This window comes from Melopsittacus undulatus, chromosome 1 (assembly GCF_012275295.1).
Source record: "Melopsittacus undulatus isolate bMelUnd1 chromosome 1, bMelUnd1.mat.Z, whole genome shotgun sequence".
Taxonomy (NCBI): domain Eukaryota; kingdom Metazoa; phylum Chordata; class Aves; order Psittaciformes; family Psittaculidae; genus Melopsittacus; species Melopsittacus undulatus.
Genome location: NC_047527.1, coordinates 153,739,469 through 153,883,647, shown reverse-complemented (window position 1 = coordinate 153,883,647; position 144,179 = coordinate 153,739,469). Strand labels below are relative to the sequence as shown.

The following is a 144,179-nucleotide window of genomic DNA, read 5'->3' as shown; positions in this document are numbered from 1 at the left end:
GTATATCTGCCTCTTGAGCATGTTTATTCCATCACAGATGCAACATAAGAGGAGGAGCCTCTATGCATAAAAGGAAGGCATAAAGAGACATCTGAACCTCAATACACTTCCATGGGGATGCAGGAAGCCAACAAGCACTAAGCCTGCCAGAAAAGAAACATTAACTGTATTCCACAGTTGTGTCCAGACATTAAACCTGTTTTAAAGTGCACATCAAGGGGCAATATCCTTCCAAACATTTATTGTGATGGGTAATACCAGTGTCACCTTCTTGTAACACTCCCCAGTGTGGGGAAGGGAAAAGAGTCACTATTCTGGTCACCTACCTTCCCACTATTGAGAGTAGAGATGGAGAGACTCCTCCAAATGCTGATTCAGAACCACAGCCTAGTTTAGCTATGGGACTTCCTTAGTTTTGTTGGATGTTATCCCATTAAACATTGCACTTCATTTCCAAGAATTCTGCCCTTGCTCAGTCCCATGTTTTATGTGTCTCTTTGGGTGCTTGCTTATGGTAGGAAGGTCACAGCATTCATTACATTACAGCTAGTGCACAGAGCCCAGTGAGTTATAGGTGACCAAGAACACTTGCTTTCAGGAAATCCTCTCTATCTCCCACAGTAAATCCTTCTCCTCTTCCTCTTTGGCAGCATGAGGTTGTTCCTGATCTTTTCCCATTCACTTTAACCTTATAAGTCCATTCATTGAGGCACCAGCACACTTCCTGTGAAAGCACACTGGGCTCAATCCTATGTGGAGTGCTTTACTCAAGCATTTAGCTACATAATGAGCCTTGCTTAATAAAACCTGACATATTAAACACTGTTTCTGCTGAAGTACACTGCACTGATTCTCCTGGTGATTATTTGATTGCAATGTCAATAAATCAGTCACCAGGTTAAAAAGAGAAACCAAAACAAATCATTAATGTGGTCAAGCATAGGAATCCTAATGTTGGGAGGAAAGACACTCAACAGGCCTGTAAGGTAATGTATAGGGTCTTGTTTAGTGATGATTACATTCTAACCTTCACCTGCTCAGCACCAACAAAGCCAGCCAATCTCTCCCACTACCAATCAAGCTGTAAATAGGTGGGGACTAGGAATAACTGCAAGGCAAAACACACCAAAGGAGTGTTTCAAATGGGAAGTGACACACACCACTCTGCAGACAATTACAGCCAGGAAAGGGATGGCTCTATTTCCCCCTGTGTTAGTAACTCACTGAGGTGCAGTTACTATCTGGATGTATCATGAAGATAGATGAGACCCAGACTTTTAAAAGTAAAAAGTGCATGAAGGACATTCCCCCTTTAAACAGGAAAACTCAACTCTGTTATTTCAAAGCAGAGCAATGAAGTAACCAGACAGCTCCAGGCTTTGTCCATAACAATGAGTTACAAGGACAGCTTGGGCTTGCGGTCAGTATTAAGAGCAAGAACTCTGCCTTCCTGAGTGTGCAGCATGCTCCTGTTTCACTGGAGTACAGTCACAAATCCTCATGTTACAGTCATAGCCAATGCAAGAGGAAAATGTGGCTAATAAGACAAAGAAGAATCACTGATCAGTTCTCTGACCTTGCATCTCCCTAACAACAAAAGGAAATGGGCACAGATAATCCACCCTGCCCACATACTGCTTTGGGGCCTGAAGCAAAAAAGCATCTCAACAAATCCAAAAGAAGGCAAAGGTTTTCACATACCCCAGCTCTCATTTAGTTTCTCTTCCAATGGAAAGCTGCAGTCTTCAGTTTAGGACTGATCCACTTCTAATAAGCTACAAGGAAAGGCTTTTCATGCAGAGCCACTTAAAGCAATCATTATTTCTGATTCCCACCCACCAGGGTTGCAGCCCAGCACCTAAATTGCATGGGCAAACACCTGGACTATGTCTCCACTAGATCAGACAGAAGCTGGGCATCCAAAGATGGCAGTGAAAGACCACACAAAGCCTTCTGTCATCACCCATGAGAGGCTTTTCTTTGGTGGGCTGTAGACATCAACCATAGCAACCAAGAACTACAGTCCTACTACATCCCCTCTTAACTCGAAACCCATCTGACACCACCTTGCAACATCTCACCCTACCTTTTAATGGGTGGTGTGATCTAACTCTCATACTATAGCTTAATGGCACTAAGAGGGCAGCCATCAGAAGGGATCTTCCCACAGCAGCCACCTTGTTACCTGGAGCTAAGTAAGACCATGGACTGAGGCCCTACAGCCCCATTTCCCTAAATATGTGCTATTTGAAAGCAGGCTTGTACTTATCTGTCAAGAAAGATTGATTTGCTCCCAGGGCATAGCAATGATTTTCTTAGTACCCCTGAGACTTCCTATGGGAACAAGCCTGTAGAAGATGCTGGAGTCCAGCTCACTTGTTTCTTTAATTCAAGTTTCCCTTTTCTGACTAATTCCCATTGTGTAGTTTCTCCTCTCAAACATATGCAACCATCTGTATCTATTCACTGTGTCACTTCCCTATCCACTGACCTTTCTCAGCGAGAGGAATTCCTTCAGGAAACATCATCTTACTAAATGCTATCTAATGAACTCCGGCAGAAATATTGCCTTGACCTTCAGTTGACACCTCATCATAAAAGGCATCTCTTACACAGCCTCTACAATACCTAACCACTCCTTCCCTTTGCAGTAGACAACAGGATGATGTTTTTTCCCCAAGGCAAATAGTAAGTCCCTTCTCCTATATGCCAATGGAAACAGAGAGTATTTAACAGCATATGAATTAGTCACCCCATTTCAGGACACCTATACACCTACAGGAATGGCAATTACCATAGTGTGCAATGAGATTTGCAATCAGTTGGCCACTTGTCCTACATCATGATTAACATGTACCCATCAGAATGAAAGCTATTGACACACAGTACTGGTAAACCTCACTGAAACATGGCACTCATTGCAACAGCCCTGATGCTTACAGCATGGAACTGAAGTCCTTTCTATCTGGCTCTGAACCCTTCCTGCAATAAGTCAGTGATGACTCTTCAGATCTTGTTTCCAAGGAAATACTGCAAGGACTACATGAGCATGGATATATAGACCACGAATGAACCCATAGCTTAGGGGGGTCTTGCTCCATCAGTACTCTTTATGTACTCACCCTAAAAAAGGAAACAGGCCCATTTTAACAAGCAATGGTGACAGAGAACAACCAAGTTTCACAGCAGATTTATGGGGAAGTAACCTCCAAAACAAGCCCAAATTGCAGCAATCTTTCTTCAAATCCAACTTTTTGTCCAACAATTCATTCCTCTGGTGAGGAGTTGGAGCTGCCCTTATAGGTATATCTGTAATACACCACAGAAGCTCTCCAGCTTGGCTCTCACAAGCCTGACCCCTGCTCTGCAGACAGCTTTATGCATCTCAGAAGCACAGCAGGCTATTTCTGTACCCTAGACAATTAATTGCCTGTTAAATTGCCAGTTTTGGTTTCAGATCCATCTCTTTTCGTTATAGTGGCAATAATCTCTAAACTGCTTTCCATTGCATAAGCAGGCACTGAGGAGATTTGTCTTCAGGACTTCTGGTTACAGACAGGATTTCAATGACAACACCTGAATAATTGGCAAGATGGGGGCTGCAAATAAACATGCAGACAGGACAACACTTCTATTTGGGAGAAGTTTAATATGCAAGAAGAGTGTGATGCTAATGAACTATCATGATGGTCATAACCATGTAATAGCATCTTCCTGCTGTCAGTCCAGTCACTTACATGACAAAACTGAGCTAGGTGTTCACATGGCAGCACTACAGTAGTGTGCCCATTGCTTTAGATATGGACCCCATGAGAGGGACAGCAGCACACATAGAGCCTCATTTGACATGGAAATGACATGCTGCTAAAGATGGCCTGCCCAAGAGCCTAAAAGCATCTGCTAGAACTGATAAGCCTGCTCCTTTGCCTCAGGAAGAGTTTGTATCCAGCTACATCTTGAGTGTGACATCAATGAACCTGTAAAAGCACAACTGGGTAACAAGGGGCTCTAAGACCTGAAAAGGATGGGAGAAATCAAGACAATTTTTCTATGTTTTGCATTAAGAAGAGCCTGAATAATTCTTAAGTCAAAACCTATTTCTTACCAAGATCTGATAAGCTACCTGAGCATTATTAGCCTATAGAAGCAACAAGGTAATACACCTCAAATACATGTTCTTCCTTTGCAAATCAGGCACCAGGAAATTACTCCTGTTTCCCATGGTGACCAGGAATGCATGTACAGAAAGCTGGAGCCCAGTTATCACTCACACTGTACTTAATGAATGCTTAGACAAAGCCCAGATATCCTCTGGTATCTTGAGGTGTTATAGTGAATGTGAGATGCCCATGAGGAGGCTCAGTCACACATCACACCCAGGGCAGCTCCTTCACCCCTTACAACCCCATCTCCATGCAGTTAGGTTACAGAGCCAGCTTTCTGTCTCCAGCAACAGACATGGTGGCTTGCCCAGCATTAAAAGCATTACCTAAATCCTTTGCAAGCAGAAAAAAAAGTTCCCAAGCCAGTTATGCTGATGCTATCATTAATGTTGGCCAATAAGTACATTATCACAAGCTGGCTTAAGCTACAGCTCTGACGTTTGGCAACATAAGCAGGTAGATGCATATACATTTGGATTTTGAATGGGAGAGAATGTCAATGTATTCCTAAACCTAGGAGGAAAACCAAAGAAACAGAAAGCCATGGTTTTTCACTGGTTTTAAGGGAAAAAAATGCCTTTTCTTCAATGTTTTTTTCTTAGAGTCCTATAAGATTTTGTCTAGGAAATCGATTTGGTTCTAAACTACCTCTAATTTTATAGAGTAAGTATTTCTGTCTTATGACCACTCAAGTGTTTTAAGCCAGTTTATCATGTTATCGCATGTGTTCCATGAACTCCAGGAAATACCATCATCTGAAATACACTCTTCATTCAGGATCCCAGCTTATTTGCAATGCAGCAAAAAAAGATGAAATCCTAAAAACTAATAATCAAAGGCACTTTCATGGGTCTCAATGCTCCTGACTCTCCAAGTTCTGTAACAACAGAAACTCACTTAGAGAATAATGATGTTCTCAGTGTTTTTATCCCTGTTGCTGTCATTTATACAGTCCTAAGGGTGCTGTCTGGGAAAACAACAAGAGTTACTGCAGAGCAGTTTGTTGTCAACCATTGAACATCAGCCTAAGTGAAACAGAGATCAACCTGAAGTGCACTTTACAAAGCCTGTCTTCAGAGCTGGGGTAGGTGCTTGATGGCAGGAACTCCTCAAACAGCTGGAGACAGTGCATCCTTCCTCCTCCCACACCACCCCCTGCTCTCTGCTAACTGAAGGCAGAAACCTTTCAAGCAGGTGCTGAATGGGAACAGTTAACACTTTCTGTACTCTTCCTTTCTGCAATGGGGAAGGTCCAGAAGTACCTCTAGGGATAAGAAGTGGGTAGGATACCTCTTCTCCATCAATGGTCTACCCAGGTGAATGGATGATCATTGTGATACCAGATAAGTCAGACAACTTCAACTTCACTGAAATACCTCCTATCTAGAAAGTTATCTTATCAGACATATGAAATACCCATCGCATGGCAGATGCCATTAAGTACTACTGGCTTGCTACTCCTCTTATCCAGATGAATCAATTATGTTTATACAGCTAGCAAAATTGTACCAATGTAAAACCAATACAGCCGGGAGGAAAAAGGCTTATTGTCTGCTGCCTGTTATGCACACTCAGTTAACAGACATTATTTAACATATGTGTGCTTTTTTGCTCCATATTCACCAAATTATACCTTTTATCCTTTAATGAGCATCACTCCTCAGGTTTCAGATAGAAGGCTCTTTGCAGAATAGGTGGGAGAAGCTGCTTACTAGCACAGGGGTACATTTGGGATCACAAGCTATTCTGTTATTCAGGAAGTGCTTGCAAAACAAAGAGGTCATCCCATTGAATCCCACCCCACAGCCCTCTCTGCACAGAGGCACTATGACTACACATGCCATAGTCACTGATAGCACTCTCCCTCCTTCATTGCTCTGGCACTTCCAATAACTCTACATTAACCTTCAGGGGTCAGTTCACTTCATGAGTGGATGAATAGTTTCATCACTTGGCTTTCAATTGATTATGAAAAACAATCCTTGTGAATTCATGAGTCCTTTTGTGCTCCTCAAACTGTAAATTAGTTTATTTATGCTGCACGTACAAGTTACATCCTTGTTTATGCACTGGATTGCTAAAACCCCGAGAAGAGAGTGATAAGCATGTGGGAGTGGAGGGGAGTTTATGGACATAGAAGTACAGCATTTCCCAGCTTGTTTTTCACTGTTAAAACAACAACCTGGGCACCAACAATCAGTCCAGGCAAAGTTATGCACAGCAAGAATGGGATACTGACTTCAAAACCCTTTAATTTGAGGACAAGATCATATCTACTCCATGTAAACGTCCAGGCTCTACCATACACTGCACCCCTCATGGACACCCTTATCACAAGGGACTTGGCTGCCCTCCTTGCTATGGACTCTTTCCCTGTACCACTGTATAGTAAACTCTATCAGAGTCACCTTGAACCACACGGCATTTACATAGCTAGAATATGAACAGCATGAGATTTAAATGGCCAGGCCAGGGTTTAGACAGCACATCACTTCTGGCAAATGTTCTTGTTAAAAGGGTCACAGCTGGACGTGTGATTTTCAGTGCATTTCCCTCAAGGATCAGGAGACTAAAAAGCCATCATCTCCGAAGGGCAAGACAGGTAACTCCTACTGATTGGTTTCCAGGGGAACCAATGTCTCTACTGACTGCAATATTTCCTCCTAAAATCTGTGATTTCACTTTCCATCACCCGAGCATTGGATATTTCCTCAGACCTGTAAACAGTTCTGTTTGCATCTCATCTCTTCAATTCCATCTTCAACTCCTGTTTAGCCCAGCTTAACAGCACATCACTTTAAAAGTGTTCTTCTTGTGTGCCAAATGTACCCACAAGCATCAGAGCAACTAAAACCTTGAATATATATATGGAGAAAAACAATATCAACTTCTATAGCATTTCCACTTAGAACCAGTTCACACCACTCCAATGTTCAACTATGATGAAATTCAGAAGTTTCCAGACAATTCTTCTCCTTCACTATTCCAAGTCTGCTGTACCAAACTGTCTCAAGTAGATTGAATCTCAAAAATCAGAATAAAAAAGGCAAGAAACACCCCAAAATTTGCACTAATGCTGTGGGGTTTGTTGTACAACCTGGTTTATTGGATACCCAGGCAGGTTCCCTGAATTTTCCCATGTAGAACTCATCACCTCAAAGCTGTTGGACACCCCCCCTCCCCACATCATCTGTATTGAGAGAGGAGCACACACCACTCTCTTTCTTTGTCCATATAAAACAGTGTCCACTGCCAAAGTTGCTGCCCATCCAGCCATCAGGCTGCACTAACACTCAGTACAGTTGTAGGTACTGCATGACCAGAAGATGGCCCTATATAACCATGTCCATAGGACAACAGCCTTTTGCTTCTCTCCCAGTTAAGCAGGGACAAGAAGCACACCTGAGGACAAGAAGTGCAAGAAACAAGAAGTTCTCTCCCTTTCCTCCTCCTGATGCCTCAAGTCAATATTCTCTCTATGTATTACAAGCTCTAGAGGCTGAAGGAGAAAACAGCAAAGACTTCTCCCCATGTATAGTTGATGAAAACATTAACCAATATCTGAAGTATTGCAAGAGACACCGATGCCAGCCACAGAGCTTTTTAGATGGGTGACACTAAAGATAACACACAGAATATGTTGATATAAAGCCTGCTTTTGTGTCACTTGCTTCCATCCATAGATCTAAGTCTTGGGAAAAATATGGAAGATCTTGGGAAAAGCAGGTTTAAACATGAGTCTCTTTCCATGCCTGATTATGCTGTACTCCCTTCCCTTAACATGAGTGTAGTCACAAGCAGTTTATCTGGGGGGAAAAGGGCTGATATATTAAGGAAATAGTCATGCCTGGGTTTTATACAGCAAAATAATACTGCTGAAACTGCTGTCACCAATATACAGTTGCTAAATGCACACATAGAGGCATTCTAACTTCTATTGCCACCATTCCCCATTCTTCACAAGCTGCTAGAAACAGGAGTTTTCCACCTTAAAGGCAACATGGCTCATTACAGTCAGAAAGAGATAGGAGGCAGGAGAGCACAAGTATTTCTTAAAGGGCTATAACAAGAGGGAATGAAAAACCCTTCAGCTCCATTAAATACATAGCATATAAAACATGAGCCAAGTTGGAAGTGTCTGCCAATTACATGGCCAAATTAAATACATAGATAATTGGTACAAGATAATTGGTACTAAGTTAAGCTCCCATCGAAAGGGTGGTGAAATCACAGATGGGAGAAGTGAAATGAGGAGGAGGTGTAAAGTTAGCCCTGATTATGCCTTGTTTGACTTGACCATTTGAACAGCTAATCCTCTGCTAACATATCTGCTTTCAGAGATACCTCATATTTAAAAGGCTGAATCTGGTTCTTGCCTATTGTCACACTCAGGCTGGTTTTGACCCCATCTTCAGGTTTGGGGGGTGGTAGCAGGTTGTTTTACTCTGCTTCAGATTAATGCATCTTTAATCACATTGATGGGGAAAAGTTAATAGAAAAATTAATGAAAACACAACATCAGTGGCTGTGATTGTGTAATGAATAATAATAAGGAGAACAACAGATGCAGTCTGTTTGATGGCCCAATTTAAAATACTTCATGCCCAATTACAGGCACACTCATTTTCTACAAGGCAGACACTTGGATAAGAAATAGATTATCATTTTCTGCTTTATGACTACCATATAGAATACCGAAGGTCATAACATGCATGATTTACAGGAAACAATAGTTCTCATAGGACAGTTGTATGAAAAGGAGCCCAGTTCTCCCCTGCCTTACAAAGGTACAAGCAGAAGGACCCCAGCAACATCCCAGGTGAGCCTGTTTTACAACAATCACAACAAACAGAACAGTTTCTCCTTGATTTCAATGCCCAGATGCAGGTTTCCCAGTGAAGGAAGGAGGCTGGGGTACAATCATGTCCTGCACACACTCCCCCCCTTTCTCCACTCTTTCTCCCCTCCATGTCCCTCCTATGGGTTATATCCATGTTCCACCTGCACTGCTTCTCTTGCAAAGGGAAACTTCCCCCTAGGAAACAACCACCTGCAGGCCCTGCTTTGGTAGCATCCTCTTTTGACATCCTAGATGGCTACCTCTTTTGCCAAGGCAGAAGTACAGTTCTACCTTATACAAGGAACTGCAGGATCTTTGTATTGCCTCTGCTCCACAACCCCCCTGATTTTAATGATGAAAGAGACAAAAGCCATAAAAGGAGGAATGACCCCCAAACCAACATCCCTGTCAAAGTCCAGACCCAATTCCTCAGTTCAGAACTGCAAACTACAACACTATGATTTCAGCTTCCTCTATTAGAACCCACAGTTAGTAAATTCTAGGCCAAACGTACCTGAAGACACAATTGAATGGGTGTTTTTTACCCCCCTATTTTCCCTTATTAAGTCTGCAAGATGACAAAGTCCCTGCATATCAGTATAAAGATAACTCCTCAGATTGCTGCTGATACCAATGGGGAAAGTCTTTGAATCCAATGCTAACTGCATCTGCCTGTGGTCTATGCAGGGGCAAAGCACCTCACAGAAACAATGGTTTGACTTATTAAACTCACCTGAAGTTTAAGGTCACTGCTTTAGCAGGATCTTGTTTAGAGACTCTCCCTCTTATTGATTTGGGTAGAACATAAGGGCTGGGAGTGGAGTTGAAAAGAAAAACCAATATGATTTAAACTAAATTACTTCTCTTGCTACCCAGGGCAAAAATTCAATGAGGTCTGAAATAGGTCAAACCCTGTTTCATCAGCTGCCACCTTAATCAGTCTGGATGTGGGAAGCTGTTAGCCATCCATAGGGCTATCTTAGCTAAACAAGGTATTCTGTATTATTGGGAGAGGCAGTTTCAGGTTCATAAACTCGTAAATAATAACTTTGGAGAGGGCTGTATCAGAAATGGGTTTCCTATGTTTCACTGGGTGCCCTATGGGCACAGAAGATGACATTGATAAAGCCTTACAATTATACATTACCAAAAAGGGGTACACATCAAGATTCATACCACATTTGCTCACCTAGAAGACCTTACTGCCAGTTAAACCATAACCTGGTACCTGCTGAGATAGAAGGAGAACCCAGGCTGTACTGAATCAAAGTCAATGCAGCCACTAGGTTCCATCTCTGAGCCTGGAAAAAGGGCTTTAGGATGAGTACAAGGCTGGGAAAGCATTTCCTGTGCCTTCCCCACACTGCTTCTCCAGGATTTAAGGCTCAGAGGGCTTTTTGAACCAGAGACAGTGCCTTTCTCTATGTATTACCCCATCTTTCATCCAGGAGTTTGCCTATCAATTGTGGTCATCAGTGGCAGCATGGGGCAAAGAATCCCACAGCTTCACTTCATAGGGTTTAAAAAGGCCTTCTGGAACAAACCAGAAAGAAACAGGGAAAGAGCCTCTGAACATTATTCCTAGAGAGGGAACTGCATATTATGAACCTCCCACTGGAGCTACAGTTTTCCACTGCATAAAGAAATTACTAGCTGCAGCATTAGAAAGAAAAGACAGTGTTATCTGAAGCAGTGCCAGAATAGCACCTTATCTGCTTGTTCAGGGTGCCTGTAAGGTACAGTGCAACAGGCAGGACTTGCATAACCTGTAAGCACATGGCAGCAGAACATACAAGCCCATGCCACAGCAGTGTATATGCAGTATATATAAGTGAATATAGATCTGCAGTCTCAATTCTGCAATCACCATGCAACCTAATGCACACAGCCACTGTTAATGCTCTTTTTATATCCTTTGCCAATGTCCTGTCTGCTAGGAGGAAGTGAAAAAACCACAGCTATGTGCTTAAAAGAGAAAGCTCTGCTTCTACTTTGGCTATTCCCTATAGTGAAAAGCTAAGGATGCCCAGCATTCAGAAGATTAAAAACCAGAGAGAGAAGCAAACACACACAAATCCCTTAAAGGTCTATGGGGAGCCAGCAAACAGAGAGAACTTCAGAGCACTGCAGGTAAGCAGCAAACATTGCTTGCAAATGGGCTCCTATCACACAGCAACAACCCTTTGCAGCCCATTGCTGAGCCAAAAGAAACAAGAGCACTTAAGGAGAGTGTGAACCTGAGTGTGGAATAGCTCAAGGACTGCAGAGATGGGGTTGACCAGTCTCAGGCTGCACAGCAGCAGGATTAGAGCAATACTCTGTACTGAGGTCTCCTAAGACCTGTAACAGGAGGACCAGTGAACTGGGAGAAAAAGGCAGGGACCCAAATGTGGGGTAATGCAAGGAAAAGCTTTGGACCATACAGGCACTTTGCATCACTGCTCACAAACAGACCTCCCAGCACCCACATTATCACCTTCAAAGCATTTATGTCACAATATGAATCAATTCATTAACACAGTGCCCCTGCTGACTACAGTACCAACACAGCTGTACCAACCTACAAACCAATCCCAAACCATCACTTCCAGGTACCAGAACAACAGGACATGATAACAACAAGAAACAGGACAAACTCTTACCTCTTTGCTCAGGTCACCATCCCGTTTTCTTCTAGAGGAAAGAGCCTAAGCTCCCAGGAAGAGCAATTATATACAGCTGCCCCATCAGCATCACCAATGGCTGTAAGCTGCTGCCTAACAAAGTCAAGCCTTAATCAGAGAGTATCAAGCCCAAGTCCCCTTAAAACAATAACAAACCTGAAGGATGCTTGTGGAATAGAGACTTTGTGGTTGTCAGTGTTCCTCTGAGGTGTATCTGTTCAAAGATGTACTTCATGAGCAAAGCATAACGATTGACTAAGATGCTTCCCCATCTCTTCCTGATTCTGGAATGCTCCTGTAAGAACAGAGAGAGGCAGCATGTGAGAACACTGTTTGTTCCCTGCCTCAGCCTCTTGTAGAAGTGCTTGTGGAGCAGGAACTGCTCAGGAAACAGGGTGCTGGGTACAGGTCAATTTTGGTTGTAGGATGCATGAAGTGGGTACATGCTCCTGATACAGCTTTTCACGCATCAAGCTTTGTGCTCTGTTACTTAAAACAGTGTTCTCAGGGTAGCTGAACACCACCTATGAAACACAGTCAGGAACACAGATTTGGATCAATGCCTGTTGCTACAGAGGCCCCACCATCTGTGTTAATAGCAGCCCAGATCTCTATGCTCCAGTCACCTCAGGAAATCTAGCCAGATGTTTGGCAATACGTTGGTCTCTAAGCGCTGGGTGGGCATGGCTCCAAGCCATGAACACAGGGACATAGGGACAGAATGTCTATATGGTTTTATTGTCATCCCTGGATGAAAGCAACAGGGTAACACAGTGCTTTGGACAGGATTCCTTGACACAGAAGGTCTCCTTTAAGCTATATTTCCTCTGTGTTCATGCTTAGGTTTGTATTGGCACAAAATGCCACTGCTCTTCATGATGCTTTTATATGTGTTTAGTTATTACGCGTGCTTAAAATGCACCCACAGGGACATTGACTGTGGTCACAGGCCCCACAGACAACCTTGATGTATGTGTCCATGTGGGAGCATGGTGGAAAGCTGAGATGAATGAGCCACCAAAGAGTAGGCAGTGGCATACAGGAAATCATGCATGCATCAGGAGACCTGAAATCTGTTCTTATCCCTGCCAATGAACTGTGGCTGGGTCATTTCTTCTCCTCTTTCCACTCCTTTGGGATTAAAATCTTCCAATTTAGGGATAATAGGGATAATATCCCCAAAGATAGGGATAATTTCACAGACCAGCTCTGCTGCTGAATGGAGCCATCATTTCCACTGCCTTATCCATACAGCCTGTGTAGCTGTGAGCAAACTGTGGCATTGACCCTGGTTAAATGATGTGGGTTTGGGGTTTTTCCTGGCTTTGGGACTGCTAAGGGCTTGTGCTGGGGGAAGAACAAGGGCATGGAGCTTGTTCTGCCCCTTGGCTGATAGGAGCTGATGAAAAGACCACCCATACACATGGTGTGCAGCAATAGGTAGCCTCCTGATCTGCCTGGTCTGAGCTGATCTCAGCCTGAAGGTCACAGCCAACAGGACTGGATTCTGCTGGTGCTGAGTTTCTTGCTTTATACTGTGATGTGCTCTTGGAAAGCTAAGGAGTCACATCTGGGTCCAGATAATGGTGCTCATCCCCCCTGAATACATACCTGGAGCCAATGCTTTCTGATGCCTTGCAAATCAATCAGCACCTGGAGAAGGCTCACAAGCTGCTGAGGTGCATAACCCCCTCCTCATCCTCTGTGTTCACTGACACACTGTTGAAGAGAGAAGAAAAGAACAAGCAGAGGGGAAACATGCTTGAAATGGGACAAACCCGAGATGTACTTCAAAGGCTTCACAGTGCCAGGCAGAAACAGGACTGCTCAGATGTATTTAACATCATGTTAACACTCAGCCTCATACCCTAATGAGAAGAGTGCAACATTACTTATTCATTCTAAAACAGTTTATTGCTGTGATGGTGAAACTGAGCTATGGCTCCTGCAGAACCTTGTTTTTCCTACCAGCTGTAATGAAGCTGGTTTCACAGGAGCCCTCTCCCAGTTGTAATGAGCTGCCTGTCTCCTGCCACTATGATTCAGTGAGAGGAATAAGACCAACTGAGAAATACTTTATACTTTGATCTGTCTCAACAAATCAGTTCAAGAGCTCTAAAACAGAAACCCCAGGGAGAGGGAAGGGGAAGAGAAGTTCAAGCAGGGAAGTTTTCAAGCTGTATTTGATTTATTGCACCAGAGCTATGGTAGTTAAGGAAATCACATCTGTCCATCTCTTTTTGAGCTTTCTCAGTTCTCTCAAGCCTTACTATGCTCCTAACTTTAGACAACTTTAGTTCAGAGATAACCAAAAGAACAAGGGTCTATCTGTACATCTATAGCTATATCTGTCTATACTGTCCCGGGCTGTGACAAGAGAGATGGTATATTGAAAAATGTGAGATCTGAGCACGACTGAAAAGGTATGGAATAAGGGGTGGATACTGTCCTGGGTTCAGCAGCAGCAGTCATTTTCTCCTTCTCAGTAGCTGGTGCAGTGCTGTGGGTTTGACTTTCAGCCTGGGACCAGCGCTGATAACACTGATGGTTTTAGTTGTTGCTCAGTAATGTTTAGTCTGACCAAGGACTTTGTGAGTCTCATGCTCTGCCAGAGAGGAGGGGAAGCCAGGAGGAAGCAGAGCCAGGACACCTGACCCAAACTAACCACAGAGGTATTCCATACCACAGCACATCATGCCCAGTATAGAAACTGGGGGCAGTTACCCAGAAGGGTTAGATCACTGCTTGGGTTGGGCTGGGTATCGGTCAGCGGGTGGTGAGCAGTTGTATTCTCTTATTTCTCTTCTCATTATTATTACTGGTGGTAGCAGCAGTGGTTTGTGTTATACCTTAGTTACTGGACTGTTCTTATCTCAACCCATGGGAGTCACATTCTTTCCTTTCTCCTCCCCATCCCTCTGGAAGTGGGGGGGGAGGGAGGAAGGGGGGAATGTGCAAGTGGCTGCATGCCTGACTGAGCTTAAACCTACATATACATATATATAAAACCTGACATCTTGAAAAGTCAGGCCCTACAAGCTGCCCCAGTTGAATTTCTCCTGTTGTCAATATATCAACGACCCTGTTATCTACCTCTTAGGAGAAAAAATGATTTGAGAAAAGAGGCACAGTAAGAGAAGGAAGGGGTAGAACCAGACAGGTTCTGCTCTGTGCCTTTGAAGTTAAGCTCCTCTGAATGAACAAGGCATGAATCCTACCTCTGGGATTCATCCTGCAGCCTCCGTTGCAACACTGGGGATGAGGAATTCATCATAGCCTTGAGCATTACCTTGCTGATGTCTCCTAGCCTTAACATCAGCTACATGGAGGAACTTTGTATTTCTCTTGCACTTTGTTCTCTGTTGCAGCTTGCTGCAAGATCTTGGTCAAACCCCTTCACCCAAGTGGCTCCATCTGCTAAGAAATGATGAGGTTTGCCTCCTTCCAAAGGGAGCGTACAATGAAACAGCTGGGGAAGATTATTATCAAGAGCTTGGTGCTATTGGATAATCAGCACTTCCCTGAAAGAGGGTAGAAATTGTAAGACTTTTAGTAAAAGAGAGCAAGAATTAGCAGGCAAAAACCAGATTTCAGTTATGAAGCTCCACATCATCAGCATCCAAAGCTATCCTCATTCTCATCTATGTCCCATGCCACTACTGCTGCTTCCAGCACACACTGGGAGTTGAATCTGTGCACAGAGATGGTCACAGATGTGCAGACCAGTGGTGCCTTAATGCAAGTTCACAGCTGCAGCTCACACTGGGATCCATCACTTTGTGTAAAACAGGGAATGCTAAGGACTTTGTATATCCAGCCCCTAGTTTTCCTGCCTATGTTTTGCAATGGACAGCACAACTGCACACATCCAACCGCACTGCTCTTTCAAGGGGGCATACCTGAGTGCCAACAACATGTAAGATAACTTCTGTCAGGGGGGATATGTGTTTTCCAGTGTGCTGGTTTATACTTTTAATACCACATTCGATTTCGAAGACCATTTTGTAGCTGTAACTATTGTTTTAAAGAGAAAAAGCAACCAAACCTTAGGAAATTTTGAGTTTAAAATCTACAAGATCCAGAGAGAAATTCAGAGATTAAGATAGTGCTTGAAAAACAACTCTGCCTTTCTCTTCTAACTGATGTTCAATGGTCAATGGCATTTTAAGGACAACGCACAGCTCAGAAAACACACCAGAAAGAGGGAATGAGAATGAGCGAATAAACCAAATCATTCAAATACAACACTAAGTTAACTAATTACTTATACTTGTCAATGTTTGCACTGTCTTATGTGTGCTGCCATCCCTGAAGACGTCCAAGGCTGGATGTGGTCCTGAGCAACTTGATCTAGATGAAGTGTCCCTGCGCATTGCATTGGGGTTGGAACTGGATGATCTTTAAGGTCCTTTCCAAGCCAAACCATTCTATGATGCTATGACCAAAGCCCAGTGTATTGCCCATGCAGAAGCCTCTCAGCCTTGCCTTGTCACCATCCTCAGCTGGACCAGTTTGGGACATGGGGGACATGGGGACACGGCTCCAGTTTGCTGTAGCTCTGGGCAGAACACTGCTGTGACTGATACTGGAAAAGCAATGCTGGCAAAGCTGTTCTGTCCATCCCCAGAGGGCTCTGCTGCTTCTAAACCCGAGTGTGTGCAATACTTATACTGCTCACCTCACCTTACTTCAGCACTGGGCTTTATCCAGCAGTTACCAGCGTTGGCTGGGAGGAGGCAATGGTGTCTGCTGGAGCATGGCTCCAGATTCCAGTGCCATAGGCACAGGGGGCTCTTAATGCCTGCTTCAACTGCAAGAGACAAATGCAGGCTCAAGTGTCACAGCAGATTACCCAGCTGGATGCCTGCTTTATGGTGACTCCAAGCTTTGCAGGTGCCAGGATGGCTCGGTCCACACAAGCGACCAGAAGGTCACATAGCTGCATGTCTAGGGCCATCAGCATTAGGTGCTATTTGCAAGCTAAGTGTGGATGTGAACCAAAGCTGACTGATAGGAATGTGCATCTGTTGAGGCAGTTGGGCCCACAGATGACATTTGTTGCTATCTGAAAGCCACCAACAACGTGGGGCTCTGCTGTCAGGGTCTTAACTCCCTGCATAGGCTGGCGTGGGACCCAGATTCTCTTACAAGCTGTCAGCCACCATTTCACTCTGAAATGGACCAGCTGAGAAGCCTCACACAGATAAATAGCTATTGAGAAGAAATACAGGGGGTAATAGGTTGGTAATAGGTAATAGGTAATAGGTTGGTAATAGGTAATAGGTAATAGGTTGGTAATAGGTAATAGGTTGAAAACCAGAATGGTTGTGACCATTGTGGTTTTCTGGGATTCTCTGTTAGCTATCAGCACCAAAGATCACATCCCAGCACTTCCCTTCGTCTTCCCATCCCCTTGGTCTTCCCACAGCTCAGGATCTTACTGATCTCTTAGTAAACCATAGAAATAAGCCATCCTGTGAGAGAGCATCCCAGACCTCCAACTACTACCCATGAGACACACTGCACTGATTCATTTTTAAGAGGCTGTGCCCCACTTTGGTGTGTATCAGGGGGTAGAGGTGTGTGTTTTAATGCCAGTGGGTGCAGGCAATCCAGTGGTTGTCATTGGTCTGCCTCGAATGATTTCTATGCCCTGGGTATCATTTATCCCACTTCTCACTGCCTGCAAGTTAGATGTCAAGCTGCACTAATTATCTTATATTGTCAACAGGGAGAGGAATGGGGACTTGCTCAGAGCGATTCATTCCACCCTAGAATATTGCATCCTTACAGATCTCTGTAAAGGATATGTCTTTATTGGGAAAACCTGGGAATAATAGCTGTTCTTCTATCGAAGCAGCAGCAAAGGGGAATAGTCTTTGTTGCTAGCACAGGTAGAGAATCCTTAATGGTGTCTTTTCTGCCTGTGTTTCTATGTGAGCTCAAAAGATCGGTCCTCTCCCGCAGACCCAGTTCCACAGTGTGGTTATTAGCATCTCTTTCATCTCCCTTCTGGATCTCAAGGGTGCCAGAGTGTTAGGAAGCCTTTTCCTATTGATCTGATACATATAGCTGATATTAGAAATGCCCTCCCTGGAGGGCACACATTGTGTGTGGCCACCACTGGCTTTTTCATACTTCCACTCTACAAAGAGCATCATGAGTGTCCATAATAGGCACTGAGAACAAGCAGTCATAATATGACTTCACTTCCAAGCCACACTGGTACCAGCTCACCCATGTGCCTTCACAAGCAAGCAGGCTCCATGCTCTAGCCATCCCCAAGGGCTCAGCACACATGCCCAAACAGCAGCATTGCATCTGCCCTTAGCCTCCCCCCATGCTCCCAAACCAGCTGCCATCACACCTCTCCTACTGCATTCAAGCCATATGTGTTCTGTGGATGATGCTTCAAAGCCCCTTTAACTCCAGCTCCCAGCAGGAATACAGGCTTGTTTACATGGAACAAGCCATACAGTGAGGAAGGGGATAAAAGGTGCAATAAACTTCCTCTTTTAGCCACTCGCAGCATCCACAGAGCTCATCACAGCAGAGCTGAGCATAAAGACCTTGGCATTTCTGCTTGCTCGCAGGTATTGCGGCTGCTTTTGAATGCAGAAGAGATTTCTCAGCTCTCACAAATACAGATGCATTTCTTCACACAAACAGAAGAGCCACTGGTACCTCTGTAGTTAGAAACAAGCTTTATTGATGGGATGAATGGTGTCATCAATGCAATTACAGTTAAATCACTGCTACACAAGAAGGGTCCTCTGCTGGGTGAGTGGTTTGGAAGAACTGCTTCCCATTTACACACTTGGACTCAACACCATTTGTTACTAACAGACATTTGGCTAACCAAATACACATGCCTGCTCACACAATTAGCTTTCCCACTCCAAAATCCCCCAAAAGACATTGATCCAAACCCCCATTACTTCTGAAGCAAAGGGTGGTTGTGCTTCTAGCCCTATACCACAGAGCATTGGCTGTAAGAGTAAGGCAGCTCTCTACCCAACACAACTCCAGTCCAGGGCGGGGAGAAGCACATGGATAAATAATAGAACAACTCTCAGATCAGTTTTTTCCCTGTGCTTTCTGAATGCTTCCCATCCAGAGCTCATTCCACTGCTGCATGACAGCTCTGAGATCTGCACACATCAGCAGTAACTCCTTCCATTGCATGCCAACTACACATAATCCTCAAGTCCCAATGGATTGGGAATATGAACATCAAGAAACACCTAAACCAAACCTTTTCCCATCAGCAGGACAGCAGGAAGCATCCAGATTTAACCCAATGTCCCATGTACAATTTGGACCCCTTTGTAGTATCTCAAACACTCCCAGTTAATTCCAGCTTGGTGGAAGGTGGCAGCAAGCCCCATGATGTGTGGTTTCCTGGTATCCAGGCCATTAAGTGTCAAGCTGTGCATAGCCCATAGTCATGGGAATATGATGCCCAACAGGCTTATGCACCCAGTAGGAAGCAGGGCTGTGGATGCCTGAAGCAGCTCTGAATCAGAGCACGCTGTGTGTTTCACCTATAGAGAGGAAACAAAAGAGTGGCCATTAATGCAAGCAGGAGCTTGGTTCAAGTGCCATACATGGGCTCCATCCAAATTCATTCTGGCTTGCTCCATGGGGCAGAAACCTCACCTCAAACCTAAGGGTGCCTTTACAATGGATGGCCCAGTGTGAGGCACTGACAGTGATTTGTTTTCTTTTCCCTGTGGAAATATTCCCTTAAGTATTTGAGGAGCTTTTTTATGTCAAAGGCAGAATTTGTCCAGATTTACCATTAAAGTTCAATCTCAACATCAGGTTTTTCTTCCTTCCTTGGTTCTCAGATAAGATCATTTATTGACAGCAGTTCTTCTTATTCCATCATGGAAGTTTGTACCTATACACACACACATGCATGCACAGGGAGCCCTTTCCCCCCATGTTCCAGCTGGCAATGAGATGTGATCCTGGTGAGATCAAAGTTAACAGGAGCTAAGCAGAACATTTCCAGCCTTGTCTACTACCAACTCACTTGGTTTTCCTACCACATTCAGCAGCCACTACCTACAACAACAGAGTTTACCAAAGCATTCCATGTTCAGCTGTTTGCCATATAGATAAAAGCAGGTTCTTAGGATGATGGGGATGATCCGGCTTAAACTTCCAAGCAAAACCTGGGTATGGCAAGTGCCTTGATTCACACCCATAGGATTCACCCTCAGGGTTAACAACCCCAGGTAGCCTTAGGAGCTGTGAAGTCTGCTTTTTATCTCAAGATACACAGCACTCCAAGAGGCCCTTTTAAAGTGGAGGCATCCAGTGGAGATCATTTCTATACTGGGGGGTACATATCTCTTTGCTATCACATTGTCTCCTACTCACATTTCCTTTCCATCACTGCCTTTGTTAAACTGCATCCGCAGCATTAAAGGCAAAGAGGTTCTGACTTCTTCTCCTAAATCTGCAGCATCCAAAATTATTCCTTAAAAACCCAAGGATGAAAGGAGATATCATTATATAGCCCAAAGACTCAGCATAGGCCATAGCTCAACAGCCCTGTGAGCTGAAAGGACACTGACCAGTGTGGGTTTTGCATCACTTTAGGGAATGCCAGTGAACAGTGGCAATGGAGCATCCAATGGCTATGCCAGGGCCACACTGCTAATGGGGCAGAGAGGAAGAGGCTCTGGGCATGCTACAGCCTCACCAGGCAGTTCCATTGCTTGTTGCTGGGGTAATTCATGCAGTCTTCCTTCAGTTAAGGAAGCTGTTCACACAGAGCTAAACAGGAACATACAGGAATGCAGTTTTAGAAGGAAAACATTGACTTCTCAGGCAGCACAAAGGGCAAAACAATAGCAAGTGGGATCTGGGGTCTATTAGGATGTACAGCCTCTGTAAATTACAGCCCAAATGAATCAGACCCACCTAAAAGGCTGATAATGTCAACTGATGTAGGCAGCTTAATTCAGGATATGCCTCTTCCATTTCTAAGTGCAATGTAACTTAAAAAAACAGTGGCAAATTAAGTCTGAGCCTGCCCAATTCCAAGGGAAGAGCAGAATAAAACAACCTCTTAGCATGTCCTGTACATCACTGCTATGAGATGGACTCTGGATCCAAGGTGACCTGTTTCCAAGTTGCTTAAACTAAGTTGGGCCAGGTGAGTGTGACAACTCTCCTCTTACAGTCAGTACTATAAAGGGTTTCAAAGCACTGAGAACAATGTACTGAGCTTCACCTACCAGCTTTTACATGGATTTGCAGGCCACTTCTTTTTAACTCCTCCTCCTCCTCCCCTTTTGACAATGCTGAAACACCTCTGGTTTAAGAGAAGGGCACCAACAATCCAGCTCAGAAAACTCCTATTAATGAACAAAGAATTTTAGGAGAAAGACATGAAAATAGCATAAGATTAGGAAAATCAGGGAATAATTGTTGTGCTTCACTCGATAGAGACACAAAATTACTGCATTGCCTTCCAGGATGAACTCCTCAGCACAAAGCAAATCCATGCACCACCACGTGAGATCCTCCCCCATGTATATGATACCTGAATAATTAGGGCACTCTGCACAGCTGAGGGAGATCAAATTCAGTTTCCTCATATGCCTAAGGAGATTCAAACTCTTTGGAGAGTGAGATAATCAGAGGATGTAGGCCATGCTGGGGTGGATGGCTGTGACCTCCTCCCAAATCTGCTCATTTTCACCTAAAAAAGCCTCATTTCAGCACAAAGGTGCATTAATGTGCAGGCAGGAGCTGCTGCTGCAAGGCTGAGAGGTCAGTCAGCAGCATCCCTGTTCCTACAGCCACCCATGGGGTTTACACAAGCTGGTCATTGAAGTGCAGAGACAGGTAAGTAATGGGAGGTTGTGGCCATCATCATCAAGACCATGGTCAGTCATGGGATATGCTGTTTGCCAAAGGGACATGACCAGGAGTGGCATGAAGATGCAAGGAAGGAGATGCTCTCCTTACAAGAGCAAGATTCCTAGGCTCTGCTCTTTGACTCCCTTCCCCATCACTACTGAGACCATTTATAGCCCAGCTCCCCATTGACTGATGATGCTGAGAGCAGACTTTTCTCACCAGGAGACTCATTCATAGTTCTCTGACAAGGCAGATCAATAAGGTAACAGCAGTGCTTCAGAGAAGAGATAGGAAGTAAATACAGTGGTTAGCAATGGGTATCTTCTCTCCAGACACTGCATTCACAGACATTGCCCTCCCTCAATTCTCCTTTAGTCTGGCTACACACAACCTGTCCTGAACAAAGGCACCTGCAGGCCCTTCCTGCTGGACTCTGGAACCTGCATGGAGAAGGACACCCATTCAATCAGCTGTCAGTCATTCAGCATCAGCAACCCCATGATGTGTCATTATAGAACAGAAACCTCCATAGTATATAGAACATTAAAAGGACATAAACCATACAATGCAAGGCATCTGAAACAAGACATCAGGGTCATAGGCAAAATTCAAATGCAGTATCTCCATTTATAAAAGGAAAATCAGTATGCTCTCCCAAAGCATTCCACATCTGAGTGAATTGTGTTTACTTACCTGCTCATGTTCTCAACTGTCTCTTAGCAAATGATGTGATTATGCTACATGGAATCCAGTGTTTCCTATAATCCCATTGGACTGAATTCCACACTTTAAGACACATATATAAAGATTGAACTCTGGAAGATACCTGTTCATTGCATTGAAAAGAAATATGGTTTAATATGGGTAGTAGCTCTTCCACTTCAACAGCAGAAGTGTGTAAAGGAAATGCCACCCATCTTAAAAGTAAAGTAAAACCTGTTTCACATTCAGATTTACAATAACCAACAGCCTTGCAGGCTGTGCACCTAAAACTGTACTATCACACATACAGATTTCACACATAGAAGGAGCTCAGGCTGTTCCACAACACACCTACGTAGTTCTGTAGTGCTCAACTTGTATTTTAAAGGTGTTTAAAGCTGACCATAAACGCAGCTCAAGTGAAAAAGCAACACAGGTTATTGCCTGATAAACACATATGAGACTCAGATGTTGCCATCACTGAAGCAGAATGGGGAACTCCATGCAGCATTTATGAATGAAGAATAATTTATGGGCACAAGCTGGGAATTGGAGTGAGCATGGATGTAATAATGAGAAATGCCACAGGAAATAAAATCAAAGTTCTAAAAACTCCTGGCCAACCACTGCACTGCTTGTTTTAAGTGACATTGTTCATCCCCATCACTTGAACATGATGGACCAGCTATGTGCAGTCATCTCTTTGCTGCAATATGGCTTTATACTTGGGGTATCAATTACTGGGGTATCTATATGGTAGGAGAACTGTGGTTGCTGCATCAATAGCAACTGATCTTCCAGCCTGTCCTTTGTCTTAGATACAACTGTTGTATGGCTTCTTGAAGAGGTATGACTTAGTAGAGGCCCATAGCACTGGTAAATTGTGACATTACAGGTCCTAGGGATTGGAAAACACAAACTTAGTTAAAGATGATGCAGTGCATCCTGCACTGAACACCTTTTAGTGGTCTTACCTGTTATGGTACTGCATGCTGAGATGCAGGTACATCACCTTCTCACCCAACTCCCAATAACCATCAATCAACAAGACAATACAGAACCAAAGGGAAGTTCACTCACTCAGAAACAGAGAGGAGACCAAGCAGGTGGTAGAAACATGACCTTTCTCCATGAGGTCAAATAGCTTTATTGTGATTAAGCACTACAATACAGTATATATCCATAAAAAAACCTCTATAGTGTGTATATAAATTATTCCTTCCATTCAGTAATTTTTTTCTTGTTAATTTCTTTTATTTTACCATTTCCATTACAGCTTTGGTACAATGTGATTTTCTTATATTTTTAAATACTTTTAGCTTCACAAACTCAACACGAAGTACAAAACTAATCCGAATCAGGGATATTACAATCTACACAGTGGTGTTCAGTGGTAGGAAAAAATCTTACCTCAATGAATTCATGTCACTAGCTAAGCTATAAAGGCATACCTAGCAGACATGACAAAAATATGCACCATTAACCAGCAAACATCTTTTTTTTGTTCTTTTTTCTTTTTTTCCCCCAAATTTATCTTATTTTTAGGGTTTTTTACAGATTTTTCCAGCAGCAAATCACTTGAGCATAGTCAGTCCTTCTGTCCTCAACTGTTGTGTTCCTCTCCGTTTGAAGGCCATGAGTTATTAGTCAGATAATGCACCACTATCCTCATATACCCACATGGAGCCAGTGTCAGTACTTGACCTGCCACCCTGCACTGTTAATGCTGGCACAGTTTGTCCTGCAGCTGGCTGAAATAACTGGAACGTTATTGGAGGGGCAGTGTGGGGCGATCAGCCGTAGGTTGTTCTGTGGGGCAGGAGGTATGACATTACAGTAGACAGGCATTCCAGTGGCTGGAAGTGTTCCTTGACCTGATTGATTAGGTAGCATGATTGGTTGTTGGTATGATTGTTGCGGCAATCCTTGAGAACCCTGGGTCATTGGCACCTAGGCAGGAAGAAGGAAAGATGTAGGAAGCAAAAGAGTGATTACTAAAGTAGGTCCCATGTATTCCCTATGTTCCTTCTAGCTTGAGTATACAAGATGCTGTGCCAAAAAGTGTCATTGTCTGCTGCTCAGAACTGTTCTCACCCCAAGGACTGTGTTAGAGAAGGGCTATTCTACTCCCCACATGAGTAGATTTTATTGGATCAGTAAAGCCTTCAGCTTCATTATAGGAAATACTGCACTGGCAACAAAACCCCAACCAAAAACCCCAAATCAAACCAACAATGATCTTTGTCTTTACTTTCTATTAAATTCCCTTTCTTTACAGGAAGAAGTAGAACTCCTTCATCCTTTGTGATGTTCTACCTGCACTGCAGGCTGCAAGAAATAGCTCAGTGGAAGCATTCCCAACTCAGAGTGAAAATAGGAATACACAAATAGGAAGCAAAGAAACCAATCTCAGTTAGAAACCCATTTATCCAGAGGCCTCCTGCCACATAGTGCCCTAATGAAGCAATAAGACCATTCTGTGATATGAAAGCCTGATTGAGTTAAGCACTCGCCAAGAAAAGCAGTCTTCCTTTAGGGCCCCCGCGTACCTGATAAGACGACATGGCTGGATACTGCACCATCATGCCTTGCACCTGATTTCCCTGTTGATTATTCATCAGGTTCTGGCTTTGGGGTGGCTGCTGCATTCCCATAAGACCCTGGAACCCCTGCTGCTGGTTCGGCAGGACAGGCTGGTAACCTGGAAGGAGATAAGACACCTTTAAACATCCCATTGCTTCCAGGGGCAAGAGTAAAACTGCTCCAAGGAATAGCAACTGATCCCATCATTTCTCCTCACATTCATCAGGAAGCTGCTCTGTTTCACTGGAAAATAGAAGGGGAATAAATAAGTGCTTATTTGGCCTTCACAGATTAATCTGGTAGTCTTCTTTCAGGCCATGGTTTTTATCTTACCCTCTTACCTTTATGGTTAACACAGCTCCCTAGCATCATGTAAACAAGAGAAGGCTCTATTTAATCAAGGAGAACATCTGTATACTCACTGGTTCCTATTTGGAAAGGGCTTTTTATACTATTAGAGAGTGTTTTCCACCCTACTACTTTTGTGTTTGGCAGAAGAGGAAAATCATCAGTTGAGGAGTGTCTGCTCCTCCCCATTGCTTGGTGGGAAGGCTGCTGACACACAAACGACTGCACAGGGATGAGAAGCTGATGCTTCTGCTTCCACCTGGAACTGGCTCTGTATTCAAAGTCACCACAGGTTTTATGCTTGCATAGGACTGAGAATGGACAAAGTCTGGATGAGGTGGAGGACAGGGTGATGTGCTAGTGAGGCAGGAGCATGGATGGGAAATGAGGTTTGAGCTGCTCAGTAGTGATACTCTCTAGCCTGAGAATGAGCCTTGCTGGGTGGAAGTGGGTGGTGGGGGATGCTGCTACTGAGAGATGAGGGATTGTGCAGATGAGGTTGGAAAGGGGGAAGAGGAGAAGGGGGGAAGAGGGAAAGGGAGGAAAGGGGAAAAGGGAAAGGTGGAAAAGGGAAAGGGGGAAAAGAGAGAAAGGGGGAAAAGGGAGAAAGGGGAAAAAGTGGAGAAGAAAAAAAGGGGGGAAGGAAAAAGGGGGAAAGGAAAAAGGGGGAAAGGAAAAAGGGGGAAAGGAAAAGGGGGAAAGGAAAAGGGGGAAAAGGAGGAAAGATTCCATCCTTGAGAACTGCAGCCAGCCACAGGCACTACAGATCCATGAATAATTTCTCTCTGAGACATCCTGTGCCCTTCAGCACTGGTATGTTTTGACATGCAGCAATGCAGCGCACTGCTAACTCTGTGGTGATGCTCTCAGAACAAGCACATCCCTGGCAAAGAGGAATGATCAGGAGGAGCAAGGCTGTGTTATGCTCTATGATATATGCGTGTCACGTCCGCTCCATTGATATTCATGGCTACAGTACACAGCCCAATATACTTCACAAATTGGAAATCATCACCTGGGTATTTCTTCATTATGTAAGAAGAATCAAGGAAGGAATGTCTCTGTCTCTGCCAGCCTATTGTCAGCAGACAGCTTCCCTGCCCAATGTCCCTGATGCCAGAGAAATGCCAGGCATCTCTGATCAATTCTTTGCCATTAAAGATGCTTTTCCTGGGATAGGAGATTAATGTCTCCAGTCAACTGAGCAAAAAGGATAAATTAATTCCATGAGTGATTAACTTGGCTGGGATGGAGCATCAAACATCTCCCAAATGCACCAGATCATTATACATTCAGATTTGCTCTTTTCCTATGCACAAACACAGTGTCAGCAGCTTTTTCAGTCGCAAAAATTACCCACATCAGAAGTGCTGTAACTGAGTTTCCAGAAGGCTTAGGCAGCAGTAATAAAATTACAAGTTCTCTTCTGCTCCTGTGCACCAATTATGGGGGGAAAAAGGACAGAAATAAAAGATTTAGCACTACTATTCTGGTATTTGCAAGACACAGCTTCAGCAGAGAGGAGTCAACTGACAGCAGAAGCAGCAATAGATAACTCATCTTGTGTCCCATGTGGTTGTCAAAGTAAGTGCCAGATGTTGGCATGAATGACTGATGGTGGGACACAGATCTAAGTTGGGGGATACAATCAAACATTGGGTCTGGGCTCACAGAGTTGGACTGTGATGCACAGGCCCTGGGTGATCTGCAGGGACAGGAGGACATTGCTATAGGGTGAAGCAGAGAGAAGTCCTTCTGTTATCTCTAGTAAATACAATTGCATTACCATTACTTTAGTGATAGAAACATCATCATGGTGTCATAGAATGGCTTGGGCTGGAAGGGACCTTAATGCTCATCCAGTTCCAACCCCCTGCCTTGGGCAGGGACACCTTCCACTTGAGCATATTGCTCCAATCCCTGTGTCCAACCTGGCCTTGAGCACTGCCAGGGATGGGGCAGCCACAGCTTCCCTCAGCACCCTCACAGGGAAGAGATTTAGTGCACAGCCCATAAGAAATCACTGTTCCCCCAGAATCATTAATCCTGTCCACACACAGTAGTTTCAATCCTGAAGTCAGCTCTGCCAAGCTTTTGACATGCGATCAGCCTTGGGAACTGACCACAGTGCATGAAAAGCCATGCATTGCTGGGCAGAGATGGATGCTTTGGAGCTGGACAGCAAACAAGTGAGGACAGGAAGTGGCACCATGCTTTCTGCAGCAATAGTTTGCTTCATACTTGCTCTTTTGCTCATTAGCTTTCATACTACATCAAGTGTAATCCTTAAAAGCCTCTTTACTGTCCCCTGAGAACATACATACGTGGGTTATTTTCTAATGGCAGCACACATCAGATGAACCATCCTATTACTGCAAGCTCCAGGGCCTCTTTACTGCAATTATACCATCCTGCTCTATGTTATCTCTGCTACAAAGGAGGATTCTTTCTATCAGGGCAAACATGGGAGACGTTGTTAAACAACCAGAGGAACAAATCACGCACAGAATGTCAATGAATGCCTCTGAGGAAGAACGAGCCTTGGATTGCAGTTAAAATGGAAGATGCCGTCATTCCATCAAGGTAATCCTCTGAACCCTTACAGCCTCTATCACCATGCCGACAGTCAGCTACACCTTGAACATCCCAGGGGAGAAAGACCCACATATGCTTGGATTTCCTAATGAGGATATGGAGCTAAAACCCAAAATGCAACAGTCTTACACCTCTGCCAGTAACGTCACCCTGAGCTGTCATTAAAGCATGCTTGCTGGATGTAGATCCCTACTGGGAGGGATTATTCCATTGCTCATTTTAGGTCTGAAGCATATAGTGGGAAGAGAGCTTTGCAGTATGTGCATCAGCACTCCAGGTAAAGAATAATCATCACTGAGCTGATGAGTGCAGCAGCCTGGCACAAGTCCCTGCACTCCACATCTTACTGTACTGACCACCTGAACACAGCCCATGCATCCAACCCCATGCAATGTAAATGCACAAGCTCACAGTGGTTTTGATGTGATCTGACAGCTCACCTGCTTCCTTCCCACTTCACTCACTGCAGTACTGGGAGCAGCCAAGCCATTGCCATCAGCAACACCCCAAATGCAGGTACCTTGGCCACACATTGCAGTGGCTTAGGCAAGCAAAGCCCAAAGGGACACCTCAGCATGGCTCACTGGGATGGGTGCGATGCTACATAGACCTGGTCATGCTCCTGCCTGCTCTGCCACCACTGCAGTGACTTACTGGTACCCCAGTGTACACCAGCTCAGCCTCTTCTGTAACTGCTACCAGGATCACTGGAAAGAGACTGAATCTGAGCTCCTATAGGAAAGCCAAGGGGAGCAAGCACCACTTCTTGGTGCAGATGCAAGATCTGCAGGTAGATACTTGTTGAACAGCACAGAAAACGCTATAATACAATTACATGGTTGGAAGTTAAAACTAGAGCTCCTCAGATGAGAAATAAAATACAAAGTTTCAACAGATCCTATAATCAACAAGGAGGCAATTTATCCAGAGAGGAAACATATTTGCTATCACCCAAAACCTCTAAAATGAGGATGGACAGCTTGGGGGAAGATAGTCATCAGTTTAATAGAAGTTCTGTGGATAAAGACATAATTAGAGCGCTGTGTCCAGTATTCAGAGCATTAAATTGTATGTTCCAGGCATGAAAATGTTAGCCACTTACTCTTAACACTCTTCTTATCATCTTCCAAGGAAGAGGACTAATCTTTTGCATGCAAGGCAGGATCCTCTTCCCAGTCTCCCTTTGGTGATATACTGACAATGACACCCAATTCACTGCACGAGCAGACAGTTCATCTCCATCTGTGGAATATCTCTGCAGATTCCAAGGGCAAATCCTGTCCTATTTTAGTTTCCTCTGCCCTGGAGCAGTGCTCAGTAGGCTGAAGGATGGGATTGCTATCTATTCCCTTCTCCTAGGCTATAGTTTTCTTCCCTTTTTGCAACAAGCTATGGGTAAAGTATTAAAGTGGCTGGATGCAGCTTTTACCCTATAATCACAGAAACTTACAACCCCATGAGATAGTGACTAACCAGAGAAGAAACAAACTCTTAGCATCACAAAGAACCTTTTGAATCCCAAACTGACCCTCTGTTACCTGCAAAATATGAGGAAGGGATGCCATGATAGGGAATTCTGCATTTAGGATAGCTGGCCAAACTGAGGAAGGTGCATACTCAAGTACTGTATTACAAACAGATGTCTCACCTTCTACATGAGCATCAGAATTGCCAGCTACAAACCACACTGCTTGCTCTAGACAAGCAATGCCCCAGTGCATTGGGCTCAGGATCCAGTGTTCCACACTGGATTTGGGTGGCTGCTGAGGAAATGGGAGGGTTCATTGTGTGCTTGGGTCATTACCCAGGCAGTTTCACTGCAAATCATGGACTAAAAGTCTCATGGAAAGCATAAAATTAAGCTATAAATTGAAGCTGGTTTTGATTGTAGCCTCACCCCTCAGTGCCTGCAGTCTGGAAGGCTCCCACAGAAGACACACTAAATAATGTGTCCCTATCAACATGTTGTTTCCTATGTCAGTCTGAAGACTTAAACCGCATCTTGTGCAGCTGGAATCCAAACCACTTTGTCAACAATGCTGTAGTTTAAGCTTGGATCTCCCATCCAAGGCAGGCTGCAAACCCAATCTGCTGCAGTTAATCAATCCACTCCTACTGTGTCTGCTTTCTCACTGCAGCACACATAAACACGTCTTGACTTGGTAGAGACAGGCTTTGTGCTCCATTTGAAGACATCACTTAGGATTTATAGGTGTGAACTGGAGACCATGTGAGATACGATGACAAATACTCAATAGCTTAATGCTAAAAATCCATCCCTTTTCCCTCAAAACATGCCATTACTTTTCTCACACACACAAAAGGAAACACAAGAATACCCATGCATGAAATAAGAGTCTTATAAGCAACAACTACATTGGGGTATGAGGTAGCAGCACGCAGCCTCCTTTCCCCACAGCACTCCATAGGCACAGACACTCCAAACCAAAGGATAAGTGACTTACAGTCTGTCTTCCATCATTTCAGACCAAAGAACATCCCACCCAGCAGTGCAGCTCCAGGGGAAAGCATGGGGCATTAACACCAGCTGTGTTTTCAGTATTTAAAGCTAATGACATTGATCTTTCAAAGTTGGGTGAGATCAAAATGGTTTTGCTGATGGTGCTCCAGTTACATCCCCCAAAACACATATATTCCTATACTGATTATAGTGACAGTGCCTTGAACCATCCTCTGCAGACTTGGGGTTATAGAACTGCAGGATTTTGAACTCAGAGCCTCAACACATAACTGCTGCCAAAATTGAGCTCCCTGGTCCCCTATATTTGCTGTGGCTTTGCTAAGAGCACATTCGTGCTTCCCAAACCTGGTAACAGATGGACAGCCACATCTGTTGGCAGACCCACAGACAAAGAGCCATATTCAGCTGCATTAGGAACTCAGCACAATGTATATGCATCAGAGATGAGCCAGTAGATCTGTGCTCACAAGAAGGAAAATACTGGTTAGAAGACAGCTCGTCTGGCTTCCCCTCCCCTCTCTCCTTGCTTTACAAAGCTATAAATCCCACAAAAGCAATAGCACAAAAATATCTTCATCCAGCTCCAAAAGAAGAAACCAGATTTGGAAATTTGCTGCAATTTTGTGTTATTTCAGAGCGACCCAGTTGCTGGATTTAGTAAAAACTGCTGATGGAAACGCTCTGATACACAATAGATGTTGTGGTAGGCGATGGCTCTGAAATCCCCCATCTGGCTCCTTCTGCTGGAGCAGGATCTGTCTTCTCTTTGCCCCTCTTTGTCTTCTTCATTTATTCTTCCTCAAAAAGCCATAGGTTTTACTTGTTTGCCCCCCCCACAGGCTGGCAGAAACCCAAAGCACAGAGCATCTGAGGCATGGATGGTTTCATGTGCTACTTGAGACAACATTGCCAACTGGGGGCACATTCCCACTGCTAACCAAATGGGAAGAAAATGAGGGGAATAACACAACTCCCTGGGCAATGCAAACCCTCCCAGTTCAAAAGATGTGCAGGATCAAAGCCTCACAAAGCTGTTGGTTTAACTCTGCCTGTCCTATAGAAACCAGAATAAGGTACATCTTTACAAAGGTAAGAGAGGGTTGCTTTGTGCACAGATGTCTCCTCAAGAATAGTCACTCCATAAACCAAACGGCCTTATCCGAGTGGTGGAAAGCCTCTTGTTACATTGGTTTAGATTCTGCTAATGAGAAACGATGAAAGCAGCTACCTTCAGGGCAAACACACAAAATCAAGGCTACAATGGCCTTAGGAATGGCACAGAGATGCATACCCACCCCTCCATTACCTTCCCATAGCTGAAAGAGTTGCTTCAAAACTCCCTGACCTCACTCCCAAGTAAAAAGGCTCAGACAAACAAGCAGCATGATTAAATACTTTCATTATACACCTAATGAAACCGCATACTGTAACACCTTCTGAGACGACAGTTTTAATTAAGCCAGGCTGGCATTTTGGCTTAAACCCCCCCTCCAACATCCCCATGTTCCGGGGGAACAGCAGGTAAGGTCAAACAAAAAGCTTATGTGATAAAGCTGCGTGAGAGGGCTCCTGGGGGACCTGGCATTATTAACAAGAACATGAAGAAGGGCACAGTTGAACAGTTCAAAAGATAAACGACTGCATTCAGTTTACTTTTCGCTATCAACTGGAGAACTTGAGAGAGCTGTTATGTGATGAGAAATGTATATAAATAGGCAGCAAAAACGAGCTTGAATTGATACAAATAAAGGAGATTCAAGGTTGGGGATATGTTTTCCTTTAGAATCTAGATCTATTCTTTTACTTCTCTGCACAAAGGATTTCCAAATGACAGGCCAGCTTTAAGAACGACACGCTTCTAGTAAGTGGCTTGATGCTGAAAATAAACCTGCTCTTGCTGACAACATAAAACCGTATCATTATATGCCACTTTAATCACTTATTTCATCCCCTTTTCAATGCACTCTATGGTTTTGAGACCCTTTAGCACTGTTCCTGTTCTTATGACACAAATTATTCGCTCTTCTCCTTGAAGATGAATCTGAGCTGAAGAGGGGCACCTCTTTGGGGCACAGTTTGGGACTCAGCTTCTGCAAGAGTCAGAGAAGAAACATCTATTTTTAAGACAAAATCCTTTTATCTCACTTCAGTAAAAATATAGAGGGAACAGCCAGCTGCAAGCCAAAGTAATTGCAACACAATAATGCAGGCTCCATTACAGCAGCGTAATTCTGGTAAGGCAGCTGAGCCAGGATCCTGGCACATACCCAGACCCTGGAGCCTGACTTAAATGCATTAACCCAAAGCATGTGCAGCTGTTTGGTAATCTGAGGCTTCTGCATTTTATTGGAGAGCAAAAAAATAGCCCCTCAGCCAGCAAATGACACAGGTGATACAGAGAGAGGAGGGAAGTATTTAAGCCTTTGAACTAAGTTAACCCATAGAGTGATGTGAACAGGCTGGGCAGCTTTGGGGAGATGGGGTCTTGTGGCATCATGGAGGTCCTGAATAGCACTAGAGAAGACCCAAGTGCTTTCAGCCCCTGGCCACCAACCCTGGTGATGCCACTGAGAATCACCCATGGGCAGACAAACAGATCACCCTGGAGAATATGTGGGTTGCTCTTCATAGAGCTTTACTGCTTAAAGACCTAAACAGATGCAACTCCTTGTAGTCCTTACCATAGATATAGACTGTTCTACTGCTGTAGTCTGCTGCAATTCCTCCTGATGGGATTTTTGAGTAGCTAATACTGAACTAAACCACCAATGCAAAAAGCTTGTTAGTGTGTTAGTGTTGATAGGAAGATTCCTTGAAAGGAAGATTCCTTTGGCATGTGATGTTATGTAGGTCTTACCTCAGGTTGCAAAGTGGCCTCTAGAGAGATGCCCTTGCCAGCAAAACACTCAAGTTTTCATTTAGAATGACTACATAGCATTAAGTTCACTAATCCTGTTGAATTCAAAATACCCACACACAGTCACAGCTCTATCCAACCACCCACTTCATCAGTGGGACTTACAGCTCTTATTTCCAGCCAAAAGCACCTGCAGATATGAGTGACAGGGCTCAATCTATAGGAAGATAACAATAAATGCCCAAGCTACTGCTCATCAACTGGGCTATGTGAACTGACTGTGCACCACTGCCCTGTGCTGAATGCAAAGCAAAGCGGGAGGTGGGTGAAGCCTTCATGCACAGAGCAGGCTGGAAGGACATATAGTCAAGTCAGTGTGGCTTATTAGATGAGCAGTACCCCACGTAATACTCCCTACATGTATCTGTGTCTGTGTTTGCAGTTACATGCAACAATTCCTGGTCATACCCTAACAATTATCTGCAATATCCACTGTGTTTGTCAACAGCTCCATATAAAGGGTGTGCAAAGGGTACAGGCTCCTGCCCACATCCTATGTCTTGGAGGAAGGCTGCAGTGATGCATAGTTCACTATGCTGTGTTGTACTTTACTGAGGGCAGAATAAGGTAAATAAGTATTTAGTAGCACCATCAATCCCCACTAATAGTTTCTGCTTCTCACACTTGCAACTTAGGCTTTGTTTAGTGGCTCAGCCCCAAGAAGAGTCTTCACAAACACACCACTAACTAGAAATACCACTTGCAAGAAAGGCACGGCTTCTGTGTACACCTATAGGTTAATATACCACAATGCTGAGCAAAAGGACTTGCATTTGTTTATTTACCTATAACATAAGGGCACAGCAAGTTATGGGCTACATCCCCCAGCTAGAGGCGAACAGACGCAGGATGATACTGAAGCCAATAGGACTTTGATGGAGCATATGTTTGCCCATATGGGTCCAACTGCAAAAACCTCTCATCTTTTCCAAGTGTGCCCATGCAGAACGTAATCCAAAGACTATTGGGGTTAGCAATCAGCTTTAACTGGCTTTGTACCATATTAAGAGCACTCGCCTGCAACACAGCGATTACACTGGCCCCTATACAGCAGAGCCTTTAAGCATTCGCTTAACTTTAAAGCATGATAACCAATAAGCAATTTCTTGATTCAAGAGCAATGATTTACAGGCTTGAATACACTTCTGGGCTGAGGCCAGGGAACTCAGCCCCTTAAAGGAGGATGTACCCAGCAGGAAAGACAGCAGCACATTTATTCACAGTGCATTCTCAGTATCCCTTAAAAGGCTTCTGACAAACTTGACCAGGGATGTAGCAACACACCTAAGGAAAGAGAGGCCCCATTCCAATAACATTCACTTCTACTCTTCTTTTGCACAGTTACTCCTTAACTCACAAGCTGGAAAATGAGGCAAGATGGGACTGAACCTACATTCACACATGGCCCAATACACATCTATATGATTGCATCTGTGAAAGTACTATTAGACTAAGCACTGGCTGTGCACCAAGAGGTACTGCCAAATAATAAGACAAATGGCAACCAGGGCTGAGTGTGACCTACTTCACTTCTGTGGCACAGAGCACTCCCAGTTGTGTTTACTTGGCAATTAAAAAGCCTTCTCCTTTATGGCAGACCCTAGTTTGCTTCTCTTGTCTTGCTTAATTAAAAAGAGCTGTTAAAGAAATTGGGTTAGGCCTTTTCTGCTATTAAAACAATCATTATCAAAAAGACCTTCCATTCCCATCACCCCTAGAAGTACAAGGCAAAAGCAACATCAGGTACAGACATGTACTTTGTGTCTCTGTTGGAGGCACCTACTCCATTCTGCATCACTGCAGAAATATGAACACCAACTGCAGTTGTGCCATAGGTACAAAAGCAACACCCCTGATGGCTGCACCAAACCTGGGCTGTATCTTCCAGCTACAGCCTTTTCTTGGAAGGAGGTGAACAGCAAAACTTACAGTTTTAGTCACCCCCGTACCTGGTTTGCTTCACCTGTGCCCAAATCCTTTATCTTACAAAGGAGGGAATAAGTCAGTAAAAGCCAAAAATATCTGAAAAGGTACAAACATTCCCTTTTGACATTGCAAATACAATAGAACCGCTCCTAAAACCCCCAAAAATTTAACTTCCACTTTAAACATATTTTAAATGCAATGAAGCAGTTTAATTGTCCATAGGTAATGTAAAGTTTTTGTTTCATCTTTCATTTTGCCTTTGGAAGGGGCAGGGGGAAAAGTCCCATTGCACAAGAATTTTAGGAGCTTTTGCTGTAACTGGCCAAGGAACCTGCAGAATAACTCATTGATACAGTTTTATAAGGTCCTTTTATAAGTCAGGCAGCTAAATCTGCAGAGCAAGCCTATCTGCACATCCCAGACACATGGATGCTCAACTCCTACGTTGAGTGGGCAGGATAATGCAAACCTCTCATTAATGAAGGGAATGCCCTGAGGATGGAGACTTTCACCTCTGCCTTTTCTAAGCAGGGTTTAAGTGGCACTTTTGAAAGTATGAGGATTAACACCTGTAGACACAAGCTCCTTGTGTATTCACAGAAGAGACGAACAGATACCACACTGTCAGCAGCAAGCATCATGCTTTTCTGCAGAGCTGTGCCAAGACATCTGCACCCCAGGAGAGAAGAGGGAGGATTGAGGTGGCTTCCCAAGAGCTTGCTTGGTTTCTATCTCGATCACCAAGTCTCTGCTAAGTTGGCCAATACCAGTGCCTGGGACATGATCACCTCACCAGTCCCTGCTTCACTTGCACTAGTGGCATCTTTATGCACACATGAGCAAGCCTGGAAGCAGAGTCACAGTCAATAGATGTCAAATATTCAGCCAGAGCATGGTTTAACTCAGCTCCATGGAGAAAAAGCCCCTCTCTGCCTTTGCTCATCCCCACTTGCCACAGTACAGCACATTAGCTGGAAAACTCCCTATAGCTAGAGCCCAATGTTATCGCTGCAAGGATGCTCTGGTTAACCCAACCAGTGCACCAGCCTGAGAAAGCTGATCTGGCCAAGCAGACTTGCTCTGCAAACCCCACACCATCAGTCCTGATCCCCTTACCTGTGCTCCAAGTCTCTGCAACTGTCAATGGTGTAAAGCTCACTTCATGAGCAAAAACCTGAAGCATGGCACAAATGTAACGGGAGGGAAGGCTCCTGAATGCTTGTGCTCTGTATGCTGTGGGTCTCTCCAGGGTGATGCCTGCTATCAGAAATCACTGGGGCAAAGCTGCCACACAACACACTTTTAACAGTCTGCAACCCTAGCACAGCTGCTTTTACAGTCTTCATGGTCAAAGCTATCTGCAAAGTCTGAACTCATGATGGACATCAGCTAAGCATTCAGAGCTATGGAAAATGCACAATAAAGACCATAAACATCTGGAGCTTTAAACTCAGCATAAATACTGAGGATCAACCTGAGTGTGTGGCCAAGGCAGATTGGAGAGCCAGCAGCAGGACTTTTTCCTTGCATACATCATGTTGATGGCTTTTTGCTTGCCTGGGACAGTGTATACCCTGAGCGCATCACTTCTCCCTGCGTATTAGTTTCCCCCTCTGTAAAATAAGGTTTTGAGGGGTGACTTCTTTGTGAGCCATTCTGAAATCCAGATGAAGTCAATGGAAAACCAACTGATCTCCAATATAATATATAGTATGCAGAGACCTCTGAGTGCTGAATTTGCTATGAGTTACATACCAAGCTTTGCGGAATTCCAGTTGGATGAAGAACCCCAATTTGATCCATAAAAGCACCTGCAAGGGTAGGGCTGAATTCCCAGAGCCCAAAGTCTGCCAGTGCTGGCAGGAAGGTGAGGAAGAGGGAGAGCATAGTAAGAGCCATTTGCCAGAGCACAAGTCTTAACTACAGGTCTCCCCATCCAACAGTACCAATGGGCATTGCAGAATGAACCTGGAAGGGTTTGCAAGGCTCTGCAATGCTCACTAAAGGCAACTGCCAGCTCCCCAGGCTCAGCAGAGGGGGGAGAGATGTCATCTGTGACAAGAGCAGGTTTCTTAGTGGTTTTTCACAGGCTCACAAGCATCCTTCATATTCGGTTCCTCTGATCCCATGGAATGATGTATGCATGGGGGTGGGAATACGCATTCCTACACATGCAATCACTGAACTTCACACAGCACCATCATCCAAGTCAACCTTAGGCTAAAATACCTGCTCCTTGCTTACGTGGTCTGGCTGGGGTAACTGATTCCACATACTCCTTCTGGGGCTGCTCAAAGTCAAACCACAAAGCAGCTGCCAAAAACCCATCTCTCCATGCCCAATTTCCAAAGCACATCTCTGAAGTGAGCAGCCAATCTGCTGAAAACGCCTGTGTTGCTAAAACCTCTGAAAAGAGACAATCACGGGATCTGCAGGCACATCTGCAGAACACTCTTTAGCAGCTACTGCTCATTCCGAGTGCAAACAGTGGTGTCTGTAACTGGAAAAGGACAAATGGAAGTCAGCCCTTTAGACTGCTCCTCGTGACCAGGAACTTGGTCTGTGCCTATGTATTTTCCTTATGGTAGAGCCACTGTTCAACTTCCAACAATTAGCATAACTTCTTCAAACTAAAACCTAGCAAACATATCTGCTGCAAATAAATAATTTTCTAATTATGAAGCCTGACTACTTTATAGACCATCTTCTCATATTCTGGAATGAGCTATTGCAGCAATTAAAAGAAAAGCTCTTTTTTCCCCCCATCATAGAAGAAGCTATGGCAAATTGGTTCATAAATATTCACTGGTATTTTAGGCATGGCCATAAAAAGGAGACATTTTACTGGCTGTCCTGGAAACAGCACATTTAATGTCAGAGCATCCCTGAGGAAGGAGAGCTGAGGAGAGGCTCTTGTTGCAAGGAGTAACAGGGAGGTTCTGAAGCAGCCGCAGCTCCCCAAGTTACCACATCCCAGCTCCAAGTCCTCATATCACACATGCTCCTGGCTATTTGTTATAATTCAGGGGGAAGGACTCCCACACAAAGGAATTAATCAGACCTTATGCACAATTAACTACTTGTGACTTCCCTGCTATGCTAATCCTGCAGGTCTCAGGTAAAGAAGGCTCATCTGCAAGTGCATTCAGGATTTGAGAAGGTTCCTTACCTTCAATGCACACAAACATTAGCTTGGTGGGCATACTGCATAGAACAGCACATAGTATCTACGAGGCAGGGATGCTCCTGCACACCCCTGCTGTCCTACTCACTGCAGAGACTCTGAGTAGGACAAAGCCTACTATCACTATGTAGCTGTGTTCTGAGAAATAAGAATCACAACCATAAACCACATCCCATAAATATGCTCTCTTCTTTACAGAACAAGGCAAAGTTTCCATTACAACAAAATCAGGGCTGCTCAAATCTGTTTGACAAACTAAGTTAAGATGCGTTCCAATTGATGCATATAAAAGTCCCGAACAGTATCAAGACTATAAAGCATGAAGATAACATATTGCTCCAGCAAGTGATAAAACTGCTTGCAGTGACAGCTGTGATTTATTGGAGCAATTCAAATACACTTTGAAAAGTATATTAGCTTTGCCTCTGCCCACAAAGGGCACGTTTTAGCAGGGTAGGCCATGCTGGTGATAAATTACACACCAGCAAGGACTGAAGGAAATTGGCAGCATCAGATGCCCAAAGGCCCTGAATTACTGTGATAATGTGGGTTTTGTGATAATAACTCATGCAACAGCACCCGAGCACCTAAAGAAACACATCAAAGCTGTGTTTCTGTTGCCTCTTTGGAAGATAACATGACAATGGTGAGAGTGGTTGGGACTTCCCAGCTAATGCTGACACACAGAGATTACAAATTGGCTCTGGAGCAAGGTTTGACACAGAGGGTCACAGTTTAGACACCACTTTTAAGGTGGAAGGTGGAAAATAACTGCTTCTTGCTTGCAGCTTGTAAGGCACAGAAACAAACCACAGGCTGTGGAGCTACAGGCTATCAACCTCAGAAATATAGAATATATATAATATACATATAGAATATATATATTCTATAATATTCTATTATAGAGTGAATTTGTGTAACTTTTTAGAGGAAGTTGCCCATTTCTTGAGTTTATGCCAGTAAATACCTGAGAATCGTGTTTCTGTATTTACAGTCTCCTTAATGGAAAATGTTCCAGGGACACAGTGACTGTAATGGTACAAAACACCTATATACAAGTTAATGTTTTAATAGAAAACTAGCTGAATGCTTACCCCACAGGTGGAAAAGATGCAAAACAGGCAATATTTAGTGGTTATTCTCCTCATTTCCCTAAAGCAAAGAGCTCAGCACATTTTTGAACCTGCCCCTTCATCTATTTTTGCAGCTTTAATCTAATGATTAGACGAAAGAACCTTTTTTTCCTGGACTGATATTATGGGTAGTGCAGCTATAACAGCACAGTGCATGTTATCGCTTCCACTTATTTATGGCTCTTCAGCACCATTCTTCTTCAAGAAACATTTGCAGGGATTGGATTGATTCTATGTTAAGTGTTATTCTTAATGGTTTATTCATTGCTACCTAATGGAAATATGGATTCGTCATTATTTTAAGCTTAATGCAGTGTAAAAGAATTAGTTTAGTACACTGTAATTACTATTTTTTACAGCACTTAACAGACAAGGCAGAAATAGGTTTCTGAAAGCAATGGAAAAGAATGGGGGCACTTTTGTTTCTTCAGTAACAACAAGCTGAATATCAAAGCTGTCACAAGGAAGTCACTCCTCCCCTTTGTTGTCTTGTCTATACTCATCAGATTACATTTGTCACTTATATAAAGGAATGTATTTGCAGCATCCTTCCATTCTACTGTACCAACAGACCAGAAATACATCTAAACTGGCTAAACTACCTTTGAGCAGGGGAGGGTTTCTCCCCCCATAGCAGCAAATAGCAATTTCCACAGCCCCTGACTTAATACAAAGACAGAAGAAATAGGAACACCCTTCCCTGCCCCATCACCTGCCTGTGCCTTTTGTCCTGAAGCAATGAATTAACCCTCAGGGCATTACAGTGATCAGGGCAGTAAAAGTGACCACAAGTTGCTTATCTCTACTCCTCCCACACCCTCTAACCCAGAAAACATTCACTTTATCCCCTGTTCCCTGGAAAACTTAACTCTTTAACAGGTTCCAAATCTCACTCCTTCCCAAAGACCCATTCCTATATTGCAGTGAGTGTGATGGACTTAAACACTAACCAGGGAGCATCATGCAAAGGAAAGGAGAGGAGGAGGTCTCTGCTCTTGCTGTTTGCTCCTTGCTGTCTTCCTTTCCCCATACTGCTCAGAAACTTGCTAAGGCACATAGTTCCCCCCAGCTCCCTCCCTTTTCAATAGGGGTTCAATAATACTCAGCCATGGGTCTAGGAATGATGGCAACACGGACAATGTGTTAACACAAAAACTGGAACTACTCCATACATTCCAGGTTTCTTAGGGCTCTGAGGAAAACTGCAGCAGGATTCCCCAGGCCTAAGTCACTGGTTCTGGAAAGCTGCCATAAGAGAGTATATAAAAGGTATAAAAGCTAAGTGTTTTACCACCTGCTTGGACAGCTTAGGAACTGTAAAGCATCTTTTGTAGTGCTGCCCTTCAAATGAAAGGAAGATTCCCCCCCATATGTTCAATATTTCACTTTCTATTCTGTCAATATAAGAATCTTTTGTAACAAGAAGACAAAAGCTTCTCCATCTTTTGGGGATCAATATTATTTCTCAAGCCAAGGACAACCAACATCTCTTTGTGAAGGTTCTATTTTAAAGCGCTGCCAAAATACAAATACAATTCTAACTCAATAGATGATAATCAGCTTTCCAGACCAAAGGCTGAAGTAGGAAACCGACATACACACTTGTGTCATGCAGCACCCTTCTCTCCCAAGCCCTGCACACAAGTAAGGAATCTGATGGTGCAGGATGGCCTGTGCAGATGCACATGTCCCATATGTCAGCTTACACCTGCAGAAGGTTAAGGATTGAAGTAAAGAGAAGTCTCAGACTCCTTAAGGCTCCCTTCATGCTACCCCCACTCTTCCTCACTGTGACCAAGGGATGCATAACTTGTAAGAAAAAGCCTGACAAATAAACCTGGAACAAACCATACACAGACATATATACAGAGACAAGCAAAAGTCACCCCTACTACCTTATTTCCACTAACTTGGGCATATGTGAATGAGATGCAATATTTAACTACCCAATAATCATATATAGTGCCACAGAGTTTGCCCTCAGATTGCTGAAATGATCAGGACTTCTGATCTTCATATTTCCTATGATGCAAACCACAGGAGGACTTCAAAATGGTTTTGAGCTTGACAGCTTATAAAGACTCTGCCTTGGCCCCTACATTCAAGCATGAAAAACCCCATCAGAAGTATGCTGAGCAGGCAAAGTGAAGTTCAATAGCTCAAGCCTTGCTGAAATCTGCCTCTGCTCTTGCTGGGACAGCTCGAAAGGGCAGGCATCAAGGGTTAACCTCCTCCCCTGGGGAGAGTTGGTGCTTCAGGCCCCAGGTTTTCTTTCCTCCTCATTCAGTTGTATGAGGAAAAAAGTACCTGCCTACATATGTTCTCTTCCTACTCAGAAGTCACAAATGTGGGGCACTGGTCAGTTATATAAAGGATGTTCATTTCTGGAAAGAACCAGATTGACACAAAGCATACTGAAAAGTAAAGAGGCAAAAAAGCTCCACATATACTTATCTGGTCTTGGGGTCACATCAAAGCACAGGAACTGAAGATGTTAAGAAATCAACTGCTGGTCAATTGGGATCAGAACAGAATCTGCTGTCCCTTAGGAAGCAGTATCACTCACCTCTGCTTATGCTCTTGCTTCAGAGACAGGCAAATAAATCCTTGTACTGGAACTGAACAGCAACTTGTACATCATGGCTTTTGCTTATCTACAGCAGAACCCAACATTATACACATAACCCCTCCTAACTGGTGGACTTCTGGCTTTCACTCCAAGTCAGCTCTTGCAAGTTAAGCAGGTGGTTTTTATTGAAGACTGATTTCTCCAATAGAAACCCACCCAAACATTCCCCTCTTTTCCACATCCAGGAAGCCCTGCCTTCCCTGCAAATAGCCTTCTCTAACCAGGAAGCTCTATGGACCTTACACTGAACAATGGTTAACTGAGAGTCCTTAGATGAGGTTTTATAATATACATCCCCTTCTCAAATGCTGAACAAGAAGATAAAGGAAATATTCTTGAATCTACTAAAGCAGAGCCTAAAATCAACCACCTGCAGAGCAGATGCACCAATGTCCACCCCTGCTCCATCACCAGCACGGCAGGTCTGTCACCAACACAATATATACAAAAACCAAGCTGGATCACACTTCTGATGATCAAAACTTACTGAGACTTTCAAATGATCATAGAATGGTTTGTGTTGGAAGGGACCTTAAAGCTCATCCAGTTCCAACACTCTTACCATGTGCAGGGACACCTTGCACTAGAGCAGGCTGCTCAAAGCCCCGTCCAACCTGGCTTTAGAAACTTACTATCATAAAACCTGGGTTATCGCTCTTTTCACCTCCAGATTAAACATCCCAGACCTAAAGGATTTGAAAACACTGAAGAATGCTGCTATAAACCAGATGTTTCTTGACGTCCACCCTTTGGCTTGGTGAGCTCAGCAGGATTAGAGCAACTACAGCAACTACCAATGTACCTGTACACCATAACCTAATGAAGAGAAGATGAAAGAGAATGTGTGAGATAACCTAAGGGGTTATCAGAGAAAGGTTCTGCTTTACCTGCCCATTGTTCTTGACTCACCTGAGCCATGCAGCAGCCACTACAAGGGTATTAAAACTTCCCCAGCCTGTGAGCAATGAGAAATGGAGGATTCCTTTTCAAAGCCATCATTCAGCAAAGCATCCTGCTGGGATCCCTTCACACAAATCCAAGCACTTTGCTCACTGGAGACTGAGGCTTCCCCCCCATATCCCGTCTCATTTCCTCAGTTTCTACTTGATGGATGTGCTGAGTCTGTTCATTTACAGTAGGAAAGTCAGGACAAGAGTTCTTGCTGATTAATTATGGCCTGCTTGGAAACAGCATTTCAGTAGTCAATTAGAAACAGCTCTCCGAGGCAAACTGTATTGTCACGTGCCCACACGTTTCTCCTATAAATCATGTCATCCTGTATTTACACAACAGGCCATATTAGAGCACAAATGAGTTGCCTAATGCATCCCAAACACTGCCCTAAGCTCATGTAACATATAAATCAGGACCAAGTAGAATAAGCAAACAAACTGAACTAACTGTGCCCTCCTCCAGACCTCAAATGCTGCAGTACCACCAAAAACCTTGTGGAAGGCAGCACTGATGAAGGTGCCCTGAGAGAAGAGCAGGAAATGGTTTGAAAGGTGTTAATACACCCATGCACCTTGGACATTACCTTCTCCCTCCATATAACCAGTCCTACCATGAGGGACTCAGTGTCAGTTTAGCTGAGAGAGCTCAAGAGCATTTTACCTATGCACTGCAAGACAAAGCATTTGGTGACAGCTTGGGTATAAAAGGTGCTTTGTAAAACCCAGCTCCACAATTCTACACACAAATCACAGTCAGATTCACTCTTTCCTGGAATAAAGAGCATCAGGAAACCTAATTCAGATTTTGTAATTCCCTGCATTAAACTATAATTCCATTTCACCAAATTACTTTTGCCTTGCGACGTGGCTGCATTCATAATTATTTATTGCCCAGCTCAAGGTTAAGTGAATGCACAGCCTCACTGAGATCCTGTATAAGCCCTTATTTTTCACAATGTACTATAAAAGATTAATTGCTTTGTATTTCTCCAATAGAGACAGAATTAAAAGTGCCATTTCATACAAACTATTAACACAGCAACCGCTTTGAAGTAGCCCATTGCTTCTTGCAATCTAATACATTTCCCCTCTCCTGTTATAAAGTGCTACTTGGCAACCTTAAAAACATAGTCTGTGGAAGTTCCTTTGCAGGACCTGTATAACTCCAGGCTTTTGCACTCTTGCAGACTTGGTACCAGATGAAAGGTAGCTCTTGATAAACAGCAAACTGGAAGTGTAGCTTCGTTGAGCAGATGCCACTGAAGATGTTGTTTTACCAGCATCCTACTTGGAAAGCCTGAGAACAGTGCTGAAGCATATAGTAAGTTGTTTTGATAGCACAGGCTGGCAAAAAGAGCATGGAAATATACATATATGTATATTTTATAGATTTATATATTTTATATATTATATAGATTTTATACATATAGATATATGTACATACACACCCCACCTAAATATTTACAGCAAAGTCCACTACTCAGTTCTCCTGATGGTTCTGGGTTTTAATTGCATAAGCAACTATAAGAAACACCGAGACTGAAGATGATGAGCTATCCAAACACTTGCAAAGCCATGAATTACTCCAAGTGGCAACATGTAGGAGTGCACACTTAGGGATCCTACATGTGTGATCCCAAAGACTACAGCAGTCAGTGGAACTTTGGATGCCCAAACAGAGAGTGAGTGAATGAGTGGCTGCCACAGTAAAAGCTTTTCCTTCTTCTGATTTACCTAAGCTGTCTAAGGAACCTTTTAGGACAACAGCCCTGAACTGGATGGCCACTGCAGTGCCTACCTTAATGCTCTTTTAACATTGGCATATCCAGTTCTTAGCACAGAGAGAGCTAAGAGCAGAGAGCTTAGCAGAGAGCTGCAGCTCCTTGGTATGACTATGGGACAAAAGTCAGTATTGGATAAATAGGTGCAATAATGATTTCTTTCCCTTGCTCTTAGGTGCTTGTATGACAGGAGTCAAAAGCCTGTATTTGTCACTAGAATATTAGGATACTGCATTGAAAATAAAATATTAGCATATAAAAATACATAAGGAAAATCTGTGTTTTCCTACTTCTAATCCCAGCTCTTTCCAGATACACTGGGGAAAAGCTTCCAATTATTCAGGTATGGTTGGGTCAGGGATTCAAACAGCTAAAAACCCATTGTGTAAAAGGGATTTCAGTTCAGCCTTTTAAACAGTGTGCTTATTTGTCTCTCTGTCCTCAAAATAACATTCCTGATGAGGGTATACTCATGTCTTGTCAGCAGCACACAAACACAAGCTCTGAATAGCATTAACCAACCTCTATTTGTCAGTTCTGGAGTGAATTAATGTAAAACGACTTGCGTTTACAGCTGGGTCTTTAGACTAGCAGCAAAGGGGGAGTGAAGAATCACCTCTTTCCCTTCTCAATCTACATCCTATCAGCCACGAAGGAACCCTCAGAAGAGTCTGCAACAAGAAAAGCTGCGTTTATCCTTATCATTCATAATGATGAATGCCAGCGATAACCACTGGAAGTGAAGCCTCAGCAGGGACCATGCATCACCAGTAATAACAGGAATAATCAAGCTGTTAGAACCAGACGTGCAGACAGCAAACTCAATTCTTTTCATCCTCTGTCCAGTACCAATGACAGCTACCAGCCACCATGCATTGCAATTAGCTCACGCTGCAGGAATGCTCTCTTGCTCTGGTACATAATGAGCAAGCTGCAACAGGGAGCAGGACCTGAGGAAGAGGTGAGGAACTATTTGGAGAGGCATCACATATCCTTGCTGTTGCTAAGGAAACCAGCTCCTTTCTTTGGGAAGACCCAAGGCCTTCCTCCTTCACACTCCCACTCTATCAGCCTTATTGCACTTGCAAACAAAAGAGAAAGGGAGACAACTGCTCACTAGCTATAGAAATGCATACATTCTATATATTTAATGTTGGTGAGTCAAAATGAAAATGTCCCTTTCATTGCAAAGGGGTCAATGGTAACTGACTGTAACAAAGGTTGAATGAAATTCAGCACTGGGATCCTTTATACAGATCAGGGCTGACCAGCCAAACACTGCTTCAGTTACCAGGACATGGTTCCTGCATTCCTCTATCCTAACACTGCATGCTTCCATCTGCAGGGAAAACCAAGCCCCAAAGCCTGTATCCATACTGTGAACAGCATGCTTGAAGCAACGCTAGAGACAGCCTCTGCCCCTCTGTTGATGCTGGGTCTCCACTGGTTCTAGCCTAAATCTGTCTTTGCTCTCAAGGACTCCAATAGAAACCTTTGAATTATTCAGTGCTGGAAAATTCCATCTCAAGAAGTGGGAACACCGCGCATTGATCCAACACAGAATTAGCAATAGGAACAGTGTATGACTCTGACAAAGAAATATAAAGATCCTTTGTTGCCACTGTTGAATGTTCCCTACATCCTAGTGTGGCCTCTGCAGTTTTTACAGAGCCCATTCTGAAATCCCACCCCCCTGCACAATGCTCTTAGAAACCTTGTCTCCCTATGCTTGCTCCTGTACATGAACTTACACGGGATTAACACATACTAATTCTCTAGGAAAGAATGAATTTCACATCTATATTTTGGTGTCAAACCCCAGGAATGCTGTCAGAAAGAGCTCAGATCTCAATTAGTGCTAGAGGAATTGAACAGAACTTAAGAAGCCTGGAAAGAAAACCACAAAATGAATGCCTGCCTTAAGATGCTTATGGCTCTTGAGCCTGCTGGTGTTCTCTTCCCTCAATGTTTGCTCTCTCTTGGTGCGAATGCTGAATAATTAAACAAGTCATCCGAGGAAGAACAAAGCTTTTTGACCAAAGTGATTGTGCCTTTCAGTTCTCAGAATGAAGGTGCTGCAGGGAGTGTGATAGTGTTAATTCTGCTATTGCTTTATATTACAGATACTCTGTAAAGCCAACTATGGGTTCATTACTGGTGCAGCTCTATTGCTTCATGTCAGAAGGACAGCAGGATTGAGGGTTTCTAAGGCTAAACGTCAAAGCCCCAGTCCTGGCTTTCTCAGCAAGCTTCTGAGAAGTCCTGAATGCAGTATTCACTCACAGCAGCATCCTCCAGCAGTACCGCAATGAAATCCAGGGTGCAAAACTCTAGGTAGGAAACTCCCTGTTGCTAGCTAATAGGAAACACTGAGGAGGTGGATGGGGCTTGGAGCTAATCCTAATCACACACCATACACAGCAGCGAAATACTGTGAAAGCAAGACCTTAAAATTGCAAAAAGGAGCATAAAATATATAATCAGAAGTATGTTTCCTGCTTTACATCCTTCTTTGTCATGCATTTAATTCCTTCACACCTTTAAAGAAATCACTGTAAGAAAGATGGAGAACACCCCTGCTCAGCAGAGATCCCTTTCCCTGCAGTGCACCACATGGGTTAAAACCCTCTCAGGCCAAGGCATCTGGGTTTTCCATACAATGGGAATGCCTCATGTTGGAACCACATCTCTCAAGGCAGCTGGCAGGCGCTGCGCTCTGCCTTGCAGATGCTCTTGGTCCCAGATGCAGTACTGTCCAAACAAAGCTTGTAGGTAAAGCTTAAAGTTCCAGGGCAACTTCAATGCAAAACACTTTACACCTTATTATAACAGCTTACAATAACATTAAAGAACACAGAACTACACTCAAGTGCAGGGCTTTGTCCGTCCCCTTCCTATCAAGCCCCTGTAAAAATGGATGCACACCCCTTGCAATGCAGTATCTGTTAAACACGGATGGACCCTTCAGTACAAAGCTGTTTCAATAGTGCAGTAGGCAATCAGTGCTGGAGAAGTAGTTACTCTGGATAATTAGATACTTAAATATTGAAGTTGTTGATATTTACATAAGCACAGAAATTATAGGGCAAATTACGCAAACAAATCTATCACGGACCAGGAGCTCCTGTCGGGTTGCTAATGAAGGTAGAAAGCAGCAATCTTTCTTTATGAGGTTTCCTAATGGCCACGCTAACAAACCAATCTTCATTGCAGTGCTTCCCCTGGTTTCTTTCCTCCTTGTCTCAGTTTACAGGGACAAACACTTGGAGAAGACAAAGGGGATGGAAGAGACGGGAAGATAACGCTCCTCAATTATGCTGACACCTAAGAGATTGAATTAAGCAAAACCTCAGTATTTCATTGTCAATTTGACTCTGATTTCTACGTGAACAGATTTATGGTCTCTGTTAAGGTAGTTTGTCTTTGCTTAAGATTTGTTTCAGAGATGCATTATAAAGACAATTACCTCTTTTTCCTTACTGGAAGATGTAAAGGCTAATAACACAGTACTCCAGCAGAAGTATTACCTTTCCTTCAAGACAAATATTAGCTACTTACAGAAGTAAATCCTTAATGTATACTTATGAAGAAAGGATTCTACACCCAGGCAGTGCTCAGCTATGTACTTTCATCACACAACAGCCTCCTTTGCCTACTGTACACAATCAACTAGAACTGGAATTTTAGGAAAAAGCAGAGATTTCCTATAAATTTCAGCTATCTGGGCACTGAAACAGGTTAGAATGACAACATTAGTGGATTCTCAAATGCATAGGAAACCCTAAAATCATTACATTAAGTGCAGAAGTGACAGACCACCCCATTATGCCAAATACCATCTTATTTTCTCTGGCAACACTGTAGTGCAAACCTTTGGCTGGAAGATTGTTTTAACCAAATACTGTAAGTCTTAGCTTTAATCTCCTCAAAAGATGATCTTCATCACTGATACAAAACACACACCACAGAGTTTTACCTTACAACTGTGTGATAAACCAAGCTAACTGCCTTTTAGAACCGTGATCTAAATCCTTAAACAAGGATCTAAGTATTATTATAACCTATAAGTTGCACATTGAAATTGTCTGGCACACATAAGGTAGAGATGCAACAATGAACCAAAGCAGGAGAAAAATCATATGATTCGTTGTAGGTTGTTCATTTGTGAACAGCAATAAGACCAGTTGCATATCCCAAATGTACTTATCAGCTCATGTTTATGAAGCACTTTGAAGATGAAATGCCCTTGCAGTGCACAGCACTTGTTATACTGAAAGAAAACAGATACAGAGGTATAAAAGACCCCATCGCCGATTTCTGCTATCATCATAGAATACAAAACATTACTGATTTATCAGCAATATACCTCTATTTTTCTATTCAAACACAATACCTGGGAGTGAAAGCTTTCTAGCTATCAATACAGAGGTAATTACTGAAGAATGAAATACTGATGATGCTAGACAAGCAATTTATAGTGCACTGTTAGATGAGAACACAGAATAACGTTTCCTTCTGCATGGTTACGGAACTGGGCATATTACAGTATCTTAAGTACCATCTGTTAGAGAGTGCAGAAATGAGTAATAACAACATACCCCAAAAGTATTTCTGTTTACAGACCAGGCTACCACACTGTCAAAGACCACATTTTCAGCCTAGAGAAGGGAAGGCTCCTTAAAGGGAGACCTTATAACAGCCTTCCAGTGCCTAAAGGGGCTACAAGAAACATGGAGAGGGGCTTTGACGAGGACGTGCAGTGACAGAGACAAGGGCCAATGGCTTTAATGTGACAGAGGGGAGATATAGATTAAACATTAGGAAGAAATTCTTCACTATGAGGATGCTGGGGCACCGACACAGGGTGCCCAGAGTTGGACACAGGGGCTTGGAGCAGCTGCTCCAATGGAAGGTCCTATGGCAGGGGTTGGAACTGGATGAGCTTTAAGGTCCCTTCCAACCCAACCCAGTCTGGGATTGCGTGATCTGGACTTGAAACAGATGTAATCCCAATGGCAGAGGTTTTTACCAAAGCCTCATGGAAATCTCTTTTTGTCCCAGGCTGATGCCAGAAACGGATCATTTACATTCCCATCCGAGCCTGCACTTAAGGGGAAAAAAGGCAGCAGAAGGAGTCAACAAACCCCCCCAAGTTCACGTGCTTCTCTCCAGATGATCTATTGCTGCCAGAGCCTTAATCTAATTTTAGGTGAGCTCATCTTTTCTTCTGCCCTGGAGCCACTTTAACTTAATATTGCTCTCCTTCCAGAGCCGTGAGAGAGCACAGGCTCCCGTTCCCACCACAGATGCTGTGCTGACATTTTACTTTAGCTGTTTGCTGTAAGTCATCAATATCGCTCCTGAAGAGACCTTTTCCAAGCAAAAATGAAGACAAATTGCTGGCATTAGATCCAACTTTGACCTCTGCAGCCCAAAGGTGGAGGAAATAACATCTAAATTCCTTGCAGCTGCTCTGAAAGCTTCCAAAAGCTCCTCCAAGCATGCAAACTTCTGTATGTTAATAAAACACCTTCTGAGGTGCCAGGCTCCCTGTTCACACTGCAGTGCAAGCCAGCCAGCAGGTATAGGCAGGCAGTATGGGCAGGCAGAGAGCACTGCAGTCATCCTCCCTCTGAAGCATCATCAAGTGCTGTGAGGTCTTTGGGGAAAGCATTTCAGACATCACTGTTTCATCTGCCTCTTTCCCATCTGTTCCCCCTTTGCATTCACAGTATTCCTGACCTGCTCTCTGTTCTACCAGTCCTCCTTCACCTCTGTTTTCCTGCCCTTTGTTATCCCCAGCCCCTGCACAACCTGCTCACATGCTGATCTGAAGCTAAGTCTACATGGGAAGGGAAACCATAGCCTGAAATACTCACTTGTGTGAGGCCACAGGTCACATAAAGACAAAACTGTATGTGTGTGGGGAAGCTGATGCTAAGGAAAGCAGATGTGGTGACACCAGGAATGAAACCACCTGAGATCATCACTGAATCATTTGGGGTTTTGGTGCCTCAGTGCTTACAGTGAACCTTGTGCAATAAATCATAGCATGAATAGTCACAGAGCCAACTAAGTTGGAAAAGACCTTTAAGATAATCAAGTCCAACCGTTACTACAGGACTGCCAAGTCCACTACTAAACCATGGGCTTTTCTATGCCTTAATTTCTCTTTAAGTATAATTATGTGACACTTTAGCTATTCTCCAAATACCCATGGATGCAGTGGAACATAAATTCACATTATCCTTCCAGCATCTCCAAGATAAGACCTGTAGAAAACTGCAAACTGCTTCCTGTCATGCCTATTGTAGGCTCAGGTGATGGCTATGGGAAAGGATGTACCTGAGCCCAAAGGGATGGACCAGCTTGAGGAATCTCTTCTCAGCCAAGTCTCAAGATCCAAGAAGAGCTAAATGCTTAAAACCACCACCACAGCAGGGAGTCTAAACCATAGTCACAATGTTTGCAGTTTTAAACAAGAGATAAAAGTCATGTTTCCAACCGAGCAGGCAGCTGAAAGAGTGAACTGCAGGGAAAGGCTGGCGTGCCTTGGATTGTACACAAACCCCTTGACTCATGTTTGCCAAACATGTAAGGAAAAGCATGCAGTAAACACAGAAACAAACTTAGCATTTGCATATCTGCATTGTCTGTACCCAACAGTAACAGCTCCTGTGCTATGATATACCTTTAAAACCAGGATTTGCTCAGGATCAAACAGCTGGATCTTCTCCAGAACATCACTCGAGTGCTTTAGACCATCCCATGTGCACTTCATTTACCATAATCTCCATTATGCTATGGATGTAGCATTAAACTTATAAATACGGTTTTATAACAATACAGTAGACCCAGATAATGTCATCTAGGTTGATTTGCACCGAGGTTCAAAGACCCACTATATAGAGAAAATAAACATGGTACTAGGCTGTCAGGTAATAGAAGCTAGAGGAGACAGATGACCTTTGTGCAATATTTCCCCCTCTCCCCTCTCAGGGATGTATAAAGATGAAGGTATGAAAGCAGACACAGTCAGACACCACTGACACTGACCAAAATGCCACCATTTGTATTAGAACAGCTTGAAAAACAAAGCCAAAAACCCCAATCAATTGCTTAGTTATAGCTGTGTTTGCTGCATCCGTTTCCCTGAGCGTGAACAAAAGTGCCAGCAGCCACATTACAGAGACAGGTTGATGGCTGGATGACCCCATAACTCTTGTTCACATCTCATGTCTGCGCTGCTGCCTTGCATCTTAAAAGGCTTTCGTATCAGGGCCTCTGCAGGGAACCTGCTTTGCCATTCAGAATGGGTTTTGCCCAACCCAGACAGAACAATGAATGCTTTGTCCTACGCTGTATGTCTGTAATTGCAAGCACTACCAGGAAACAACATCCCCTGCACCTTGGAGTTACTGTCTGAGACACTGAATGATGGGAGATGTGCACTAAAGAAACAATCAATAACTTGAAAAGCACCAAAACCAGAACTCTTGATTCCCTCACAAGGTGAGGACCCCATCACAAGCACAACCCCCAGCATGCATCAGCCCAACTCTGCCTGTATCCCTCTTAATCTGGTGTCATCAGGAGCATCACGACACAGCAGGAAAAGAGACCGGTTCACTGTGAGACCTGCTACTCACTCTCTTACAGTGTAACGGCCCCCCTTCCAGCTGCACCCTTCTGCAGGGAGCTGGTGCTGATGGGCATCAACCACACAGACCACCTCGCTGTTCCTCAGCCTCAGGGGGAGCAGAAGGTGATGGAGCACCTTCTGCATCACTGCAAACCTGTCCTCCTTGTAGAGTCTTATAAATACTTGGGGGTTTTGCATTAGGGTTGTAATTTCCCCCCTATTTTCAAACAGAACATCAACCATCTTTCTCCTCTGCTGTTCAAATCCAAAACGAAACCACAACCGACAGGTTTCACCAGCCAAGGCACTGTGAGCTGCTGAAGAAATGAGTAACAGATGTAAATACCTGCTTGCTGTGCAGTCTGTGGGATCTGTTGACTCCGCTGTGCATTGTACTGAACTGAGGCAATGGGTCTGTACTGCTGAGTTGTTGAGGTAGGGTACTGACCAGATGGGTAATAATACACTGGCATCTGCAAAGGAAGAGAAGAGCAGGTAACTACAGGCCCTAAAGCTCCAAGATTCACAACATCAAACGCAACTGGAAGGGGAGCAGGAGTTCAAGTCAAGCAGCTTAGTGGTAATGGGGAGGAGATGGTGTCATTTCAAAACCTGCTGCTTGCTTCTTAGCTTTGCTAGGAAAAGGACTACTGGTGCCCAAATTTCTTCTCAAATACTTGAAGAAACAGGTAAAAAGTAAATAATTGAAACAGACAAAACCACACAGGTTGCATAAAAAGCATGTACCAAAGAAATCACAGTATGGCAAATGCTGTAGAAAAGAGGATGCAAACAGCACCTTCCGTATCAACAGAGTACACATACAGAGTGTGTTGACCAGTAAGTGAACTCTGGTAAAAATGGTTAATTCACACACTGGAGTAAAAATACATAGAAACAAGAGAGGGAAAGATAGAGAGTGTGTGCCCTTAACACTTGTAAGAAACAATGATTAAATCCATGCTACGTGAAGGTTTCCCTGCAGCCTCTCCCACACTTGGTGTGAATACAATTACAGTTCAAAACACAATCATAACATCTTTTCTTGCATGAGCTGAGGGTAAGCATTGAGCCAGCAAGTTCTGTTAGGTGGGCTTCTTTTCTCTGTTGTGATTGTCATTATAGAGCAAGGTGTAGTACATCACCTCATCACGCAGAGGAACATGGACTTTTGAGGGTCACTGGAGCTGCACGTTTGTTCTGTACGTGCTATAACACCGTACTGAGACACTTGAGCTGAACAGGTTTCCACTGACCTATGGCAAGTTCAAAGCACTCCAAGTCTTTCATTTTCATCTGCAGTGGATGCTGTAGTTACCTGACAGAGGTTGACAGCATATGGTATCATCAAACTGCAGAGGGATGCAGCTCTGGTTGAACATCGCTTCTCTGTCACATCCCTAAGCATTTCTTTATACAGTTTACTGATCCTACTTGGACCTATGCACAGAGTCCTACCAAAGGCTTTCAGTTTTCTTCTTTTCATACAAAAATAAGAACTATTTTTGCCATTTTCATTTGCATGAAGGAAATGTTCACAGGACAGCTCATTCAATTTGATCATGCATAAAGGATTAGCAGAGTGAAGGTATTAGCATCCTTGTGCATACTGCTAGGACATCAACAGAGACACCAGCAGGCTTCTTAGAGATGATGTCGGATGAGAAAGCATAGGCATAGACACAAAAGACTGGGTAAGAAGAGGGTATGGATGGCTACTGGGACAAGCAGAAGACTACTGAATGGGTAAAACAAAGCTGAATTTGGTCAATCAAGAGGCTGAATACCAACTCATTCTTCAAGGTTGATTCATTTGCTCTTCAATCAATGGAACTCTTCCCCTCACTAATAATATCAAACAGATTCAAACAAATACCAGAAAAACAAGAACATTTGGATTCAAAAATGGTATGTCTGGAGGGAGGAGAGCTTACAAGTGGCATGTAATGGCTACAGCCTGCCCTTGAGCCATTTGTTTGTTAGGAGACTACAGTAACCAAAGCAAAACACCTTTGTAAAAGGGACAAAAACCAGGATGAACTTTGCTTCTCTCAAAGCAAAGCCACCAGGTATAGGAAAGCTGACCCAGACAAGTTTAGTGTGATAAACTCATATTGTGGAAAGGTGACTGCTCTCAGCAAGACCCTACAATAGAAGCGAGAAGACTCAGCTTAAGTAAATTCAATGCAAAGAGTTGAGCCTGCCTTGGAGCAGGGGAACAGAGCAGACATTCCAGCAACTATTCTTTATATTCTATTACCACATCCTACAAATCAAAGAGTATTAAACCCCTGTGGAAATACTCCCACTTCTGGCAGCAGCTTAATCTCACTTAAAGGATTTAAATTTATTTGATTTACCCTCAACTTCCTCATTTCCCCTTGTACAGATGAGCCCCTAGATAATTGAGAGCACATGAGCATATGAGAACAATGTGAATTATCTCTTATGGGAAGATTCTGTAGGTATTAACTTGAAAATGTAGCCTAAAGAATGTAGGTTTTGAAGGGATGCTTCTATTTGAACGTGCTCAGCACAAAACCATCTATGCATGCTGAAGCATTTAGGGTAATCTGGAAATAGGTATTTATTTTTACCCCCCAGATAACACCTCAGTTTAGCCAAAGGGTTTTCTCCCTTGCTCTCATTCTCTCAGTTCATTGGAATACAGTGGCTATATGCCTCCAGTTAGAAGCTTGTCAGTGCAATCTATCAGCCTGAAAAATGACAGTAGTAGGAGTATTGGGTAAAAAACCATCATTTCACTGAGATTAACGGATGAATATGCCACTAATTACACACATATGACTTGCAAAGAACAGGTTTAGGTTTTCATGGGATCTTTTTGTTGTTGCCTGTAGTTGGTTTGGGGTTATTTGTAGTTGGAATTGACTGGGTTTTCTGGGGTTTAAGAGGTCAGCCATTAAAAGAAGGGCTTGGTGTAAAACATAGACATTGGATAAAATAGGTCTTTCATGGTTGAGGGGCTTGCAAGGATCCATTTTCATTTACCTTGAGTACATCCCTGCGTCAGTAGTCGAAACGTGTTATTTGTCCTTTCTGCTGTTGCTTCAGTGTACAGTGGAATTAGAGGGATCAGAGATAACAAGTATCACTTACATCGCCTGCTCTGACCCTATTGAATTTTCTAGTTTCTCATTGCATCAGTGTTACTAACACCTTGCTTATGTGCTCTTCAACACAAACCACTACATTTCTGTAGCAGCCTACTGACACACCAAATTGCTTTCTCATGTGAATGCACAATCTAGCCTTGGACCTGTTGCTCATGTAACCTATTTCATTTACAGAACCAGGAAGTTTCTATTGCACTAACAAGCATGATAACCCAACTATATGGTCATCCTAGATTTAAAAAAGCCCTTCTAAGACCACACCTTAATAAATGCTGCTTTCTTCAGTCTAAAAGCAGTTTCTTGATCTTAATCCTTGACACTGCAAAAAAAACCCTCCTTTTTAATAACTACCATAGAAAGAGTTGACAGATGTTCCTTACCCCCTTGGATATTCTTATTTTGATGGTGAACACCTTCCTGGTTTGCAGGTTGACCATTACAATGCATTCTGTTTCTTCTCTCATATGCAGCATCTTCTGACTGGGCACATCACTGCAGAAACACTCATGAAATGGCACAAACAGGCATTGCTTCTTCCTCCTTCTAATGTACTTTGTGCCTAGATGATGGGCAGAGACTCAATACATCACTGGCTTTCTGCTTTGTTCTGTCCACATACTGTTCAAACCCCATTTCCAGGCTGCGTTTCCCTGGACTGCTCTCTGCAGCATTATCCCTTAAATTCACAGAGATGTTGTTCATTTCCTCATGGTAGAAACAGGATTCCACACATCTTTCAGGCTGATTTTACTTTCCTAAACTCTCTTCCTACTGACTTAGAGCTTGATTCTGACACCAGACAAGTCATCTATTTTCTCTTAACATTGCTGATATCCAGTTAGGTTTGGATTAACAAATTCCTTCAGATGATTAGCGATGCTGATCCTATTGCCAACAGCAGCATAAATGGGAGCGAAGACAACAGAAACCACAGTGATGTATAGACACATGGAGGTACCATTTCTTCCCAGTATATAACTGACTGGGATCAGTCATTCCTCAAGGATTTTTCTCTTCCTCCCTCCTTCTCTTCCCTCCTCCATAACATAATGGCCTGTGTACAACTGTAGGATGTCCTCCAATATCATTTTCTAAGATCATCACTAAGACCCATTCACTTGCAGTGACTCACCAACCTTCTCCATGACAAGCTTCTTAGAGGAGACATGCTATACATAAAGGTTTTGCCTTAAGGTAGCTAAGGACTCTCTCGGAGAGGACTTTTGCAAAGAGACAGCTAAGACACAACATGAACCCAGATGAAAAACACTTGTACATGTGTATTACTTCTCCAAGCCTCCCCAAGGCTTCATACCACCTCATTTCTGGATATCACATTGCCAGTTGGCTTTTCAGAAAGAACAACTCCATGGGGACAGTAACTTCCAAGGGAGCATATCCTTTCCCATTGGCAGGGTACTCAGTTTTCCCATTTCTTCATTTGCAGAAGCAATGACAAGCACCACGGAAAGAGTGCTGCAAAACCCAAATGTGGACCCTTGTGCAAGTGCCTGGGCTCATAAGTGTTATAGAAGTACCAGTGAAAGAAGAAACTTGCCAACAGGAGAACATAGAGAAAGTAAAGATGTATGTTTCCTATTTGTGATGCAGAAAGCAAGCAGGGTTTTGGTTCCAAAAGTCCCTTTCAGCAAACCCCAGCTAATGGTTAAGGTTTGTTTGTTTGGTCCTCTTACCACTTCTTAGGCATCTCATTTCAAGCTCAGTCTGATGCTGCTTTGATGCAGGCTGGGAGAGAGGATCTTGGAGAGCAGCCATAGAGCCATGTTTAATTGAACTTTAATACAAACCCTAATAATTTAAATGTAATACCATAGGGTTTGTAGGCTTGGAGAGCATCTTTCTCCTCCTTTAAGATCCCAAAGGAAATGATCACACTCACAGCACCTCCACTTATTTCTAACAGCATATAGGATACCACAGCCAGTCCCCTAGAACCTTACCAGCAATACATTTGCAGGAACTAATTACCCATTAGAGTCAAGCCTCTCTTTTACTGGTGTAAGTTCAACAGCACCTTTGAAGATATAGAAGTGCTTTTACATTGACTGCATTGATTAGTACATCACAGAATGTTTTGCACACAATACCATCTTAACTGCACTTCTGAGCAGCCTCACTATTGCATTTAAGCCCAAAAGAGTAAAGCTGAACACCAATAGCCACAGTGAAGTTTTGCCATTGCCAGGATGGAGACCTGGGGGTCTAGGTGCCATACACAGAAAGCTAAGCTATTAGGGCAGAGGAACTACTATTTCCCAAGGCTTTGCACATCTTTTATACGAGGAACCTTCTATTGCTGTACACGTGCACAAACCAAAGGGCCAAATTCTAGGGCTGAAGAGAATGAATTAAGGCTTGAGACATCAGAGGTTCCTATCTGTGCATGCAAATGCTATGACCTGCTGCATCCTCTTTCCCTCCCTGCAGACTAAAGCCACTGTTTCACAGTACAGGGACACAGGCAGCAGGGACTGACATCCCACACTGGTATCTGACAAGGATCTTTTAGCATAGCAATAAGCTGCAGATGGATGGTGTGTGCAGTGCAGTAGATGCTGACACCGCTGAATTTCTTGCCTTTCTATGCCCCTCCGAGGACAACCCATTCCCCAGTGAAATAACTGAGGTTGCTGCAAACCCCAAAGATATTTTTCTGCCCTTGGCAACTCTCCACTTTGTTATAACATAGGAGAAAAGCAGCTGCACATATTGTATTTGGGGTACAGAGACTCACTGGCCACTGGACACACCAGTACGGTACTGGTCTTAAAGCATCCTCTACAGGAAAAGACACCTCCTCATCATTTGTCCTCTGAAGAAGTTCACCTGACCCTCAAGTATGAATGAGGGAAACCAGCCTCATAAGGTAACATTATGCCAGACTGAGTGAAAACTCAGATGCAAGATGGGATGCAGGATGCTGCAGCCCCCCTGCTCCAAAGCAAACCCCACACAGCAAGGTTGGGAAACATATTGCTTTATGTGCTGCAGTGACAGCTCATGAAATGGATGTGCTCACATTGATCCGATGCACTTGGAGTGTCGAGAGGTTTGATTAAATGATGTCTGAAAACACTGAGGCCACTGGGGGGTTTGGACGTGAGAAGCCCAGCCAGCCTCCATTTGCTCACTAAGGAGACTGAGTACAGGGGGGGAGATGGAATCTGCTTGTCAGGTCACCTTTTTCTCCCAAATATTATTAAATCGTGCTACATTTGGCAAATATTAAGTATTTTCCTATCAATACTATATATTTTCTTTAAAAAATAATCACATTACATTGAACTTCAGCTCCTCAGAACTGTTTTTATTACAAGCCTTCTCTCACAAAAATGGCTGCATAGCTTCTAACTACGGACGTCACAGTCCTCTATGGGGTGTCAGCATCCAGCAGTCCTCAGGTTTCTTTTAGTTTTAATTAGTGATCTAATTAACCGGATCTCTAGCACACTTAGAGCATTGTAACACTATAAATTCTTCATTACTGTGGCAATACAGAATGCCATTACCAAACACAATTGGAGATTTTCAGTAAGAAGCAGCAAACAGAAAACCCAGCAGGATTTACACTACTTCGACATTAAAAGAAATGGGGATTTTTTTTCCTCTTTATTTTTCATATGTTTTCTTCCAAAGGATAAAATAAAACCAGAAAAATGCTATTAATACCATTGGAAAGTAGAGTTTAAATGAAGTTATCCATAATTGCAGAGAGAAATTCATCTTTTTAAAGTGTATGCCTTGAAAATGGGCCAGAAAGTCATCTGTGCATTTTACTTCTTGACAGTAATCACTTCCAATATTCCGTAAAGGTACCCAGGAGGCAAGTGGAGATGTTTGGTAGTGAACAGTAAAACATAATCAGTCTTCAAGGAGACAGTTAAAATTACTGATCTGTGACACCTCACATGTTCAAGTCAATTAAATATGATTAACGACTACCTGGGCTGATGTGCGTGTTGCTCTTTTGGTGTATACGTACAGGGAAAAAGGACTATGGATATTTACTCACCCTCCTTCATATTCAGAGAATCATTTAGGGTGGAAAAGACCTTTAAGATCATTGAGTCCTACTGCAAGCCCAACACTGCCAAGTCCACATCTAAACCATGTCCCTAAGAGCCATGTTAGTGTACGCTGAATAGGGAAACAGGGTAAGAACAGAATAGCCTCCAAGATCTTCCCCTAGTTCCTTAACCACTTTTTAAACAAAGAAGCATCTATATCCACAAATCCTTTTTCCCCTTTTATTATTTTCCCCATCTTACATTTCTAATTGAGCTGGAAAAGGATGTTCATAACCTGAACACTTATGTCAGTCACAACACCAACGCAACACCCTGACAGAGGAGAACTCATCCCTTACCATGTGCAGACATGTCCTGGAGTATGAACATGTGTTCAGAAAATGGTGTGAGGATAAGGAATTGCTGAAACCCAGGAAATTATAAAGGCTTTGCAAGTGTCCTGCTACCTCAAACTGTTATAATGAGTAACACCAAACCAATAGCAAGGGCTATGCGTACCTGAGCAGGTGGTGGTGGTTGTTGCACGAAGCCCTGGGGTGGAGGTGGTGGCTGCAGCACTGGTTGGGATCCTGGTGGACCTGAACCTGTAAAGCCTCCTGGAGGAAGCTGCTGACTTGGAGAAGCCATAATGTAACCCGTTTGCTGGGCAGGCTGCTGCAGGATAGGTGATGGGTACACAGGACCAGACGGCGACTCGGGGTTGTCTCCTGATGATTGACGACTCAAGCTCATCTGGTTGAACTGTGTTGTCATGTCATCTCGCTGCAGGGCAAAAGGCAGGAGAAGATGATGCAGGCATGATGGCTGCAGTAGGCACTCAAATAGGCCAAACAAAACAGGCTCAAACAGGACACAAAAGGGGAAAGGAATTGGCTCAAATACCAAACTTTGCAGGGGGATCTGTAAGAATGGAGGCAATTAAAAGCACTATAAATGCTTTGTAAAAGACTTCCAGACTGCAAGGGGAATGGCACCACATGGCACAAAAGCCAATTATTTTGGCTCTTACCCTGCTCCTCCATAGTATTCCAAACTGACAAGTGAACTTTACAGTCTTCAGAAGTTGACATTCTGAATATAAAGGGCATGACAATAATGTTATGAATACCTCTTCTCCCCCAAACACTGAATTCCTCAGCCAAACACAGGCTGGTAATGACACCTGTGTTTCAAAGTGATCCCAAGAGGGAATCAGTAGGATTCAGGTGCAGACCTTTATCCTTTTGGGGCTGTTTTGAAAACCCAAGGTTGTAAACACAGAGAAGGTAAAAACCCTGAGCCTTTAGTTGCTATTTTAAGGCTCTTCATTCAGTGTTAGAAAGAAACAAGTACTTTATTTGACCAAAGGGGAAAAGAACAAATCTATGGTAGGATGAAAGTACCAAGTAAAGTCAATGGACCTGAGGCTCATTAGTGCTAGTAATGATACAGGGATTCTAGACAGTATCTCTTCAGTCTTGCAAAAAGATCCATACTAATCAACTCTCTCAAGTTTATTCTATGAAGGTCGAAGATTTACAGATGTGTTTCTATGCATCTTCACTTGTATCTATATCACAAGACTTTTAAATACTCAACACCACAATAAATCCAGCATAAAACTCCTTTATGTGCTGATATGCAGATTATGGTCCCTTCCTCACACGCCCTCATGGATAGGGAATATGCACTACAAAAAGGCTTTTCACTTAGAACATCCATGCTTTGACTTATCCTCCCACTCTGAGAGCAGATACCAGGGGAGAACATTTCAAACACCCTTAGCAGATCTTCAGGTGATGTAAGAATGTAATGCTATTAACTTCACCATCCTCCTGCATCCCTATTTAGGTACAGTAGTTGTTTGTCTGAAGTACAAAGCTACCTGGATGGTGAACAACTGCAAACAAACCCTTCATTGAACCCGGAATGTCTCTGGTTTTATACAATACAGACCAAGAGCTTCAAACCCCTGTAATTAATACATTGTGTGTATAATGCAATGTGCCCTGCAGACATTAATTCAGGTGAAGTTTCACTATTAAATTAGCCATTGAAAATATCAGCCTTCTTATGACTGCCACTAGAACAACCTGAGATGCCTGCAAGACACTTTTCGACTGAATTAACATTGAGATATGCAACTGATGTTCAGCATGGAACATTTTTTATTGTCCTTTAAGTGGTACTGCTCATCCACCAGGCATTAATAACGTTATTTTAGCTGCAAGGATCCATTCAGCTCCGTTTCCATCTCTTACTATAACTACATGATATCTCTACCTTGGGAAAAAAATACCAGCCATAAACAAGATTACCAGAGCGAGGATAAAAAATAACATTAAAAAAGAAGAACCTTGTAGTGCCTCTTCAAATGTCAGCTTCATTTTACAACAGCATAATGTTAGCCCTGTAAGCACCAAGCCAGATGCAGACTCCAGGAGAGCACTCTATCTTTATTACATGTGTCCATTGATGCTTTCTCAGGACACACAGTGTACACCTTCTGCAGCTGGTTTGCCACTGCTCTGCTTCCCAAGTGCTCTGGTACCACCAGGGAATGAATCCAGGCAGTGGGTTTAGGATATGGAGAAAATAATATGAAACACAAAAGAGGGATTTCTGGAGTTGTCTTATATGGATATAAGAGGGGAATAGCCCAAATCTCAAATGCTCAAGCTAGCAATTTAAGCTTCCTCAACACAAAGTGGGAAGACACAAGTTCCCATCACAAGCACATTTATCTGGATGCTCTGCTAACCAGGTGGACAGCCCTGCTCTTGCCATCATCCTCCAGGCTGGATAACCAGAACCAAGGGAAAGCTTGTCAGTACCAAAAGTGTTATGGAAATGGGGCTCTCACGTGGGACCCCCCTCTCGGTGCTACCCAGAGGCTCTTGGGCATACTCATGCTTAAACACCCAACTCCAACATCAAGGAAAGGGAAAAGGAAAGGAGAAATCATTAGTACCACAGAAAACTGCTGCGTTGGAGAGACTGGCAGGAGGTGCTGGGGAGGATAAGAAACTGCTGGATATTGGACTGATTGAGAAGATGGCTGCATTGCCTGAACGGGCTGCAAAACAAGCACAGGGAAAGACAATAAATACACATCACACCGACCACCCCTGCCACCTCTGTTAGTGAGAACAAAGGTCTCAAACACAGCTCTGCAAATGCAAGTGACTCATTGCCAGCCCAGGTACAAGAGGTCAGGTACTGCAATTTTCAGCTTCATCTTAGCCTTATACCAAACTATTCTTTATCACACATTTTTCTGCCTTTTTCCATGTATTTGATGGCTGCTAGATTAAATAAAGCCACGGCTACACCTTATTACTGATGGGAGGCAAAGCCAAATTATGATTCTACATTTAATTTATAAAGATAAAATGAGAAAGCAGCACAGTGTAAGTGTATATTTGAATTCTGATAACGGCTGATTGAACTGATGAGGGTGTCACAGGCAAAGGAATAATGACTGTAAAGCTGCTTAGGCAGAACACAATAGCCAAAAAAGAAACAAATGATAAAGAACAGGTTGTGAGTTACCCAAAGACAGACCCATCAGCTTGGAGCAGATGTTTATCTGCTCTGGATGTTTATCTAAGTGTAATTTTCTACAGCACTATTACCTTGGAATATCTTTATTATTCCTTTTGGTTTAATCTCTCCTTTACCATGAGTCTTACACAGGTTTGGTACTACCTCTGTCTTCAAACAGGGCTAAAACCAAATCATGCAATAAGAGCCACAAACACACAAATCCAAACCCCAGTAAAATCCAAGCAACTTCACCACACTTTAGTATCATGTTTTGGGGTAGCCTGGGATAAACTGTGCCACATTATAAAGCCACACAAGAACCACAGTAGATCTTGGCTGCTGTGCGAGTAAGCAGGATGTAGGGTTCTTGTTTGAGTAGTTCCCCCATCCCTCTCCTTTGGGACAGCAGACACATAATCCATCAGATTGAGTTCGTAGCAGATGCTGACCATGCTCAAACACATCTGGCCATGTGCCACATTCAGTGGGGGGCTGAAGAGCTGACACACCATGGCATATGCCCAAGCTATGCTGCTCTTCCCCATTCCTGCTGTAGATCCAGAGCTTGTGGCTCAGTGCAGGGTCACGGTCAGAGCATGGGGTGTAGGCAGCACACCCATGACCCTGGGCAGCGGTGCACAGAGAGTGGGCTTCCCATAGATCAGGCCTCATGTAAGTGGGCATGGAAGGGTTTGTAGAGCCCTGTGTTGTACTCAAGCTGCCTAAAAGGGACAGGGAAAGCTCTCCAGGTCTTAGGAGAGAATTACAGACTGTGCTAGCTTGAGAATTAAATGCTTCAGCTTTCACCTGTGGGTAGTTTTTGCAGAACAAATACATGCAGATATGCACCAACTCACTTAAAAGTCCTTTCCAAAATGAAGCCATGCTTTAGATGAAACCGAAAGGAATCTTCCCCTCTGCCCATGTCATACACATTGAGAATACAAACCATGGGCCCCATTTGTTTCAGAAGAACATCCTGATACTTAAGTCTACCTGCATCCTTCACATCCACAAGAGCTTCCTCGCTTCTTCCAATGGCCACCGCACCTACCTGTGTGACAAGGTGACTTGCCATTTGCTGCTGTGGCTGTTGAACCTGCTGAGGCTGCTGGGATGAAGGCTGTTGCTGAGACTGTCCCACCATCTGGCTCCTCATCGTCTGCTGGCCACTGGGAGGGTTGTATATTGCCGGTGTCCCATCAGGATTCACAAATGGTTGACCTGAAACAGAGCATCCTGCCTTTGCTCAGCACCTTTGGGGATGCTGTCTGTATGAAAGCATACAACCTGGCTTTAGCTGATGGCTATTTAGCTGACCTGCTAGACCAGCACTCTCAATGCCCCATTACAGGATCATCCTTTCCTTGCTTTTCCATTTGCAGACAAAGCAGGCAGCAGGTATCTGTCCTGGCAGTATGACTTCCTAAGGAATAGGTGGCAGGTTACCATGGCTATGAGTCAGATGTGATGGTTACTTGGAGTCATTCAATAATGAATGAATTAATGCTAGAATTGAACTCTGAATCAAACACTGGAGGTAGAGAACATTCACGTGTATTTTATTGCCATGCAATAGCAGTCAAATGTGCACAACTACTCCTGATACATTATAGGTTGTAATGAAAGGAATAACACTTAAACCCACCCTCATTACTAATTGATTTACATGTTCTAATGACATAGTGCTGTACTTTCGAGAGCTGTGCCCTGTGTAATTAAAGGAGGCAGCACTGGAAGTTACCAAGGAAGCAACACTTCCACTGTCTTTGGAAATCTCTTATATAGAGATGGCCAAAGTCCTACTAAGCTGCTGAACATTCCTTGCTTGAGGTATTTCAGCTGGCCAAGAGTGATGTTTGTGGAAATATGAATGAATTTACCCAAGTCATTGTCTTATGAACAAAAAAGAAATGGTATTTTTTCTGTAAGGAAACTGTTTTCCATGACCTCAGTTCTCTTCCATCATTAACTGGTCAACCAAAGGAATTACAGATGTTTCCTTGAGAAGAAGGAATTTAAGCAGTGATAAGATGTAATGTAGGTAACTAAAGCATGAATATTTGAGAGAAAAAGGGAGATCTGGAGGGATTTGGTGGTTGACAGCGAATTAATGATTTTCTGGTCTGTACATCACAAGCATCTCTACCTGTTCCAGGTACTCCTCAGCCTTTTGGTTCCTCTCTCCTATTAAGCTAGGTCAGGACATATGACAACACTGTCTAAAGAAACCCTGCTCTCTCTCTAGAGCATCAGGACCTTCAGGATGAAGTCTTATTATACTGGGCTCATCCCACGCTGAGAAAGGTTATCATTAGAGTGAATGGAAGCAAAGCACAGGGCAGTTCTGTCCACTAGCTGATTTCCTGCTCCTTGCTGTGAACGCACTGGGTGGCAATGGCATAGGCTCCCTACATTTGGGAGTCTCAGGCTCTAGAAGTACTTTAGGAGACTGGGGAAGTCAGTCAGAGAGAAGGATACAGATTGTGATGTCTTTTAAAGGAGTAAGAATGAAATGTAAATGGTGCTTTCCCAAAGCAAGCAAAAAGTACCTTCATCTGGGGAAGGAGAAGGGTAAAGCAGAAGAGAGGAAACAAAGGAACCTGTAGACATGAAAAAGAAAGTATGGATTGCCACTACCTGAGGAGGAGCTGAGAGGTATAACCACAGCAGGGACATACTGACAGCATCTGTGGATGCCATTAGGGGCTTGCAGAGTCAGTGACTATGCAGTGTGAAAGGAAGCAAGGATCTTTAAAGGACATGGCATTATGATCAAAAGAGAGGAAAAGATTGGAAGTAGCCACTCTGCAAGAAGAGAAGAAAGAGCTAAAGAATGGTGTTACATAGGGAAAGAAAATCTATTCATTACAGGAAACAAAGCTCCTTTCCCTTTCTTTAAACTGTCTTCTCTTCAGCTATGTTTTTGACAGCATCCATCACTTTGATAGTTGAGCACAGCATCCAGTAATCTAAGCCTCCTCCCTATGGAGCTTCTTTTGTAGCGTTACCCTAATAAGATGCAAAGATTCTGAGCCCAAAGAGTGGCAAATCTGCAGCATGGATTTTGCTGCATGTTGAAAACACAGCACACACTGCAGTACACCCTGACTTCCAGCACAGGTAGCAGCGTGAAGCTATACATCTGAGACAACAATTCCAATTACAGAACTGCTCCCTCCGTTGTCTTTACCATGTATATACACATATGTATTTACAAGGGAGCTACAGAAACAAAACAGTCTGAAAGAAACACTAAATTCTGTTTAGACAAAACCCAATTGCTGCCTGAATGTTACACATACTAATGCCCATGGATCTCCCCATGATGCCTCTGCAGACAATGGTTCTATCACCTGAATTATGGATGACTTCTGTGTGGAAGGGGACCACATAGCACGCAGAATGCCATCTTCTGTATTGACCAAGGAATTCCAGTGTTACAGACAGAACTGTCAACTTCCAAACCAACAGGAATGATGGGTTTTGTGTTAAGCCCATCTCCTACTCTGTCCTTTCCCCTGAGTGTTTAAGAAATGCCCCAAATCCCCATTTATGCTCTCATGTCAATACTATAGTAGCTTGACAGAAGCACACTTAAGTAGTAAAGGCTTTAGAAAAGCACTAATTTGTGCAAGTTAAGTCACCTCTCTGGAAAGAATGTACCACATTGGAATCTAAGCAAACAACAACTAATGCCTGATCTTATGTAAGCTGATGTATATGGATCAGCCCCAGATACTACTGTCTCTAACTGTGTGAGGAGAGCTTGCTTTAATAGATTGTCAAAGCTATATTTTCCTCAAATGCTGCAATTTTCAGTTTTTCTTGACTTTTCTTTTTGGTCAGAATTCAGTATTTTTGGCGTCTGCTTTATGTATTTGCACCAAAACATTGGACCACAGGGGCATGAGAGACATAAAATACTGGTTAGAAACAAAGATTTCCACATCAAAATCTCCTGAATGCTCCATTAAAGACTTGGAAAAACTAGCTTGGAGTTCAGCCTCAGCTCCCAGTATAACAGAACACATACTTCACTGTAGGCTTTGTTATTCTAAACCTGGCATAACTCAGCTAAGGTTGACAGCACAGCTAATCATAGTCACTGAAATAACCCAAATCACTGCAGAACCATCCCTGAACCTTTGTAATCTTGCAGAGCACAACACTGTGGGGAGTAATAGCAGAATGTGACCTGGACTTCATCTGGACTGAGGAGGTACCAAATTGCCTTTATCTTCCATCAAGCACTCCAAGCAGAATAGTGTCTGAAGCATCCACAGTGCTGGCTGACTCCAAGTGCCTCACTTGTGTGCCACAATGATGCTAACTACCAGGAACTGCAGAGGTTACAACTTTCCTTCAGCAGAAAATCTCCAGTTTCAATACAATGGTTAATCACAGAGCTCACAACAAAATTAACTCTGATGTGCTAATTCAGATGCAGCCTTTAAGCCTTTTGAAATTCTGCTGTCAAGCACAATGTATAAGACTTTGACATTGCATTTCAGTTGCATGTATCTCAGCCTGCTTGGTATGGAAATGTATTTGTTTTCATTGAAATCAATAGGATCTCAGAGGATTCACAGCCAAGGAGTACTAGGACTTTACAAGATTAATATCCTCTCTGGAACTGCACAAGTGTGTTTTGTATCACTTCCTACTTGCCATGCCACAACAGCCTCACAAATCCAACCCAGCTTTGCCTGTGGATTTGAGAAAACACCCTGCCAAATGTCACTTCCATGTGTATGTGCTTCCTCATCAAGTGTCTCAAGGAAAACAGCTCCAGAAACAAGAAATGTGTCAACTCCCCACATTACACTGGTGCTGAAGGGCAGCACCAGGCAGGAAAGCATTGTACTGACCTGTGTGCGGGTTCAGAAGGATGCTGCCAGGCGGTATCCCTGCAGCTTCAAGTGGAAGGATGATATAGCTGGTGTTACTGGGGGCCACCTGGCCACTCATCCCATTCTCAGGGTAGGACACGCTGCCTGAAGAGCTGGCTGTCACCCCGGGGACGAGAGATGCACTTTGGAGAGGCTGATGTAACCGTGACAGTGACCCTGAGGAGCCAGCGCTGCTGGAAGACTCTGAGCCTAACAGAGAGACACAAACACAGCACAGGGGTTACAAGGGACCTCAGTCCCCATCAGACATAAGGACAGCCCTCATTGGCTGCAAAGGCAAGCACTGGTCCATGCCCAGCAGGCAGGAGTGGGGTTCTCACTCCCTGCTGAGCATCCAGTGGCATTTCTACAGTTCAAATGACCACCGTCCTCCAACAACCACTTCCCCATAGCCAATAAAGAGCTTTATCAAACAGAACACAAAGCACTCAGCACGTATTTATCATTCAGCAATATTGGTTCATAAGGTATAAAAAGGTATAAAAACTATAAATATAAAAGGTCTATTTATATAAGGTCTATGTAAAAGGTATAAAAACACTATCTAAAGGTATAGAAACTAAACATGTTGTTTGTGAATGAAAAAAACAACAATGAAAAAACCTACACAAGAGCAAATGGGACATTTTCTGTAAAGACAAACAAAGCAAACCCCCAACCCAGCAACAGCAATTGTCAGACAAGTAGCACAGTAGCTGTGCCATATGTATATTAACTTAAACCTACCCAACACTTTCGACACTTGGGGTGTTTCAGCACCTAGCCTATTAAAACAGATCAATCAAGATGAATGAAATGTGCTAAAACACATTCCTGCCTGCAAGGATGGGGAGATGCATTACTTCAAACAGCAAATACTATTTCCATTTTTTTCCCACCACAACTTATTTCATAGAACCATAGAAGAGTTAGGGTTGGAAAGGACCTTAAGATCATCCAGTTATAACCCCCCAAATTCACATAAAGAGATGCCTTGCTAAAGACTTCTGAAAGGAACTTGGCCTAAATGAGATTTTTGCCCCCATTGCACAACCCAACCTCTTCTTTTCCAGTGTGTAATGATGGTTACTTCTAGATTCTTCTATAATTTTCTTGCTGCTTCACAGTTGACACAATAATAACCTTTGTATTTTCATCACTTTCCATTGCTCTAACGTATTGAGAGATACAGGAGTTCAAAAAGAGTGATAAAAGAGACAGAAAAATCACCACAAGCACTTAATAGTTGAGAGGGTTCTTGGAGGGAAGAGCACAGAGGTACCATTAACTTCCCAATAACCTGAGTGCCAGTGAGTGATGTGCCATATCTTGCTCTATTTGCTTTGGGACAGCATTCAGTATCTGATGACTCTGCTCATCCCACCTTCCATGCCTGAGGTATTCCCTTTCTTATCAACTGGACTCTCAAAATCTACCCACTACTTGGTCCAGACAGTCAATTTCAGGAACAGTAGAGCACTGACCACTTCTGGAAATAACTCTTGTCTTAGATACAGCTTCTTGGCTTGGGAATATTTATTTACTACCTTTGTAAAGCACTTGCATTTCTGTGCATTACAATGTACTTGGTTTTTAGGATAAGGGTACCTGCTCACGTGAATACAATCACCTCTCTGCAAGTTGCACTGCTAAGAATAGGATTGATGCTTCAGTACAGTCAGTTGGTGTGCAGAGTATGACTGGAAGCAGTTGCCTTGGGCTTTACTGCCCATACATCAACATTCCTAGAGTTTCTCTGACTCACAAGATCCATCGGGCTAATGCTAAAAGGGTTACTATATTGCAATGCCTGCATATAATGGTCCTTTCCCAACAGGAGTGGCAATGAACATCTAACAGGAGAGATTAGAATGGGGGTCCAATTACTTGGAGTCCCTCCAAGGAAGTTAATGATCCCTACAGATCTTTATCAACACAGCTAATACCCCAGTGCAGACTGCTTTTGGTAAATGGGGAGGAAAGACATCAACTCCGACACGTGTGCATTCCACTGAATGGAAAACGCATTAAGAGAAGCTAAAGATGCAGTAGTTACATCTTTTGAGTCTTCCAACAATTAAACAGATATGTAGATACTCAGAGGATATTTATTTGAAATACATCATGTCTTCCTTCCCAATAATGTGTGTTAAAACCTGTTGTTATGTGTCAGTGACAGTAACATGGTAGTTGATGAGCTAGACTTTCTCTTTACGGGTGTGTTAGAGACTGAAGAAGTACATTCTTTATGCCTACAGGGACACCTATTTCACTTGCCCCTCAACATGCTTAGTCAACCCTGGAAAGCCTACTATATTACTGCAAGTCTAAATTAACCAAGGTTTTTAATCACGTCCCAAGTTGTAGTGTATGTAATCTGATTGCAATTTGTTAAATTATTAACACTCCACTCAATATTGAATTATGGCTCAAAACATCTCTGTATATCTACTAAGCTTCAGAGGAACAAAGATGACTTTATTTGCACTATATAGTCTGTGATTTGCAGTGGAATAAGGCTTTCTAAACCATCACCAGGTGCAGGAAAGCAACCACCAGAACCAGTAAGATAACCATGTAATGGGTTTCAAACAGCCACATTTGTGAAGTTTAAAAGAATGAAATAACATAATTCCTTTGCTAAGCTCTAATTCCCATGCAGCTGGATGCAATTAACATCTAAGACTAATTGACACTACTGCACTCTACTGCGGGAAACAGCATGTTCTGTGATCCATCTTCGCCTAAGGGGAGGCTAACATCTTTTTGTGCCTCAGTTTCTGTTTGTCTGCTATGTGCCATCAATTACTGATTTAGCAGACATTAAGGTTAAGGGCAGAGCATTTAGTTTTGGTCAAAATAATAAAAATGGACTCTAATGCTGATACTGCATCACTGGATATACTCTAAGGCAGATGTGCACCATCAGTGAGAAGCCTGAAAGGTTTAATACTCCCATGCTCAAGAAGGATGTTTGTCAATGCTTCTGGATGACTGTCACATATGCAGAATAACATTCACATTTAAAATGTTCACATTCTCCATCATTCAGCCAGTGAAGAACATTTTGACCTACTCATGACTTCAGATTGATTTCATACATACGATATGCAACATGAAAATGGGTTAAATTTACTGCTGTGAATCACAAAGCCCTTCAGAGATCAGACTAATACCTTCTGCAAAGGAGAACAAGGACAGAATTGGTGCCTACCAGGTTCTGCCACACTACTGGGGCAGCACAACTAACATTTGTGGCTACACCTCTGCAACCCCGTTTCAGTCGCTATAGTACAAACACCAGAACATAAACAAGATACTCTAAATCAAGCTGTAAATGTGCAGTGAGCCTGGGGACATCCAGGGCTGCCCATGACCAGAATACAGAGTAATGAAGACTGAATGCAAAACATGCACCCTGAAGTATCGCTTGGTACCTAATGTACCTTAGAAAACATATGCAAACAGCATGTGGGGGCTCTGACAGCTCTGAATGCACTCAGTGTTTGTTAGTAAAGGGAGAATGCTTTATTATCAAGATACATTTCCCCATTATTTTTTAATGGTCATTCTTTTCTGCTTTAATGCCATTCAATAAGATTTTAGAGAGAAAGGTATTATTTCCTATGACTTTCCTCAGGCTGATGGACAGGTTGACTGAATGAAGCCCCTATTATTTAAGAGGAGAAGGTCAGCAACCTCCTGTACCACTTAGACACACAAAGGTCTATAGGGCTGGATGCAATCCATCCAAGGGTGCTAAAGGAGCTGGTGGAAGTGCTCACCAAACCACTTTCCATCATTTATCAGCAGTGCTGGCTAACCTGGGATGTCCCATTGAGTTAAGAGATTCATTCACCCATCCGACCTAAATGATTCTATAACATTTTAAACTACATTCAAGATACAGAGGTCCAGAATGTAGCTGCCAAGTAAAAAGCTTTATCGATTTATCCTGAAAAATAGAGCATCCCTTCCACAGCATCCTGAATCAAGGCAAAAGCTACTGTATAGTTTTGGGAACAGGAGTGAAATCTGACCAACTCACATCTGATAAACTGGGTTTAAATGAAATACTGTCCATAAAACACTCTCAAGCTGCAAAAGCACTAAGTGCTAAGTATTGATTACCACTTGTCCTGTACTATATGTATCAAATGAACCAAACTGATGGAACCATCTGATGGGCTCATTATTTATTATGCACTTCTACACATAAATATAATGGAGTAGCTTAATGGCATGGCTTGAAGTTACTTTGATCTAAGCCCTGTGACTCACTCCTATATTAATGTACCCATGAAGTTAATGCAAATAAAGGCAGAATTCCCACCACGTTCCCAGTCTCTTTAAATGGTGCTTTCATTTAATGGGAGCTAGACAAGAAAATGGAGAGATGAAGGGTCTCAGTACTGCTGCCTGCTCGCATCATAGCACACTGCCTCATCCACCAACAACAAGGGAGAGGCTGTACTCTAAGATCCAGCTGGTCTGAATTTTAGCAATGACAACAAAATGTCCTTGGATTTCTCATCAGATACATGACATTTAATTCCACATGATTCAAAAAGCTTACTAAACAGGTTATTAAATCTGTGCTTTGTCTGAAAGGAGTGCCACCTTTTCAGGCTACAAGCGAAGAGAGTGATCAGACAGACACACACGTACTCTGCTCTAGGAAAAGCCTAACACATTGATGATTTGCAAACCTCAAGCACCAGTTTTCTTCTTGGTGCCTGGAATCTCAACATCAGGTATCCAGGTAGCTGCACACATAGATGGACATACAGACATACACATCCGCTAGGCACAGGGAATGCAACTATTCAGGTAATCCACCATCTAGTCAAACAATGGTGATTGGACTCGATGATCTCTGAAGGTCCATTCCAACCCAAACCATTCTGTGCTACACCACACTCAAGCAAGCAGCAGTACAACCATTCATCACCGCACAACAAGCAGCGCTGTGAACCCAATACAGTACTAGCTACCTGTTTTAGACAGTTTGCCGGTACTTCTGTTACTTGATGAGCTATCTCCTCTCGTCAGGACGGTTATCCCACCAAAACTGGCTGTCTTGGTTATGGCTGGCTTCAAGTTCCGATTGGAGCTGTCCGAGTCTGTGCTGCTCCACGGTCTCTGGTGGTCTGCCCATTTCAGTTCGGTCTCTGTACTGCTCTGTCGGCTGCCAGATGTCTTCCCCATGCTGTCCCTGTTACCCCTACAGACACCAGGAAACAAAGGTTTATACACCAATAAAACACTATCAAGGCAAAGTGTATCCTTGGGTACCATGCAGTGAGACTAAGAAAGAAAGGAAATAAACTGCATTAACAAAAGCATGCCTGAAATAGGGCATCTGACTCCTGGACCCATCTGGCTTCAGCAAGTGAACACTACTATACCCTTTTATATGCACAGCACTTACCACTGCTTCCCCTTTATGTACATCCTAAGAGGACTCCACTGCATGGGGCCGATGCAGCATCTCTGCTGCCTGTTGGCCAGTCTCTTCCCTTAGCAACCCTCTCACTGTTTCTCCCTTTGCTGTTGCTATATTTTCCTCACTAACTTCACCTGCCCTCTACCCTTTGTCTTCATATCCATCCCCCTTGTTTCTATCACACCTGGTGTCATACCTATCACACTCATCATCTGCTCTGTAAAGGTATCCAAAGCCTTCCCCTAACCATGTCTTCCCAGTGTGACCCCAAACTTGCCTGTGCTAATGCTCTACTCAGATATCCACCACAGTTGGATGGGTTTTCTGCCTTTTGTTCCTCTGCATACAGCAATAGCAAAGATCTCTGGGTGGAGACTGTCTGTCCTTGTACAGCCAGTGTACTGTGAGTAACAGCACAGTAAACTGTGAGTAGAACATGGAGGTGAACTGCTTGCAATGTGCCACTGAGATGAAACCAATATGCCTACCATGGCTTAGTGCTCCACCACCGTTAGCCCAAGTGATGTTAATAAGACTGGCTTTAGGATGGCTTTTAGAAGACTGGAGACCCTGCCAAGCTCTGTCACTTGGTACACGAAGGAGCAGCGTATCAGAGACGGGATCAGGCTGGTGCGCTCCTTGCCTGTGACCAGAGCCTGTCACAGATGTGATGGGCAGTATTAACCTGTGACCTTTGCTAGACCCAGATGGTGGGGAAGAGAAACAGCACAAAAGCAGCAATAAAAAAAATAAGAAAACTATTTTTTAAATAAATTGCCCCAAGATTTCACTGGAAAATAAATAATAATAAAAAAAATCCCAAACCAAAGTATATTATTTCCAGACTCTGTCCTTCCTGTGCTTAGAAATTAACAATGCCCTTAGATCCTAATGGAAAAGACAAACAGAATGCTTCTGTATCCCGGCTGTCAGTGGTTGGGGGTTACACAAAATTCCTTTTTGTCCCCCAGACCCAAACAGATATTGGTTATTAAGATAATAAGATGGCTCCTTAATCCTGGCCTGCTCAAGCCAAGACTCTCAGATCATCAAGGCTAGCCCAAAAAAGCATGGAGAAGAGTTTTTCTGCCTACTATCTGTGGCCAGCATGAGTTCTCCATGAAAACATGGACTGACTCCTGCTAATGCCCTGTGGCTTGGGACACAATTTGGGATACAGGACACGTCTGAATGTTCTCTGGGCAGAAGGGATTGAGTTTGGAGTACAAAGTTCACAGAGAAAGCGTTTCAAAACACTGCTGCTTTAGAGAAGGGAACTTCTTGCTTTTATTTCAGCTTCTAATAAACCAATGAAAGGAAGCAAGGTCAGTCTGGGCACTGGTCTGTGAAACGTGCCTGTTGGATATACTAGAGCAAAATGAGCTTCCACCAGTTAACAGTCACCCCCAGACTGCAGCAGCCAAGCAGCTGAAAATCCCATATGGCTCCAGAGCCAAAGGCCTGTAGAATCCAAGGGAAGGGTCTCGTTGTGAGAGCCCCATTCACAGAGTGTGGGATGAGCAGGGTCAGAACTCTGTTGTCCATTCTTCTTTCCATCCAGCAAACTGACATACCCCCATGTGTCAGAGCCTCCATCAGCGAGGATACAGACCCACGAGTGAGAGTTATTGGGAATTGCATATTAAATAAAGCCATACAAACCTAAAAAGCTGTCTTTTCTTATGGGTATCATTGCATATGCTATTGTCTTCCAACAGCCTACTGAAAAACGAAAAGAAAGATTATGGTAACAGACATGGCAATTCAAATGTATCTTATCTGTAAAGCTATATTTCATTTCTAGCATCATCTTCCAACTTGCATTCATAGTTTAAACAACCAAGGCTAAAACTGCACGCCCCGTAAGCGTGCACAGTCAACTGAACACAGACATGTCACCAGGCAGGCTGAAGGCCATTTAACATATCCTGTTACTGGGCAACGTAATGCTCAGAAGCCAAGAAACCATACATCTACATCCAAATGATAATTCATATAACTATCACCCAATAAGAACATAGAAAAATGCAAACCAGCAAAATGATGCATTTATCATCTTAAGCACTTGCTAAGTCACTTGGAAACCTCTGCAGCTCAGAGAGATGCTCAGGTTCTCTGATGAAAAAGAAAGGCAAAGCACTTAAACACATACCCAGCTTCCAACACAGCAAGTCAGCAAGAGTGCTCACGTGCACGGAGCTAAGTACACGTGTAAGTGCTTCACCTGGCCAAAGGCTGTAAGGATGCAGCAAGAAAAACAGTGTTCTGAGGAAGGCAGCTGAAGCCTCCCTCTTGACAACGAGAGTGCAGGCAGTAACAGCAGCCCAGTGTCCAACCTGGCCTTTCACTGGTCTCCACTGGGTATGCATCCTCACCCCAGGAAGGCACCTCGAGCAAAAGGAACTATGTGCAAACAGCAGGACTGGCTACATTCTCCTGCAGGCAGGTGTGGGATGGAATGCATAAACCAGTGGAGGGCTGGCTAGGAAGTTCCGGGTTCACCCCATGAAGGTCCCCACCTTACCCTCAGCAGGGCAGTATCCGAGCACTTTCCATACTGACATGGGAATGTGAATAACTACAGCACGCTTCCTGTCCCAGTCTATCCAGAGAGGGAAAAGGAGGTTTATGGGAGCATCTTTTGGGTTTTGGTTTCCTTTGTTGAAGTTTTCATAAAACATATGTCCATAAAAAGCTGGTTTATACCATTATTGTGGAGTCATTTCTGGGACAACAGCCTCACCCATAAATGCATTTGACAGATATAAGGATGGATAGAGATAGAAATACCATAAAAGATAACTTCCCTTTCTGCAAGGGGATGCTAAACAGTTCTAAAACCGGTATAGGGCAGACCTGGGCTAGCACTGCTCAAACACCAGTGAAAATCCCAGTGTTTTGGTTAAAATCCTTACTTGCCATAAAGGTGCACAATTTCCAAGCTTTTCAATGCAGTTAAGCTAATTTATGGCTTCTATGGACCCAGTACTTCACATTTTGTGGATCTTAAGACAGTTTCTTCTTCCCTTTAAGTGGATTTATTACGAACCAGTCATGCAAAGCAACTGCGTGTCAGGTGTCAGCATTTCATTACTACATAATTACTACAATGCAGCAGGAAAGCAGGTCTGGGGCATTTGGCAATGTTCACAAGCACCCCATGAAATCAGTGCTGCTGCTCAGCCCCACTGGAGAACAGGTTAAACAGCAGAAACACAAGCGTGATGGTTCATACCCACCATCAGCCAGGCTTTCTAAACCATCAGATCAGTAGGTTAAATGCTAAAAGCACTCCAGAGACACAGTGGTCATTGGAGATGAAACCTTAGGTGGGTTCCCCATCCCTCCCACAATCTGCTTCTTAAACCCAAACACCCCATCTTGGGCAAGCAGTAGTAACTCCTTATCTGCTCAGATACAATCTGCAAGGCAATCTCTTTCCCTCCCCCTCTTAAAGCACAAAATCACTGCAGATAATATGGACTACAAATATGCTTAGTCTTCACATTAAGACAAACAAGTCTAGAACTAGAGAGAGAGAAAATAATAGAAGAAACAGCTAAGTTTAACATAAAAAAAGCTATTTTTTTACCTGTTTTCCACAAAAAGGTTTTCCTGGGAGCAAACTGACTGAAAAATAAAAAAGGCATTGTATCAGACGTTCTAGATATGCTCTGCTGTCCCAATTCCTTCCTTGAGCTTAGAATTATCTCCCCTGTTCAGGCTTAAGGGGATGGCAAATCATGCATCATTTGCAGAAGACAAGGGGTTGGGGGGGAAGGTCAAGAATAAGGTCAGGCCAATAAAATCAATTCCATGCATTACAACACATTGCCAAGGAGGGGTCTCAGTTTGGGAACAAACTGAAACTGCTCAGTCCTGAGATCAGAAGAAGGTGGGATGTGTGAAATACTGGCAATTCAAGGGGGAAAAGGCTTTTCCTATGTAACGAGGCTCCAGTGGTCTGCCCTACCACCTCAAAAGGAGATGCAGAATAGCACAGAGCTGCAGGTAGGGAGGACAAACAGGAGGAAAGCATGCAGAAGTGACAAAGCTCTTCAAAGGGAGAAGATACTGCAGTACTGAAAACACTGGGGGATTTCACATGTTACAGCTGGAAACAGTCGTACCCACATTGAGATACAAAATGATGGTAATCATGTTAATAATAATATTAACATCCATAATATCCTATGTCAAAAGTTCTCTGCTGGAGGACTTAGATCCTGTGAAAGGTGAAGGGCTCAGAAGAAATAAACCCTATGGGCAACTGCATAACGCTTTGAGCATGACTTGATCTTTTATTTAGAGAAATGAAGCTGTGCTCAATTTCCCATGAATAATTCTCCCTCTTTGATTGTTTCATTTCCCTCCTATTTCATGTTCACTACACAAAGTGCCTCGTAGCTGTCACTGGATTATATCTCCATGATGGAGAGAAGAAAGAACAATCAGTACTTGCACTGATTTTAAACAAAAGGGAGGAGGGCACCAGAGATCATGCCCATTACTTGTGTAACAGCAGGACTCAGCTCGAAGCATAATACAATGCCATCATTAGCTGTGTCAGATTTTAATGCTGTGGGATATGCAAGGATTAGGAATGCTTCAGAAAGGGTGAGCTAATGACCTACTCAGTGCTGGCCAACACCAGAAGCTCATTCCCAGTGCCCAGCAGATGCATGGGCAAAGTTTCCCCTTGGCACTACAGCCAGTGCCATCCCATCTCTTCATACAAGGACAGAATTTAGCCCTGAGAAGGAAATGTGGTTTCTCATTAAAGCTGTAATTCTCCTGTCCAGCATCCTCACCAGGGAACATCTTACAGCTCAGTGGGCTTCCCAACTGAGCTCCCACCCTGCAGCCCTATTAAACACACAAGGCTCTGGGTAGCATCTGTGGCAAGTGCATCCCTCCTTAGCACAAAGCCTTAGGATGTCAGGAACAAGTTCTTCATTGCCAGGGACCTAATTCCCACCATCAACAGCAGACCTAGAGTGTCACCCCAGTCTGAGAGGAGACACAAACTCTTCCCTCTAAACCCACTGGCATCCTTTGTATTACTATGACACTGCCTCTTCTCTCTTTTTATGTACCTTACTCACAAAGGTGGCTGTGCAGATTTCAGCACACTTAACATAGCTATGAGCATAGCAAAATCACCCCATAGGCTTCTACAGCCTCAACTATGGGGCTGCCTTCACTTTGAGGTTCATGATGGACATTTGTGCATTGACTTCACAGTTGTCACATTTCCAAAGCAGCACTATAGCTTCTCTTCAAGAACAAGCAAGTCATCTATCAATAGACCAGAGTACTGGTCTGTGTTCCCACAAAGGCACAAAAGCAAAGGGCCATGCACCTGCCTGGAAGGTTTTATAGGGATTGGGACATCAGCAGGATTAATATCTAGGATTTATACTTGAATCAAGCAGGTGGAGAAGTCTGCTTGCTTTTCAGTATCTCAATGGGAATTGCTATCAACTGCATTACAGCCTTAAAGACAGTGTCCATAATAACTCCATTTGTCTTCCTGACTAATGCTGATGGCACAGGGCCACAACATCCCTGGAAACTCTATGTCTGTACAGGTGTGAGGCAGAGAAGACAGGCACTTTATATTATTCTTACTGTTAAAAATCAGGTGGCTAAGCAGCTCTGGGTAGCAACTGAGTTACTACAAGGTCAGGACTTGCTTTCCTGATCTATAGCATCAACAGTGCTCAATTTAAAGCACCAGGAAAGCTTAAGCAGCCAGCAGAGTAACCATGAGAGCTGGAGTCAAAAACATACTTGTAACATTTGGCTCTTACATCCTCAAAGACACTGAAAACAAACCTACAAAAGGAACAGAGTTTTGTAAGATTACCTACAAATTCAGCTCCCTGAAGACCTCTGTGGGCAAGGTTTCTATTACTGATGACTGTCATTTACAAGATGAGTATTCCACTCTTCCAGATTCCCAAAACCTTTTAAAGTCTCCACTGGAAAACACACTCAGCTCTGCCAGTGCATTAGGTATACTGGGGGTTGCTGCTCTTAGTTCTAATTACATTAACCAACATAGATAACTATTAACATGCAGCAATATCCTGCTCTGGATACCATCAGGTAATCATTTTCACATCAGTTAAGATGTGATGGATCTCAGGCTTCCAATTAATGCTTGTTGCTTGCTCTGCCACCACAAGCAAAGGCTCTGTACAGTAGTGAGGGGGTTTTAGTACCTGTAGGTTTCTGGTACCCAACACAAGGCGCATCTTTGTTCTGTTTCTGTTCATTTTAAACCTTCTTCTTCCTAACCTTTTCCTACTAGAAGGATAGGAAAGGCTGAAGCCATGTTTTCAAATACTTCTTTCTTGAAGCTCTTTAATCAGAGCATGATAAAGATCCTCTGTGGTTTCTTAAGTAGAGGAATCATGATTGTTTTTTATCCTAAGTATCTGGCTCTTTGGAATACATTCCTTAGTCAAAACAAGCCATTACATTTAATAAGGAAAAGGAAAAAGCATGGTGTATTTCCTTAAACACATCCCACGTGTGCCATGAGCAATTCCAGCATTTGTGTAAGTCATAAAACATGGTCATTTTTCAGTGAATACACAATGATGACTATAGAATAGAACAGTGGATGGTCCTTATGTGATCCTGGCTCATAACACTGTGTTAACCTTGAAGAATGACATTTCCCCCACGTAATCCAATTGCTAGTCTTCAGAATCAATTTTCTGCTTGCTTAAAAGCCAAACGCAGTGTATCATTTACACACGCATTTGGGATTATCAGTTATATCTACAACTTGACTTATCAGATAGGGAAAGAACATCTACCTTTTACTCTTTTAGACTGATCTTTGTCTTTCTTGGACTTCTCAACCTGGTCAAAGCAACTAAAGCAGTTCAGAAGAAGCTCCTCCTTTGCAAGACCCAGGTACTCCAGGTCCTTTGTTCCAGTGCACTTAGTTGTAAAATTCATGAACTGTTGTAAAATGCAGTTTCCAATAAAAATCATGTTTTCAGAAGGAAGGTTGTAGGCTTTGCAATATAATAAAGAAACCCTTGAAAACAGCTTGGAGCATAACAGAGCTCATGCAGTGCTGCTTTACTATTAGTGGCCTGAAAAGTTGGAGGTGCATGTTGTAGTTCTTATTTCAGTGAGCTGGAAGGATCACATTTATTAACTACTTACTTCTTCACCAATTCTTTTACTAAGATATCCCATTAACATGCTCCTCAATCCCTGCCGCTTGTTATGACTACAGGAGTCATTAAAACCTCCAGCTCCCCATATCAGTATTTATGATAGCCAACACAGCAGATGGAAAGCTTGCCAGGAAGTGTAATTTAAACTAATATCAGACTAATCATCATAAGGACTATCATAAGGATGGCATTATTTATGAACATATTTATTCTGTTAAAACCTCACCACTGGGAAAGGAAGGTATCTGATGCACTGCAAACTCCAAGGCAGGACAAGCAAGCCTTCTGTTGGCTGGGATGTGGGGTCCAGGCTAAGACATTTCTCATAGCACTTGAACCATGCACAGAAGGTTTCGTTGCCATAAGCAGACTGCCTCTTCCTCAATCTGACTCTGGGGCTGAATAGGTTAATCCAAGGAGTTTTGGGTATCTTGAACACGTTTAGAGAGGGGGTGCTACGTGCAACACGTTACAGCAGTATTCTTGACCTTGGGGGCTACCCTTTGGAGACCTCTCATGCAAGCTCTCTGCATGCATCCTCTAATTAGAAGTGAAATGTCTATAATCCATTTGCTAAGGTTCATAAGCAAGGCACTGGTACAGGCTTGACTACGGCAGTGTAAACAGTACAGAGATAATGAAAATGCCACATGATTAATCCCTCTTTGCCTCTCTTCCTACATATATAATTTGCAGGATGACAAAGCTTAGGTACCCTACCTCAGAGAAACCTGGGCAGAACAGGAATGATTAATTATTGCAGAGGGGCTTAAAACTATAAAAAGCCTTACATGCAGTAAGTGGAGACCTATAATAGGAAGCCACTGCTCTCTTTCCTAAAGCTGACAAAGCCACCACCACAACCACTGTCATCCTCCTAAAGAACACAGCATTATCTGGGAGTGCTCCACTCAAAACAGCTCAGCTGAGACATATGTTCCTTATATTATTCCTGAAACTTGCTGAAATTCATCGTCCTATAATGCTCACTGACACCTGCAATAGCAGAGAGAGAGCTCAATGAGTGGGTATGAGAGAGAGAGGGAGAGATACCTAACAGTGCTGGTCTTTAGAAGTGCTCACTCCCAGTGCGTTTGAAATGCTTGCCACAAACCACACTGTTACTTAGGTCTTGCCACTCAAGAGATATCAACCCAATGGACCAAAACCACCTCCTGCTGTGGACAATGAAAATGCTGTTTGCCTATCTTTAAAACTCAAGTATCTAAAGATAAACCCAGCAGCACTCACATTGTGGAGCGAGTTTCAGACTGTTCTAGCCACCTCCATTGCCCAGCCTGGCATGTCTAGCTGCTGCTTATGAGAGAACCTACGTTGGATGGGCAACAACTGTCCATCTGGTAAACAACATTTTGCCTCATCTGAAGTCTGCTTTAAAACCCAAAGGTTTCTTGGGTTTGCACAAGCTCCTTTGCAACCTGCTTCCTACAGGAAGGTTGCTGTTTCTAGCTTACCACAAAAAGGCTTTTATAGCCCTTGAACTACCCAGTAACCCTACCATATATACTATGATAGTATTTACATCAGAGCCCCATGCTGAAAGTATAACACAAACTGAAGAGTCTCTGCTTTTACTGGAATTGTCTCAGCCAAGGAAGGAAAAATGAGGCTAAAACCATTCTGAAGGGGCAAGCTACTTATTAAACAGCAAAATTACTTATCGCAAGTCAGACAACGCACACCTTAACACTATACAATGCATTCTGCTAGAGAACTTGGACACGTGCAACTCCAAAACCAGAGCAAAAGAAAAGGATATCTAACCCAATACTATTAGACCTGCAACATACGAACAGCTTTAATTTAAATGGACACTGCCAAATATGATTTTCAGGAACAGTTTTAACAGGGTTTAAATCAGAGCTCCCACTGAGACGTGAAATAAAACAGTAAAATGCTGACAATTTTTCCCTTTCAGGACCCCATCATTACAATATTACAGCAAACTATGGGTTTCTTCCTTCTTCAGGAACAGGAGGTATCGCTCACAGATGTTTCACATTTAAATGTTTTCCTCTCTATATATGTATTCCTCAATATAGCTTCTTGTGCAAGTTCTGATTTGTTTGGTAAAGGCAGGAATTACAATGCCTGTTTCACTGTATTCCTTCCAAAATACAATCAATAATGTGACTCTTTCTGATGGCAGAAACACAGTACCTTATCTGGTCATCTAAATAAAAACCCCATGCAACTCTATCTTTAACCTCTGGCTTATCTTTGTTCTTAGTGCTACAGCACAGGTCCAAAGAAACAACCCATGCAGAGCCTCTGCAAAAGGACACTTAGGAAATCTGATCCAGCTTGAAACAAACATCATAGAATCCCAAACTGGTTTGGGTTGGAAGGGACCTTAAAGCTCACCCAGTTCCAAACCCCTGCTGTGGGCAGGGACACCTTCCACTAGAGCAGGTTGTTAAGAGCCCTATCCAACAGCCAACCTGGCCTTAGTTTACATGGCTTTGCTTAATTGAGAGTGTCCATTTAAATCATTGCTCTTTGTCTGCAGGAAGGAAAACAGAAGGAAACCTAGGGCCACACAAACATGGACATTCAATCAAATGGGATAGGCACTCCCCAGACAACATGCTGGGCCTGATCTCTCCTCTACCCTTCTCCCTGCACCTCTCCTCACCTCCTTGTCCAGAAGCCAAGCTCCACACATCACAAGCTCCTCTCAGACCCTCTGTGACAATCTCCCTTCCCTGTCTCCTCCAGCCCCACAGGGCAGGTCCTGCTGCAGTGTTGGTGTTGGAGGGGGGCAAGACTGTCTGACTACCGGCGAAGGTATGGCACTAAAGAGGCAATTAAAACAACTACTCACATCTTGTGCAAATATTCTCTCCCTCACTCTCTGATACTCCTCTTCTCTCTCTTCAATTGATTTACTTCGTCTGTCATCTCTAAATGGAAGAATTCTGTTTTGCTGAGCAGAAAGAAAACCAGGAGGATTATATAAGTTGAGCTGTTAGAAACTGCTGTTAAGTAACTGTCAGCTGAGAATGATAAATGTTCACTCAAACAAACGAAGCATGGCAACAATAGCTGTATATCCTGCATGGAGCACCCTGCCAGGATGGGCACCCAAGGGTTTCCAGTCCACACAGCAGGGGCCCAAAACAAGGCTTCCTGCATGGCTTTGGTGGACCCACCATCCTAAACCTGGGTGTTCTCATCCCAAGCCTAAAGTGCCCTTACTCTGGACCACTGAGATTCTTCAACTCTCCTACTGCTACAAGGAGCAGGAGCACAGGCAGCACTCACAAGCTGCAGGATCAAGGAAGGGAAGAGGGGAAACTAGGCTGGAAGAGCTAAACTGCAAACCCTACAAGAACCCACCAAAGCCTATGTGTAACAAGGAGAAGTCCCAGATATTCGGCACAACACTTCCAACCATTTCTGCACAGCAAGGAACCCTCAGCTTCAGTCTCAATGGGAAAAGAAGGGCAAAAAGGCTGTGCCTCTCAGGAAATGGCTGTGCCGTGGGAGAGAAGGACCCTCAGCAAGAAACACTTGGTTGGCAATTGGGTTTCAACACTGCTCCTTCTCCCCCTGCACCCCAGCTCCCTGCGAGAGAGGTCATGCCGCTTTCCTTTGGCTGATGCCCATATTCACCGTGCCCTAAAAACACTTGGGGTTTGTTTCCAAAGGCAACTCGGATGCAGCACAAGTGGTGAGGCTGCTCTGTACCACTGGAAGTCATGGGGGAAAGGAAAAAATACAGGAAAAAGGTAAAAACATCAGTCCTTTGCTGTAAACCTGGAGCGTGGCAATGAGAGACTCAATGGCAGCTCCCTCCACCAACACAACCTAAGCAAAGAAAGCAGATGCTGTCTTCTTACCTGTGAGAATTCCCTCATAAAAGCAATTCACATAAGAAACCCTTGTTTTGGTTAATATATCCCACATAGGCAGCTTGCACTGGATGGGAACAGCACAGCACCTGCTTTTCCAGGCAGCACAAACACACTCATGGCCCTGGCACTCCCCTACTCGTCGTGCTCACCTCAGCTAAGGTTGTGTTATAGCACAGGCAACACAGAAGGGAACGTCTGCCACAGTACATGCACAAGCAAGTAAGTTACACAGACAGTAAAAGGTGGCGAGAGCAACGGGAGGAGGGAGGGAACTAATAAGGTGAAACTGATTGATTTGGGGTCAAAGCTTAATTTAGGATGGGTTTGGTTGTTTTTAAATGAACCTGGCCTCACCATCACATGTTTGTTTGGGGGATTCTGATTTTAGGTTATTTCCTCCTATTTTGGGCTACATCAGTTTCTCATCAGTCCTTACTGAAATCCATCTCTGCATGGGTACCACACAAGGAGGAAGCTGCACAACTGCCATAGTTAGGCGAGACATTGGGAAACGCGACTGACACAGCCTTCCACAGAGCCCGGAGCCACCGGCATTCCCCCATCCCTTTGGCATGCAGCACATCCTGCGCCAAGCAAACCACCCATGCAAACCCACACACTGCCACGGCTGAAGCGGCCACGCCAGGGCTCGGTGCTACCCATGGTATGGATGCCGAAGGAGGCAGGAAGGGAGCAGGGGAGGAGGAGAGCAACAACAAAAGAACAACAATAACATCAGTCAGCCCACCTTCGAAAACAACAAATTTCAGCAACTCTCGAACCGAGAACCAACCTGATTGTCTTCTTTATCAATACTAGAGTTATCTCGCTTCAAGATAAATCGCTTCTGGGATTCTTCACCTTTTTCATCTTTTAAATGTTCAGAAAACCTTTGCTCTGGTCTGCCAGCAAAGTAAAACATAGCAATAAAATGATCTGTCTTTTGGTTGCGCTTTGATCTTTATATCTCAGTGCTCTTTTGTTTTCACAGAGGCATTCAGTGCAAAAGCAGTTAACAGTCGCGGTCATGGTGAGATGCTGCCTGTCGCTGTCTGAGGCTGCTGTATCTGAGGCTGCTGTATCGCTGCTAACTGTTATTGCTATAAATAGCTTTTGTTGTTGTTGTGGAGCAAGGAGCAGGAATCCAAAGTCTGGGTCACTGAAATATTTAGACTCTCCTCACTGTGACTGAAGGACAGGGAACACAAATTAACATACTGCATGTTAATTTGCTTCCTTGGGTAGCTGTGGCCTCCAGCAGCACTGCTGCATAGGGAAGCCTGTCCACCTTTAAGGTAAGGAAAACCAGACAGAAACCTTAACACAAACCCAAAAGGTTCCTGGCTTCTAATAAACACAACTGGTAATGGGAGGGACTGATGGGGTATTGCTTAAACAACATATTATCTCATCATCACGAAGCTAAGAAAACACTCCACAACAAGCACAGAGCATCAAATAGTTCACTGATTTAAACCCATCCAGACATTCATTCATTTATTTACTCCATTTTAAGCCAAACCCCACTGGTTAAAAGTTCAAGCATGTCAGGTTCAGAAGGTGCCAGGATGCTGGTTCCACATTCTCACATTGTGCAAACCACAGCATCTCACACCATCAAACCTGGCATGGAAAACCAAGCTTTAAGAAGCATCTGTTGCCACCAAGCTGGTCATTGACAATGCTTTGTGGCTGTCAATAAACACCAGTCCGGTCTGCATCACCCCCAGAGCCAAACCTGTCATGTTTTAAGCCCCAATGATGTCAAGAAGCAGAGCATGGGCCTTGAGAACTGAGCTGGGATTCAAACATTGCTCTCAACTGAGGGGCTGCCAAGATGGTTTTTAATAGCACTAACACCCCGTGTCGTGCTATGAGGTTTCTATCAGGGAACACAAACTTTCTCCTCTGCACTGAAGGAGCTGCTAACAGCAGTACTGGTGGCAGATGCTTTGTCTACACACACAAACAAGGCATGAAACATCCCCTGACATGAATGGACCAATTGTGAAGAAATCAAAGGGTAGAATTTACAGACATCAGTGTCTTTGTAAATAAAGTCCTCTGCAAATTCCCAAAGCCCTTTGCTTTGTCTTATGTCAGGAAGGAAAATCGGACCAGATCCGTAAATCAGCCACCATTTTGCTGTTAAACCATTCAGATTTGCACTTAACTAATTAGAAATTGCTTTGAAATCAAAACACAGCACATATTCACACCATAATTGCAGTCCCTTCCAATCCATTGTCAGATGGGCAGAAAACATTTGTAATGAACTGTTAGCAATACAACATTGAGAGACAGAAGCTCTCCCACCCCTCTTTCTGTGTGAATTCAAGGGACTCCCACTTCTGCTCACAATTAGCTTCCTTCTGACAAAGGACAGAACAAACCAGCCCCATTTCCAAGGATTCTGAGCATTCAGGAAACCTCTGTCCATCATCTGTAGGTGCTACTGCTAACAGGTATAGAGCCCAACACAGGAAAGACTGTCGAGATGCCCTACTAGCCTTCTTTTGAGCAAGCCCAAAGAAACATGGCTCTCCATTCAGTTCTCTAACTTAATGGATCATTTCTGACATTTCCACATCACCAGCTGAGGAATGCCATTTTCCTGGGTTTGCATCCTAAAGCACATGCAAAATTTCTGCAATTATACCATCAGTGCATAAATCTATAGCTATGAAGTATGTGCTGAGCATCTAATACACCGTATGCCAAGTGTAATAAGCAACTGGGATGTTAACATGCAGAGGGGGGAAAAAAGTAATCAAAAATTAGAGAAAAAAGCTTGAAAAAGCAATTTGAAATGTCTCTCCTAACTTAGTTACACAGCAACACAGCTTTAATACTTCATAGAGTTACTTAAACTTTTAAATCCCATTTCCATTTCATTTACTATTTATAAGATGTTTCCACTTGACAGCAGACAAAAGGAGAAGCACAAGAGCAAGCCACAAGCCTGAACTAATGATCCTGTATGTGCCTGTGAATACAATTAACCAGGTGGTGATTAACATCCAGTTGTGAAAAGAAGTTTGCTTGGGCAGAGGCCCTGGAAAGGTGCAGAGCCTTATGGAGCATCATGGTAACAGCAGCACCATGAGAAGGTCCTTCCCTCCCCATTGTCACTGCAGTTCCAGGTCACCACTGCTAGTGAGGTTGTAGATATCAAGGCAAGTTCAGTTAATAAGGATATAAAGCCTGAGGGATAACTATCAGGTGAGGAATAAGACACGTAGCAACAAATAACTTCAGGAATACCTCACTTAAACATTAACAAAAATACTTTAGTTGAAATAAATGCAACTTATTAGAGAAAATAGTGATATTTACATATATTTGTAGTTTTTTCCTCAATACTGTTTACTGCCTTTTCTTTTTTAAGATCTATAGCAACAAATGTATTATTAGTAGGATGAAGATGGCAAATAGTTTAAAACCATTAAGTGGAACCAAATGCTCTTATCATTTAGGTAGAGAAGAGGTTGATTCTGTAAAGATTTGTGTCTAGTTCTCTGATGGAAGTCAGTGCAAGTTCCACATTCACAGCTTCCCTGTAACCATACAATGCATTTGCTAAAAGGAAGCACGGACATTCTGGTTGTTCCAGGGAAATCTGTTGCATTAGTTAATGAATTTGCAGGTGAATCAACTGCTTGAAAATGGAAGAAAACACCAGGTAATTTTGGGTAAGATGCAGTACACTGTCAATGTACAAATACAGTACGTAATTACAGCAGTACAGCAGATATAGTGAATTTATCTCATGTGAGTCCTAAATTAATAATAATCACATTTACTGCTCTTCTAAGCTTTTTTTGCCCTGATACTATCATTAGCAGAGTCTGCACAACCTATGAAATTGTGCTCATGCATGTAAGGGAGCGAATTTATCATGCTTATGTTCAGTACTGGCATAAATAAAGATCTAACTCAAGTTAAAACACAGTTTACAATTACAACTCAATGTAAAATGAGGAGAATATTACCCCATTGGGTATACCATTACTTAATCTGCATCTTCAAATCCTCACCACAGCTCAGTTTAGTTTTAAGTGGTTGTTCTGGGTTCAGCAGTAGCAGCTATTTTTCTCCTTCTCAGTAGCTGGTGCAGTGCTGTGGTCATGACTTTCAGCCTGAGAACAGCGCTGATAACACCGATGGTTTTAGTTGTTGCTAAGTGATGTTTAGTCTGACCAAGGACTTTGTGAGTCTCATGCTCTGCCAGGGAGGAGGGGAAGCCAGGAGGAAGCAGAGCCAGGACACCTGACCCAAACTGACCAAAGAGGTATTCCATACCACAGCATGTCATGTCCAGGATGTAAAACTGGGGGCAGTTACCCAGAAGAGGTAGTTCACTGCTCAGGTCGGGCTGGGTATCAGTCAGTGGGTGGTGAGCGGTTGTATTCTCTCCCGTTGTTACTTCCCTTATTATTACCATTGGTGGTAGCAGCAGTGGTTTGTGTTATACCTTAGTTACTGGACTGCTCTTATCTCAACCTGTGGGAGTCACCTTCTTTGGATTCTCCTCCCCATCCCTCTGGGAGTGGGGAGGGAAAGGGGGGAAGTGAGAGAGAGACTGCATGGTTCTGATTTACAGCTGGTCTCAAACCATGACAGTTGTAACAATGGGATTCACATACCATTTTGGGAGAGACCCTGAGCACTTCTGCAGACCTCATCACTAACTCAAATACGCTACACTAGTTAAGGAATCACCTGCAAAAACACACCCAAAACATCCTCCAGCACCTATCCTGCGCACTGCTGCATTGACCCTGGCCACACAGAGCATCCATCTGCATGCTAACAACCATGTGCAAAAGAGCAGACACACCAATATGTGCTTACAGAGTGCTGCCAGCTTCTATGAGATTCAGCAATTCATTTAGCCCCTGTGCCAGGCATCAGTGGATCACTGGAGAACCTCAAACCCCAGTACTCCAGAAAAAACTTAGGGAGGAAATACTGTTAAGTCAATAGGATTTTTGCACTGAGAAAACCAAGTTTTCCTCCTTACACCTTAAAGGCTCAGAAACCAACACATGAGGAGGGGGAAATCAAACAGGCATCATTGAGCTTCCCACCCACTGTTCTTCCCTGGTTCAGGAGCACTTCTGAATACTTCACTGCAGTATCAGATCCAGATTTTGGGAGAGTATCCAGGCAAAACCTCAGGACAATACTGCTTTGCCATTTCTAGTGCTTGTGATCCCTTGTCATGCAGCCAATGGTCATTTTGCCTCTTTCAGCCCCATCTGTGTATTGGGAAACCATTATAACAGTTACCTCAAGACATGCATCAAGTCTCTTATTTCTGTGCTTGGAATCCTTTCACAGTGAAGGTGATCAAGAACTGGCACAAGAGGCATCCTTGGGATGGTCCTGGGCATGGTCCTGAGCAATTGGCTCTAGGTGGCCCTCCCTGAGCAGGGGTGTTGGATAAAAAGACCTCTAGAGGTCCCATTCACCCTCAGCCATGCTGTTGTGTTGTCAAACACTGAGTCAAATATATAGGAACAAGTCTACAGCAGAACAAAGCTCCATCAGTACCTTCTAGATGCTGATTCTGCTTTCTCTGTTGGCTACTATCATTTACCTTACTCATTTTATAGGTACTTAAAAGCCATCTACAGCCCTTACTTAAGCATAACCTGAAAACAGAACAGCTTTTCTGGGCTCATTCCTTACAACGAAGCCTGTGTTTTAGAATGGTAAAGGTGGGGGAAGTAGCAAAATATTTGTGTGTGTGTCAGAAAGCAAAAGAAAAGTAAAGATTTTGATAACATCCATTATAAGATTTTTCCCTACTATAGTTATGGTGATTTTAATGGGAGCTACTTCCATTCACTTTGGTAGAGTTCCTCTCAATTTATCTCTCTATGACAGAAAACAGAGTTTGCCCCTCAGGCTTATTTCCTACATGGACTCTTGAGGAAGAATTCCCTATTACATGCTCATTTAATGCTTTTGAATGTGAATCAACCATTGTGAGTAGTAATGAAAAACGAGACCCAAACCTTAAGTACCTTAACCGGGTATTCCCTGCTTTTAAAACACATAGCAGGGTGGTAATAGCTATCAGGAGACATGGACTAAGGAAGTAACAAAGCATTTCCTTGTGTCTGCCGTGTTGAGAAGCAAACTAATGCAGTTTTATAGACCTCTATTTGCAAGGGAGATAAGAAATGAAATACTGGGGGGTGGGAAATCTTCACTTGTTTCAAGTAAATTAATCAGCTCTGAAATAACTGCCTGGGAAACAGGAAACACAGATACCAAACCAGAAGGACAAATGGAAAGAGACAAGCATGGGCTTTGAACATTATGGTTCTGAAGGCTTAGTCACTGCATTAGCAGAGCACACAAAGAGTCTGGTATTGTCAGGGCTGACATATACAGCACATAAATCCTTATCATGAGGCTCATGTTTCTGACAGCACCATAGCACACAGGCTGTTGCAAAATGCCTTTTGAGAGCACCAACCTCACCACATGTGAAAAGATCGGTTTGCCAGTACAGCACCTGATGCAGGTGAAAGCCTAGCAAGTGCTGTAGTGCACAGCACCTGGAAAAGACCCCCAGGTCAATAGTGAAGCAGCAGTCCACAGGGATGCAAGATAGGAAAGGAGGAGATCCCTGCAGTGTGATCAGACAAGAGTGTGAAAAGATGGACTTGGTATTTACAATGCAATGGTCATCTAACCCATGTAATAAGGGACAGCATGGTAATATCCCTCCCCTGAACAAACAGCACACCAAGTGAAAAATAGGAAGGGTAATGGGGCTAGGAACAGGCAAAATACACCCCTGGGTACCTGCAGGACCATCATCTGCCAAACAAAATGAGTGAGCAACAATATTGCTCTTATACAAGGATGCTATGAGAAAAGCAATGGGAAAAGCAAAGCTGCTGACAGGGTTCAGGGAAGTTGTGAAGATTCAGGGCATTCTTACATAGGTGTTCTGATGGTTTAACAGCGTTTCCTTGTTATTTGCACTTGTCTAATTAAGCTTACTGCTCAGCCTAACATCACATCAGCCTCTATTTTGAAGGCCTGCTGTGCCACAGTGTGGTGGCCTTTCTTGCTTTGCTAGCTTCTGAGTATCTATCTGCCTGCTGTGCTTTTCTGGTTTGATGCTGGAGGCTTTCCTAGGCCTTTGCATTTAGCATCACAGCAGAACTACATAAGCATTACTCTATCTTTAACTTGAGGGCTAAAGCTTTATTGTCTGCAGTACAAACAACTGTTCTGATTATGCAGGCATGGGAATATATCCTGAGAGCTCAAGAATTTACAGGACTTGGAAGCAAGTATCACCATTGTCAATGACTAAAGGTACAATTCCAGCCCTATATGTTAAATTATTTGATTAAATTATCTCAAAATGCTGTTTTTTAAGAACTAGGGCCTGGAATTGCAGCCTTCAAATGGGTTTCGAGTATTTAGGGGCTGATGGATGCTAAAACACCGTTTCAAAGAGTCAGAGTGGGAATTTAAATACAGATAATTGTTCAAGTACAGTGCAGTTATATTATCACAACTTAAAACCACTCAAGATGGCATTTCAAGCATTTGAAGGTAAATGCCTCATTAACAGATTGCTGCTTTTATAGTATGAGTCACTAAGAACTTCTGTTGCGATGATAAAAGCACATTAAAAGCCATCACAAAGAAAAGATCAGCCATGTACAAGACAGTTCCTTCAGGGTGCTGCCTTTTCTATAGCACAGGGCTGAAAACAAATGCAAACCCTCAATTACCAAATACTACATTGTTCCTGGCTAAAGTCTATATTCATTAACAGCATCTGAGCTCTGTATTGATTACTAAACAAGGATGTGAGAAGCCACAAGCTATTTCAACAGGGATTCTCCCCCTCAAACTGGGGTTGCAGATAAGCCTGGCAGGACTGAAGAGCCAGTAACACTGCATGACAGTAATACCTCCCAGTGTTCTTTGTTCAGTGAGTGTGAGGTTTATCCTGTCACCCTTGCCCACTCACCCAAGTCAATGCACACTGAATCTCTTCCATGCCAAGCTATTCTGTGTGTGGTTAAAGCAGGAGCCTTATCCTGAAGCCTTTCCAAGTAGACAGTATTTAAAGAACAGAATCTAATGTTGAAATATCACCATACAGCTCTTGACCATCGTAAGCTTTGCCAAACCTGAACCCCAGAAAATCATCCTTGTTTAATCTATGGATGCAAACCCACAGCGTATCTTGACTCAGTTGAGTCTGCCTGAGTACAGGCTTCAATATTCAGCCCAGTATTTTGGGGCTAGAACATGGAAATCTAGCTCTTAACTCAGGGGAGGAGCTGGCAGGCTAAGGCACACTGAGCTCTGCTGCTCGATAGGGCTGAAGTGCAATGCCTGAGACAGAGACCATTTCAGGAGCTTCAAAATGCTTTGCTGTCCTATGATCAAGCTAAGATTACTTCTGGACCTCAAGGACCCAATTCTCCTGCTCCCACTCTCCTGGATTGGATTGAATTCCTGATATTCAGGGTGTCAGCTGAGACTGAACACCTTGCACAGCACCAATTTATCCCTAGCTAGTAGAGGCTTGTCAATGGAAGCCCAGTTTATTACCGAATTCATTAATAGTTGATGTTAAGGATGTGGCATACAGGCAAGTGGCTGAAAATGAGTGTTACATAACTGCTGTGAGCTATTTAAAATGACATTCTTCTATCTTAGAACCTCAAAAATGAACAAGAGAGAAAAAAGATAAGAAATTCAAGATCTGAAGGCTCCCAACGAAGGCAAGATTGCTCTCCAAAAGGCAAAGGGCTAACGAAGAAACTATGAGTCCTCCTGAAACACCCCATGCATGTAACTTCAGCCCAACACAAATCCTTGTGCTTAATCCTGCTTCAGCCCACGAGCATTTCCCCCCTGTCTCCATCAGGAAGAGTCATGGATCAGAGTCATGGATCAATCAGTGGCCTGAGGAAGATAAACTGGCAGAGACAGCACTCACCTTGGGCACCACCAGCAGCAACAACAGATTACTGCTTATACAGTAATGCTCACCATGCTTCTTTCACTTCTAATGTACATATTTCCCACACTAAACAGTGGGCAGGCAAGAGCAATGCAAAAGGCATTTCTAAAACCAATTTGGACCACCTCCAAAATTCACTTGCTTGCCCATCAGCACCTCATTTCTGAAATGCCCACATTTAAAGCCATTAGACAAGCACGTAAAGACATGGATTAATTACTCATGCAAGGAAGAGCTTCCCTCAACTGAACTACCTGCTTCCTATTCTATAGCATTCTCTTCCAGGCTCACCTCCCATCTACACTCAAAGCAGGTGACAATAACCTTGGCTTAGCAAAACTTACAGTGTTAAGCAGTGCGATGGTCAAGATTTGAATAAAGAAACAGAAAAGAGAAATACCATAGATGTATCCTGATTAACATGTAACTAATATTTCATTACAGTATGGAACAGCTGTAAAGAACATGTCCACCTTAATTATAAACAATTGAAACTTTAATATTGGAGCTATTAAAACTGGTTCATTAACCCTAAGATCTCATTTACAGAGTAAGTAACTTCTGTAGGTCCAGTATAAGGCTTACAGTGATTGAAGTAAGAACAAAGCCAGGAATCGAGGCTTTGTGAAATTCAGTTCAACTTGAAGTGTACCAAGTATTTCTTTCCCATATGGTATCTTCCATTTAAAACAGACATATGACTAAAAGGAGAATGCTTGCTCAGAAAAAAGGCTGTCCTAATGCAAGTATCATTAAAGAAAATAAACATTAAACATAAAGGATGGGAAGGGAGGAAAAAAACCCCTCAAGCTCTTCCAGATGAGCATCAAGCAGTGAAATGTCAAATATGCACAACCTCAAATAATGCATTTAGAAGAACAGTGGCAACTTGAGGTCTGAAACAAACGCCTGTAGCATAAGAGCAAGATATTGCTAAAATCCCCACCATTTATTAACATATGTGCATCCTGAATCACTTCTCCAATCACCATGTGACTGGATAAAAGAAAGGCAGCTCAACTCCTCCACATCAGGTGCTTCTCTCCTGGGATAAAAAGCCAAGGCACTGCAGTGCAGCATTCCTCAGGATGTTCCCCACTCTTTCTGGGATGGGACAGCTTTCCCCTGCTCAGCATGCAGGGATGCGCTGCCCAGCTCTGGGCTCCAATAGGAAAAGGCAGATAGGAGCCAACTACCATCATGTAAGCATCACAGCAATGATTACTGGGACACTGGGCTCCTGCATCCTGAACACAATTCCTACTGCACTGGAAAAGGTGTTTTTTCCTAATCATGTTCCTAATTTAATCCCAGCCTGAAATAAGCTCAGTTATTGCTATACATTCTTGTTTTATTGATATTTATACTAAATCCTTAGTTGCATCATGTATTAGTTCATCTTAAACTGGAACAATGTCTCAGACAATTCCAGTGTTATTTCCCACTTATACAGTTTTTCCATGTTAGCTGCATACTTTCACCATGTGCCCTTATACCTCTCTGCACGTTTCTAACAGTTGATGTTCATATACTGATGGGCAACAGCAAGTGTAAACCAAAGGGAAAGTACAGAAATCTCCAGTACATATATCCCCAGTTTCTGCTTACTTCTTAGCAGCCAAGGAGCAAGCATTCTCTAGTAAAGATGGGAAAGAAGGAACTATAATAGGGAACAGAGGAATTGAGTTGACTCCACAGTCCATTGAGGAATAGTAATGCAAGACTCCACTGAAAAAGACAAACCCAGAAATAAGGGTATTCACATGTTTTCCTACATTATGTGGCTCATAAAGGTAATTCTGCTCTCACGAGATCATTACTCTGTGTACATATGTGATAATCAAGGATAGCATTAGGAGCTTAAAAGCAGATGCGATACAATACAGCAAACCATTTGCCAGGTAATGCTCTGTATTACAACAGCAGGCAGGGAGCCAAAATTGTGTTTCAAACACTGGCAAATGCTGAATTGCTCTGACTGAGATTTATAAGAGACACGTGTTCAGGTAAGCAGTTGTAATCACCACCATATACCTAGATAAAAAAGAGCCATTACAAACTGTGTGTGGAAAACATCCCATCTTTCCCATCAGCAAACAATGGCTTAAAGAAACCTAAATGACACTGGATACATGATCCAGTCAAGGGGAAAGGTGTACTTTTCTGCATGCTCCAAAGGCTGTAACATTTGGCATCTCAAGGAAATCTTGGCACTTCAGCCTGGGATAACAAACATTTCTAGATAATATTCCTTATGGAACCTGCCAGCGTTCAGTGAATGCCACGTTAGTGGTATGCATATAGGACCCTTATCTTAAGGTAGGGACACGGGCACAGTACAGCTCTACTGGCATAGACATTATCTACAGCAAGATCAATCACTCAATCGAAACCCAAAGAGAATTCTGCTTGCATTTCAGAACACCCTTCCATAGAGAAAATAGAATAATACAGCTTCTGTGCTGTAACTATGAAAGTCTTATAGGTTATCCAAAGGATATAGTGTATACTATGTCTCCTTCTGCTGATACAGTTATAGCTTATAAGGAACCCCTGTAATACATATCCCATCAGAGTACTGCCCAAAGTTCTGGATGTATCTCAATGGCACCAGAAAAACCTTTTGACTGGGCCAGTATTGTATTAACATTTACATATTAACAGAGTAGGAAGAAAATCAGGTATTACAGGGATCATAACTCACGATGCTCTTGAAGACACATTAGTCATAACTGAAGATGAGTATGAAGTTCATAATAGGTGTGTTACACCCTCAGAATGCATGAAAATGTCTAACTACAACCATTATATATCATCAGCACTGCACCACTCCACCTGCTCAACTCTGATGAGCCCTGTCACTCACGCTGATATAAAAATGTACATGAATGCACATGTGGGCTGTGGTACAGACATACTTGTCACACGGATGATGATCTCAACTAAATGAACCCCTTTCCATTTACCAAGCACACCAAACACACTTCCCCTGTATTTCTCCACCTATCTACAGATAATGAGATGAATGAATCTGACTGAACCAATATACATAATAATATGAAGAGTGCTGCAAAAAATCTCTGAAGTACTTCCAGTTATTTGATAGGAACTGATAGGCTCCAGCTTATGATGCCCCATGTAACACATTGCCTCAATTCCAAACTTCTGCCTATATCAGATTTCACTGCCTGAAGTTCCCCTTACATTTCTGTGTATCTTTAGATAGATGACAGGCAGACACAGGTGACGGGCAAATATACTTTACAATGGTGACAACAAGAGTGGTTTCATACTGAACCAAGCAGACGTTCCATTTTAAGCTGTATTTGAACTCTTGGACTATAAACCCAAAGCAACAACAACAAAATCCTCATTTTCTGATGAGCTTCTCTCGTGTATACTGCTGAGATTTCAAAAGCTGGCCAACTAAGGCAGGACCTTTGTAATTACAGATATGAGACCATGAAAAAATGACATTTAAGTTCATTTTCTTCGCCTCAATTTCAAAATACACATTCCAATACATTTCAATAGGCACCTTAAGAGTAAGCTGATCAATGCGCTTCAGATGGCTAAATTGCCATTGTGGTCTGAGTGGATTGTTAAAGAGACGCTTCACTGACAGTTCACAGAAGCTATAGGGTTGCAATGCCACAGAGATTCAGGTCCTGATGTATCTTTACCATCATCTACCCCTCTCTCTAAAGCAGCATGGGTGGCCAGACAAGCCACAGCCTTCCTTCCAGGTGCAACCTCTTCAATAAGCCCCTTCTCCAATAACAACCCCCTGAAAAGCAGGTACTTGATAGGCACAGGTATATAGAAGGGGATATACATTGCCCTAGGGTGGCAAACTGATGAATGAAATGCTCTAATGCCCTGCTTGACAGAGCCTACTGCACCTCGAAGGCAGCATTACCACATCTTCCCAACCACCCATTCATCTCAAAGCTATTCACTCATACCTGCAGGCAGCAAGATGTGTGCTGAACACAATAAATGCACCTCATTGCCTGGAGGTAGGGAACAACCCAGGGTCTGCAAGTGTTAGCAGAGATGTGACATGAACTCTCACTTAGCCAGAGTAAAAAGGCCACAAGCTGCTTATTCAACCCACACAGTGACTCCACAGAGCCATATGTTCTTCCCAAACAGATACACACACACGTAAGTCCCAGCCTGTGCAGGCTTTATGAATCCTTGAGCATGCAAGAACATTCCTGCCTCTCCTCAGCATACACGTGAAGTGCTTTGGAAACCATATGCCATAAAGAGGAAATCTCTCGTCAAAATGCAGACCTTCAGGACATCTGTGTATGGAGCCTCTCCATAAATTCACATCAAACTACCAAGGCTCAGGCTTGCAGCACAGCATAACCACCTTGAACAGCATTCCAGCCACATCCTCTGGCATTCCAGGTACTGCCCAAGCAGTAATTAGGAAGACTCAACAACACATTCCCAGGATTGGGTGTTGATTCTGAACCCACAAGACTGCCCCTGTGAGTAGTGAAGCACACAACACATGAAATCCCACCGGCCACTTACAGATATAGGACTTAATGTTTGCTGCAGATAATAGAATCTCATCAGCTCTTATTCCAGCAGGATAATAACAATCTGTTTTATGTCAGATGTTTAAAAACACATGCCATCTCCTCTGGTTATGACAAGAAAGAGCTGCTTCTACAAGGCTTTATTTCACAGTAGCAACAAAATAACACACCACATTGCAATGAGAGCTTCGCATAACCCAGTTACCCAGCACCAAATCACTGCAGATGGGAAAGAACCTGCAGTTTGTGCAGTGCTTATGAAACAGCTGAGATCACAGTCAACAGAGGGGCAAAGCCCTGTGCTTCTTTCTGGAAGACCTATGCAGGAATGGTGTCACAATCATTGCCTGGCTCTCTGCCTCACCTCCACAGCTAAAAAGGGGCATTTGATCCATTATACCCCTGCAATGCTCTGAGTTTGCCTGGTAGAGCCTTGCTTGCTCATCCCCATCACACAAGAAGCCCCAGCTTCACTAAAACACTCAGAGACAGTTCTGACTGTTGAAAACAACCTCAGAGCCCTTTCCAGAAGCACCACACAAGCACTTCCAGCAGCGCTTCCAGCACTCCCCATCTCTAGCATCCACAGCCACACAACCCAGAGAGGCGTTATCAGATATCAATGTGATATGATCACATTGTCAAGCCAACCAGAAGGCAATGCTGCGAGGAATGAGCTGTAGCAGCTGGTGCACTACAGAGGTGACACAGATGTGAAGGGAAAGGGAAGGCTGTGGAGAGGAATGCCTAAAAGGCTTTCAAATATGATCCATTGTGTTTTGTTTGAGAGGAAATGTTTCTTTTTCCCCCTAATTTACAGCTCAAAAATGAACACCTGTTTACTGCATACTCAGCTTTTTCTTATCCATACCCAAACATAGTCCTTGGCAAGGGGCAGGTATCACCAGACCCTGAGGCTAAGCCTTCACAGCCCGAGTGTTAGTTTTATTGAGCTGCTGTAATTCTCTTGGCATCTGAAAATGACACTGTTGGTGCATGCTTTATTCCTACCTTTAAAAACATTAAGGTTCAAGGGGAAGCACATGAAAAGGCTCTAAAATCAATTGTCCATGATCTAAAATGTACTTTAACACACATGGAACATGTTCAGGACTCAGTGAAAGAACAAGTACCAATGTGTCTGGCTCAGGGCTCAATCCTGCAATATGCACTATTGATTCCAGCCTTTTACAGGAGAGGCTAATACCATTTAAAAAAGAATAGTCTCTGCAACAGTATCTAAGCAACTCACCTAACTACTGGACATGTAAATGAAATAAAGGGTTTTATTTCTCCTACTAACTGAATATAGGAAGTACCCAATTTTCCAATGGGGCATTCCTGTTCCAGTGTTTTGGTTTCACCAAAACTTCATTATTTCCTCTTCATTCATAGTTTATAGGTAAAGAGAAAGAGGAAGGCCCTGGTTTCCATGATGGTTCCTACACACATGGCACTGGGCAGAAGTGATGCTAGTTAGACGAGGACACACAACTGCATCTTGGCTCAATTACCCAGGAAGCTTGGTATGGAGCTTTTGCTAGCTTGCTACAGGTTCATGGAGGACAGCATAAAGCATGCCAGCACATGCTGAGCCTGCCAGGAATCCCGCAATGCCTTTGAACCATCAGAAGGAATCTGTACCCACAACAACTCTGTGGTCAAACAAGGAGGTTTGGAGAGAAAATCAAGGGGAAAAGAGGAGAAAAGGGGAGTGGATGGTGGCAGATGGTGGAAGGGACTTAAATCCTAAATAAGCAGGTTGGGCAGAAAATTGCTCTTGAAGCAGGGAGAGTCAGAACAAGGGAAGAGGCAACCTTCCAAATAGATCTGGGCTATTTAGGAACACAGCCATATGGTATTAGGCGACACGTACAGCAACAAGCTCATTTCTGTAGCATACCAGTGGCACTGAGGCGTCAGGGAACACACTGCATTGATTTCCCCTTTTGCACCTTGATATCCTTAAATAACCTCACAGTGTGAGCCCCACTGTCCCCTCCCACCCTAGAAAGCGATAAACAGCACTCCTCTTGCTACAAAAATCAATGATAACAGTAAAACAAATGCCACAGCCATGGTACAAACCAGCTCTTGTGAGAGGGAACAAGCTAAAACACAACAGCACTGCTACTTACATTCTGGTATTGCTGGTCTTGTTGATAATCACAGATTTCCCAGTCTGATCCACATTGTGATCCATCCCAAAGTAAGCTGCCACTCTGTGCACCAACATCCTCTGGTAGGACGACATCTGAGGGAACTTTTTATAGTGATTACTGGGAAGAGAAAGCAAATCACATTGACGAGGACATCCCCCAAGCTACAATGAAATGAGAAGAGCAACACATTCAATAGTTTCTGTGGACAGAAATCTAACCAAAACCATGTCCTTTGTGCATCTACATCTGAGTATTTGCTACAAGAAGGCAGAAAAAAGGAATTACTTTTTGAATGTCTAATAAGGACATTTCCATGTGCTGTACCAAGACAAAGCTCATGCCTTCATGGTATCACCAGTGTTCTATCTATTGGGAGGAGCCTGTCACCTAACCCCATGCACCCACTGTACAAACAACCCTGCAGATATGAGAGACACTGGCTGCAGCTCTCTGCCTTTCCCCCAAAGGGGGTGATGCTGAAAACATCTAGCTTGGCAAACACTCCTTTTTTCTCTCTTATGGACAAAAATGCTTATTTCCCATCAGCACAACTTCTCCTCTGCTATTATTCTGACACTATAAAGCTGCAGACACATTTCATTATACAGAGTACGTGGTAGCAAGAAACCCTCTACCCAACTTCAGTTCTATTTTACAGTGATTTATAACATGCACACAAGGAAACCCATGGGGCAGCGTATTTGATCATCCTCTGCACTGAAAGCTTCAATTATATTGTTGGACCTAAAAGAGCAGGGCCAGGGCAATTACAACACCATAAAAAAGGGAAAGGTATCTCCTGCGTTTTAAGTGGTACCACCACATATCAGGAAACAAAAGCCTGATGTGATCCACACGTGTGACTTCATAACCAAGCATGGAAAGGTGACTTACTTGTTGTCACTAATAAAGTCAATAATTTCCTGCTCCATTTTCAAGAGAATCATTCTGTCCCTGTCAAAAAGAAAAGGATTTACAGCATCAGTTACCAATGGACATTTCAGATGAAGAAATGAATGTATCAATGTTCATAAGGCAACTCTGCAAGTGCTGAAGCTGTCTTGATTCAGAATGAAAGATGCTTTGCCCTGGCACATCTGGAGAAGGTCGCTGCTTGCTTCTGATGACATAAGTGACTGATTTAGATCTTTCTGAAGCTCGGCTATGGTCTGAGAGTGCTTCTAGCCACACCAGACTGCGAGCATAGGAAGGCTCTGACTGCTATGGATTGCTTTGCTCCCTTTTCACCTGTTTGCTGGAGAAAGAGGTTTCCAGCTCACCCAGTTCCTAGGGAATGAGAAGAGCTGTTACCCACAGAAACTGCCAACATGTTGTCTGAGACACATCTTCCAGGAGGCACAGATCTGCAGGTGAGAAGACTGGGCATACCTAACCTAGATAGAGAGCACAATACAGAACACCTTTGGACTTTAGCTTCCCAGGAGGCTATGATGCAGCATTCCTCAGTCAAATCGCTCTGGTTTCAACTGGAAGGACTCAAATGTGCCTTTTTCTCCTTCTTTTCTGCCAAAAACATCCCCAAATTTCCACATAACCATGTTTTCCCTAAGCTTACAGAGTCCATCACTCCTTAGCTCTTCTGAACAGTCTCATTTTGTGCAGATAAACCAATCTGAGGACCTTCAGTCCTCTCTACAAGAGGTTACACAAGCTGTTAGGTACCCAGTTAACCCTAGCTCTCCTATCAGTGCAGAACCACATGTTACCTATTTAACAGGTCCAATTGAAATGAAGGTTGAAAATAAACATATCAAAATGGCAGACATCCTTCCTTAAGACATTTAGAGGCAAATTCAACAAGGAGATAAGCTTTAACAAGGAGATAAGCTTGTTGATCCAAATGGAAACCATGGGAATACTGAGAACAGGAACTGGCACTGTGCACAGAAATATCATTGTGTACAGCACTGCCAAAAGGAAGCTACTTTATACACAAATCTCCCACTGCAATGGCTATAATATATTACTGCTAACATCACACAGCTATGGGGAAGAAGGTAAAGACAAAGACCAGATGCTGCTGAAAGTGAAGCGAAGCAATGGGTGACTGAACAGGGGAGGAGCTGATAGCTTTTCATAGCTTTATGCTCAGTTAACAGCCTACCTCCTTTACGTTTTCTTTCATAACCATCTCCAGAACTCATAAAACACAGTGCACAGTTATGGGAGCTCCAAGACTGCCAGCTCTAATGCAGAAAATACCTACCTGGGGTTATTCTTTAATGTGTTAATGAGAAACTCGTGCAAATCTATGCCTGTGGAGTCCGTATACTCTTGACTGCATTCTGAAAGATAAAAAGCAAACATCCCCCCTCATTTATTTCATCTCAATGGTTATAATTAAGTCATGCTATAAACTAAAATCCATTTCTCATCAACAATCTGAAAGCATATGCTTGGAAAGAAAATGTTCATGTGGAGTTTAGCCAAGGAAGGTCCTTGCTTGGAAGCATGGGGTGGACTTCTAGTTCCTCTGTGCTGCTCTGCTGTGAACACAGCACCAAAACCAGACACCGATGGAAACCTTTGGTCATTGGAAAAGCATAGGAAACCTTCAATGCCACTAAAGACTGCCAAGTTCTTCCTTTAAACTACTAAAGAAAACCTGATGAGAATAAAACCCACCTTTTATTCATCAACATCTCTTTGAATCACTTAATAAATGCTGTACATGTGGCACATGAGGCATCGCGCCAGCACGGATCTTATTTGCATTGACAGGCTGAAATCCAGTCACGCCTGAGAGTGGGTGGCTAGGAGGGATGTGTGACAGTAGGCAGAATCAGCTTCTCAGCCTTGCTGCATCACCTGACTCAAAGGCACACATAGATCCTCACACTGGTGTGAACTGGGAGAGCTCCATTGAAGCCAAGTGACAATTCACACCCAGGTTAGCAATGGTTATTTCTGGAGAGATTACATTGCACCTTCACACCATGCCCTCATAAAGAGATGCTGGGTTTGCTTTAAACACCAGATTTAGATGCAACATCTTTTCTGCACAACTCTTAGGAGGTGATAACAATAGACTGCAATGCAGGTCAAATGTCATGAATGGATTTCTTTACAGCATCTAAGAGAAATTCCCCATCTTCTCCACAGTGAAGAAGATTACTCTCTATTTGCATTGCACAAGTGACATGCCAATGGGGAAAAAGTGCATCAGTTTTGCACTTACCTTATAGAATCAAACATACATTACCTTATACAATCACGTTTACATATGTATGTGTTTATACCAACACAGCTAAGTATTCAGAGGAATGATCTTACATTAACAGAGCAATGATTTTACATTGAATAGCCTCCAACACCAAACCTCAATTTGAAAGGTTTCTTAACTCTCAGAACCCAATGTCTGTATGTAAACCACTCATGCATGCACATTCCAGGTTCTGAACCTTCTCACTGTATGAAAGCACTTCTGTGTATTTATACCTAATAAAGAAATGCATGCTTATAGAAACATACCAGCAGTAATGACAACAATATAAATATCTTTAAGTTCACCTTTTGATAACATTCTGATCTTGGCTTTTTCACTGTTTTTATCTTTTTCTTTATTTCTTTCCTTCTCTTTTTCTTTCTCGGACTCATCTTTACTAGATTTATCTTCTTCTTGCAAGCTAGGAAAACTTGAAAGGTGCAGTTGGATTGATTCCTGTTGGGAAAAAGAGAAACATAAATTCAGGGGCAGATTCAATAAGCTTCCCATGGCTCCCAACCTGCAGAGAGTTGGATTTAACTAGGTGTAATTGGAACTAGAAAAGCTGAAGCCAGATACATTTCTTTCCTATTTGACAAATGATATTGTTTTTCCAGGAGAATAATGATGCTTTCAATGCCAGGTTCTAGTGGTGTTTTCTTTCCCTCATACTTGAATACTATCAACTTTTAGTCCACCTCTATTAAAGGCACTATATTGCTCTACACTTTACTACTTCTCACTAGAATTAAGACTTACAACAGCGAAATACACTTTATATGGGCTTTAAGTAAGTCTAATTTAATTAATACTATACACCAGGTGATGATCAATGGGCAGATGTCTGAAAAATACAACTTCTTTGCCCCTCACTAAAAGTCCTGCATGTTCATATGAGCTGCTTTGGACATTGGGGTATGAATGAGACTGAGCTACTGAGCTCAAGATAGCACAGGAATGCCTAGAAGTTGTAACTCAGATATATACAAGAGGGCTTACTACCTGATCAGGTACTTTACATACAAAGGCATGTGGAGGCGAGGCTTTACAAGAGGGATGAAATGTGCCCTGTGATTCCTAAGCAAGTTGTGCTAAGTGAACTTCTCCAATGCATCACAAGTGTTATCCTCAAAAATGCAGTATTTCAGAGACTCTGAGTCGCTTTGAAAGCATATTCTGCCTTTCTAAAGCTAATGCAAATTGAGAACTCAAGCTGGCTTGCATTTTCTGATTTGCTTTAAAGAAGCTGCTCCCCACTTAAATCATTACTTTATATACTGGCTTTAAGAAAACAACTTGTTTTCTTCTGCTGTTACCATGGCATTATTTAGATATTCCAAGAAAAACCAGTCTGGTTGGTCAAAACTGAAGGAACCATACTGTGTGGTCATGTGCTTTGGGAGAAAAAGGTGGACAAAATAACACTATATGCTTAAGTAGCATCATTGGAACGCTCATTTGAATTAAGCTGTCCCAAAATGCCCTGATAATTCAGTTTTCCTTAATAGAGTCCTGAATGCCTGATAATTATTCTTTTTGGGTATCACCTTAATGAAACCCAAACTCAGCAACACTGGAGAAAATCCAGTTTCTTGAATGCGAGTAAATCCCTTTCTTCATCAGCTTCCAATGAATACTAGCATACCAAAATACCAACGCAACACTTTAAAGGGGTTGGGTTTGGCTTTTAAGCAACCCGACCATTCTGAATTCAAAAGATGCTTTCAATCAGGCATCATTACAAATAGTAGGTTTCTGAGTTTTCCTACAACTACAAATCAGCCACCACAACACATGGAAGACAAGCTCCTAACAGAACAAGAGCAGCATAAACATGCCACAGGAAGACAGAAATTCATCACTTCTCATCAAGTGACTTTGTGTGAGGTTTCAATGTGGCACAAAAGACTCGAGATGAAAAGCACTGTAAAAGAGAAACAAAGCCCTAGAGCCCAAATTTATCCTGACCTACTGCCCTTAATTCCTACTCCTGTTAGTTTTAGCTGACAGCATTAGAAAACATGGAGCCTACAGAGGGAAAGAGTGGGAACTCTTGGTCATTAGAGGCAAGGATCATAGGATACATAAAACAGTGTTTGTTAACCTCCTTGGCTGCACTAGGAGGACTAAGGTTATGCCTGCTTTCTTTCACTTCACATGGCAGTTCTATTTCTCATTCAAACAACAAACTTGGGATCAATCCCTGGCAAAAGACCCCAAAGGATAACTCTGATTCCTGCACTGCCTGGAGCAGAGCTATTCAAAACAGGAGAAAAATGTAACTGGCTGTGCTGTTCCCAGGATATTAATCCTGACCTTGACAGTGTCCATTAAAATGCACTTAGGAAAGGAAAAACAAGACTTTACATATAAGCACACAGAGGAACATAGAGTAGCTACCGTCTTACATGTAACGTATTACTTGTATATAGGCACTAGATGAAACACACAAAGGCTGTCGCGTCGTGTGAAAGCAAAGCTACTATATATTTTCTTAGATTTTTATTGATTTTTTTCTCAATAATAAAATACAATGTTAATAAATACATTGATACAAGGTAAATATAGTGAACAACAAAATAAATGTTCAAATTGCAATAATACACTTCTTGGTCAATAGTTTAACATTGAAGGCAACATTCCTTTGAAGTAAGGACATAGTGAACCATCAGGTAAGCGTTCAAGATCAAGTAATACAGGTAAACAAGTCTTTTCCCTATACAGGAAAATGAAGGCAAGTGTTCAAATATAAATACAAACATCAGGTCTGCAGTACAATCCATACTCAGTCGTTCTGGCAATGTACTGTACATTCTCTGGTAATCAGTTCCCTGTGCTTTGTAAACCATGAAGATAAAATAATAATGAAGAAAGAAAGAAAGAAAATCCAAACTGAATTATAAACTACCATGCGCTGCTTAATACAATCTCTTGCTGCTATTCTCCTTTTGATTCCCCATCAAACAATAGAAAATACAAATGAAAGCAGAACAAAAGCCACACATCTTGAGGAACGCGAGTTGAGCAGAAAGCGGATACCTACAACAGAACAACTGATAACATAACCTGCCCGTCTGCTGCATAAGCATCATTGTAGAGCAGTAGAACATCTACGTGTCCCCCTGCTAAACAACCTGGTTTTTGGTCTTTAAAAAAACAACAACTTAAAAAAATAGAAAGATCTCTCCATACTTTGAGCCAAGAGGAGAGCTGGATTTGTTCCATTTCAAGTCAATAGAAGAACAGTGAGAAAGTACACTTAGATGTGACATTTGGGTTTTGTGCTAAGCTCACAAGAAGTCGCTTGCTCAAGCTCTCTCGATGGTTGATCTCATTTGCACATCAACAGCTCATAAATTAGAGGCAGTGCTCTTAACAGTTAGCTTTGGGTTCTTTTAATCCTTGCCCTTACCAGGCAAGCAAAGAGTATTTGAGGTTTTCCTTTTGCTTTTTTGGGTTATGTTTTTGCAGTTGGCCTACAAAGATTGCCACCAGTCTGAGGGGATGGGTACAGGGGACAGAACTCTGCCAGCTGCTGGGGATACAACACTGCCAGCACAGATAACAACTCATATACACACTTTTTGATACCGGCAAATCTACACCAAGAGCTCAGAAAACAAGTGCCACTCAGGAGGAGGCATCCTCAGCTCTACCAAGGTGTGTCAGAGAGCAAAGCACCTGTGCATTATGTGTGCAGGGGGACACTGATATGAACTGGAGTCTCAGAGGAACCAGAAACCAGAGCATATTCATAACTGTATCTGGTGCAGCCTCCAAAGAGATAACCTTAGAGAAAAGATCATATTAATATTCTGATTGTTACTACTTTTTTAATTTTAGAATCTGAATTCTTTTGAATTCTTTTCCATTTGGTGAAATTTTCAGGGGGTCTGGAAAAAAAAGCAAACAACACCCTGTGATATGGCATAAAACTAAGGTTTCCAAATCAAATTCACGCTAAACCAGATAACTCCATCAAAAACACATTCATTGTCGGATGTAATTTCCCCCCTCCCCAAGAAACACGTTGTTAAATGCCCAGTTAAGTAACACAATCATGCAACTGAACATAGACATCAACCATGCAGCTAAGGGCAATGATTGCAAGCATACCTGATTGTCATGAAGGTTCTCCGCTGCTGGGCGCGGGGATGACTCTTCACACACAGCAAGGCTCCGGACAAGTTTTCCTTTAGCTCCTGACTGAATGACAGAGAGAGAAAACAAACCAGAGAACACTGCTACTGACCCCAAGTCACATCAGCTGCACCCAATAGCTGTCCCTAAATACCCCAACTAACAACTACCCACTGAGCCAACAAAACTGGATCTGCCTTCGATGCACACAGAAGAGGATTCCAAGCAGCAAGGCATTTGCCACACAGGGGAGGTGGTGGGTTTCAGTTTTGCTTTTAATAAATGTACTTTAGTACTTAAATAGGACTTTAAATGTACTTTAGTACTTAAATAGTACTTTAGTACTTCAGTAGATGAACTCAAAGGTTCCTTTTGTAATCTGGGTTTTAGTTAGTTTGTATGCTTGCTTGCTTGGCCTCTTCCCCCCCATCTTCTTCCAGCAGGATTATATCCAAGGAACTTGGACACTAAAATGTGCAAGCTTTATGGATCTACACTTGGAAAATTAAAGATAGGTTTTTAGGGGTTTTTTGCTCCTAACAGCTCATTCCTGCCCTGCTTAGGGAGCTACTCAGTCTCTGTTTCTTTATGTCGAGTCCATTAAAACAAAGTTCAAACAAAAACGTTAATTACTACAGCACAAGGAACAAGCTTTTCCCTTCCCCACTGGATACAGAAGCACACATCCCATGCTCTCTAACACAAGTGCACAGCGAGCAAGGCAGCATAAAAGTACGATGGATAAATAAAGGGGAGCCTGACATGTTTTATCTAGCAGAAGTCCTTTGTGCAATGAGATTATGGGGTTAGGGGAAGGAAAAGGGCCACAAAAAACAGCCACAACCCACCACACACATGATGAAAGGCCATCATTTCAACTGCAGAGAGACATTTGATCAACATTCTTTAGCCTACCAAGGCATGTAATGCCAAACAGAGACCAACCCTTACCTTGGATCTCTTTTTCTGCTGGTTCTGGTTTCCACCTCGTTTCTGGGGATAACAAAAAAAGGAAGCATTTATCACTTCAGTGGACAATATGCCTGACAAGAGCATTACCAATAAAGAAAGACACTAATTCACTCCGAAATAATACTTTAATCAGTTGATGCTGCAAAAATAAGTCTCCCAAACCCAGTTTGGAAAGCAGGGAAAACCAAGAATCATCTCTGCTCACTTCATTTTAAGAACAGGTATAAGCAAAAGGCACACTGCAGAGTGCTCTGTAATTCTGCATATAATAAAAACATAAGAAAAGGCATACTTAAGTAAATGCTCTCCCTCTCCAAATTCCTCTTACATTGCAGTCTCTCCCTTTATTCTTATGTTTGTTTGAGCAAAAAGGAATAAAATCCCCTCATCCGATAGTCTTCTTATCAAATTACCTTCTTAGGCTTTGCATAACAACTGTTTGTTGGCAGTAACACCTACAAACCAAACCACACATTAAGTAATTGTTCAGTATCGTTACCTGTAAAGTCACGAGATCGAGGTAGTTTTCTGAACCCCCAAAGAGGGAAAACAGTCAAATATACCATCAACCTCTAACACAGATGCCTAGCAATTAACTTCTCAAACCTTAGCAACACGGATGGCAGCCTAAAGAGCTTGAAAGGTATAACAAATAACACTATTTATTATATAGGGAGATAAAAGAACCCAAAATAAAAGTAATTAAAACCATAAAATAAAAGGGCCTCAACACTATAACACAAAAACCAGGGGAACTGCAGGCAATGAAAGATCACACAAACGGAAAGGCAATGGTAGCACACTGATATTTAATGCGCCCATTCACTGGTCCCATCTTACCTGCAGCTCTGTCTTGGCATCACTCAGCTTCTCCTCCTTCTCGTCCACTTCCGAGCTTTCAGACTTAGTGAGGATGCAGTTGTCCGGGTTAGCCTCCAAGATGGCATTCTCCTGCTCCTTCACACCTTCCTCTGCTGTCTCCTGGCTCAATTTCCCTTGCTCAGACATTCTTCCAGACAGAAATGAAAACAACAAGATTTGGTGACCTGAAAGGTCAAGATACCACGACACAAACACACACACACAGAAAGAACACTGGAGGTCAATTTTCCCTTCAATTCCCAAGTAATTTCATTCCCTTTGATGAACAAATCAAAACATGCAGCTCAGGAGCTGAGAGACATATACACATGTTCCAGTTGAAGAGCTGTGCTGAAACGACAATAGTGCCCAATGTGGGGTTTGTACATGGTAGGAGCCCATGGTGCTCACAACCGGTTAAAAAACCCATAGATTAGAAAAGGTAATAATTCAATGTAAATATGAAATCTAAATTTGGCAATAAAGCTCTCGGAGCCAACGCTTTCAGGCATCAAATTGACAGCTCCATTATTAAAATCCTAAGCCTCTTCCCAAGCCCCACGTTACTCTCCAGTACTATGAAAATCCTGCAGGAAGCCCTTGGCAGGTATTTCTAATGAAGATCTCTTCAAGGAACTGCATTTACTCTCAGCTCACAATGGGTTGTTGTACAGAAGCTTTAAAGGCTTTTCAAAGTTAAAGCCTATTATTATTTTCTCTCTCTTTCTCTCCCCCAGCTCCCTCTCGAAGCCTCCCCCACTGATCAATTGTCAAGCAAGACTCATGAATTATTTAACTTCTCTTTCCCCATCCATTTGGCTTAAGCAGTATCTTCAGGAATAACAACTGCAGTTGAGAGAGGGAGTTGTTTCAGAGAGGGTCTTTGCAATACCTTGCTGCTTCTCAGCAATCAAACTGCGCTATGAAACAAAGCCACGCTTGGCCGTGTTGCTTTGTATAGCCTGTAATTAACATTCAACAGGTCTGATAACACTTACCTTCATTTTTAAGCGATGTTTTAAGTAAAAAAATACAACATTCCAAGTTCTACAAACTCCCATCTTCCAATTTTTGCTCTTGCTTTGCATTTGTAAGCAAATACAATGATAAAACCTTTCCTACATAATCTTTCCATTTGAGAAGGGTTGTGGATTGCACAACAAATGAAGCTGCATGGCTCGTAAATGAACCAACCGAACCCTGAAGCGCACAAATGAGCTCGCAGCAAGACAAGTCAAGCTTCAAGTGGTTCTCCTCCTCCCACCACCCTCCCCAGGAAGTCCCATGGCATTGGCTACTCTGCACTTACTACCGAGACTTGGACGCCTTTGCTAAGAACTCATGAATAGCAAGACCTGAACCTTGTCTGTTAAATAAATAACCCTTCCTTTGTTAATGATTTCCACCAAGAAAGGCACACGCAGGCACAAGTTCTTCACGTTACCCCATGCTTACACAGGGCTCACAAAACCAATTGCACTTAATCAGCTGCACCGAAGAAGCCATTTACCTGAAAGTCTGCTATAATTCCCACTGTCTTCCTATTGTCTTCTGTTGCTCTTCGCTGGTTAAGTCCACACAAGTGATCAATGACAACGTGAGTCCCATGTCCCCATTAACAGTTCAGAGTGCCAATCTCCATGCTGGTCCTTCAGAGAGTTTGACGGATCATAGTCAACCTGGAAAAAGACGGAGAGTAAGTAACAATGGCAACAATCATGGCACAAGGTAAGGATGCAATAGAGAGGACCAGTTTCTAACACGAATGACCAGCTTTGAGCAAATCACTTTCACAGCTTGATCCAGCTCCACCTGTCTCAAAACTGCCTGCTTCTTCTCTAATGAAGGCTAGAGCCGGCTGTTCAAGTCATAACAGCTCCTACGCAAGGAGCTAAAATTAACAATTGCATTATGCACCGAAGATTACTCACTTCAATTTTAACCTTTTTTAGTGAATTCCAACACTTTTCATTAAAAAAAGCATTTATACATATTTATACATAAGCTCATCTGTTTGCTTCAACAGAAATCAATGAGGGTTTGAGGAAAAAGGACTTGCTTTTAAACCAAGGCTTCTGCTCCAATTAGGATTTCAATAGCCAAACACTACTGAAAAGAAGCCGGGTGAGTGCTCTGAGAAAGTGACCCGCTTTGCTGGGATAGTGAATCGAGATGTTCCTTTCAGAAGCTGGAATGATCCAGAAGGGGAGCACAAGAAGGAAGAAATCCCATTCCCTGAGAAACGGCCACCAGAAAAGCTTCTTTCAAGGCACTGAGAAGGAAAAAGCTCCAGGCTTCGGTTTGGAAAACAAACCTGAAGGAAGAGATGCCTCAGCAGTGCAATGGATGCTGCTCATCAGATTGCATTTGCCAGCTGAGCAGCTGATCTGACAGGAAAGGAGCATTTTGGGATGAGTCGGACTCATTTCCAAGCCATGGCTGCGTGCCGAACCGCCTCAATCCATCAGGCACCGCTCCTCAAGGCTTGCACATGAATCACAGTTGAAGCAATTAGCGCAAATACACACCAGCAAATAGGAGGAAACATGGACCCTTCTGCTTGAGGGAAGGATATGACACAGACCCATGATTGAAAACCAGCTCTCTCTAACATTAGACCCCTTGTTTCTAAGGCACGTTTTCCATCCCGTGCAGTTGTAATTGCTGTACAGTACGTGGCAATGCACTGGAGCTCAACACACTGGAAGAGCTGAATTTCATGCACCAGATTTAGTCGTTCAGAACCCACTCTCTCTAGGAGCTCAGGCACAGAGAGCAGCCAAACAGGCAGCTCAATAACCTGCCACTGCTATCCTTCACATTTACACACATAAACGTGTTTCTTTTCCTCAAACCACTTAATAATGCACACAGACTAATACAAGTCAAGCATTCCCACTCTTTGGCATGTTCAGACATATTATCTCACTGACAAGCAAAGGATCATGATGGGAGTGAAGGAACAGCATGGAAAATTCTGCCTAAGCAGATGTATTTCATGGAACCAATACACAGAGAGGAGAGAGGGAATAAACCTCCAACTGAAAGAAAATCTTCCATCATAACCATCTTCTGTAAACCCTTTCCCTCATACTTCTAAAAAGAGATATAGGGCAACCAAAACCAACCACAAACCACAAACCCCAATGAAACACAGCGCATGCATTACAGATTAACCTGGAAAAAGACAGACTTTGCAATCAAAGCCCTTCTAAACTAGAAAATAGGTATCTGTACCAAAATCAGGACACACAAAAACTATATCAGGGTTGTTCAGTGTTACCATGTCCTGGGAATTAACTATTTATAAGGCAAACAAACAAAGCAAAACAAAACCATACCAATCAATCAAAGGGTATCATATCCAGCAAGGTAAGAGACCTGCCAAGACTCCAATAAGCAGCATTTATGGTCTTGTGCCAGAGATGCTTCACATAATCTTATCATGCTCTACCAAAGACATATTTCTTCATAAACTGAGTTCTCCATATGGTTACACTTAAGATCTCCAATGCCAACATCATTTTTCATGGACAACATACAAAAAGCCACTGAATTTCAAATTAAAGCAGAAAACCTCTGTAAATCTCCCCAAGAAAGCATAAGCAAGTGGAAAAGCAGCTTACAGGGTGCAGCAACCACTGTTCAATCCCACAATGACAGTGCTCCTTAGGTTGGAACTAGATGATCTTAAGGTCCTTTCCAACCCTAACTATTCTATGATTCTATAATTACCTTATCAAGGGGAAAAAACCCAAAGGCAGGAAGCACGGAGACATAAAGCAGCCACAGTCAAGCTCTTCACCTTCCTCCACATAGATTTCCTCCTCCTCCTCCTCCTCCATTAGGCAATATACAAGTGATGACTAATCATTTACATACTACAATACGTAAAATATACTTGTGGTTGTTTGGGTGGGTTTCAAAGGGACTCGGGTTTCTATAAAATCCTTCAGGGAGAGCATAAATAGCAAATAGGAACCAGTCAGAAAATAGCCATTGGGAGTGAGACGCTTTGATTGAAAATAAGCCTGCTTCTGGGATATCTGGTTATTCGGTGATGCCAGCACTTGTTACTATTGTCAGTCCTGCAGTGACAGCACTGCTATGGAAAAACACACTGGATTGTTCTCTTCCTTGTACATCAACGGAAACGTCAGCAGTGATTTGACTGTCAACACCGTCAGTACCAACATGACGCAAAGGGCTGCACAAATGCTCTTGTGGGTTTGATGCTTAGGTAGGAACCACAAAGCCTGTTGCTAGGTAAAGCCCACCTTCTTTATTTGCAAGCGAGCACGATTTCATAGCAGAGTTGGGATCTTGGAAGTGGTCTACAGGAGCTCGAGGCAATATTGCAGCCCCATATCTCTTAAAAGAACTTGAGTATTACACACTGAAATGCAATAGAAAATACAGGTGCCTACCAAGCCATTTGTAGACCCAGTTCTTGTACAGAATTTACAAGCCCTAGCTGATCAGCATACACTATGGGATGGGAATGGTAGGGTTTTTCTTTGCTTGCTTTATTAAGGGGATTTGCACTTCAGAAGCTGAGGGTACTACCCAGCTTGAGCAGCTACTGAAGGAGCTTAAACAGGAGCAGAAGAAGGCACATATGGCCATATACATTCATATAACACATACCACGCAGATTCCAAGAAAAGTCAGTGGGAAGGAATACACTTCATTTAATATGAGGAGTTTTAAAACCATACAAGAACTGTCAAAAAAGCACAGAACAATGAACAAAGACATTAGAAACCCCATCTCAGTTAACATCTGATAGCTACCCTGAGAGTACTGCACTTAACACCATAGGCAAGTGAGCCCCTTCTGTACTATGCATCAGGAAACATTGTGGTGGTCTCAAAGGCATCACATACTGAAGCAGGAATGTTGAGGTCCTCATGGTTCCGGTACATTTCAACATGTTCTCTCCAAGAGAGGATGAATGGGCTTTAAGGCCAAACAGCATACTCTTAACTGAGAGCAGGCACCCTATAAGAGTGAAACCCAAGGGCTCATCTCTTCAAACAAAGCTGCTAAGCAGAGAGGTAAAATCATTTGAGCCTGAACAGCTTCTGCAACTGCAAACTGCCTGATGCTGGCAGTACCTACATGTCAGGGTCCTGTTCACCCCCTCATGTGAATGGCTTGCAGATACAACACATGAGCTGCGAGCTGAGATGTCAGTTATGATTTCCACTGTGTGACATACACCTCATCCAGAGATACTAAGACAGCTTTGACTCATTATGGCTAACTTAACAGAAACCACTGGAAATGGACTATGGCATTATCTTATCAGTACACACAGCCAATGTGGCCAAACTCTCATGGCTTAAAGCATAAGCTTTCTGTTATTTGATTTACTTAATATATGCCAGTTCCTATCATCAAGCAAACTGAACACAATCTCAGGTTTCACACTGAAAACAAAAGCTTCAACTCTCTGTGGTGGCTTCAAAACAAACCTTCGGGATATAAAACCTATTGTTTCAACGCCTCCTTCCCCCCCCCAAAACATCAAACCAACTCAAACCACCACTAACCCCCCCCAAAAGGCAAGTAAAATAAATCCTGGAGCTTTAGTTTGAACACACGACTCCTCTATTGCCAGTCCTAGACTTCAGAACCTGCACCATCAGTCAGGAAGTACTGTGTGCTCCTTTCTCACTGCTTCCCATATATCCCATAGAAATACATGTATGCATTGTGAAGCTAAGTTTGCTGCTGTGTATTAGTATAGCAGGGGAATAATCCATGCCAGCTCTCACACCAAAATGCTTTAGTATGGAAAAAACCCAATTAAAAATAAGATATAAATTAAGGTTTTGAAACACATGGAATCCCACAGATTAAGAGACTGAAAACTAAACCTTAAAAACAAGGGGAAACAAAAAGGTATCTTTAAAGGAAGTATTTGAAGCCTCATTTCATTTCCCACCTCCCCTTGACTTCATGTTGTCCCTTCTCCATCTTCACTGCAAAAACAAGTATAGTGATTGACTGTTTTCTGCTCCTGTGTGCCACAGACCTCTATGGGTAAAGGGTTATGCAGACCTCCTGTCAGCAGATGCAATTGTTAATCCCAGGACTTAAAGAACACAAACGCCTGTGTACAAGCAACAGCACAAAGTCCACTGACCCATCTTGAACAGGCCAGCAAAGAGCCATCAGTGTCAACCATGGTCAAATCTGATGAGAACAGGGTGAAATGGAATATAGTGGAGATTTCAGACCCTATACAACAACCAGCTGTCTTCTAAAAGAGGCGACTGGATGGCATAAGGAGCAGCATCCCTGAAGCCTCCACCTTGGAACAGCACTGGCTTTCCTCCCAGCCTCCACATGAAACACAGCATTTGTAACCTATAGCAGGGATGAGAACAGATCAACAACTAAAAAACAAAGAAAGAAATAGAAAAAACCCAGAAACATAGCGCTTTTTTGTGTGGTTTGCACCTAAATTCTTCTTCTCAAAGGGGTCTTCTTGTTCCTAATGGATTAACACCAGTATTTTCCCCTTTAGTCCCCTGTCAGAAAACCTCATGTCAATGTCATCATCCTCAGCCAAAGAAGAATGATGAGGATGTTGCCTCTAGCTTGTTAGATTTCTCCAAAGCTAGAAGCTTTATCCAGGACAATAAATACAGATGGCCTATAGGAGAGCCTGTTTGGGTTTAATACTTAAGAAAAGGCTCACAAAAATGCTCTTTTATCTGTCACGATGACCACTTGAAGTCTTCCAGGATCAACAGCCTCAACCTATGAGCCTTTGAATCATTTGGCTTTCAAACACATGTGCCAAATTGCGTCTCATCCCCAGACATAAACCTGACAAATTTCCCTACAAAGCCATTAAACTAACTGGTCTCACTGGTAGGAGGTGGAAAACAACTGAGCTCCCATGACTCAAAACACGCAGTGCTTCCAGCCACCCTTCAATGCACACAAGTCTTGTAAAACACACAAAGTCATTCTCAAATCCTGTAATGAAAACAACAGCCAACAAAGGCAACACACAACTCAAAGGGAACTGATCCTCACCTTCCCAGATAATCAGCTCTATTTCCCAGCTATCAAAGATGATTGTATCACAAAGTCCCCTTTAGAGGATAATAGCTTTATTTTGGGATTAGAGGGGGTCTAGGGAGGATGCTCCAGTTATCTCACTGCAAGGATGTTCAAGAACCTCACTGCTTGCCAGGACATTTCTCCATTACCCCATTGTATATGTCAAATACTTTGTACATTTTAATTCACGTGCCAATAGCTGTTCTGTATTTTAAACAGCTTTCCTGATTCCTCAACAGTTCTCTCCTGTGGGAAATAACTGTACATCACCTCATTATTTACTATTAGGCTTAAAGAAACCAATTCCTTTTAATTGTCAGTTAACCAAGTATACGTTATTTCCATTACCATGTACATCTCATTTAATTGTTATCAATTACCAGTCTGCTTCCACGTTTCCTTATGTCTCTCTCATGCTCTTCCTCCACCAGGACTGCACTGTGGGAACAGACATCCCACCACCCATCAGTGCACAGTGGTGAACGCACTAAAGAGGCTCTGTTTCCACAAACACCAGAAGCAGTTCAAAGGCAGTGACTATGACAAGGATACCCCAAAGGAATCCTATTGTTTCAGTATGAAACACTGATTAACAACACAGCAGAAATGAGCCCTGGTTCTCCCCCCCCCCCCCCCCCCCCCCCATCCTCATGGATAACCATGGATAAAGTCCATTTTGCTTTACACACAGGGACTATAAGATCAACTTGATCTATTTCTTCATCCAGTTCAAAGCTTAAGGATTTGACTAAAACCCAAGCCCCACACATCTACATTCTGAGCATACATGACGTTGAAGAATTCAGTCTAAGCAGACTGCAGGTAATCAGCAAGCAGCCAGCTAAGCCATTGTGCTTCATTGACCGTAACTAAGTGTGCCAAACACACACCAGTTGAGACCAAGGAGGAACAAATGTAACCCCAAGCACCAAACCAACGCTAACACAGAAACAATATTACACACTGCACACTTTGCACAGAATCTTCTGGACAGCTTTTCCCAAAGCAAAGTCTTAAAACACGTAATAGTCAGGACATGGATGGCCCATAAGTTACGGCCAATTGCTTTATACTTCTTCCATCACTAAGGGATGGATGCATAACCACAACGCAAACGCTGCAAGAACAGCCTGATGCTCACTGAGGTTCAAAGATGCTCTTCTTGATTGTTTTCTCTCCCAATTTATATCATGGTCCCTATATTTGATGCTGCCATTTCTTGACAAATGAGGTTCGTTTTCACTCGCCCGAGCTTAATTGGCAAACCCTGAAGGAAAATAATTGCTGAGAGCAAAGCAGCATTATGCTGATGAAACAGACCTGCGTTCAACAGCTAGAACGGCCTTAGCAGACAAGCACCGACTGCAAAACAGCACAAAGCTTTCACCTAACAACCAGAAGACAAACCCCCCCAGTGTTATTTCACTCCAGTTTGTCCCAGTACCATTGTCTGGAACAAAACCAGTCTGCAGCTAAAGAAAAACCCTTCAGAAAAGAGAATGTTATAGATCTATTGGGTTGGGTTTTAAAACCTTAAATCACACACACACATATATATAGGACTAAAAAATACTAAGAGATATTTCCTCCCATTTAACTTTGCTGCTCTGAACCCGTGCAATTATACTCTCCATATTCAAAGACAACTGGTCTCAAGCTTATTTTACTTCAGAGTATGTTGGCCAAGCTCATATTCCAAACAACTTATATAGCTATAGCTCTTCTCCTCCAGCAAAGGCAATGAAAGCTGGTCCTTGTGAGAGTTCCCAGTACAGTATTATCTTCTGACTTTAAATATATTATTATTAATGATATAGCAGCAGAAACACTTTAATATTTATTCTTCATTGTGTTTAACAGAAAATAGACTGGAATACAAATGCTAGGTTGATGGTTTCTTTTGGCTATCGGTATACTGAGGGGAGCAATGTCAGTGATAGTTTACATAGACAAAAACCTCATCAAGTTCAGTTTCTGACACCACTCTCCTGTCCAAAACCTTGCAAGAGGTGTAGAGATGAGATTTTGGCTATTTTCAATCAAATCTGGAGATAATTGCTGGTTTTAACTTGGACTCTCCTAAGGATGACTACTGCTTCTTGTCAGAGCCACATCCCCCTTGTTCTTTCATGGTCTGAAGCCCTTATGAAGGAAAATTAAGGCAGATCTTACTGTCCTAATACTATACAGAATAAACACAGATGTAAATGTCTATATATTAAAATGTGCATTTTATGTATTTCATTTCTGTATCTTTGCATTTTAATGTATGCATACTTGCATTTTCTGTAAATACATTAATCTCCTTTTGTTGGCATCAGTTTGGCTGGTATCAGGCAACACAGTTAAGTATTAAACACCACACATCACAAAAAGAAGCCTTAAGCATGCTATGGATTGCATTCAATGCTCTATATTGCCACGGCTTCAAAAGAAAAATGTCCATTCTAAGTATAAATTAGAAGTGAAAATGCCCAATGAGTAAATAGATGCTACAGAAGTCGATGAAACCATTACACATTACCACACAGTGCTCCAAGCCCCTGAGTGCCAAATACCCTCAGCTTAAGCTTACTTGTAGAAACAGAAACCAACATTTATACCTTTTGTAAATGCCCTTGCCAGGTCTAAAACCATTAAAAAGGTTCTCCCTCTGTGTTAAAAGCCTTATTAAAGCATGTACTGAGGAGGGATGCACCTTACATTTCCTCATTACAAGGTATTACACAACAACTCCTGAAGAATAAAACCATCCAGCAATAAAATACCAACCATGTATTTTATACTGGTCACCCTAATGGCCAACAAGAAGAAATCCTCTTCAAAAGCAGCTACAATAGTCAAGAGAGAAAAGGCAGAAACACAATTTACACAACCAGCAATGCCAGTTTATAGACTTGCAGCTTGCTAATACCCTGCCAGAAACCCTGTGGTTTCTGCATTATGTTTGCCTTTTCAGTGGGTAGCTCCAAGCGATGCTGTGAACAAAAGAAAAAGGCAGGAAAAGTGTTTCCATGTCTGTTTGTGTTTTTCAGGGAAGAAATGATGACATATGTATGAGAGAGGGCCAAGCAGTTCTGTTAGAAATGCAATTGGCCACCCCACATGTGCCTAGCCAAGAAAGCTTCATGACACGCAATAAAAGAGAGCAATGAATACACAACAGAAATCAAATATTCAAGCCAGTATCTCCAAGGAATATGTCCTATTACATTTAAACCAGAAGAAAAAATAGAAGAGGTATATTTAATCACAAAGGCCATTCAAGAAACAATCAGAAGAACAGTGAGATTTTGGGCTGCTTTAAATCTCATTACACAGATTGAAGTCTCTGCAAGTTCAAATATGATTTTAAGATAACTTCTATAATATCCAAAATTGTGTTTACCTGCTGAGAAACAATCTGTCTTACTTGGCACTAGGAGCCACTAACTGCATCAATGATCTAAAAACACTGGGATGTAAATTACAGGAGAGAAGCATGGGACTGAACTTCCATAGCCTCTAATACATTCTGTTTCCACTGCAGAATGGCCATAGCATCACTTCTTCTCATCGCTGTGCTCAGCAGAAGAGAGCAAACAGAAACACAGCACTGGAATGGTAGAGGGGGATATGTTTTATGACACCTGAAGAAGAAAAGTGGAGGTGAGGGGACTTACAATGACAAATATATACATACACACACACATATGTATATATATGCATATATATATACAAGAGTAAGAGATGGTTCCATGCTACAGATTCTTTAAAGATGTACTTCCAGGCTTGAATCCCAGCCTGGACCTTAAACAAGGCTGTTAAATGGAACCTTCATTTAATAGCTCTTGGAAAAACAAGAGGCTCTCATAACATTTCAGGAAGGCAATGCTGGGATTTTGGGATTTAATGATTGCTTTGGAACTTCAGCTGCCCCAAATTCTGCAACTAAAACTTCATATTGGCTGGTTATGAGTATTTTAGTAGTAGTCAACCATATAATCCAGTGACTACTCCCCCCACCACCCTAAGCATTTAAGAGAGTCTACCTGTAAATGAAGTACATTCCATCTATTTAATCATTATGCTATTGGAGCCTCAGGATTTATTCTGATACCTTCAAGATTTTACAGGCTGATGAAACATGACACAAGTACAAGAAAGGGCAAGTCAATAACCACTCCTGTCACTGTAAATCCAGCTCTGAGGAACTGTGATCCTGCTTGCAAATCACCCTTCCTAATAAAAAAGACCTTATCCTTTGCATGTCTTATTGCAAGATGTCAGAGAGCAACACCAAGAATTTATGCCCTTGTCTTTTCTTCCAACATTAAATACTATCTGCCCGAGACCTTCCCACAAAAGACAATAAATGATGCAAAACGAGCTTGCTGTAGGTTTTGCTTCATTTATGACACACTCTACAGCAAAACAAACCTCATTGAATATTGAGTAAAAACCTGTCTCTTCTGATTGAATACTGATTAAAAACCTGTCTCTGCTGTATAACTTGAAACCCTGAGAAGGGAAAGGGAGAATCAGTGTTTCATAGAAAAGAACAAGCCAAATGAACCATTCCAGGGTATTGTAAGTGCTGCAGAATCCCAAAACCACACAAAGCAATTCTGAAACTTGGCACAAATCCCCAGTAAATGCTTCCCTTCAAGATGTGGTTAAAACACACACGGACCTGTTGCATGCCATTCTGCTGTATATTCTAATGTATAGATGTGACAACTGCAACCAAGCTCACAGGAGGAAGCACAAAGGATCCCGCACCAACAGCTCTGCTGGAGAGCCACTGGACTTTCTCTAATACATAACTTCCATACAGAGCCATAAGATAGAGTGAAATCTTTCACCCCTTTATGAAAATGAAATTACCCCAGCCAAAAATATCCATAGTTCTTATAAGAAACTTTTCTGTGTGACTGAGTCATCACCCAAGGGTCTAAACCCGATGGTAATATCTTAAGGGAAGACTTGGCAGAAATAATCTTATAACAAAATCTATTTAAAGTTGGTTTCAGCTGCCTCAAAGTTCACTTAATTTCCACAAATCTTCAATTAAAGTGGTTGTATCTGTGCAATGTTCTCTATCTCCTCCTTAAACTTCAGACTTCCAGAACATCACTTGGATTTGTTTCTGCTGAACAGGGTTAACTGGGCTGAAGTTGCTTCCTTTTCCTATTGCCTAGGCTTCCATGTTGCACAGATTGTTTTTCACAGCTCTGTAGATGGGCATTGGCTTTGACATGTATGTACCATATATACAGAATAACCTGATGAGTTTCATTTTCTTCCCCTAAAAGTGTGACAGAACAATGTTAATGTCAAGAATAAAGTGTCTGCAGTCCATTCAATGCTGTAATTTAAGTGGGTCCATAGTTATAATGAATCCGAAACCTTATTAGCATAGTAGAGGTTGTCCTCTAAGTATCTAAGTAACTTCTCTTCAGGAAGGACCAAGAACAGGCCTGCCACCGCTCGTGCTACTGCATCATGCAGTCCAACATAGTAAAGGCTCAACTGAACATCACTAGCAAAGCCAAGCTTGTTTTGAGACCTGAAACTCCTGCATGCAAGGAGATCTGAACCCACCTCAAGACTATGATCCCAGTGCTAGAGCAAAAGGATACTTTCTGTGTCAGAGAACTATTACATAGATAAAACCTCAAAGAACAGTAATATTTGGCTTCTTTCTACCCCTCTTCTGAACCTTGGTTCTCCTGGAGGGGCTGTTGGGTCAGACAGCCAGCTTATAGAAAACAAGCACACAAGTTAGCACCTCTATGCTACTATGTGACCATAAAAACAACCGGTTTCATTAACAGTCACCTTCCTCTTGACTTACAAGCACCAAGTCAAGAAGCTGTAGCTGTCACAGCTACTTCCTCACAGTACAGCTTCCAACACTAATGCAAGTTTACCAGCAGCTGCTGGTAAACCATAAAAACCATGAAAAGCTGTAGTTGCTTACCAAATATTCCAGCTACCACCATGCTGTTAAAGCCTAATTTACCATTTCACCTGGACCTACAAAATGAAATATGTTGCATCCTGTCTGATGAGGAAAATACCTTTCAAATCAGTGTTTATCCAGCAGCCTCCACCTTTTGACAGGACCTGCTTGGAGCTACCATAACACAGGAAACAAAACCACCAGGCAAAATGAAACAGGAATGCAGTGTGTATGTTCAGGGACAAAACCAGATCTCTATTAAGAACTGTAAAGTCCTATCAGCATCCTGTTAATCAATGTTAAACCTCAGTTTCTCAAAATGCAGAGCAATAAGGACTCTGATACATCCATTAACCTCCAAGGAAAGTTGAACACTAAAATACCCTTATGAAAATCCAGCCTTTTATAATAAGATACAACTAAATAGGATTTCTGCACTTCAACTCCAATTACAGCAAATTAAGCAAAATCACTGTAAATGCAATACCCTGCTGTTGATTACAAACTATCCTGCTGCTCCATACGAACTCCTCTTGATTTCAATGGGAGTCAAGGAGGATGATGGCAGAAAGCCTGAAGCACAACAGTAACACACAGAAAAACGGAGCTGTCTTCTCCAACTGAGCAGAAATAATCAGACCTTTCCATCACCAGCTTCAGGTCAACCCTCCTGGTCCTGTAAGTTGCACATTAAAATCTGCATTGGGCTGACAGCTGAAACATTCAAACATCAGAACCAAATCAAACATGATAAAGATGAGACCCGAAGCAGGGTAAAAGGAGATGATGACATCCCACTACCGGACAGGGTAGGGCTTGCTATGCTGCTATAGCAGCTTGGTGATGTCTGCTTCAGCAATCACCCAGACCAGGTCAGTGTTTAAGTAACCCCCTGACTTCTACATGGTGTAGCATTAGCATTGGAGCTGTACAGCAGTACATGAACCCAAGGCTGCCTACACTGCACAACAGTACACCACTTCCCACTCAGCAGAATAGGACTTTAATGTAAGTATCCCTTCCCATGTGTCTGCAGACCCATATTTCAATCTGTTTTCCTAAACACCATTTATCTGAGGTTATTTGGAACTTACTGAGATGTAACGTGGCCGCAGTGGGAGCTCGCTGCTTTACACTTCTCATTTCACTGCATGCTGTTATTTATTTCATCTTGTATCAGTTTTCATTGCAGAAACCTTAAACGAAGGAGGACCGGTTGCTATGCAGAGTTCATGGGCATAGCAAGGTGGCATTCATGGCCTGATTTTTATCACCAGTGGGCACAGAAAACAGTTCATATGCAGAAGGAAAAACACATTCATGTTACATTTTCAAGGAGATTTTAAAAACACAGGAGTCAACACAGAGATGGCTCCCACAGCATGTATAATGTGTTATAAGGAGTATGGCATATTGTTATATTCTGTGTTTTATGCCTTCATACATATGTGCAACTTAGCCTAGTTATGATTGTTGTGGGAACCATAAGCAGCCATCCTGACAATTTCATTCTCAGCTGTAATGTTGTACTAATGAAGTTTTGGTACTTAATCTCCTTGTTTGTTTCAAAAATGAGGGAGGAAAAGAAAGGAAAAGATACAGGGAAATAGGGGGAAAAAAGAGGAATATTATCATTTTTATGTGTTCTAATTATTCAAGTCCATGGTGAATTTGGGGTTTAAAAAAGAGCTGAGCCTGTCAAGTACTGGGAAAACCAGTACCTACACTAATGTACTTTAAAGACATCACTCAGGCAAATAAATCCACTATCCCTTCTATATAATACTTTGCTATGACAAGTCCAGTGTGCATTATCACCAACACAGATAGATCCCCTTGATCGCATTCCCAGTATGAAGCAGACAGCCAAGACCTGCTTTCTCTCAGCCAGCTTAAAAACCTTGCATTTGCCATTAACAGGACATATGCAAACATAAAGGACCTCAGTCCTTTAACTGGAGACTAGCATGCCTCTAGTCTCCAATTAGACTAGAGGCATATGCTAACACTTGTCTGGATTTAAGATTGTAACGGTGAGGAGATGGATTTGGAAAAGAATCCCACCAGAGATGGGAATCTGTGTTTGCTGTGGCCGAAGACAGGTGCAAAAGCTGCCAAACATAATTGCTGGCATGCTACTTTATGCTTAATGGTGCATTTTTAGCTATGCAACCAAAGGTTAGGATGCAAAAGATTAATGGTCTCCTGAAAGATATTATCTGATAGAAGTGCCCAAATTTCCACTGTCAGGTTCAACAAAGGCTCTTTCTCCTTTCCTTGGAAACCTTACGTCTGGGAAACACTGGGATCTCACAGAATCAAACCACCAAGGCACTGACAGAGCACACTAACCAGCATCCATGCTGGTTGCTTCCTGACTCAGAATGGAACAACAAGCAGGACTCAGTGCTGAGTCATACCAGCCTACCAAAACCAGCATCTCTCTCAAACGTCCTTGCCTTGACCATGAGAACTTCTATTTCTAGCAAACCAACATGGCCTGAAATAGTCACCTCCTTATGCACAAACATGTACAGGATCAAGCTTCTTTCACTCATCACCAATTCTATATCAAAGGAAGAATAGCCATGGCAGAGAAAAGGCAATGATGGATCTTTTCAATTACAGTTTTAAAACCAACAGTGAAGAAGCTCAACACTTATAAACACTCTACCTACCAAGCACAGTTCTGATCCAAGCTGTGGATCAGAACCAGCCTGAAGCTGGTAGAATGAGAGCACCACAATGAGAAAGAAGCTTCCATACTTATGAGGACTTGCTCAATTCTTGTCTACCTTATCTTGAACCCCAAAATCCTGCATCTCTCATGTTTTGGCTACAATCAAAGCATGACAAGAACATTATTGTTTTGCAGGCTCTGGCATATAGCCATTTTCATACTTAGGACAGCCTAAGACATGAAGTATCTGACATTTCAGTATACTGCATGTGCACACATGGGACATCACAGTTTGCAATCTACATGGCGGCATAATAATAGTAATCATAATATTACAACATATAGAGCTAAGGCAATTGATCAGAATATTGGGTAGTACTGAAAATAAAACAAACCAGGAAAGAAAACACCAAATAAAACATGAGTTTCAAAGGTATTCTTACTCCTGTAACTTTTCACAAATAGATGAACTAAGTTTAGGTTCATCATTATCCTCCTATTTGAAGACATACTTCACTGGGAAATGCTTTCTCACTATTAGGAAGAACGGGACTTACCTTCACCAAGAAAACCCAACACTGATGCTACAAATGCATCTGCCTCCCATGCTCTGTCTGTGTGAACACTGATCTCTGTTTCCCCATCTGTCTCCCACCTATGTCTGTTCAATGTAAAGGACCCTTTATCAGTGTGTGGGACTAAAAAGGGAGACGTTTAATCACCTTTTGATCTTGGCTGTAAACTCTAGGCACAACTCCAAAGCATAACTGTTACGGCTACTCATTTCAGGAGGCTCAAATCAGTCCTTTGAAACCATTTGTAAGACTTTTCTCCTCCTCAAAAGGGCTTCTCAATATAAAACCTCTGAGGTATAAAGTCTCAGGCAGAGGAGCAGCAATAAAGAGAGGCAGTTACTGTGTTTTTGGTGGGTATCATGGCTGGCATTGTAACTACTAATAGGCTACTCCCTGAAGAAGGACAAAACACTTGGCTGTCCAAGCATCATTCACAGAGCCTTGTCAGACGGCTTGCATAACGTTGGTAGTGCACGCACCAGATCTCCTCTGAGGGATAATCTTTCCCTTCCCTTCATTATCAGATGCCTTACTATTACCCTCTGTAGTGTAAAGAAAGGTCTCTCAAGCATTTAACTTCTGGACAGCCACTTTCTTTGGGTTGCCAAGGGTTTAAACGCAATAGAAGAAACCTGTTTCAATTTCAGTGGAAGCAATTTTCTCAATATGTGAACATTTAATATCTTGTACCAACTGATTCAAATATCAGGCTGCATTGACTGCTTGCCACAACAGAATTAGCAGCATTTCAGCTGAAGTTGTGCTTGGCAAAGCTACAGTTCCAGCCCTCCCACAGCACAGTCCTGTGCGGCTGCTGGCTGTAATTCCATCCATGTGCTACACACCCTCCTGATCAGCTTACCTCCTTCTACACTGAAAATACTCTGCCTTCTTCTACTGACATCAAAGCTCTTTTAAGTCCAAACATTAAAGAGTTAGTTAATTAAAACATTAATGAGCAACCTGACAAAACTGACCAAAAAAAGACACATTTCCTCTTAGAATATAATACAATTAGAAAAACTTCTTCAGGTTTTATAATCTCTTATGAAAAAGGCTTATTGACTTAACCTGCTAAATAGCTGCATCAATCCAAGTACGTGAACCAGTGCTGTGCAAGAATGAACTTCATATACCTCATTGGAATCCATGGCAATTCAGACAGGGGAGAAAACAAAACAGAGTTATAGTAACATAGAACCTGAGGTCTGAAGGGATAATTTAAGTACATTAAAATCCATTTCTGTTTCAAGAGACACAACATAAAACTTTTCAATGCTCTTTAGTTCCTCTGCCAAGCACTTCTCTGAGTATGGTCCAAACTCACAATTACCTCCCAGGAGAGCATCTCAGGTTGGAGCTTGCTTTCATTGTTTCTGGGCTTGCTCCTATATTATGGATTATTGGTTCCAGATGTGAACTGGGGATGGTAAAGAGCCTGACCACTACCCCAGGTTTCCTTGGTCTTTAGGAGATTGTATAGGAATTAAAGGGAGTTGTGCAACTGGTGTGTACATGTGACTATGAAGAACTGGAAATGTCACTGGTTCACCTGGTTAGATTTAACTTAACCATTTTTATACCCTGCTTCTAACTTAGCTCTAGTTCACCTCTCATGACCACAGTGAATGCAAAACCATAGTTACAGTGAAGTACAGCTGAGCATTCTACATACATACAAGAAAGACAACAAGCAAAACAAGTCACTGAACCATGACTGCAGTGGTATCTCCTTTCACATATGGAAGCTAATGGCAGCTGAGTATGATCCTGCTGGGGACAAATGGGTAGTGATGTCCTGTACCCACTGACACACGTAATTTAACACTACAACCATCACAACTGCTCCAGCAGATCAGACCTAATTATTTGCCAGCATTAAGTCCTAAAGAAACATGGATGCAGGCTAGTTAGTGACACACGTGGAAGGCAATTCCTGCTTCTGACACACAATGTGGAAATGGACTGAATGCAAGTGCACTTTTAATTGCTCAAACATTGGATACATTTTCTCACCAGACAATCAGAAACCCAACAACAGTCTAACTCAACCTATACCTCACCACCGCAGGACAACACCGTCTTGGCTGACACAGAAGGTTTTAGCAGGCAATCTTACCTTTAAAAGAGCTAACTACTGCTAAAAGCATTAACGTTTTACTGCTGCCATGGGCTTATTTGATTACCAAACCTGGCTTTGGGCTTTGTGCCTCTGGATATCATGGTTTTGCAGAATGTAAAACGCATCACACGTTTTCAAGCACATAAGATGCTGTTAAGAAAGCAAACAAAGCACTCTGCATGCAAGCGGAGCTGCACTTGCATAGACAGGGAAGGCACAACTGTCATAGCAGTGTTCTCTCGTTGACATGGGAAATGGGTAGTCTCATGGTACCAGAAACACCAGAAAATGCAAAGGAACTCAATGGCAGGGACTCAGAGTGCTACTCAACACAATAAGACTGGCTGGAGTTAGCTGCAGCATTTCCAGTAGTAACAGAACACTTGGAGAGCAGGGCAGGCACAATGCTCCAGCTGGAAAAGAGAAAGGATAACTCCCGGTTTAAATTAACCCCTTTTCTTCTTAGTGCTGAAGACAAGAGTGGAAAAGCAACCAACACGCTTGTCCCAGCCACTTATCCATGGCTGGTACCTCCTTGTATAAGCAGGGAAAGAGGGGATGCAACCTCTGGCACAAAGGAGCGTACCAGCAGGACTGCTCCTCAAAATGAGCCTTCAGCAGCACTGAGAAGGACTGTAAAAAGCCTAAAACTAATGGTATGGAGCAGTTATAGAAGAGATAGTAAGTGCAAGAAGAAGAAAGAATTGTATTGTTTAATTGTTTCATAATTGTATTTTTATCCAAAAGCCACTGATTTAAGCAGCACCCCCCACATACAAGCCAGTGGCACAGAGAACTGGTTATCTCAGTGCACAAACTGCAGTTGTGTCCTGCTCACATCCAAGTGATACCCCTGATGCTGCAGAAGCCAGGGGAAGCTTAACAGGAAAAGCCAGGACCTCTCACATACACAGAGCCCAGCAAACCAGGCTAAGCCTGGGCTTAACCATAAACCAGCTTGTAGAAAAACCCTATCAAGGGATTATTTTTGCCTTGAGATTAGAATCCTTGCAGATTCTAATGCTAAAGAAGAGCCTCAAGGTAAGAGTCCAAAGAGAGATGTAACAGGCGATTAAATTCTTACATACACCTATACAATCACTACAGTCTCATGCTTGAACTGTTTAGAAAAGTATTTACATTCCAACAGGAACACATACATAAAGGATCCAGTTTCAACAGCAATTATTATCCAGCTGTGCCAGGACAAGGAACAGGTTTGAAACAGTCAATAGAACTTAGCACAGGCAATTATAAATAATCACCATTTATTAAAGGGGGATGATCTCTTATAAACCCATCACCCCAAGTGCAGATATAGACACAAGAGAGGAATTCACACACCTCCAACAGAAGAGCTCAGGTCTCCTTTGGAGCCATTTCAAAAGCTGCCTTCTGGAAATGCTTTGTCTACCAAACTTTGTTGTAAACCATCAGGGTTTAAAAACACAAACAAGAAGCAGCTCCACGCTTTGAAAACCTCTCCTGGATATAGGCCTGAATGCTTGCTATAACAGAACATGAGATTTCTCATGAGCCCTCACTTGGAGCACTGGGTGCAGTTCTGGTGTCCTCAACATACAGAGGACATGGAACTGTTGGAACAAGTCCAGAGGAGGCCACGAGGATGATCAGGGACTGGAGCACCTCCTGTATGGAGACAGGCTGAGAACATTGGGGCTGTTCAGCCTGGAGAAGAGAAGGCTGCGTGGAGACCTCAGAGCAGCTTCCAGTATCTGAAGGGGGCTACAGGGATGCTGGGGAGGGACTCTTCATTAGGGACTGTAGTGATAGGACAAGGGGTAACGGGTTAAAACTTAAACAGCAGAGGTTTAGACTGGATATAAGGAAGAAATTCTTTCCTGTGAGGGTGCTGAGGCACTGGAATGGGTTGCCCAGGGAGGTAGTGAATGTTCCATCCCTGGCAGTGTTCAAGACCAGGTTGGATGAAGCCTTGGGTGCCATGGTTTAGTGTGAGGTGTCCCTGCCCATGGCAGGGGGTTGGAACTGGATGATCTTAAGGTCCTTTCCAACCCTAACTATTCTATGATTCTACTCTCTGATTCAGGTGCTCAAGCAGTTCACACAAAACCAAGAGGAGACAGGCTGAGATCAGATGGCATTTTTAACTGGAGTAATACTAATACAGAAAAGCCTTCCATGCTCCTTTTGTATGACCTCCTGAAGCACACTTCAACTTCTGGACCAAACAGTTTAAGGAACTACTACTACTACTACAAGAAAGTCGGTTGGAAAGTGAAAGAGTGAGAGAAATGGGTTTATTTATGCAAAATTCTGTCTACAATATCTGTTTTGCTGTGAGTCTATTAGACTGAAATAGCACTACAAGTGATTTATAATAATGGCTCATTATTACAAATGAATGAGCTAAGAAACAAGCAGCGTACAAGCCTGCATCATAACACTGACAATAAACACAGGGGAAAACAAGTAATCATGTCAGCATCTGAATACCAAAGTGATGGCATTTTAGTTATTTCCAACACAGTATTATAATTGGACAGCTATTCTTGATGTTTCTTCTACCGGCCTGATCAGCAGTGCCTACACTTCCTAAACCAGCTTTTCACATCCCATTTACACAGGAGGAGTACTGCTCTGGAGTACCTTGAGTACAGCAGATGTATACCCATTAGAGCACACGATAAAGCATCAGTGAAACTCAACAAGGCAATCAGCTCCATTTCACTTCGAGTCTGTGTTCATTACCCAAGTTAGGATTCACTCCTGGTGCTTTCCTAAGCCTTGATGGGAACAGTCCTTTATACCACTGGGTTATCCTCCTCGTAGTAGCATGTAGTACAACCATACTGTACAGTTAATACTTGGGATCACCAGTTAGGGGCTGGACAGCTTGGCTTTCACTGGGGAGTGAAACTGAGCCCAAAGTGCATTTTTTGGTTTAAAAACCCTTCCTTCTGTTTTGTTTTCTTCCTCTGTTCATTCCCCAAAGGAATCCTTAGTAAGAAGTTTCACACTGATAAGAGATGGCTGGGTGCCTAGCCTCCTTCCCAAGGGACATCCATGCTTCCCAAAGCTGAGCGTGAGGAAGGGAAAGTCAGTGCTTCAGAATGTCAGGAAGAGAAACAAACAGGGATTCCTATTCCTTCACTATCTTTCCCCAAGTTACTGTCTCATAGCAGACCACTCCTGAACCTGTTCCATGTTAACTCACAACACCCCCATGGATCTTTTCTTCTTGGAAAAGGCTTTCATTGGGGAAGCTGTGTTGTTCTGTGAGGATGTTGGTACAGCATACAGCTCCCCAACTGGTACCACGTGTAACACTGGAATTCGAAGCTATTCCCACTGGCAGAAAGGCCCATTTTAAAGACATAAATCTTTTTTAAGAGCCTTCACTGGTAAAGAATAACCCCAAATTACCCAAATAAGCCCAAGAGACACATTTGGAAGCACTGAAAACCTGACAAGAAACCCCAACAAAACTGCCATAGTATTTCACCACAGAATCCTTTAAAAGGCAATGGTCCCATTGTTCTGCTAGTGACTCAGCAAACACATCCTGTCCCTTGGCAGACTAGTTAGCCCATTCATGTACTCTTATTCACAGTAACAGGATTAGCCAAGTGTCATCCTCCTCACCTTAAAGCTTGGGGTTTCTTGTTTGTTTTTCCCATCTTGTCTTTATTGGAATGCCAGCAAAATAAATCAGTTTTCAAGAATAAAGCTTCTTTTCATTAAGCTGTCACCAGTGAGCATAAGAGCAGACACTGTCCACACTGCATTCTGCATCTGCAGTCATTCTAGTGGGCTTAAGACCACAAAGCAAGGTTACCATTATAGCAGCATCCCTTACCACATCCCAGGATGTTCCAATGCCTGAATTTAGCAGGAAGCTGGAAACAAGTGTTTTGCCTGTCTTCTCCCAAATGCAGTCTAGTGGTTCTCCTACCTGCTGCACTGCAAAGGCACTTCAGCAGCAGACCAGTAATTCAGTCATTTGGGAACTATCTCATCTCAATTTTACTCAGAAGGACAGACATTGTATCTTCAAAATACATGAATGCACATCTTGGAGGGATCTGCTAGCGATACCAGCTTCCTCCTATAGAAACAGAATCCAGTTGCATGTGCCTCCTAGTTACAGCAATAGTTATAAGGGGTGATAGTTTCATGGCTTTATTTGCAAGCATTAAGACTGGATAATGAAGTAAAAACTAAGCAAGAGCTTTCCAAAGTCTACTTAAAGGTAGGCTATGTGAAAAAGCAAGCCTACCTCACTGTGGTCCAGGTCTGTGCTACTGCAGACATTCACACACAGGCTTCAAACACACCAAACCAGAAAACCCCCTTCTCTTTAGCAAACAACCCAAGAATACCGTTATCACTGAGATGAGCATCACTATTTATGGAATAAGTGATTTGTTAGTATGACATCCTCTAAACCATGGAATGACTCCACATAACACTGAAATTTGCCCACGAACCGGTGAGAGACTTCTGCAATTCAATGCTGCTGGGGGATAACTGACTGTCCACCAGCCTGGAGATTAAGCCATCAAAATGTATTAGTTCATAACTACTATCCATCATCTGCTCGGGCTGCTGCCATCATTTCTTTATTAGGCTTCGGAAGACTCAGACTGTTACTTCCATCATAAACTGACAGAGTACAGCGGGCAATTAGTGAACTAGGCACTAATGGCAATCAGATTACTGAAAACCAAATAAGGGAATTAAAACCCTAATTGGCAGCTGAATACAGGCGCTTATCCTGCTCCATCTCAGCAACACAGAACAAACACACGCAAAGGAAAACAGATAGAGATGGGGAAAAAGGATGAGATTTCCAGGAAAAAATACATTTCAGCTTTCAGAGGAGGGCAGCAAACCATGCTCCTTCCAACACAGCAGGCGTCTGCTCCAATGAGGCATCTCAGCCAACAGCTCCTTTACCTTCCTGTCTATACAAGGAACTTCTGCATAGGTATTCCACAAAAATGGATTATGTATATAGTCCTCAAAGGCAGAAAGCTAGATGTCCTTACCAGTAACTATCTTTACCATCAATCAATCTCCTCCACTTCTGACCAGATCTGTGGCTATGTAATCGTTATAATCACAGTCATGAGAAGAACACATAACCATCAGCTGCTGGTGTTGTTGCCAAGCTTATTCAACAAGCGCACAGACATGAAATCAGAAATCACCCACATAAGAACTCCATCCTTTTTTCCCTTCTTTTCATTGTACAACCCAGCAACACAGTAAACTGCATCCAGCATAATGCATGGCTGTTGGGATCTCCTGCTCACATGACAGACAGCTGTCCATACAAAAGGGCAGGGAGCCAACGTGTAAAGAGCCTTTGACAGCAAACACATTGCCAAAGGCATTTCATTTTGTGCTGTTTCCATTACTTCTATTTTCTAAGCAATTGCCAAATATGAAATTTATTGAAAATACCACTAATCCAAGCAAAAAAATCTATATAAATAGATGGAGAGCTCAGGACACAACATCTTCCAGGCACACTGACCGAACACACAATTCCATGGAGCTATTGAATCTGAACAGAGGCCCCAAAGGGACCCAGGGAGACTGATAGGAGCTGCTTATATGAAGTTCAAAAGCACAAGGTCTTCTAGATTCCACTGCAAACCCTTTTGGTTCAGATGCAATCAGAGCTGTTCTGGCATTCCCTCCTTAGGGGATACCAAAACTAATGCCAAGAGATCTGGAACTGGCATATTTTGAATGACAGTAGGTTTTATATAACATGTTTATCATAAACTGACTGTCCAAATACCTACAGAACCAGTTAATTTTAAAAGTGCAGTCCTATAGAATGAATAAATCAGTTTTCAGTCATTTCAAACAGGGGCAAGAAACTGAAACAAGCTACAAAATACGAGCAAATGTTGAAAACCCAGGAAGTCAGAAGGGTTGGTTTAACAAAGCGGCGTTCACACAAGGGTCACAACTTACATAAAGCAAAGGTCCAGCATGAAAAATGGCCACAGACAACTGATGCATGCGTGGAAACGGCCAGGAAAGAAGCACAAAACAAGGAGAGTTTAAACTGGGACTGCAGTCAATTGTCTAATTTAACTTCCTGCCCTTATGTCAGGCTGGTTTTAAGGAAGATCCCTTGCTTGTACATTACACCTAAGGATGCAGTAAGTCTCCTAACTTCCATGTGCTTTACTTCACACGCTGCTGTTGCCAGGATAACACAATACCAGCTCCCCTCCGTATCTTTTACCTTCTCTGACGCAGCTGTAAGGCTATTTGAAAGTCTGTTTTCCAGTTTTACAGTGCTTAACAGCAACAGCACCTTGAGCTATTGGCCCCCAGATAAGGTCAAAACCGAAGCCTCTGAATCCCAGCAGCACTGGTACATTGCACCATCATCTGCCAGTCCCATTCAAAGCATCAGGCACAGGTAATAAATTATACATCCCAGGGGAACATTTAACTATGCATCAGAAATACTCAGACCACTTCCCTGCCTCCTTTACTATGATCTCGAGTCAATGCAAATCTAGCAAACGCATTCCCATGGCACAGAATTTGCTCATAATACAGAACCACAGAATGGGTCAGGATGGAAGGGACCTTAAATATCACACACAACTGAACGCCTCAGTCTGCTGTCATTCTTGAGGCAAGTCAAAGACTCAGCTATTACTGCAGTTGCTGAGTACTGAAGTGAACAGAAATGATTTCATTTTCCACATGTTGAAATTGTGCCTTTTAATCAATAGAATGTTTTATTACGAAGGGCAGTATTTCACTGTCTTATCTGGTGACCTGCTCATACACCCATGCAATTTCATTACAGACGCCTTTGAAGTGCCTGACAACAGCAATAAAGATGTGACACAAGCGTATGTTATTAAATAGACACAAACAGGAATAAGGGCCAAAAGAATCCACATTTTGACTGTCATTGCCCGCACATGGAACGCACCTGTAACACAGAAAAGAGTTCACAGCAATTCTTTGAACATACAGCTCTATAAGCAATGATCTGTAGAGGAAAAATCATCATCAGCCAATTAGGTTATCCCCCCCAAAACCCCTGAGGAGCAATGTGCACATCAAAGGAATGTGGGCTTCGCAAGAGGTGGGTGCTTGCCGCATCTTCCTCCCGCAATGCGGAAATGATCACAGCCAAAGGAGGAGTGGGCAGCGTGTCTGTGGGAGCCACAGCCCCACCACCATGGCTGTGTGGTTACCAGCAGCATAACCACAGCATCCAGATTTGCCTCTCAATCTGCTCTTTTTGACAAGTCCTTTCCTGTTAACACAAAGCCCTTCATAGAGAGGTGTGAATTTGTGCAGTCACGGGGCACATCGTGCTATGTCAGTAAATACCTGGCTAATTTATGAGGTTAAAGGCATAGTAAGAGCTATTAAAGCTAGAAACCAATTTATTCTCATGGAAGAACTGTCGACACATTACAGTCCAGGATCTTACATGCCTCCCCAGCACTCAGCCACCAGCTTCACCCACTGACATTAACCCAGACCAAGTACCACCACCCACCCTCACTGATGCTGCTGTATGGCTGCCCTCAAACCCTGGCAACAACTTCCTCATCCTCCTTTCTCTTCTGCCAGGCAGGTGGCAGAGGGGAGCAATTCTGCAACAGCAAAATGGGGAGACGCAGACCATTTGCAGTTCCTGTAACCACCGATTTGAGGAGACCAAGAGCGATTGCAGAGGAGCCGTCACTTGGTCCCGATCCTCCATACCAAGGCAGGGATCACATTTGCACACATCAGGTTCTCTTAATCAGAAAACAAATGATGCTATAAGGCCGTCTATAGGTTTATATCTGTATGCTCATTTGATTCAGCATCATTATACACCATCTATAAATTTACTTTATCATTTACTTAAAGTCCTCCTTCCCTTTGCGTTCCTCCTACTCGTGATGCCCCATAACCCGATTTCACATTACAAGCAGTACTACTGCTGTTCATCCTCCATTATGCCCCCCCACCACTCCCTTATCTTAGCCTGTGGTTTTGAGATGGTTACTTCAAGAAGCAGGTCATTCAAGGACTCCTTCCAAAGCTTGTCATTTCCATGAGTACACAGATTAAACAATAGGTACATTATCCATCACCAATAATTAATTGTCTTTAGGATCTAACAGGATTCTTACGCTGCTTGCCACAGTCCCTGTCACTAGAGACCACTTCATTTCACTGCTCAGATGCAGAGCAGATTGCAGTGCTGTAGTGGAAAAGCATAGAGGTACATAAAGCTTCTAAGTACAATGCGTTTTCCATATAGACTTGTTTTCCGTGAATGAAAGCTTCCCCAAAAAACCATACCCAAATCAAACACGGTTTCATTATCGTTTTCCTCATGGTAGTATATGTAATGAAATACAGTACTTAAAGATGCCTTAACTTACTCGTTATGCTTCCCTTTCAGATCTAAATGTTCACAATTTTCCTGGTTTTTGGTGGTAGAAGAAAGCTCTGATTCTTCTTAAAGGAAGAAACCCCAGAAGCTTGATAGTCAGACCTCCTCCCTTTACATTTCATGCTTTATAAAATACACAAATTATAAAGCTATCAGACATTTCCTGGGCTTACATTAAAATCTGTGGTGAGCCTTCAGAGTGGAGCAATTTATTTGATGTGTTCCTCCTAAAGCTTTTATGGCACCATACACATCTCTGACTCCGTGACAAATACTTTGTAATACATTAAGCAAACTCAAGCTATTTTAAATGTTATGCCAGTGGCAATGTATTTAGAAACAGAACAGTCACACAAAAATGGGAAAGCCTTAAAGTTCAGTTTGAACCCCTGCTATGAGGGTTTACTTCTGTGCTGCTGAAGGCACAGCATTTCCAGTTGAGTTCAATGGCACAAACACCCCAAAAGCATGAAGCACACTGTGCTATACCTATTCCACATGAGAGCAGATTCCCTAGGAAAACAGGCGTTTCCTGGGGAGTTTGCCATCATAGTAAAACTTCCCATTGAATTCAACATTATTTAGCACAGAGCATTTAACTATAAGGATTGAACCGTATTTATAATGTGCTTCCAATCACTGCAGTTAACTGCATTAGCTCCATTCGACTGAATGGCCCCGCTATCCCCCTTTACTCAGGACCACATTGTGATGACTTCCTTCGCAGTAAATAAACTATCCCACCATGAGAAGCCCTGCAAGTCACCAAAGCTTACAAAATGCTTTCTGTATTGAAGGCGCAGGTAAACTTCAACTCACCAGGCAATAGAAATACAACTGCTGCAACAGGGTTAAGGACAACATTATCAGCTGTTCAGGCATGCTTTTGATGATGGAATTCAATTCCTAGAGCATAAAACTGGCTCGGATGGTTTTATGAATCCAGTAAAGTGTGGCTCTTAAAACGGGGATGAAACAGAAGCTTCGTTTAAACTTGATTTTTATGTGTTAGCACAGATTAAAAACAGAAGGCAAAGCTTTGCTAAATAAAAGCCAAAGCATTCAACAGTGAAGGAAGGGGGATGTTCAAGCAGGTCCTGTTTAACTGCTTATTAGTTTTTAATACCATCCTACTGACCATTGAAGTTTTCCTTTGACTCAAAATCCTGAAGGCATTTCATCAGCTGGAAGATGCTCCTAAGCTTCTATACCTCTAACACAAGCACTGTATAAACACCTCATAAATAAATCATATTATTGCTCAAGACTAAATGAGAAATACACTAAAAAGCATTAAGTTACAAGGATACTTCACACAGGACTTGGCTTTCTCATGGTATTCTTCTTGTTAACTGTGAGTCTTGGCCTGAAAGCTCAACAGCAAACCTCTGATTTGGAGAAATCAGCCTAAAATGTCCCAGTTTCTCTAGGGCAGTATTTCCTTTCACTTATGAAAACGCACTTCTCACCTTACACGCTTCAACATACGCTATGTGAACGTGTCCGCCCCAAAAACAGCCTTATGGGGTTACTGCCTCCATGTATTGCCAGAGACTAGAAAACACTAAACCCGCTTCAGAAAGTGGATATCCAAATCAGCCATTTCACATTCCCAGCTGTCACAGCCCAACTACGCCTTCTGCATTTCAGCTAAGTCATGCTGTATGATATTATCGCTCTCACACTGCATAGCTTCTTCAGCATTAGCAGGAAAACCTGTGGGCTCTCTAGGACTGGCTATTTTCACCACGTTCATCACAGCAGTTACCTCATCTCAACAGCCCTTATGTGCTCACTGCTGTAAAATAGGTTGTTTTGTTTACCCCTTGATTCTCTGTATTTCTCCTCATATTTAGACCAGTTCTTCCTCTGAGTAACAGGGAATTTAGGTGTAAGAGGGGAGGGGGGAAAAAGTGACGTAATGTTTTCATATACCAGTTTATTACCTGTTTAGGAGTCTAGAACAATCTAACATGGGTTAAGAATCTCACCATAGATTAAAACCCAATATATTTGCATGAAAGGAGACATCTTCAGTAACCCCTTTTTCCAAGGAATCATAAATAAGCGTATTGAGGATGGATTGCCTGGAAGTCACCAACAGTGAAAAGGGAAGCAGCAGTAAACACTGGTAACGTTATTTACAGGTAGAAGACAGCAACTGTGGTAGGATGTTATAGAAGTACATACGCTACACCTTAAGTATTAATATAGGTAATTCATGTTTTCTTATAAATGAAGATACGCTAAGGAAAAACAAAAGACCTCTATACAGGGAGCATTCTTACACAGGGCCATCAGCAATGCATCATCATGTTTAGCTCCTGTAAAGCACCCATATGAGCTAACATCAAGTTTCAACCACCTAAGAAAACGATGGGCAGTTTAGCTCTTAGGTCCTGTAATTAAGTGGTTTGGATATTCACTGGCAAATGAGGACTTACTTGTCAAGAACACAACATAGATGTTATTTATAAAACAAAGAGTCTTCTTCAAAGCAGGAAGTATTGTAGGTTTATAGTGTAATGTTTGGTTTATTTCCTAACCAACTGTGTGTGCATGCACACTGATACACCCACACAAACCAGGGTAGCCATTGTTCTGATCTGGGTTTAAATCGCCTTCTTAAACAGAGCCCAAGATGTAACCTTTCAACCATTAAAAACACATATAATTTATTTAGATCTACATGTTTCCAAAAGTCATCATTTCATGTATGAGGTGGGAAAACCAGAAAACAAAGCCAAACCCAACAATTAATCAGGGGTGACCCGTGTAAGGCTGGAGACTGGAATAGATCCCATTTTGATGGCTGTCAAAAACTAGATGCATGACCTCACATGGTTTGCATAATATACCTGCAACTCCATTTACTCAGCCTTAAAATGGGGAAAATCCTACTTACCTGCGTTGCAGTTTGCCATCAAAAGAGAACGCGCCCTAGAAATGCATGTTACCAAACAGACACAGAAATGTTCATACCCAGCACTTTTAAGTCTGCAGAACCAAGTGCTCTCCATCGGGTCACACAGAGTCTTTCCCATGTATTTATTACTTGTTTGATGACTGTTTCAATCTTCTAGATGAATAAAAAGTGACCCATTTGCTTGACTTACTACCTGCTGAGTGTATTAATGCAGAACTTCAGAGCTAATAAATGAACGAGCAGGGGACAAACTGATTTTGCAGGTTTATTGCACAGTAATTACATTCCTTCCCAAGTAGCCAATGGTTAATTATATTCCTTTAAAATAGATTCCTTAATACCAATAGCATTTCCTTTAAATAATCACGGAAGTTACAAATTCTCTTTACAAGCGAGTGAATAAATGGAGCTGGGAGCACTCACTGGATCAAGCCACTCATTTGTGAGTAGTACCTCTAAGCAAGGATTTGCCAGTCTGCCAAAACCCTTTTCCTACTCTGAAATTAACACCATCAGAACCGATAATACCACTCAATGCAAGTTACAGATGCGGCACGATACAAGCAGAAGGGTGTATCGTCAGCTGGTGTAAATCTACACTGTTCTTAAAGCCAATGGAACTACATCCATTTACAGCTGCTGAAGATTTGTCCCTGCATCTGTCTTTAGCACTGATAAAAGGATCGAACCAAAGCCTGGATGCACTTCCAAATGTAACGCTCCCACTGATGGCAGCAAGAGCGATGCCTATGAGAGGGAACATAGACTGTAAGTAAGCCATCCTAGAATCAGTGCACTTCTCCCCGTTTCAACCAAGTTTAAAGTTAGTTGTTAAATTCATAACCAAAGAAGATGTTAGGAAGAGTGCAGCAGATCCTAAAACTGTCTGGGTTTCTTTTATGTACTCCCAGAAATTCCGCTTAACAGCAGAGATTTATCAAGCCAAGTCCAGTTTACTGTAATCATGCCAACAACCCCAGTAAAGCCCAAGGGGAACAGCAACACCACCAGGTTTTGGCACACAGCTTTGCTCCAGCAGGATGAAGTTTCCAACTGACTGTTGCACCGTTCTCTCTCCGAGACCTACCATTGCACCCATGTTAAAACCATCACTGCGTTCCCTCTACCATCCCAATGCAATGTTTCCTTCATGGGTGCGATGCAGCGCAACACTTGCCTAAGCAACCTTCACTTGGACACTTAGCCCTGGGGCAATCAAAGAGCAAATAGAAACAATTGCTTGAGAAAGGGCTTTGCAGGATGAGTACTCAGCCATTCCTTAGACCTGCATCATGTAAAACTGCAGGCAACACAGAAAACACAGCTGTTTTATATAAGACATCTTTAATCAAGGCAATATGATTCTATATGTTTCTTAGCACATGCTACTTGCAAATAGCTCACAAATGTATTTCTGACTGCAGATACACGGCACTAAGCAAGGCAGACTTCCAAAAGTACCTTCAAGCATCGTGCATAACGGTGTACACTGTATTCATCTAGAGGTATTTCCCTTTACACGTATATTGCAAGAGGTTTAGAGCTGCTGGCACTCTGCGAGCCTGACATGCAACAAGGATTCTTAATATCAACTGAAATAACTTTTAACTGCGAGGAATAAAAACTCCAAACTCCTGCTTCAGGAGGCTACTGATAAGAACATAAATACTTCATCATTGAAACCAGTTAGTAGCAGAACAAATTCAGTATTAAGACGCTTCTTAGCGCTACTACTCCATTGAAGACACACCAACATTAAAAACCAAAAGGAACAAAAATGGCATATTCTCCTTTGACTTCAGCATACCCACACACAATTAAGGTTTATCAACGGCACAAAACCAGCTCCTGTCTGCAGTGTTTCATCCAACTTTTGATATCATTTCTCATATCATCTTAGATAGCACCAAACGCTCTAACCCCAGTGAATCAAGCACCCTCCTGCACACCTGCATTTTATTTCATTAATGGAATAGAAACATTTCAGGGATTGCCATTTTTACCTTTGCATCTCTCCTTTTCCAGTATCCATAACCAATCACCGCTCTGCTCTTCCATTATGCTCCGTATATTGCAGAGTGAGAAGCATCTTCATTAAATAGCATTAAAACCAGCACACACCCGCTCTCCCCACCGGAGCATGCTCCAGCAGTGCTGATCCCACAGCTCTCAAGGTAACCATGCCCAAGTGGGAGCTGAGAGGCAAAGGCACTGCGAGATAACCAACGTGCAAGCCTAACTGTGCACATAAACTTGCCTCGATCCGTGACGAAGACTGCTAGAACAAAAACCAGCGTGCAGTTAAATTATGCGACCGAAGAGTTGCAGGTCAGTTTACAGTCATTTGGGTTGCCTTTTTTTCCCCTCCCCATCACCCTCAGCTTCAATTTGTACTTGCCTATAATCTACATATGCCAGTTACAAGAGTGCATGCATCTACCTCAGCGCAAGGGTAGAGAAGTCAAAGAGAGGATGAGCAAATGGTAGAGAAGTCAAAGAGGGGATGAGCAAACACTTGTGCTGCTCCTGAACGCCTTTATGTGTGTGTTCCCCCCCACCCCCCTCCCGGCACATTCACAGCAATGAATTCAAGCAAACCCGCACACACCTGGAAGCGCAGGGATGGGAGAGCGGAGCCGCAAACGCACACCTAGCACGGGAAATAAGGCACCCGAAACGGGAGTGTGTCTCCCCCAGCAGCCAAAACGGTGAATGAATGCCCCAAAACCAGTTAATTACAAAGGAAAAAGGCACCAATTAAACAAGGCTGCGCAATGGCTGCTCTGGATGAGTTGGTCTGATCTACAAGAGCTCTCGGTGAAAGGCACAGACATAGAATGATGCTAAACAGAGCAACATGAACTATTTTCCTTCACGAAAGCAAGCTGCTAGGATACCCAACAATAACTCCCGTGCTGTGCTCCTCCTTCACTGCATGCAAACCCGAGAGATGCTGAGGAAGCATCAACTACATCCGCCACCCGTAAGAACAATGCCAGGCAAACAAGCCCGGGCTTTCCCCCACCCAGCTTAAAGCGGAGCCCTCGATGTCGTTCACAAACCAGCGAGTGCAAGTTGCGCTCTGTGGGGCTGGTTTTGCCCCACACTTCCATGCATTGTAACCCAAGGGACCGCTGGGAGGAGGGATATGTGTTCCCCCCCCCCCAGCCACAGCCCCGGGGCACCGACCGCATCACCTCACCCCGTCGGGGTGCAAAGCGGCCGCGCAGGGTCCCTCCGCTCGCCCTACCTGCGTTCCGCCACCCCAGCGCTCCGAGGCTCCGGCTCCAGCACCGCTCTCATCCTGCCCCACCGCACTCTCCCCTTCCCTTCCCTTCCCTGCCCCCTCTGGTAAATACCACATCTCGGCGCCGGGCTGCTGCAGCTGCTATAAATAATTGCACATCGCCCGTCCCAGGCGCACGCCCCAGCGCTCCATGCACGGCTCCTCGCTCCCATTCCCGTTCCCATTCCCACCGCTCCACATGCTCACAAGCCGCCCTGACCTCCGAAATCAAAAGCTCGCAGGAGGGAAGGGTGGTGGGGGAACGATCCCAACGACATGACAGAAAGCACATGCTGGAAAGGGGGGGGGGAAATACAAAGTAATACAAATAACCGCAACAACAAAGAGCATCACGCCACACAGATCCTGGTTTATGGCTTTTTCTTGCGATTTTTTGGCTTTTTTTGGGTCTTTTGTTGGGGTTTTTTGGGTTTTTTTTTTACCTTTCCTGCAAACGCGATCTGCCCGCAGCGCCTCGGGTTAATGTTTGTTAGTTTGGTATTTGGGGGCTGGCCGGTTAGTTTATTTTGCTGCTGTTACAGTACAGTGCCTGGCTTCCTGTAAGACATCGTCTCTTCCTCCTCCGCCTCCTCCGCGGGAGGGCATCCGCCGCCTCTCCGCTGCTCTGCCCCCGGCCTCCGTCCTTTATGCACCGCTCTCTGCCTCCGGCTCTCTCCCTTCTCCCTTCCCCTTCTCCCCGCCCACGTTGCGTGCTGCGCATCGGACCGCGGAGCCGGCCCCGCGGCCATTGCGCGCACCCGACGCCTCCCCTCCATCCTCCCCGTTACCACCCGCAGCCCCATACAGCTGTACGGGGTGCGGATGTCTGTCGGTCTGTCTGCCTGTCCCTGCGTGTGTTGTGTGGCTTCCTCCTCGCATCCTCCCCGTCAGCCCAACAGCACAGACAAAGCACCCGGGAGCAGCGCTAATAAGGAGGAAGCTCGTTTATCTCCTCAGATCCCTTGTTATCTGCTCCCACCCACTCCATGTCGCTGGCCCGCAATCCCATAAGGAAAAGGAGGAAGGAAAACGGGCCCTTAGCTCCAGCTTTAGTGGAGGGCTGAGGAGGGTGGGTTTGATTATTGTTGCTGGTGAGACCTGACAGCATCCGCACTGATGGGCTGAGCTGCTGAAAGGGGGGGGGGGGGGAAGCCACCAACAAAAAAGGCCTGCAGCAGATTTGGGGTATAGGAGATGAGCCACTTAAAACGGGGCACATGATCCCTTTCCCCTGCCCTCCCCCTTCCCAGCACATCTCTATCCAGGATCTGCCCTGATGATACTTATCCATCAGCCTCACTGCACACCATCAAGGCAGACAGAAGCAGACAATGCACATAAAACCCCTGCTATCCATTTAAAACCTGAGCCTTGCTTTACCCATTGAATACGTCCTGGTGTTCGTTTTGCACCCAGCCAAGAAAAGGGCATTTACCTCTTTTCTAGGTGGCTATTAATATGCAGTAAAATTATAGCTGTACAGCACCAAATGTAATTGCCATAGATCACTTAGAGCAGATCCTGCCATTCAGCTGCTGGAAATGCATGCTCTGTGCATAACCACGCATCTGGTACAATGCCCTCTACTACAATAACCTGAGAGGAGACAGAAGCATCTGGTACCTGCTGCAATTAGTAATCCTATAGATGAAAAGTAAA

The 144,179-nt window shown here is 43.0% G+C and overlaps 1 protein-coding gene across 1 annotated transcript; it reads right to left on the bottom strand.

Annotated features, from left to right (window-relative positions):
* Positions 1 to 23,357: 23,357 nt before the first annotated feature.
* Positions 23,358 to 141,524, bottom strand: ARPP21 (cAMP regulated phosphoprotein 21). The gene is made up of 20 exons (XM_034066498.1): positions 141,238 to 141,524; positions 110,993 to 111,161; positions 109,462 to 109,630; positions 108,601 to 108,642; positions 107,626 to 107,715; positions 103,815 to 103,965; positions 102,511 to 102,589; positions 101,178 to 101,237; positions 100,260 to 100,400; positions 85,343 to 85,451; positions 77,062 to 77,099; positions 75,132 to 75,191; positions 73,018 to 73,247; positions 68,003 to 68,233; positions 64,186 to 64,355; positions 62,557 to 62,661; positions 60,105 to 60,368; positions 52,767 to 52,893; positions 24,797 to 24,948; positions 23,358 to 24,197 (listed from the first exon to the last, which is right to left on the bottom strand). The coding sequence occupies exons 3-20, from the start codon at positions 109,627 to 109,629 to the stop codon at positions 23,940 to 23,942; spliced, it is 2,475 nt and encodes an 824-aa protein (XP_033922389.1). The 5' UTR covers position 109,630; positions 110,993 to 111,161; positions 141,238 to 141,524; the 3' UTR covers positions 23,358 to 23,939.
* Between the last annotated feature and the right edge of the window lie 2,655 nt (positions 141,525 to 144,179).

Excerpts from the sequence above, each read along its gene's own strand:
- ARPP21 (XM_034066498.1), bottom strand. The coding sequence starts at position 109,629 with ATGTCTGAGCAAGGGAAATTGAGCCAGGAGACAGCAGAGGAAGGTGTG. Across the intron at positions 107,716-108,600 it reads AGCAGAAAAAGAGATCCAAG|TCAGGAGCTAAAGGAAAACT; the intron begins GTAAGGGTTGGT and ends TCTGTCATTCAG. Across the intron at positions 24,198-24,796 it reads CAGCCATGTCGTCTTATCAG|GTGCCAATGACCCAGGGTTC; the intron begins GTACGCGGGGGC and ends CTTCCTGCCTAG.